At 41.0% G+C, this 121,896-nt stretch overlaps 5 protein-coding genes and 2 non-coding genes across 15 annotated transcripts; 5 read left to right on the forward strand and 2 right to left on the reverse strand.

Moving 5' to 3' along the window:
• The first annotated feature begins 5,109 nt into the window (after positions 1-5,109).
• Positions 5,110-27,207, forward strand: gal3st4 (galactose-3-O-sulfotransferase 4). Of its 3 annotated transcripts, XM_026160683.1 has the most exons (5): positions 5,110-5,236; positions 7,218-7,474; positions 17,212-17,328; positions 22,391-22,691; positions 23,452-27,207. In XM_026160683.1, exons 2-5 carry the CDS (start codon positions 7,458-7,460, stop codon positions 24,532-24,534), a joined length of 1,518 nt encoding a protein of 505 aa, XP_026016468.1. In that variant the 5' UTR covers positions 5,110-5,236; positions 7,218-7,457; the 3' UTR covers positions 24,535-27,207. The 3 variants fall into 3 exon arrangements, with proteins under 3 accessions (XP_026016468.1, XP_026016461.1, XP_026016475.1); XM_026160676.1 differs by lacking the exons at positions 5,110-5,236; positions 7,218-7,474 and adding an exon at positions 11,409-13,667; XM_026160690.1 differs by lacking the exons at positions 5,110-5,236; positions 7,218-7,474 and adding an exon at positions 22,145-22,246 and having other exon boundaries at positions 17,294-17,328.
• A 2,536-nt stretch (positions 27,208-29,743) lies between these two features.
• trappc14 (trafficking protein particle complex subunit 14) lies at positions 29,744-46,058 on the forward strand. 5 transcript variants are annotated; one of them, XM_026160705.1, is made up of 13 exons: positions 29,744-29,757; positions 30,059-30,587; positions 32,916-32,999; positions 36,234-36,363; positions 36,557-36,643; positions 37,498-37,618; positions 37,736-37,883; positions 40,986-41,047; positions 42,325-42,497; positions 42,985-43,118; positions 43,356-43,501; positions 44,228-44,389; positions 44,877-46,058. In XM_026160705.1, exons 2-12 carry the CDS (start codon positions 30,153-30,155, stop codon positions 44,367-44,369), a joined length of 1,662 nt encoding a protein of 553 aa, XP_026016490.1. In that variant the 5' UTR covers positions 29,744-29,757; positions 30,059-30,152; the 3' UTR covers positions 44,370-44,389; positions 44,877-46,058. The 5 variants fall into 5 exon arrangements, with proteins under 5 accessions (XP_026016490.1, XP_026016483.1, XP_026016494.1 ...); XM_026160698.1 differs by lacking the exon at positions 29,744-29,757 and having other exon boundaries at positions 30,046-30,587; XM_026160709.1 differs by lacking the exon at positions 29,744-29,757 and having other exon boundaries at positions 30,046-30,587; positions 43,356-43,486.
• Positions 46,059-49,355: 3,297 nt separating this feature from the next.
• zanl (zonadhesin, like) lies at positions 49,356-86,971 on the reverse strand. Its single transcript, XM_026151136.1, is given in 51 exon segments — positions 49,356-49,424; positions 53,542-53,585; positions 53,799-53,895; positions 54,387-54,530; positions 54,948-55,083; positions 55,166-55,368; positions 55,751-55,881; positions 56,141-56,302; positions 56,577-56,772; positions 56,865-56,994; positions 57,085-57,332; positions 57,430-57,574; positions 57,756-57,964; positions 58,043-58,314; positions 59,278-59,405; positions 59,585-59,749; positions 59,852-59,998; positions 60,089-60,186; positions 60,287-60,431; positions 60,517-60,725; positions 61,489-61,665; positions 63,269-63,363; positions 63,666-63,774; positions 63,880-64,057; positions 64,564-64,811; positions 64,974-65,118; positions 65,751-65,953; positions 66,476-66,645; positions 68,458-68,565; positions 68,695-68,838; positions 69,280-69,425; positions 69,862-69,986; positions 70,261-70,377; positions 70,906-71,044; positions 71,233-71,429; positions 71,831-71,972; positions 72,172-72,310; positions 72,397-72,525; positions 73,487-73,635; positions 75,407-75,651; positions 80,259-80,400; positions 81,269-81,462; positions 81,561-82,134; positions 82,225-82,322; positions 82,422-82,592; positions 82,849-83,001; positions 83,124-83,208; positions 85,518-85,783; positions 85,910-86,059; positions 86,458-86,483; positions 86,961-86,971. Coding segments are annotated over 51 exon segments (8,040 nt in total). The 3' UTR covers positions 49,356-49,368.
• A 5,407-nt stretch (positions 86,972-92,378) lies between these two features.
• Positions 92,379-92,460, forward strand: trnas-uga (transfer RNA serine (anticodon UGA)). Its single transcript has one exon. It is a non-coding gene; the product is annotated as a tRNA-Ser (tRNA).
• A 238-nt stretch (positions 92,461-92,698) lies between these two features.
• Positions 92,699-92,772, reverse strand: trnat-agu (transfer RNA threonine (anticodon AGU)). The gene has a single exon. It is a non-coding gene; the product is annotated as a tRNA-Thr (tRNA).
• An 8,845-nt stretch (positions 92,773-101,617) lies between these two features.
• On the forward strand, positions 101,618-105,997 carry serpine1 (serpin peptidase inhibitor, clade E (nexin, plasminogen activator inhibitor type 1), member 1). Its single transcript, XM_026151584.1, has 9 exons — positions 101,618-101,680; positions 102,480-102,718; positions 102,982-103,206; positions 103,318-103,512; positions 103,616-103,814; positions 103,934-104,034; positions 104,998-105,084; positions 105,412-105,495; positions 105,581-105,997. Exons 2-9 carry the CDS (start codon positions 102,481-102,483, stop codon positions 105,622-105,624), a joined length of 1,173 nt encoding a protein of 390 aa, XP_026007369.1. The 5' UTR covers positions 101,618-101,680; position 102,480; the 3' UTR covers positions 105,625-105,997.
• Positions 105,998-107,217: 1,220 nt separating this feature from the next.
• Positions 107,218-117,910, forward strand: ap1s1 (adaptor related protein complex 1 subunit sigma 1). Of its 3 annotated transcripts, XM_026160730.1 has the most exons (6): positions 109,060-109,379; positions 110,291-110,433; positions 111,634-111,812; positions 115,323-115,431; positions 116,555-116,692; positions 117,132-117,910. In XM_026160730.1, exons 3-6 carry the CDS (start codon positions 111,634-111,636, stop codon positions 117,177-117,179), a joined length of 474 nt encoding a protein of 157 aa, XP_026016515.1. In that variant the 5' UTR covers positions 109,060-109,379; positions 110,291-110,433; the 3' UTR covers positions 117,180-117,910. The 3 variants fall into 3 exon arrangements, with proteins under 3 accessions (XP_026016520.1, XP_026016515.1, XP_026016509.1); XM_026160735.1 differs by lacking the exons at positions 109,060-109,379; positions 110,291-110,433 and adding an exon at positions 107,218-107,245; XM_026160724.1 differs by lacking the exon at positions 110,291-110,433.
• Positions 117,911-121,896: the final 3,986 nt, after the last annotated feature.

Genomic DNA, 121,896 nt, shown 5'->3' on the forward strand with positions numbered 1-121,896 from the left:
AGAGCAGCGCAGATACTGAAGGACCCGTCCCATCCTGGCAACAAACTGTTCCAACTTCTGCAATCTGGTAGAAGGTTCCGCATCATCCGGGCAAGGACAGAGAGACTCAAGAGGAGCTTCTATCCCCAAGCCATCCGTGCCCTAAACACACACACCCGCCCTCTCACATCATCTATAATTGACTGAGACAGGACTCTTCCAGACACTCTAAACCAAGGCACAATGTACATTTCAATTCCTTTAATTTTAAATATGTTTATATTGTCTATCCTGTAAAATAGTCAGATGTCTATTCATATTAATGTACAGAATTCACCTGCTTGCTGCTACTACTGCACATTCACCCAGTGTGTATATATCTATATTATATATATATATATATTAATGTTCTTCCTCTACACCCCCCCCCCCCCCCCCCCAATTTTTTTGCACATGTCGAGGAGCGTGTCAGGCTACATTTCACTGTGTGTTATACTTGTATAACTATGCATGTGACAAATAAAGAACCTTGAACCTTCTGCTTTTGCTTTGACTGCACAACTTTAACAGACAGATCTTTATGAGAAGTTGAAATTGTGTTCATGTCTGTGGCTTCCTGTGGTGTGGTTGTCTATGTGTGTGATCTCTAAAAACAACAGACCTTAGACGCAAAGGCTCTAGTTTTGCTGTAACTTCCTCTTGTTCAAACTGAAATGCTTGAATGTGTAAAGAAACTGTATTTTTACTTGTGAAAAGCATGCCGCTGTGGCTGTTTCTTTGCGAGGACCAAATTAAGTTTAAAATCAACATTTAGAATCAAAGCAATCGGAAGGTTCAGCTGAGAATGCTACTTTAAAAATCTGAACACTTCATCCAGCATTAGGACCTGGAATATCAACCATGTCTTTATTGGAAGGCTACACATTTTATTCTTCATCATACAACTGTACAGTTTTACATTGGCATCAGATCATTTCCCTTATGTTTTAAAGTAGTATAATAATGTAATATTTAAAGACACACAGAGGTGGATCAGCCCTATAATAACACATCAGTAGAGCAGAGAGCAGAGTACTTCACAAGCCTTCAAATGAAAAAGTATAAATACTCAGAGGGTCTCAGGCAAGGAGGCGTTTGCTAAATCACTACTTTAGTTAGTGGTGGATACGCGACGATTCCTGACCAATAAGTGCTTTTATTTTTGTAGCTATGGTACAGATGTGTTTGTCATTTCGATGTATTACAGTGACAATGTAGGACAACTATTAATAACAAAATGCATTAAAAATAAAAAGAAGAACAGCATTTTTTCACTTTTTCTAGGATTATACTTTCTGGCTTTGAAGCTTTATCAGAAGCTCACAATCACATCTTCTTTATAATAAAGGCTGTAAGGACATATCTGCAAATACTCAGTCAATCAATCAGAATAATTGGTTGATGTGGAGACCGAGGCCACATGGACGACACAGTCGTTACTAAACACAGTAGCATTCCTACGTTATGGTGAAACGGTTTACATATTAGTTAGTTATTTGTACACTTGGGCAATGAAGCGTACATCTCAGTGTAAATCATGCAGTGTAAAATATAAGCTTTTGGTGACTCCAAGTGGTTGAACAAAAGGATGGGAAAAGTTCTTGCAGACATTCATGTAAAACTGAACATCAGCAAGAACATCTACTTCAAAATGATCAATAATTTATATTATTGATCATGAAAACAATGTGCACACTTACATTCTTGGGCAATGCACAGTACCTACAGTGCATCTCGTAAATTAATTCATTTGTAATCCAAAAACACAAGATTGTTTAAAAGGCTTTTTTGAGTTAATTTTCCTTTGTTAGGATAATCTGTGAGCACTTTTTTGTTTCTTTGGCTGTAGTGTTTAATATGATGGTAGGTTCTAAAAGATTTACCGCAAAACAAGTCTAATTTATATCACCAAATTCCACAACAATTCCTTATTTAACATATCACCAGGACCGTTGTGAAGTGCCAGGAAGATTGCAAAGATTTACACTCCAGGGAAACTAAACAACCTCTTGCTGAGCCAGTGGCACAACACAGAAGAGCTAACTCTCCTAGGCTTGCAGATTTAACTGAATTAACCAACATGCCACTTTTAATGAAAGTAGAAGACAATCTGACTCGAGGGAAGTCTCTGTCCCTATCACTCATGGGAAGGATTGCTTCAAGAAAAATGGTGGTTTGATTATTTTATGTGATCCCGAGTGAACCATCAGCTGCCTGGTTCAGATCTCTGGATTCGTACATTTCTAAATTCCTTTGGAAATATAAACCTGCACGTATCAGCTGAAAAATGCTACAAAGGGCCAAGGATAAAGGAGGACTAGAGCCGCCTAACTTTCAACACTACTTTTTAACCAACAGGCTTCAGTTCATCTCCGGATGGTTAAAACACGCCCACTAAGATGAGCCTTGTAGAACAGGCACTGTGCAATAATCTGGAGATTTCTGACCATTTATCAGCTCAAACATCAAACGACATGAATGCTTTAAAAGCATCAACATCAGCTCCTCTCTGACAGCATGGTGGGAGTTTCTAAAAATAACAGTCTTCATGAATCCCATGCAAACGTACACCTATCTGGAACAATCCGGACATATTACAAAACAATAATATGATAAACTTCACAGATTGAAGTCGTAAAGGAATCAAATACTTGGAACATATTTTAGAAGGAACAGACTTTATTCTGTTCGACAGATTAGTTCTACAGTACGGGTTCAACAAGAAAAGATTTTTAGAATATCAACAAATGAAATGTATAATAAAAAAGAAATTTAAACCTAATCAAGTCTAAATGAAAAACACCATCAAGTGTGCACAGTTTCTCAGAACTCCCAAGTTATATATAGGACGCTCCTGTCACGGCCTGGGGGGTCAGCAGGACGTTGATCGGCCATTTCTACCTTTGTCTCTCTCCTCCTCTCTGTCGCCGGGGAAGAACTCACTGTGGGTTCACGCCCACGGAAGGGGAACACACCTGATGCCCATCAAGGCGATCGGCATTTAAGCCAGAAGGAGTCTGCTGGTCTTCGCTGGATCGTTGTCTGCCACCCGTCAGTGAGAGTCAAAGTTACAGCTCAGTTAACATTGTGAACGTTGTAATTAATTCTCGTTTCCTCGTCTACAGGACTCCTGGATACCTTCCCGTGTGAATCAGTGTGTGGAGAGTGGAGAGTGGACCTGTGGTCATGTGTGTGTGTGGAGAATTGGAGAACGAGTGACTACCCCTTTGGATTTCCCTGGAGCGCCGTCCCTCACCTTGTTGTATATAGCACTGCCCTGCACTTCCTGTTTATACACCTGGTGGATTCTGTAAATAAATTCTTGTGTACAGCTGATTCTGGCTTCCTGCGCTTGAGTCCCCCACGCTGAACCATAACAGCTCCCCAAAATAGATGAATCAATATCCCTTCATATTATGTCTGTGAAGGTTCTCAGTCATCCAGGTCATCGAAGTCTAAAGAGCCTGGAAAGAAAAGTTTCTTGAAAAACTTCAAGAAGTCCACACATTTTTCTTTAGAAGCTGCTTAGATCCCTTCCTATTGGGAAATGGGCGGTGGATCTATCAGTCAGAACAAACTTCTGGTGTTAGATTTATTTAAAAACCCATCCATCCATTTGTCCTTCTCAGGGGCGCTGCAGCCTACGGAGCCCATGTTGTGCTCGTATAACGATGCATGTGACAAATAAATAATTTTGGATCTTGAATTTAGTTTCTGGTTTTCTTTAATGAGTTTTAGATCTTGGGTTTTGTTATTGTGCCTCCTTTGTGCTCCATGTGTCACGTCTAGTCAAGTTTTCATGTCTGTTCTCATGGTTTCCTTTTTAATTTTGCGTGTCTGTCTCACAGATGCAGGCTCCCCCCACCTACGAGCCTGCATTTGGGCCGTTTCATGACAGCTGCTGGTCACGGACAATGACTCCCACCCTCTCCGTAACACACTGAAGAGCGATTTCTTCAACCTTGCAGTCTGAGGGAATGACACAGGAGGTTGTTCCTACCGCCCTCTATCAAACTAATGCATCTACTTGGGTCAGACCCACACACTGAACCAGACACTCTGTCACTTTTTGTACGCCACAAAGTATATTTGTGCACCTGTGCACTCACACCTGTAATATCCCAGAAACATTAGTGTTAATACTTTAATATTTATGTTTATATCTCTATTTCTACACTTTATATGATTGCTTGGTGTCTGTTGTACGTTTCATTGATTCTGATTCTGAAATAGTCAACGATTTGATCTAGCTAAAAATTAAGCCATGTACGAAAAACAAATGCTTTATTCAAATTGGAAAGACAGCAGCAATGTGGAGAATTCAGTCAGCAATTTGAAATAGTGCAGTATATGCAGATTCTGTTTCCTGTAAGCTGTCAAGAGTCTTTTATCTAACTTAAACTTGTGATGTTACTATTCTAAAACGAATTCAAAGCTCTGAATTTCTAAAATAACAATCACAACCCATTAAACGTTCACAAGATGACCACAAGATGTCTCTGCAGCACGTGCCGTGGACAGCGCAAAAAGCAAAGAAACACAAAGCAGGACAGACAAATGCGTCTGGAATGAAAGTGCGAGAACAGAGATGCTGTTGTTAAAGGTGAAACATGACTATCAACATACTTTAGCTGCAGTATAGTTTGTAACCAGTGTGACATAAACTAACTAACAACGCGCAGTGAATGGTAGCTACACAAAAGCCTGTTTCATCACGTATTTGACCCCGGGATCTATTTTTTCTCCATGTTTCATTTTTTAATTGTGGTGAACTTCACGTAGCTGCCTGATGCGCATTCTGCTCATCAGTGGACTGAATTGTCTTTGGGTCATCAGTAATAAAGCGCCTTCAGGCGACTGTGGTTGTGATTTGGCGCTATATAAATAAAATAAACTTGAATTGAATCAGTATAATTCAGGGTTGTATATTATAATAAACGTGTTGAGACATTTTCCAGCTCACATGTATTCATTACTGTTTCCCCCAATACCGAATTTAAAACTTTTTTATTCAGGAGCTAAAGTTAAAAACGGGAAAGTGGGTAAGTGACGTGTCCGTGATGGTGTTTGTGTGGCGCAGAGGAACCACATGACACGGTAACTTCAGAGGTCTTTCTCAGCCGTCTGCTGAGCCAACAGGAGCAGTGCAACAAGGACGCCCTTTGTTTTCTTCACTAACCGGACACCGCTATACGAGGAAGACCTGCTGAACCGCACCGTGAGTGTATTTTGCTTTTAAAACATCCAAACAGCGACGTTGTAAACTGCGCAACATCAGGGTGTTAACCTGGAGGTGGCAATAAAACGAGGCAGTCTGATTTCCCTTTAATGAAACATAAAACTTGAATCTGAAGTTAAGACAAAATTATTAGAGAGAAAGATTTGTGACAGGTTTATTACAGCTTCACAGCAGTGAAGCATTAACCTGCCTCACGCCTGTACCTTCTTACTAAAGGTGTAAAAGGTGGCACTGAATCATGGAGCATTCTTAGTTTTTCACAGGAAAAGTCATTTTACAAAAGCATAAACGGTGCAGTTTGGTGCACATGATGTCACATTGATTCAGGGATGTAACACTGATGTTGTAAAACGATTCCCTTCATAAGGCTTTATAAAACTTATAAAAGCTTTATAAAAATAAACTGACACAGTTTGTTTTCTCTTTTTTCTGATAATGTAATGATGAGTATTACTGTACTTGTCGTCATTATTAGAAAACCATGCTGGGACAAAACATTAACGCAACCACTAAGCACACTGTTACTTATTCTAAACACAGTGACTTCATCAGTTCCTCTTTGCAGCTGTTTTTGTGTTTAATAGAACAAAAGCAGATATCGCAGTGCATGTTTTCTTGTGCTCGTTTTTGTTACGACTCTCTGAACTGGGCCATGTAGATTAAAGTGGAGTAGACTCTGGTCAGGAGCAGCAGGTGTTGTGCTCCTTAACAAAGGCACCAGTGAACTGATAAGAGGCTTTGCTTCTAAATTTAGAACCAGGACGGCTTCCTGTCCCCACAGTGTGAGCAGTGGTGAGTTTCTGCAAAGTTAACTTGTTTTTTAATTGGGAATTAATTACATTTAAACTCCTAAATAAATACACACTTTTAGATTCTGGATTTGCTTTTCGGATTTGGGGAATTTCATTGCCCTGCGACAGACTGGCGACCTGTCCAGGGTGTACCCTGCCTCTCACCCTAAGACAGCTGGGATAGGCTCCAGCACCCATGACCCTGAAAAAGGATAAGCGGAAGAGAATGGTTGGATCGATGGGAACTTCATCTAGTTTTTCAACTATGTGTCCATCCTGAAGTCTTGGGAAAATGGAGTGTGTGTAAATGAATGCAAACAAATCCCCAAATACACACTGTCATGGTCCTCGGTCAGTTGTTTTCAGTGTTTTGGACTGTTTTGGTTATTTATCAAGGGATGGTTTTTTATAATGTTTAGGTTATTTCCTGTATTGGTTCTCTTTGTGAACTTAATCCAGTTATTTGTTCCAAATTCTTCCCTCAGCGTTTCTCCCTCTTGTGTGAAGTCTGTTGTATTAGGTCACACATCACTTCCTGTTTTATAGAGAGCAGCATAAACACAGTTGAGCAGATTGTGTGAATCTTCGTTGTAACTGCATTTTGCGTTTCATTGTTTATAACACAGTTGCTGCAGGAGGAAGAACATGGAACGCTATATTAGATATTAACTGATAAAAGTGTGATTAGCGGTCTGTGATGTATGGAGGACAAGAGTTACACAGCAAGTACATCAAAGAAAATTAGATGTATTTTATTTTATATGCAAAATGAGAGGAGGCTGAAGGAATATAAATGTGCCTTTAAGAAACATTTTAAGAAATATAAGGAACAACTCTTCTGAACACTGTGCAAAGGGGTCTCGGGATTAGGACTGCAGATTGATTCAGAGGCTCAAATTATGGTCATAAATATTTTGTACTTGTAAATCAGACTGTCTAGTTGTGAAGTGAGTTTTGTAACCTTGTAAATCAAAATATCTAAAATGTGTGCCTAAAAAAGATTTGTATTTGTAAAAGATAATTAAACAAGTTACAAGTTGTTTGGTTAATGTCTGTTTACGGATAGAAGGCAAAAAAATATGTGTGAAGCTTCCTGTTCAAGTTCCCTCGCATGCGTGTGAGTTTCAACTTGCACATACAAATTTTGACAAGATTTTTCTTCCTTTCAGCTGATTGGTCGATGTCAAGTTGTCAGGCGTCACACTGTAGAGAGAGGGCGAGTGGACCCAAATGCAGGACTCGCAGGCAGATTGAAGGTGTGGATGGTATTTATTAGTGAGGCTGGACGGACAGAAGCTATCTGAAACTGAAAGACTGGCTGACTGAAGTAGACCTGGAAACACACTTGTGGATTAGACGATGATAAGACGAGGAACTGAGAGAAACTGAGGGTTTAAATACACCGGCTCATGATGGCAAGAAACAGGTGAGTACACACAGCTGGACTAAAGCTAACTAATGACACAGGAAGTGGAACATACACACAGTCCGAGGCTAACACAATAAAACAGGAAATGTGAAAACTAAACAGTGATAAGGTCCAATACGGAAAACACTGATAAGAACCCTGGCGCTTTACTTAACTTCAGGTCCTGGAAGGGTAATACATTTTAAAGATGGAGGATGGCGACAGCCATTCTGTTCATGCAAACATCGTTGGGTCTGCCGTGATATGTTTGACATGGGACTTTTGCTCCTGAACCTCTGCGCACAGCGTCTGGAGACCGGGGCTGTACGAAGTCACTTTCATCTTTACGCAGGACTGTAAGCTGTTGTCTGTGAGGCGTGAGCGGTTTTTGTTTTTAACATAGTTCATGGTGGAGAAAAGCTGCTCAAATACGTATGAGGATCTGAAGATCGACAATCCACAAATTAGGCATTGTCACAGTTTGCCAGGGCAAGCCGTGGGGATGTGGGGATTTTATTTTTTTCAAGATATTTCAAGATCACGATAATCTTCCAATTTAGAACTACAAGTTAAAAAAAAAAACTAACATAAATAAAATACACTTCAGCTAAATACTTTTACAATTTATTTCCCCAAACCACGGAGCCGCAGTATAAAGACTAAAGAGCCGCATGTGGCTCCGGAGCCGCAGGTTGCCGACCCCTGGTTTAGTTGAACAAAAAACAAAATCATTGTCCAGATATATCTTTTTGAATATCACGTTTGGTTACTACACTGTGTAATTTTTCGAGGTGCACATTAGAAAAGTTGCTCCCATTAAACGTGATATTCCAAAATATATATCTGTGTGGATTCTGGAGACAAGGCAATCTACAAGTAGTCCTTGGTGTGTTGTATAAAGACGAGCAGTACTTAATCCAACCAGGAGTTTGTCGACCCAGGGCAGTGAATAAGCATCAAATAATCCACAGAGAACCATATAGACCCATCTTTCTCATCTCTTCCCTTAACCAAGTGCTTTTAGCCTTCTTCATGCTTTCAGGTGGCTAATGTGATATACCTAATGTGTATGTGTTAGTCCCTGTAGGGAAATTACTCCTCTGCATTTAACCCATTCACCCAGTGAAGCAGTGGGCAGCCACCAGTGCAGCACCCAGGCAGCAGTGTGTAGGGACGGTACCTGGCTCAGGGGTACCTCAGGGTAGCCGTTCAGTGGATTGAAACCCCTGACCTTCCGATCATGGGGCAACCACTACCTTTGTGACAGAGAGACAGAGAGAGATAACAGGCAGGAAAGCATGAGAAGATTCAGGGACAATAACAGCCCCTGTCTTTATGTTGGATGTTTTTAAATGTATTCCACTACAGATTAATTCAATTCAACTTTATTCATACAATGCCAAATTTACAACAACAGTCACCTCAAGGTGCTTTATATTGTACAGTATACCCTATAATAATAGATACAGAGAAAACCCCAACAATCATATGACCCCCTATGAGCAGCACTTTGGCGACAGTGGGAAGGAAAAACTCCCTTTTAACAGGAAGAAACCTCCGGCAGAACCAGGCTCAGGGAGGGGCGGGGCCATCTGCTGTGATTGGTTGGGGTGAGAGAAGGAAGACAGGATAAAGACATGCTGTGGAAGAGAGACAGAGGTTGATAACTCTCCATAGCTGGACTGGCCATCGGCCCACCGCCTGGTGTCAATGCTTTTTTGTTGTCTTTCTTCCCTTAACGGTACAAACAATGAACGGTGGTGGATTGGCCAGATGCTGGCAGATGTGTAAAAATAAGTCAGTTGTTTGGTGGTGGCTATGGCGGAGCTTCCACAGAGGCAACAGGTGGATGAGGGAAAGGGGAGGCAGGAGGAGCAGAGACCCGAGGTAGCAGCGGCCGGAGTGTCAGGTGAACTGAACTTCAGGTAAGAAGTTATGACCTGCAGTCTATCTGGGTCAGATATAAACCAAGTTTAGGTGGAGTTTATTTTCATTATGCTGACTTTTTACAGTCAGTTACAATAACCCGTACTGCGTACTAGCTAGCATGACGGAGTTTATACAGCTGGGTGGGTGCTATGATGTTACTGATAGTGAACTTTATTCATAAGGTTAGTTAGTAGAGTTGCCAACCGTCCTGTAAAAAACGGAATCGTCTCGTATTCAGAGAAAATATTACGCGTTTCGTGTTGAGCTGAAAAGGAACACAGTTTGTCCCGGACTTCAGCTACAATGAAAAAAAAAAACACACAAAGCTGGAGTCATTCTGTCGTTACGCTGCACAGCTGTTTCTTCTTCTCTCATTCTCTCCCCCTCCCTCTCCTGTTGCTACTTCAATCATGAAACTGATCAATGATCAGCTGATCGGCTTTTCTCTCTTGTTTGTTTATCTCTGACTTTGCGCCAGAAAGAGGAAACCAGCGGATGTCGCGCTAAACAACAGCAGCACGTTTAAGCTTGATCAGCTGTTGTTAGAATTTATTTAATATTACTTTCTAGTACAGCTGATGTTTGCTGGAGCCACAGCTGTAAAGCTGCTGGTCATGATATCGGTTTGGATATGTGGTGAGAGGGAAACATGAGGATGAAACCAGGAGATGTCCTTACTGAATCATCAGAGCTGAACAGGTGATGGAGAAACAGGTTTACCTTTTAGTTAACATGAATGAGTTGAAGGGAAGCTATGAACTGTTTCTGAGAGACAAATAACACCAGCATCCTTTTTTATGTAGCTGACAGCTGGTAACTGTGCAGGGGCGGGTCTAGCAAAGTGTTGCCAGGGGGCCAGGTAGGGCATTAACAGGGAGAGGGGGGCACAAAGACATACTTTCTTATTCTCATTTAAAATATCTAGTTTTTATTAATTAATTATCTAAATCTTACAACCAACGTTTTTATCTGACGTAAAATGTATAGAAATCATACATATACCAACAAGACTGTACATCACTGTCACAACAGGGTTTGTTTTCATTCAAAGTCTTTATGGCTTTAATACCTGGTGGGTCGGTCTGTAGTAAAAATGCCCGATTTTCTGTCCCAGTCCAGCCCTGCAGGTTATACTGGCAGTGTCACCATGCCAGCTGACTGTATTTCATCATCAGCCAGTGTTGTTCTTTATCAATATTACCAAAGTTTACCATAAGGCAGCAGAGAAAGTATTTACTTGCTTTCAGGTTCTATTCAAATGTTAGTCTTTTCAGTTGTTTCTCCACTTTTTTCCTGTTTCAAAATAAATCACCAGTTTGTGAGAAGATTATCTTCTTTTTTTAACAGGCAGAGAAAGTTTTACATTGGAACTGGCTAATTTGTCAATTGTTTGTTACAAATGTTCGTATTTTAATATTCAAAAATGTTTTTGCCCAAAACATATGTGCACTACATGTCAGTAAAAATACTATGCAACTATTGATGTCCTTGAATGCTGAATAAACACTGACTGATTGTATCTCTTGTACTTTATCAACGCAGTATCTAAAAACTTTGCACCGTAGTGGTTAAAATCTCATTCTAATAAGAGTTAAAAGCGCATTCGGTTATTAGGTTTACAGGGTTATTGAATTATGGTTAAGGGTTGGTGGAATTGTTTTTAACATTATCTGCCAATTACATCTGCCACCCTTCTCCAAATCTGTGCCCCTACCTGGCCCCCCCAACAAAAATTAGACACGCCACTGATTTCAGGGTCCCATCATAATTTCTTCAGAAGTAAGTACTGTATATGATGCCAGTATTTCCCCACATTTTCTAGATTCTGCACCAGTACTGTGTGTAAAATGGCATCAAAAAGTTCATTAAGTTTTATTCTTTCCCACCTGTCTTTCTGTCTCCTTTCACTTTTTAAAGGTTGCCATGTTAGAAAAAACATTTTGCGCCGTCATGGTGTTTATTGATGTGGTAAATGAATAGTTTATGAAAATATCACCAAACCTGTCATTTATTACTTTTAATATTCAGTAATGGCAGTGAGACCAAATCAGGAAAGTGTGACAGTGATTAGTGGAATTTTGTGTCAAAAGGTATTAGATCTTTTTCAACATTAAGCCCCAAATTGTAGACTAAGGTAGCTTTTACTGATTCCTACAGGGAAAATAACTTTATGCTGACCTTAAGATTAGGTGTAGTGGGCAGCCACCAGCTATAAGATTGCTTATTCTCTCAGGGAAACCTCCAAGAAGTTATGATGAGGTATATCCCAGACATTTGAGGACTGTTGTGATGAAACGTTTCTGAAAACACTGAATCAACTTTCTGGGATTTTCTTACCAGAGCATGGATCAGGATGATACATTTTACACATTCGTCCCAATGTTTCTTCAACCCTATATTTTTAGTTTTAGCAACAGCCTGTTAAATGCACAGCTGCACTCTGAACATTACACAACAGGAATAAAAACAACTTTTAGTTGAGTCGCGGTCTCCTATTAAGAAGGCAGATTTAGAAGATAAAAATTCTGATATATATTTACTGATAACAGTCTGTCTGAGGTTCTGTACAGTTAGTTTGCATTATTGGTAATGCTCTTCACCACATTGCAGACTTTATTCAATTCAATCACCAAACCACATAAACAGTTGCTTTAAGGCACATTTGATTGTACGGTTAAGTGCCAGCAGAAACAGGCTTCTACAGAAGAGCAGGCTCTGCCTCCCATTACTACGTCTACCTGGGAACCACAAGTAAGCCAGCAGTCTTAGAGCAAAGTACTCTAAAGAGGAGATACAGTACAATGAGTTCTTGAAGATGAGATGGGTCCTTTTAGGGACATCATAAACTTTTACTTCTTTTGATAAACTTTTGATGGATGGAATGTACTGCAGTCACACAAATCCTAACCGTGGAGGAAAGGAGTTCCACTAGATCACAGCAGGTTAATACGAGAAAATAAGATGTATTGTGTGCACACTGCTGAGAAAGAGAATCTGAGTTGTGGTTGTTTTTGTAGTTTTACATGAAAATCCCAGAATTATTGAAGAGCAATACGCGGGGCTCGCCTATAAGCTTGAGTGCAAAGTTTTACTGAGACACGGTTTTGGCACAGCTTTGCAACATCCACATCACCATCTATCTCCTGTCTTTAAGCAACAAACAAACAAAAAGATGTAGCTATCACAACAGCAGCAGGCATAAGACATGATTTTTGGGGCTTTAGATATTATGCAATTTGCAATAAACTGTGTGGCACAGATTTTGTAGTGACTCATTTAAATATTCTCCTCTTTACAAATACATGTCACAAGGCCATGTATTTTTACTCCCCCTTGCGTTAGTAAATCTGGCCTAATTTTTCCGTTTTCGTCAAATTTCCAACCTTTGTAATAAAGGTCCAAATACTGCCGAGATTAGATTAAAGGAGTAGAACGTGCACTTAGTAGTTTAAATATGGCGGATATCCGGCATCACACTGATAATGAGACAAGCGCAGGGTCTTTCGGATTTTCAGAGCATTTTCCTAACTCCTTATCAGTTCTCTTACCACCTTTCCTGGACTTGGATTTGTTTCCCTGGAGGTCAAGGAAAAGCGATGGGAACGAATCTTTCTTTTTCTGCGGATGCCTTTCTAACAGCGTCACCGTGTGACGTCACATATGGCGAACCCCCTTCGCCAAGCTGACGTCAATAAAACAAACCGAAGCGGAATAACGCACTTAATAAAAGCACGGTGTGCGACAGCAAGAGCAGCCGGATACAACGCGGAGCCACTTTTACAGGCGACATGTCAAATTCAAACCTGTAGACTGAGTATGTGTATAGTTCATCGGACGGGGTACAGTGAGTTTTATGAACGGACCCAGACCCCCCGACCCACTGCTCGGCACCCACGTCGACTAACGCTAATACCCTTCACGGCTTGTTCACGGTCCAGACACATGAATGCTTTTATTTTGATGTTTACCGGAAGTACGCCACATCCTCTGTTCTTTTCTTGACTCTACTGTATTCTCATTATCAGCACAATAGGCAGGAAGGTTTACAGCTGGAAGAAAGAAAATTTCGTTTTACGTCCTCGGAACTAGACGGGCTTTCAGCCCAACAGGGACGTATTCCGGCCCGTGTCCCTCCGCGGGGCTGATCCGGGTCCACGGCCCGAGCAGTGGATCTGCCGCAGCTGAAGCCTCCGAGATGCTCCGAGCTCTCTGCAGCTGCACAATAACAGCGTCACCGATACCGGCCTGGGGACACAGCTATGATTTTCAGACGGAGAGCCAGGTAACTTGAAATAGCTAGCAATAGATGTGAGAATGGAACAAGTGGGCACAGAACAAGATGCTGATAGCAAAACCATAACGGGTTTATTAGGATGGAGAGACTGTGGTGTACAATGGGCGGCGCTAGGCTGCGATTTTGCAGACATGGGCGAAGGTGTGGGTGTAGGGATTCTTCACACGCCAAGTCTTAACATGGTCACAAGTTCGGGAACCATATACATATATACAGCCTCTCCCTCCAACTCCGCTTGGGCATTTCAGACTTGTAATATGTGGTGAACAGGGTGGTGGCTGCTGCCCTAATATTAATCTCACATTGGTCTGCAGAAGTGACAATCAGACGGAGAGGCAGTGTGATCAGATCTGATCAAAGTGAACAGTGAAATGCACAAATCTATTTAGAGGAAGTGTGATTTCAGCTGTCATATGACATACCACACTGTAACGTGCCTGACTGCAATGTTATGAATCCGTCTGGGTTTAAATGTCAAATAATCATAGAGAACTAGTCCATCACATATTAGGAGAGTGTCAGAAGATTATTCTAGTCATCAACGTCTCCAAGTCCACTGAAGAAGTTTTTCCCCAAACTTTTCCAGTGTCCCATTAGCCAGTAACGTAACTGGGTCGATTGAAATAGTAATATACATCAGTATAAGACATTTTTAACTGTAGAGGTTTTTTTAAATTAATTTTTTAGGGTTAAATAAAAAAAATAAAGTTAATAAAGATGTTTTTACAAAATTGTAATAGAAGCATAAATTCTATGCACGTATTAACAGTACAAAGCTAATGTGGCAAAGTCGACAAAGTTGCCTTTATCCTCTGAAAACAATATTGCTGTAATAGTGCGAATGGTCTCTTTCTTTTTCTGTTCGCCCAGCTAGATGGAACGAGGCATCACTGTTAAGTTGGATAGATATGAATATGAGCCTGGTTCTGCCGGAGGTTTCTTCCTGTTAAAGGGAGTTTTTCCTTCCCACTGTCGCCAGCACAGTGCTTGCTCATAGGTATCATATGATTGTTTTAGTAGTGTCTACCTTACAATATAAAGCGCCTTGAGGGGACAGTTGTTGTGATTTGGTGCTATAAAAATAAAATTGAATTGATGTGAATCATATGTTATGGTCTTTACACTGAGCCCCTCTCAGCTTTAAAGACCCGTGGGAGGCTTTGATAAGTGTATCAGCTCTTTATCAGTATGATAAAAACCAAAAGTGAGGAAATACGCTTCCTTTCAACAGAGTTGCAAGGTTGTTTTGGCAATATGTAGCAGCTTATTACCAATAAGCATTTTACTAAAATGCATTAGGTTAAATTAGGTTTAATATACGTGCAATTGTATGACATAACAGCCACTTCCTGTGAGTGTTCCTTTGTTATCAAACACAAAAAGACCATGCCAGTTGTGTTCACGCTCTGATGACACCTGTGTGTGATTCCAAACCAATGAACACACATCTATCACAAATCCTGTTACATTGATCTGTTCCAGTGTGATTGTGTGACAGCAATCAATGTCACTGAAAAACAGACTGTCTGAAAGTACTATTTCATTTGACAGCTCACTACAGGCTCTTTTACATAGAACTTGTTACATATGCATGAATATGTTAAAAAAAAGACTTTTATTGATGTATATTTTTATCCCTTTTCTAGTGGTGTTGGGTTTTTATTTAAATGCTTGATAATGGAAAGTATTGTCACACTTACTGTTTAAGATGGGCAAACCCTTTTAATAATTAGTAGTGCCAACTATGGAAACACCATAGACATCAATAGACATTAGGGCTGCCACGATTAGTCGACCAGTCACGATTACGTCGACTATCAAAATCGTCGACGACTGATTTAATATTCGACGCGTCATTTGAAGCTTTGTAAGATCCCAAAAGACGCAGGAATAAGTAGCAGGATTTAAGAGTGTAATAACGGACTGAAACAGAAGATGGCAGCACTGCATGTTCAAGGATGCCAGCTGCCGTTAAACCCCGAAGAAGAAGAAGAAGCTGTGTCCAGTATCGTAGCTGTGTACAAATTCAGGGGCTGCATCCTTCGCAGGCCACATTTGTTGGCCGATTACGTTACAGCGACGTGACAAATGTCTAAATTCGAAGACTCAGAAAAATGTGTCCTCCTTCTCCCCAGATTTGAAGGATGGGTGTATCCTTCGTGGACCAACCTTTCCCAGAATTCATAGCACAACTCAGCCAATTCCAGTTTCCAACAATGGCAGCAGCTACTTAGTTTTAATATTACTCTTATTATTTCTGGGTCACAAAATAAACCTTTAACACATTTTCAGGCGATACTGTAGCTGTGTAAACTTCAAATATCTGCTCAGTTTATCAAGACACCACATATTTGCAAAAGCGCTCCGACGTTTTCGGAGACGTTTGGCTGAGGTTAAAGTTACAGTTACAGACATTAATACATACATGTTTACAATGAACAGATACACATTTGAACACATTTTTAAAAATCTTTATTACATATACACCCCATTATTTTAGGTTTCACAATTACCTCATAATTTGTTCTACCATTACTACACAAATATGTATCATAGAATAGAGTGTTGTAAGAAAATGCCACACCCATACATATAAACCCACAGGAAAAATCAAGACACTGGTATCAGAGGCAGACTGGTACACGGATACTAACTAAAACACAGCATAAACAGGGAGGACCCCCCCGTCCCCCCTTAGGAATTTTTGGGGAATGAATTCATTGGAGATGGTGCAGCACGGTACAAAAATTTCAAGGTGTCAAGAGTTTCACTCTCCAGTGGACTAACTCGAGAAGAGAGGCGGTTGCCATGGTAAAGTAGAGAGGAGTCGTCTTTCTTCTCATTACAGAGACAAGCCCCCTGCACAAAGTGTAAGGGGAAACATGAGCCAGACACCAGAACAAAGACCAGTAGGGAGGCCAGGTTTAAACTGTGACCCCTCCCCAACTTTTTCAAACCAATCACATTCATGCCTTGTTTGTGCCACATTATAAAAAACTCTGTTCAATGGCGAGTGGTAGCCTTTCCTAGCCAAGGAAAAGTCCATGGTGCTATGTAAAATTAACTTGAACCTTTAACTGATTAGTATTTAAATTTTGGTTAAAAGTATGCTTTGAGTTTATTCATCTTCTGTTATAAGAATGAACCGGACATCAGTATCTAAGGAATCTAAGGAATACAAGATCTATTTTCAGACTGGTTTCCTTCCCGAAGATACTTCAGTCGTTTTTGTTTTATGACTCATCCAGCTGTCCCCGTCTCTTCATGCCTTTTCTCCTCTTCAAACCCTATCCTGTCACTTTAATGACATTATCTTACTGTGTTTGATTCTTCCATCCATCCATCCATCCATCCATCCATCCATCCATCCATCCATCCATCCATCCATCCATCCATCCATCCATCCATCCGTATTACTCTCTTTCCACACACTTTTCCCCTTCTTTTTCTGTATCTTCCTCTTCCACTGACTGCTTTGGGCTCACAACTATGTGCATCATTCCATTCATCCATCCTTCTCTCCTCCTCACAGGATGTTGCGATCGCTGGTTTGTGGTCGGCTGGGTCCAGTTTGGATGTGGAAAGCGCTGCTATTCTTTGTGGCCATTGCTTTTGCCACCCAGCTGCTGGGAATCATCTTCAACAAGAGGTATGGTTTTGCTTTTTCAATTTGAACTGCATTGGATTTTTACATTTTTGCGTCAGATTTAGTTTTCTTTCTCTCTGTTATGAGGAAATTATGTTGGCAGTTCATGGACAACTGTGGGCTGCCCGTGTTCCTATAGAGTGGGTTTTTGTCACATGGTAACAGTGTCACAAATATGTGGTAGAGCTGGTACAACCATTGGATGTCCTTTTTTCGTCCATCTGTGAAGAAAAGTGAAGTTGTACAGACCGAAAGTGAAACAGAGATCACTGGTTTGTGGTCATAAACAGCTCTCTCTACGTTTCATACTAACTCAGCATAAACGAGTGTGTAATGTCTTTGTACTTGTCTCATTCCTGGTCAACTATTATCGCGCTAGTACCTGTTGACTTGTCAACCAGTTGGCATTAACTAACATACAGCATCATCCATGTCGAGCAACATACAGTTGGTATTGTGGAGGACTACAGCATGGGAGTACATTTGCAGTGGTTGAAAACCCCCTCGCTGTAAGCTCTACATAGGCAAATACATGCTCAACAGTATTGCATATAGCAATATATATACTATAATACAGTAATAGTAAAATAACAGCCACACCGCTAGATGCTGCTCTGGGTTCATTACATGCAAAGCGAGATATTTCAAGCCTTTATTTGTTATAATTTTGATGATTATGGCTTACAGCTTATGAAAACTTCAAATTCAAAAGCTCAGCAAATTTGAATATTTTGAAAAAGTTCAATATCGTAGGTTCAAAGTGTCACGCTCTCATCAGCTAATTAATCCAAAACACCTGCAAAGAGCCTTTAAATGGTCTCTCAGTCTGGTTCATGGGGAAGACTACTGACCTGACAGTTGTGCAGAAAACCATCACTACAGCCTCCATAAAGAGGGAACACCTCAAAAGGTAATTGCAAAAGAGGTTGGATGTTCTCAAAGTGCTGCATCAAAGCACATTAATAGAAAGTTCTGTGGAAGAAAACGGTGCACAAGCAGCAGGGATGACCTCAGCCTGGACAGGATTGTTAGGAAAAGGCCGTTCAACAGTGTGAGAGACCTTCACAAGGAGTGACTGAGGCTGGAGTTAGTGCAACACACAGACGGATCCTGGAGTTGAGCTTCAAATGCTCTATTCCTCATGTCAAGCTGATCCTGAACAACAAACAGAATCACCTGGCTAAAGAATAAAAGAACTGCTCTGTTAATCTGTGGCACAAAGTCCAGTTTCTGGTGGGAGCAAATTTTGCATCTCATTTGGAAACCAAGGTCCTAAAGTCTGGAGGAAGAATGGCGAGCAGTGTTGGTCAAGTTAGTTGAAAAAGTAATTAGTTACTAATTACTGATTACTTTTCCAAGAAAGCAATCCTGTTACTTTACTGATTACTTATTTTCAAAAGTAATTAGTTACTTAGTTACATTTTAAAACCATGATAAACAACCTGAATATGTAATAGAGCAACAGACCTTTCAGCCCAGTTCTACTTTTTCTGCATAATCCATCATATAAAATGTAATCAAATGAAAAACTTGTTTTGTTAGTTTTAATCTTTTTAACTTCATGCATGAAGCAAAAATTAAATAATATGCGACATTCTCTGACTGGAAGAATGTTTAACATTTAAATCTATTTTCTGCATATTCCAGCACATAAAATAAAATAATGTTTTGTGTTTTCACTCTTTCAAATAGATGCGAGTAAAACACAGCAGAAAATAAATAAAATCAAAGACTCAGCAGCTCTTAAATCTATTGTCACCTGTTTAGCAGGAGTGGGGCGGGTGGAGGTTTGCCCACAGTGGTCCTGTCAGTGGGAGGATCCGGGGGTTTCTCTGTGAACGTCACATTCCCGTGGCAGCGTGCTCGCTGCTCGCTCAGAGTTGAAGTTTAATGTTTCGGTGTAGAAAGAAGTTTTCTTTCCGCGCAGAGTGTGCAGCAAACGCTGATGTTTTTGTCACTTTTTACAGAATCAAACTCAAAGTAATGTGATTACTTTCACGCTTTAAACGCTGCATGGTCGTCCATTATTGATCTGCAAACATCTGTTGCTGCCACGGACGTCGCACGGGCTTACGTCATTGTCATGAGACACTCTCAGAAACAAAGTCATGACGGTTTAGTAAAACCTTGTTCAATGACCATGGGATAATTGTGCTTGATTGGCCAGCAAACTCACGTGACCTGAACGGGCTTTGCCAAGAGAAAGATGAGACACATGAGACCAAACAATGCAGAAGAGCCGAAGGCTGCTATTGAAGCATCCTGGTCTTCTATAACACGTCACTGCTGACGTGCCACGCCGCACTGAGGCAGTAATTCATGCAAAAGGGGCCCGAGACAAGTACTGAGTACTTATGTATGATTATACTATCCAGGGTTTTCATAAGTGTAAGCCATGATCATCATAATTATAACAAGTAAAGTCTTGAAATATCTCGCTCTGCATGTAATGAGTCTACATTAGTTTCACCTTTTAAGTAGAATTACTGAAAATTTTTTTGCACTATATTCTAATATTTCGAGTTTCACATGTACATGGTGAGACCCAGGGGAAAAAAATATTTTGATTTTGATTTTTTTCAGATAAATCAAGTGTTGGGATGGTAAAATAAATACATTACAAAAACAAAATTATTTTTAACTAATTTTATTTAAATTTTACAACATGTGCACTACAGTGCACAAGGGGAGTTCATTGATCACGAATGTGAAACTAACAACATTCAAGAGCTATTTAAGAAAATTAAAAGCTCCACTGAAATTTTTGTAAGCAGGATATTAAACCTTATTTATATAACAATATCATAAAAATGTAGATCAGGGACCAACTTAGAAGTCACTGACACTTCACTAGCTGTAAGCCATTGGTTCAGGAACAAGTGATTGTACTGGGCTTTCTATTTCACAAAAATCAATTCATTTATGATATCTGAGGAAGTACTGTGATTTTTTTATTTGGAGACACAAAGGAACGTTTGGCACTTCCCACATCTCACATATGTTTTACTGTTGCACCCAACCATTCTACAACTGAAATGCCTTGGACTGTTAACCATCTCAGGCAAGTGGAGGGAACCATATTTTGCTGCACTCTCATCTGATTGGGGCCTCCTTTTCTTGATTTTTGGAGAGAACTCTTCATTACTGGTATTATTCAGGTCTTGTTCACATGTTTGTCCCTGGTTTCTCAGCCAAGAGGAGCTTGAACTCCAGATACTGGGAGTTCTTTTCGCACATTGAGATCATTGATAACTTTTAGCAACGACGTGATCGTGTAGAAACAATCAGGTGTCATGGATTCAGCTATAAATGCGACTCTTATTTTTTACTATACTGGAAATCATTCCTGCATTTTACCCATATTTTATTTTTAACTCAAATCAAAATTCCAGTTTCTCCTACATGTTGGTTTTGGACCAGATAGGACGACAGATTTCAGGTGGCCCTGTGTTTTTCTCTATCACATCTGCCACTGCATCTCGATAATCTTTGTGTGGCTCCTCCTGGCTTCTCACCCTCTCCTATCTGGCTCACATGACTCTCATCTTCTGAAGAATCTATGTTTGAATCTCGCTCAATTATTCTGTTGAGAATTCTCTCTGCCTTTGTCAAAGAGTTGTCTACTAGGAAAAAGTGAAATAAATATAAGTATAAAGTCCCGACGTGCACTAGAGTACACATTAATAGATTAGTCATGTTCTCTGTGAAACTAAATAAGCTTAATTTTTAAAAACCCCTCAAATTATTTACTAGATGTTTATTTTTGAAAATTAAAAAACATTTTAAATGTAAATATCAAGTTTACCTTTCTTTCTTCCATAAAATATGCTGGTAGGCATGCCAACCATTTTGAAAAGGTGGGTAAAAGACAATTGGCAAGGCCACACCCCCACACATGTGATATCATTTTAAAGGTACTGTTGTCCTCTCTAAGAAACATCAGGACTTAGAAGAGTGGCAAGTAGACTATAAGAGCTACAAGCAAAAACTAAATGTGTACTACAGTGCACAAAAATGAATTACTGGGTCTCAGGAGGATAACAAGCCTCCACACTGCGCCCCCTGGTGGATACACAAGATATTACCACCGGTTTTCCTAAATGCTGCTTTTGGGACGTTACCACCCATGGTTGCATCGTCCAGGTGAGGGTATCATTACAGCCACCCATCAGCTGGCAATTGGTCAGAAATCCGTCACGCGCCCACCCACGGTCCTGTCAGGGATGAGACAGCCGTTTTTAAAGTGGCTGTATCTGTAAGCCTAGTCTTCAAAGTAGAGATACTGTCTGTCTCCTGAACCCTGGTTCCACAGAACAGGGCCCTGAATTTTGTTAAATACTGTTGTCCTTGCTGTCCCACTATTACCCAACCATTAAGCCACAGCTGCAGGACAAATGCTACCCAATCACATGCTTCTCATTCAGTTTGCTATTAATGATGAAGAAATGATTGCTGCTGCTTTCTTGGAGTATTTGTGCCTGTGTGAAATGAAATCCCCGTGCTACCACAGTATAGCTTTGAACATTTTGGCTGTGATGTGTCTGTGTTTATGTAACATCTGCTTAGAAGGAAACCATCCAGACAGGAATAAAACTCAGTTATAAAATCAGTTCACAGCAACTAATAAATTCAAAGCTCATACGTTTATACTTCTTTAAGACATTTTAACTTTGCATGAAGTAAGGAGTTAGGTTCAAAGTGTACTCAGCAACTGAACTGTTTCTGTTTGTTGTCCTTTCTTGAATCACCTTGTTGTTGAATTGTGCTATACAAATAAACTTGCCTTGCCTTGCCTTTCTTTTACATTTCCTGTGAACAGCCACATCAGTTCTATCGGTTGAGACAGTGTGATGCTGCTAAGCTGTTTGGTTTAAACATGATTTCTGATGTGGGGTGAAAACCTACTGATTTTGTAGTACAAGTAAGACCAAGAATTGATTTGCATTGATTGTAGAAATGTCAATACTATCATATGGTGAGTAGATTTGAGTTGTGGTAAAATCCCAGAGATGTTCTGAACAATAATTATTTACAGTTTGCTCCTCTCTTCCCACTCGTCCAACAGCAGTGCCCAACCAGCTGCTCACTCCATCTTTTCATCCCCTGATGCCCAGGGGCCGTCTCTGGGCTCCTGTCAGCCCCACACTCACATCATGTTCCTCAAGACACACAAGACAGCAAGCAGCACAGTGCTCAACATGCTGTACCGCTTTGGAGAGGAACGCAACCTTCGCTTTGCCCTTCCACTGGGCTACCAGCTGGGGTACCCACTACCCTTCAATGCTCACAGAGTCAAAGGTTATCGAGGTCCCCGAGCCACGGAGTTTCACATCATGGGCAATCACATGAGGTTTAATAAGCCAGAGGTAAGTCGTTCACACGAAGAGAATGGTGGGTAAAATAGAAGGCTGACAGTAATGACTGAAAATGGTTTGATAATCATACAGCCATCTGTATAATCCTCCACTGTTCAAATTTCCAACATGGCTGGACATTTTAAAGAGACTCATTTTATAGTTTATATATAGAAAATGAAAGTGTACAAACTCATATACAGATGTGACATCAGTAGCCTCAGCCATATAATAAAAATTGGCAGAAGATAATCAACAACAACTAATGAACAAAATACACAAAAATAATACACAGAGGTCGTTTTGTGGGCTAAAGTGATGTTCATTTAGAAATTTGCTCAAATTGGACTAAAAACACTACAGACACTAAACTCCATGCTTAGTCTGACTTAACCTAACCGCCTGTATGACTGTAGGAGGACTGCCAGCCCATCCAAACCTTCAGACTCTTAGGAAACTGAACCCTTCAACCAGCACTAGAAGGTCCCAGTGGGATTGGTTAGCCTAACTCTGCCGGGCTGTGCATTAGCACTATTTGTCATTCTGGCTAATCACCAGACTGCTAGTGTAAATACCTGTAAATACCCGTGTCAGCAAGCCAAACCCTCTGTCCAGATTGAGCATGCTCAGCGGTAGAATGACATCAGAGGAGCTTCTGTTGGTTTCATAATTAAAACAATGGATAGTTGAACCGTTGCTGATGTCAGAGACAATACGTGATGCTACTGCAGTAGTATCGTTATTTGTAACTGTTTCAATTTTTGTCTTCCAGGTGGAGAAAGTGATGCCTGCAGACACATTCTACTTTTCTATCATCAGGGATCCTGTCGCGCTGGCGGAGTCCTCTTTTGCTTATTACAAAGAAGTAGCTCCTGCCTTTCGGAAGGCAAAAGGGCTGGGCGACTTTGTCGACGACCCAAATAAATACTATGACCCTCGTCTTCGCAACAACCACTATGCCCGCAACCTGCTGTGGTTTGATTTTGGCATGGACAATAATGCTAATTTCTCAGTGGAATTAGCTCAGCATGGTGAGGCCATGATCCGCCAGACATTCAGACTGATTCTTGTGTCCGAGTACTTTGACCAGTCTATGATCCTGCTGAGACATGCCCTCTGCTGGCCACTGGATGCTGTAGTCTCATTTAGCCTTAACGCTCGGCAGCAAAAGCCCAGCAGCAACAGCGTAATGAGCGGAAGCTGGGTCGGCAAAGCTGCCGTAGCGGCTGGCGTCGGTGCTAGAGCTGGACGCTCACAAGGCAAGATGTTGCCCAATCTGTCGCTAACGGATCATCAGCGGGAGAAGCTACGCCAGTGGAACGCCTTAGATTGGTACCTATACAAAGCCTTCAACCGCACGTTCTGGGAGGATATCGACAAGTTTGGTCGTGCCCAGATGGAGCAAGAAGTAGCTCTTCTCAGGATGCGGCGGGAAATCCTGGGCCGGGTTTGTCTGAAGGATGGTGGAAAGCCCGTAGAAGCGTACCGGATACGAGACAAAAATATCCGACCCTTTCAGAGCGGAGTAGTAAAGATTCTTGGATACGAGCTCCAGCCGGGTCTCGACAATGCTACCAGGACGGCCTGTCTGAGGATGATTAGGCCCGAGATCCAATACAAAGATTTGCTGGATAGTAAACAGTTCCCACGGGCTGTCCAACCCCAGCTGGGACAGCAGGGACAGGGACTGCTAGCAGCTGGTGGTGCTTTTGTAAGACATGATTCATCTAGGACAGGAGAGAAAATGATGATGAGAGAAGCTGAGATGGAAAGAGAAAGAGACTGGGATGGAAGCCGTATAATGAAGAGTAACCAGACTTTAAAAGGAGTGCGAGAAAAAGAAAGATTGAGATAGTTTAAGGTGAGTTACATGTTACCTTTGATTTGTGAGGGGAAACGGACCAGAGACGCCTGAGCCAAATTTAGTTTACATGTGAGAAAGAAACAAGCTTCTCTGCAGCACTTCCAGTTTTCTTTCTTTTCCTGAACACACTCTCTGGTTTGGTATGTTTTCATCTTTGGCAATTACTCCCAGTGACAGTCTATTTTATTATTGGAACTGCATTTTCTTATTGTGTTGATGCTTAAATTAAATGAAAGTTACAAGCTGTCCCAAGGTTACAGAGGAGGGGTACACCGCTCGGGTCTTGTGGCTGATCCGACACAGGCGGGAGTTTGTGAAAATAAAAACATGAAGACAGTCTCGCTGGACAGAGCACTGCAGAAAACCAAGACATTTTAGGTTTGTTGTTGCATTAACAGCTGTTATTGATTTCATCAGACAAATGATCGCTTCCTTGCTCAAATCTTTTTTTGTATTTTAACATACAGACTGTTTTTTACATAAGCTTGCCTTTAAACGCGGCTCAGAGACAGCAAATCTGATCTATAGGAGAAGTCCGCAGATAGCAGCTGTGGTGGTGCAGGTACATCTTCCAGATGAATTTTTAAAAATTCACTTTTAGGCAGGATTTTAAATGTTTTGATTTACATCAGGTTTGTGTAATGATTTTTTTCCCAGTGAAATTAAGGTAGTGCTTCAAAATAAGTGCCTGTGGGCGTGTCTCCTGAAACACCACAGGCTTGTTTGTGCTGTCGAGTGGTGAGTCTGGACTCTAAAAGCTATTTCTGGATTATGAGTTTCAGTTTTCTGCCACAGTTTGTTTACATTTAGGAAAATACATCTTTTAGCTTTAGACTAAGATTGCTATATTGTTTCAGATCCACACTTTCAGCAACATTAACCACGTCTGCACCTGTCGGGCAGAAAGCTTATGGCTCGCTGTTGTTTCCAGTGACTCCCAGCAGTCCCAGTTTCATTTTGTCATTGACCTGCTCTTCCATACTGAGGTCCAAAGCTACATTGGGCAAGTGCAGGGCCAGCATGCTTACCTTTCCCTCCTTTCTGAGGACGTGCCTGTGGAAGGAAAGTAGAGTCACAGACCATATTAGGAGTTTTAGCAGGTAAAGTGCTAAAGCTAGACGACTGTTTCAGTTGTGTTCTTCACCAACTGCTGTCCGTACAATCTAACACAGGCTGAAAACAACGTTTCTTTGATTGCATAAGAAGTGTCACAGAGTGGGTTCACTGACAGTGTTGGCCCTGCCTTAGTGAGGGTCATCCCTGCATGCGAGGTAGCACAGGTGACAGACAGCGTCAGACGTGACTGCATGCATATACAGGAAATATGCATGCGCCACTTTGTTTTTAAATGAACCTCCTTACAACAGGTTGTTTCCTAGATCGTACATGTTCGTTCATTGTTGAAAGTATTGAATTTATTGCCCAGTGTCAAACATTCGATCGTCTTGTTCTCCGTCCAGAGTCGGCCACCCTACACAGCGCACATCTGGTCACCTCAGCAGTGGCCCGTAAGGGAGATTCAGGCATACTGTGTTTGAGTGGCTACCTCCTCTGATGAAAGGATATTATTCATCTCTTACAGTCAGTGTGTTTAAAGAGAGTCAATACTGAACAACGTCTTAAAATCAAAGGGACATAAGGTGTTTATTTCCCTTCACTCAGGAAACCAGTGATTTATTTTAGTTTACTCTAAAACTGACTTTCTCTTCATTCATAAATAAGCCATCATTAACAGTGAAACTCTTGCTTCAGGAGTGTCATAGTCCTGTCTGGGGTCTCAACAACATTGTTTCAGTCGCGCTAATTAAAATGTGCTCGATGTCACATCCAGAAAGGTCTCTGGAGGTCAAGCCTACGCAGACGTTTGGAATGACAGAAGCTGCTTCTATGTCACAGCAGCGTAACTGAAGTAAATGGTTTCCTTTCCCGTGGTTTTCCTGGTTTCCAAGTCACGTCGTGTTGACTTCACTGAAAGAGACCTTTCTGTCTTTTGCACCTGCCAGCTTTCGTTTAGATTTCGAAGAATATCGCTTCCTATTCTGCTTGTTCGTGTTTTACACCCGTAACAGCTGAACATTCAAAAAATTACACAATATGGATTTTTTTTATCATAGAGTGCTACTACATGCTGTAACATAAGTGTCCCTTATATTTTGGTTATTAGATAACTGTGACTATTATATCCAGGTACATTTTGTCACTCTCTGAAGGTTAGTGGTGATAAGTCATATTTACACACAGCATACATGTCGGTACTCAATCGCTGACGAATGCCAATCAATTCTTGCCAACATGGACGACAAACAGTTAATACGCTGAAAACTCCATCATAATGTTTTTGTGCTTTTCGAGCGCCCTTCTATAGGATACCACAGTCGTGTCATGTAATCAGCACAGTGCAATAAAGAAATAAAAAGACTTTATTAATGCTGAGGAAATTTCTTTATTACACACTTAATTCCAATATAAATATGGAAGATGGCAAACAAGTTGAAAAATGTAAACAAGTAAAAATAAAATGAGGTGAAACATTTTCACATAAATAAATAACAAAGTTAAACCTGTTTCTTAAATTCAGGACAGTAACTGTGTTGTCACCTCTGTCTGCTCATACTTTTTATTGGTGTTTAAACATGTGTGTGTGTGTTTTCTTCCTTTTAATTACACTCCATTAAAAACAGCTTCTGGTACTAGAAGGTACCAGAAAGTCAAACTTTGCTTCCCGATCTAGGATAAAGCTTTATTTGAATTTTCGCAAATACTGTAATGTGACTCATTTTGTAGCTCGTTTTCAGTATTAAAGTTCCATGTTGTACATAGTGGACAAGAGCGGTACAGGTCAGAGTAAGAATCAGTGGTAGGTGGTGTGATTTACCTTCTGTCATGCCCACTTCGCCAACGATCTCTATTCAGCCACTCCCACAGCCCTGACAGGACATTTCACAGAGAACTCCTCATGTTGCTCCAGATGTTACTGAGCAGGCCGAGCAGCTGCAGTATATGTGGCTATGATCTTACTTGAAACTGTATTCTGTCGGAAATTTGTAGTAGATCACGCTCTTTGTGTGCATCTGTTGTGTTTGTTTTCTTGTACTAAATAATTAAAAAAATCTTTAACTCTCCTACGTCTTTTTGCCTCCTTGTTTGTAACATTTGACAGCAGCTGTGTGATACGGTGGTTGTTCTGTGCTGCATTAAAATGTCCTGAGTAAAAAGATCAAAGAACTTTATGTGTAAATTGTTACATTTATAATCATGAAACAGAAAATGCAGTGAGTGCAAAGCAAACTGTAAGTTTACAGCTGCCGTTGCATCTGTGCAAATATCAGCCTCCATATTTGTGACTATTTTCACAATTGTTTCATCTTTAAATTTAAGAATTAAAACTTGTTATTCAAGCTTGTGTACATCGTTAGATCATATTCAAGTTGAACATATTGAACATCTTCATAGACTCCACATTTTATTCAATGAAAAATGTCTTTAAAAATCTTTTTACTGAGCTCACAGACCTACACAATCATTTCCCGTAGACTTCTATGCAGTGTTCATGCAACCCGAGGATGCCCTGCCAGCATTAGAAACACTGCAGGTTTAAATGACGTAGAATTAGTAGATACGTGAAACCATGTCCATTTTATAACTATTCTGTGAAACAACCATATTTGATTGACAGGTTGGACTGCTCAGTTATCAGCTAAAGCTAGTGAGTTTAGTTAGCAGGCTGCTTTGTACATTATAGTTAGCACTCAGAAATATACTGAGGTATAAACTGTCTCGAATCAGATCATACAGCAGGCCAAGGAGTTCATAACACTCCTCCCGAGACATGTTTTGATATTTAGATTTTTTTAGATAATTTAATTTAATTTCACAGAAACATTTTTTTTTTTTGTAATATTCTGTTCCTTGAAGTGGACATCAGCTTGTTTGATCACAGAATGTGAAGCTGAGTGAAGCTGAAAAATATTTTATTCAGAACTGTGGAAGTTGTCAGAGATGCAGGACAGACAGGGCAAACAAAAAGATTAAAGGACGTGCCAGCGTTTGAGGAGCCTGAGAACGGGCAAAATGATGACACCCACAGTCTATTATGGACAAGATGTATAAGCTCTGAAGTTATGAGGTTTGGTTTCTCAGACAGGAAATCGCCTGTGAAGGGAAACATCTTTCCTTGGCAGCCTTGTTGAGGACATTTGTTCTCATTTGTTGCCTTAATGGACTTGCTAATATTTATTTCAAAGTGTTGCCTATTTTCTGTTTGATGTAGTCAGAGAATCACGTGGTTGTGGGCCACGTTGTTTGATACTGTTGTGCCTAAAAACTTCACAGCCCTACATTTAACAGTTCTTATTTTGGATGAGGTGCATCAACTCCTTTTAGCTTTCACCTTCCCTCTCTGATGTCTGGCCTTCCTCCACTTCATCCTTTGACTGATTCCTTTTCGACAGCTCTGAGTAAAATCCTTTCTGCCTCATTCTGCCCTCTACTTCCTGAAGTATAGACACTGTTCGAATCGGTTATGAGGTAGTAAGTTCTGCCGACTTAAAAGAACACAGAATAAAAGTTTTGTTTTGGAAAGCCTGTAATTACTACGCATTTGAGAAATCTAGATCTAAGTTAAGATGCTCAAATTAAAGAAGGAACAATTTGAGTTTAAGCAATAGAATCTACAAAAAACAGAAGTATCACTTAATCTCTCATGGCCATAAAATATGGAAGCTGATGTGTTCTGTTTGCCCAGCCCACACAAAAGCCAGGATGCCCCCTGACAGTACAGCAGGAGTCATATATATGGTGCATGATGTAGAAGTATCAGACTCGTGTCCCCAAAGGAGGACAAAAGTTAATTGCTGGGTCTTAGGAGGATATCGCCAACTGACACAGTTATAATGAAGTGGACGTGATTGGGAATGAAAGAGGCTGCCAGCAAACCTCCAAGACTGTGGCTGTAATATTACCTTAAGAACAGTGTGCAGAGAGCTTCATGGACTTCAGCTTCATGCTCCCAGTGATGGGTACGACCCCTCCCTGTTCATGGATCAGACAGTTTGGTGTGAATGAACACCTGACAGAACACCTGAGGAATTAACTAGAGCAGAGATTGTGATTCGGGCGTCTGGTTCAACATCAGTGTCTGACCTCACAAATGGTCAGACTGGTCAGATTTCCCATAAACACAGACCTGCACCTTGTGGAAAGCAAGGTTCCCAGGTGAGCTGATTAAGAATGGGATCTCACTCAGGTTCATGTGTGTGTTTGCAGATGAGCAAATATTGTTGGCAATATCGTGTGGCAGCTGTCAGTTAGGGCTGCATGGGCTTAGAGTTAAGCTTTAGTAGGAAGTCACTGCAAGGTGACGTAAAATGATCTTATTATAAATGTTATTTATGTAAACTGCATCCTGGTACAGCATGCCTTCGTTTTTCTGGTTTTCGTCACTGACTTTTGATTGCATTGGTCTGATTCGTCTTCTCTACATCGATTAATCGTCCTGTTGTTTTGTCGCTATTAGTGAAAGGAAGCAGGATGCACACATCGGTGGGCGCTTTCAGTAAGCTCCTGTTCAGGCGCGGTGAAATGCAGAGGCAGAGTTAGCCACCGCCACGATGGAGTCGCAATACAAGTTTTGTTTGTATTTTCCTGTCGCCCAAATATCGAGTTTATCAGACGCAGCAAACTACACAACGCTTCCTCAGCGAAAGAACGTCTACCTCGGGGAGACTCTCCAGTTTCTGCTGGTGTTGCGGTTTCGGGGCTTAACGGACAGGGACGATGGTGCTCTGTCTCGGAGGGACCTGGGGGGTTCTTTGTGCGCTCTGGCGAGCGTGTGCGCCGCGGAGAGCTGGAGGCAGACACCGGCTGAGCAGTGTGACCGCATGAGCAGCTGCAGTGAAGACAGCGAGGATGTAGAGTGTAGGACCGCAGAACAGAGCGGAAGAAGACGGGGGGACAAGCAGACCTTCACACAGTGTCACCAACTCCTCAGTCATAAGTGCTCACCCAGTAGTGCAGCGATGCACAGCGAGACAGAACAAGCCAAGGTAAAATAAGCCAGTACTGAAGAAGAGGAAGTCCATAGATTTACACACATCTAATGTTTCTGCAGAACTGTCATCACTCAACGAGACAGGAAAAAAATTGGTTTTTAAGTAACCTACACATATGTCCTAATTAGATAAAAAAACAAAACAAAAAACAGGGTGGTTTAGATTGTCTGTACTCGAGTAGAAGTGCAGATACTACTAGTAAAAATACTCCAGTAAAAGTTACAGTACTGATTCTACTTATTTACTTGAATAAAAAAAAGTAAAGGCTCTAAATGTGCTCGAAGTAAAGGAGGACGCTGAACCCTGTGCTATGTGAACACAATGATAGAATAACAGAGGGGAACACAAACTTTAGTCTATTTTTGATTCTAATTATACTCAGCTTGAGTCTGAAGAAAAAGGAAAATCAAATCTATTTGCTGTTGCCTCCATTGTGGAGGGGACTTTGCCTGTAAACAGGAAGTGTGCACAGTCAGAGGTTAAAGTGGGTTCAGCAGGTGGGGAACCTAAAACTGGTTGTCACGGCTCAGTGTGGGGAACTGAATCAAACTCACACTCATTTCTCCTGAGAGCTCCAGTAGGTGTTCTTACTGTGCAGGCTGTGATCAGCTGACCTGCTGCTCTCTGTGGATGGACACACCTGGATTCAACCAGATGTGAGCAGATGTTTCATCCTCCACAGTTTATACTGTCTTTATACTAGATGCTATAAAACCAGTATCAAGGTGGAGTTCATCAGTGGATCTAAGCTCATCAAATTCATGTGACTCTCTGCTACATGTGATTTAACCTAACTGTGGCCATGAACCCACAGCCACTGTGCACCAGGCACACACTGTGCTTTACTTTAAGTCGTCCCAGTGCAGAAAACTAACCTGCAGAGGGTTTTCATGCCTTAGTTTGATTTGCAGCATGTTTCAAAATTTAAAAAAAGTCACATGTACAAACAAAGTATCTCGTTTTAAAAAATCCCACGAGCATCCTTACCTTTAAATGTAAGCTCTCTTCTTCCTGCCACGTCCTGTCTGTCTGAGTGAAGTTAGCTCTTTCTTTTCTCTCCCTGTCAAATAAGCAGCTGGACCTTTAGCCGCAACACACTGTTACACAAACTGCGCAAAAACAATTTGTGTGTTTGCAGAAATGCTGCATTTGAAATAACCTTCAGTAACACATTACTCCCTTTATGTTCACTCACCTTCTGTGGGGCTGACTAGATGCTGAAGCCCTGCAGCTCATGAAGCCCAGTTTTAACCCCTGACTTTGACACACTTCAGCTCTTTTATGCATCATCCTCTGCTGACGATTACACAACAGGACTGCCATGGATGTGTTACTGTTTAGACTTAAATCAGTTTGATGTTTGGAGGCTCGCAGTAACAAATAATAACTCCTCTTGAATGCAAAGTAATGAGTCTGTTTTTGAAAATGTGAGGAGTGAAAGTAAAAGGTTACTTTTAGAAAAACAAACTACATAAGTACAAAAACACTCTCAGCACTCTCCTGTCTAGTCCCTGTTGTTACAACCCGTCTGCGGGCCAGGAGATGGCATGGATGAGGCACTTGCTCCCCACCAACACCCACGCAGCCACAGGAAACAATCACTGGTCATTACATGGCATTTATTTACAAAGTAATGAGGCAAAAACAACAGAACAGGAGTGTCAACACTTCAGGGTGACCTGAGGCCAAAATAGTAAATAAAACAAAGCTAAGGTCTGATGGATGCCAACATACACGACCTCACAGACGAAAGGAACCAAAATAAAGACAGAGTCTGACCTCCTGTCCAAAAACAGGAGAAAACGATGTGTTCAAAGTAACGGCAGCTCACCCACTCCACTTCCTCAGCTGTTAGGAGAAGCGTGTGAAGCGCTCCAGGCTTTATATATAAGGCTGCAGCCAGTCATTCAGGAGCCGTACATCCATGCACCAGTGGCAGCAGGGCACCTGCACAGTTGAATTACCATAACATGCAGAGTTAAAAGAGTTGCTACAACAAACTGTTCAGGAAAAAACAAACACATACAACAAATGATTGTAAAACTATTCTTTAAATTTTAATTTATCAGCTGTTGTAAATGTCTATACATAAATATCTGCAAACAGAAAACTGAAACGCATACATTATTTTCCACCACAATTAAAGCTAAACTAGCATTAAGCGAGCACAGGTTTCATTTTTTATTTACCAAAGTGTTTGTTTTAAGAGTTTTACCTGTGATGGCAGCTGTTAGATATCGTACTGTTGTGACTGATTGTTTAACTCAGTCCATATTATTTTATTTATTTAAACAAAAATTGTCTTATGTTGATCTCCTGCAGTCTGCTTGGGTGTTGGAAGACCAGCTTATCTTCTGTCTCACTGTCTCTTTGGACAAGCTGCCAGTCAGTACACGTAAAGCCAAGGTTGGACACACCTGTATGCATGTACACGTAGTGTGTGTGTGTGTGTGTGTGTGTGTGTGTGTGTGTGTATAGATGTAGATAGATTGACAGCGCTGCAAACCCTCGGCCTTCTCTCAGTGAGCTTCATGATGGGGTCACCTGACGTGTTTCCCCTCACAGGTGAGCCTGTCAGGGCTCATTTACTGAATTTCTTGCCTTCTTAATGAGGTTGGGACCATCAGGTGTGTTGTGCAGCAGTCAGGTTGGTGCACAGCTGGCAGCCATATTTGACGACTGTTAGAATTCATATTATGGCAAGAACCAATCAGCTGAGAGAAACAACAGCCCATCATTACTTTCAGAACTGAAGCTCAGTCAGGCTGTAAAACTGCTAAAACTTTGAATGTGTCCCCAAGTGCTGTCACAAAAACCATCAAGACCACGATGAAACTGTCTGACATGAGGACGCCCCAGGAAAGGAAGAGCAGGAGTCCCCTCTACATTCATCCGAGTCACCAGCCTCAGAAATCACAAGTTAACAGCAGCTCAGATCAGAGACCAGATAGATGCCACACAGAGCTCCAGTAGCAGACACATCTCTACATGTTCAGAGGAGACTGTGTGAATCAGGCCTTTATGGTCAAACAGCTGCTGAGAAACACAAGGAGTGGACATTAGACCAGAGGACATCTGTGCTTTGGTCTGATGGGTCCTGGCCTCCACAGTCACCTGACCTAAACCCAGTGTGGATGGTTTGGGATGAGATGGAGCTCAGAGTGAAGGCAAAGGACCAACAAGTGCTCAGCATCTCTGGGAACTCCTTCAAGACTGTTGGAAACCGTTTCAGGAGACGACCTCATGAAGCTCATGGAGAGAACGCCAAGAGGGAGCAAAGCAGGAATCAAAGCAAAGGCTGTTTGGAAGAATCTGAAATATCAAACATGTCCTGAGTTATTTCACACTTTTTTGTTATTACAGAATTCCACATGTGTTCATTCATAGTTCTGATGCCTTCAGTAAAAGGAATTTAAATGGTGTAAAAAAACGTAAACATGTATTGTATAGGTTCTAGTGTTTATATTTGTTAGTGTTTGTTTGTACTGTGCTTATTGTTCCTAAATGGTACAAAACTGTTCAAAAGTCTTGACTCATCCCTGATTTCTTTATACACTCAAACTAATTACAGGAACACTTTTTAATCAAAGTAAAGCATTAAATAAATTCAACCCTTGGTATATTAATCTGGTCAGTTAAGTTGCAGAGGGGATTTTTAATCGGTTTCAGTTGCTTTGGTGTTAATTACATTAACTACAGGCCTACTAGAGGGCCAATAACAAGACCACTCCATCTATCCTTTCATTTTCTTCCACAAATCTGCGACCGGGTCACGGGGGCAACAGCCTAAGCAGAGACGCCCAGACCTCCTGCCTCCTCCTCTAGCCTATCCCGTGGAACACTAAAGCGTTCGCAGGCCTGTAGAGACATATAATCTCTCCAACATGTCCTGTGTCTGCCCCGAGGCCTCCACCTGGTAGGACATGCCTGGAACACCTCACCCAGGAGGCACCCAACTCCTGAACAACCTCAACCAGGAACTTGTCGCTGACCCAGCGTGGGCTCTCCGCCCTTTGCCAGCTGAGGTACATGGCCTCAGACTTGGAGGTGCTGATAAAAACCAATTCATTTACCTCTTAACAGGTTCACCCTGAGTGGATGTGGCAAATGTGAAAGTAATGGAGAAGTCATGGGGGATGTTATGCTGCCTGTAATAATGCTCAGCATGACTGGTTTGTTTGTAGGTTAGGGAATGGGCAACCTCATCCACGGAGGGATGCACATCCCTCTGCAAGCTAGGCAACGGCAGCTTGATGGCCGTTAGGTGTCAGAGTGAAATCTTTGGAGCCACTGTCAGATGATACGCTGGTGTAGCAGGTCCTGGGTTTCTTGTGTTGCACCAGAATGGTCACATGGTCTCATGTGACAAGAGTATGATGAAGGAACTGATACTATTGACCAGCCCCCACACATGCCTGACCTCAATCTAGACATTGTTTCGGTCAATCTGAGACTATGCACCTGAGACGATCCAGCTCAGTGATACCCTGGATCAGTTCTGCCTGATATTGTCAGGCTTCCACACTACTGAGTAGAAATGTTATTACAATCAACCAAAACTAAACTAAAAACAAAAACTAGATGACAAAATTTTTAAAACCAAACTAAAGTAAAAAAGAGGAGTAAAAGCGTACCTGAAGAGAAAAACACACAATGGAGTACATCATGGATCGGCCTCCTCGGAGCCCGCATCATCTTTACAGAGAACAGCAGCAGCCAACAACCCTATTAGACCTCTGGAAAGCCCTTCAAGAAGCCCGGAAAAATCTTTGTGAAGACAGAAATGACAAGAAAGCTTATCTTATCTACAAACTCTTGTTTTTGCCTTATTTCCACTGTGGTGGACTCCACTCACACGCAGGAAGTGTGTTGCTGAGTTTTGTGGTACGATGTTTGCAGTTGTTGTTTGTTCAAGAATAACGTTAGAGTGAGAAACGTTGGCGTGTGAGAGCTCTCGTCTCGTCTGTGTTTACCTCCACATTGGTGACCCCTGACTCGAACATGTTAGGAGCCGAGGATGACGACGCTCCAGCAGCTGCTGGCCCTCTGCCTCCTGCTGCAGCTGCGTCTGCTGTGGCGCATAAGCTGCCGGATCCCCGGGAGGCTGGAGGTTCAGTTCGCCCTTCGCAGCGTCTCAGGGACAAGGCTGGCACTGGCAGTCAGGAAACGCTGCAGACAACTTGAGTTTCAGTAAAACTTTATGTATTTATGTATAAGGGCGATCGTGGCTCAAAGAGTTGGCAGTTCGTCTTGTAACCGGAATGTTGCCGAGCCCCGGCTCGGACAGTCTCGGTCGTTGTGTCCTTGGGCAAGACACTTCACCCACCGCCTACTGGTGTTGGCCAGAGGGGCCGATGGCGCGATATGGCAGCCTGGCTTCTGTCAGTCTGCCCCAGGGCAGCTGTGGCTACAACCGTAGCTGCCTCCACCAGTGTGTGAATGTGAGAGTGAATGAATAGTGGCATTGTAAAGTGCTTTGGGGCCCCGAAAAGCGCTGTATAAATGCAATCCATTATTATTATTTCCAGTTTTCCTAACAAAGTGTAAGAAATTAAAGGTGGCTTAAGACTTTTGCATAGTACCCTGTATGATGAACTCTAGAGGTGGAACCTGTAGTTGAATGCCTCTCTGTGATGACAGATTGTAGTCACTGTGTGGAAGCAGATGGAGGAAAATGCAGAATTAAGGGAGCTTGGCTACCTGACTCTGCTGCAGTTTAGGAGTCCAACATGCACCTTCAGACAAGATCTTAGCACCTTCAAGGCACAAGGTAAACACGCCATCTCAACATACTGAATGAGCTCTGTGTGTCACAAGAGTTAAAAAGGATTGTAGTCTAAAACCTACAACTAATGAGGTCATAAGACTAGGAAACCAGTATCTGTCCCATTGGATTACATATAAATTATAATTCCATTGTCCAGTCTGATAGTAAACAAACACCATGGTTTCCTCTTTCCTAGTCAGCACTACCCTGGATGTTCTTCCACCTCCCAGTGTCCAGTGTCGACATATGACTGTTTCTGGAAAACATCTGACCGTCCTCAAGGGTAGAACAGCAGCTCATGCACACACAGACACAAAACGTGGACTTTTATTATTTTTTAAATTGTATTTTCCCAAATCTGGATCTCTCCTAAACGACAGCTACCTGTCTCAGTATTAAGTGAAACAGCAGCCGCTATATCACGACCCTTAAACTAAAGCAGCTACGTGTAATGTTTAATGTTGATCATTAACCATGTCAGACGCCACACAGTTAAGCGCCATGATTCATTACTAAACAGTGTGATACGTGGTTTCAAATCCCTTTTGTTATTATGGAATTGACATTTTTTCATCATACAGTTCTCAAATGAATATTTGAGTGTTTCTTAGTTTTAAGCAAGTGTCTCATTTCCCCCCCCACATAGTTAGTCAAGTAAGAAATTCGTTGCCAGGAGTAGTCCTAACATAAACCCAAACACGTTTAAATACGGTTTAAATGCAACAGTAGGGGGCAGCCCACTGGGGTTTAAATAGGGTGTAATTACTTGTGACTCGCCACTATTTGATTTTAGAGCTTAAGTATGAGGTGAAACGTCTTCAAGAAACTTAAAGAAGCCCAGCTGGTTGCTTTCCGAGCTCCTTAGAATTATCCATCACGTAGTCCTGCCTCATTTTTGTGTAATCAAAGTAAACGTCTGTCACGCTACCTTCATCTGATTTTTACTGCATTTTAAACTTCAAACAAAATGAATATACACAATATACAATACTATTCTGTTAAATTTAGCAAAAATTGGGAATTTGAATGGTCCAGAAAACTGCGTCAAGTTAGCAAAACACCAAAATGATGCAATTGTACCTAGAAGTACAATAAGCTCATAAACAGCTAATGATTAGTGGGTTACTTTTTCCTCAGTGATGAACTGCAGCTCACAGGACAGAATGTGTGTCAAAGATGTCAAGATTCTTCCAAACTATAACTCGTCTTACCTTCCCATGATGCCTGATGGCTCAGTGCTCGTAGTCGACAATGTCTGGTAAGTACATATGCACTCGGTGTGCAAATGCTTTGTAAGCAGGGAAGTAATTGGCAAGTTGTTTTCTGTGTTCTTTAGCCTCCTAATGAGCATAACGCTTTATACTTTCTATTAAAGCCACCAGTCAGGAGAGATCAGCATGGCTTCATTCTGTCGGATAGACAACAAATCATCACATTTACCTTGTATGCTTAGTGCCCTGGAGGAGCAGACCTTCATTTTTCAGCTGCAGCTACAAGAGAAAGAAGAACAGCAATCCAGCAAGGTGAGAAGGCACACTGGAGAGTGTGTCGTTACTTTTTTAAAACCAGTGCGATTTTGTGAAAACAAGTTTTAGTGCAAAGTTAAAGCTGCCAAATGATTACAATAAATAGTAAGGAAGTAAAGTTTATTTATATATTACCTTTCACAGACACGTGTCACAAAGTGCTTTACAAGGTAAAAACACATATATCATAAAACCCTGTTCCAATTAAAAGCTTTTTGAAATAAACACGTCTTTAGCTGCTTTTTGAAGGTCTCCACTGAGTCCACACACGGTAGAAATAAAGGAAGTGATTGTACTAACAATTTGCTTGCATAAACCGTGATTTATATATGATTTACAGACGTGGACAAAATTCTTGGTACCCTTCAGTCAATGAGCGAAAAACTCACAATGGTCACAGAAATAACTGTAAAACAAAAGTATAAGTAAATACAAATTCTATGAATGTTAACCATTGAAAGTCACACATTGCTTTTTAACCATGCTTGAACAGAATTATTTAAAAAAAACTAAATGCATGAAACAGACCTGGACAAAAACGATGGTGCCCACAACTTAATATTTTGTTGCACAACCTTTTGAGGCAAACACTGCAGTCAAGCGATTCCTGTAACTGTCAATGAGACTTCTGCACCTCTCAGTAGGTATTTTGGCCCACTTCTCCTGATCAAACTGCTCCAGTTGTTTCCAGTTTGAAGGGCGCCTTTTCCACACGGCATGTTTCATCCAAAGATGCTCAACAGGATTGAGGTCAGGGCTCATAGAAGGCCACTTTAGAATAGTCCAGTGTTTTCCTCTCAGCCATTCTTGGGTGTTTCTGTGTGTTTTTGGGTCATTGTCCTGTTGCAAGACCCATGACCTGCGACTGAGACCAAGCTGTCTGACACTGGCCAGCACATTTCTCTCTAGGATACCTTGACAATCTTCAGATTTCAATGTACCCTGCACAGATTCAACCCCAGAGGACGCCCCAGAACATAACCGAGCCTCCTCCTCCTTCATTTTTCTGTCAGTGAACATAGAGCTGATGTGTCTTGGCAAAAAGTAAAATTTTGGTCTCATCTGTCCACAGGACATCTTCCCAGAAGCTTTGTGGCTTGTCAACATGTAGTTTGGAAAATTCCAGTCCGGCTTTTTGATGATTTGTTTTCAACAATGGTGTCCTCCTTGGTTGTCTCCCATGTAGCCCACTTTGGTTCAAACAGCGACGGATGGTGCGATCTGACACTGATGTTCACTGAGCATGAAGTTCACCTTGGATCTCTTTAGAAGTCTTTCTGGGCTCTTTTGTTACCATTCGGATTATCCATCTCTTTGATCTGTCATCAATTTTCCTCCTGCGGCCACGTCCAGGGAGGTTGGCTACAGTCCCATGGATCTTAAATTTCTGAATAATATGTGCAGCTGTAGTCACAGGAACATCTAGCTGCTTGGAGATGGTCTTATAGCCTTTACCTTTAACATGCTTGTCTATGATTTTCTTTCTAATCTCCTGAGACAACTCTTTCCTTTGCTTCCTCTGGTCCATGTTGAGTGTGGTACACACCCTGTCACCAAACATGACATAGGTAGGTAGGACTGCAGAGTCATAATTCTCCCTCACAGACAGAATTATGACTTTGTTTTCTGCTTGGCCGTCACCCAAGGATTTACGTCCCTGATAAACAGGAGGCTCACTATCTGTTTAACCTCTCCCATGAACTAACACTGGCCTCACTGCGTCAAGTGTGTGTGTGTAGAGCATAAGGCCCATTTGTAGTGCACATGCATACAACTAAGTGACAGGAGTGCTCTTGCTATTACTATTACTAATGTGACACGATAAAAATGTATGATTAATACATCAGAAAAGAAATCTGCCACATCACAGTGCTGCTTTCATTACTGGTCACCACCGTTTGTATTACAGAGGTTAGAACATGCCATAGGAATTAAAGGCACTCTGCCTTTTCTGTTTACTTTATACATGCTTCCCTTAGCCTGTATTATTCAAACTCTTGCAGTCTCAGGCGCCTGCTCTGTCTACCAGTAGCTGGGGATTCACTCCTCTAGTATTCCTGCTGATTCCTTTCTGTGCGCCGCTCATGTATTGAACCATTTGCCTGTTCAGCCTCCGATATGATGCCTGACAGGAGCTTCCATGTGGTACTGAGGCAGGTTATCATGCTTGCTGTATTTCTTTCTACTTCAATACCGATAACTTCCCTCCACGCTACCTTGATCTTGACCTCCAGTCTCCTTCTCCAGGGTACTGAAGGGTATTGATTAGTCTCAGTGATGGTTACAGTAGGAACTGTCCGTAGTGCTGCATTCACATCATCTAGTAGACCTTCAGAGAGTGCTTCACGTAATCTTGGTAACCGAATACGGAGGGTCCAAATTTAAAGCTTCACCATGATCCTACCTTTCAGGTCAGTTTCTCTCACACTCAGCGCTCCTTCTTCCATCGTACCTGGGCTTGGTACCCAAGCTCGGGTGGGGGTGATGATGATATCTCCCCCCAACTTGTCTTCCTGGCTCCCCCTTGCCGTAGCTTGTGTGTTGTACCTCGTCAGTCTCTAGCTGTGACAGCAGTTCCTTCCTCCAAATGTTGGAACACTGAGTTAGTAGTTGTTTTGCTGACAATCTGGATGCTGGAGATACCAGAGGTCCCACATCCCGCTCATGTAACCTCTTCTCCTGGGGTTACTTGCATATTAGTACTCCAACAGTGCCCTGTTCTCATCTCTTGCCGACTTGAGCCTTCTTGTTTCAGTACACTTTTCATCAGTATCCTGGCTCCTCAACACCTGACAGGGACCTTGTTAATCCTGGCGATGGTATGGTTTCCCTTTTCTCTTGCCCATATCCGAGGTAGGCTTGGTTAGCATGGGGCATCTAGCCTAGGGACCTTATCCCACCTGTAAAAACTGAAAATTTAATGAGGATGCATGGAAATCACATGGAAAGACCATACCTCATAATGCCTCTCATCACCTTGTCACTTCTCTGCCCTCTATGGGGCTTTCAGTCTGAAGCCTCCCGGAGAGTCCAATGTGAGAGGTAGAGGGGTCGAAGAGGAGGTTTTAATTATTAAATAATGTTGTTGTCTTTTCATAGGGTTTGGAAGTCCCATTGTTGGCTGTCCTACAGTGGCACAGTCCAGTACATCCTGCCATGAGGTAACTATTTGTCTTCTTGTTGAGGTATTTCTGTAGCAGTAGCAGTACATAACAATCCTGGAGTCTGCATGTACTGTGTATATGAAACGACTGCTGTGTATTTTAAAGTAATTACAGCTGCTGCTTGCATCCAGTAAAGGATGGCAAACAGACTTAAAGTTCCCTTTGAGTTTTTATTTATCTTTTGCTTAGTGTGGTCTACAAATAAAGATCATACGAGCTTATTTAACAGAAATAACATTAATTTCCCAGTTGATCACTATTTCACATGAGTCACTAGAGGGCACCAAAGGATCATCAAAAGGCTGCAGGCTTCTAAATACAAATAACCTTTAATATACATATACATATATATATATATATATATGTATATGGAGAGAGAGAGAGAGAGAGAGAGAGAGAGAGAGAGAGAGAGATCTATAATCCTATATTTTTGGATCTACAGCACTATTATGTTATTTGACTGAACACAAACATATAACAGGATTTAGAGAAAATTAGTATAAAAATAAATTGATTAATTTCACCAACTGTGGCAAAATAAAAAAATTTTTTTAAACAATTTAAGAGATGATATTTATATGACTTCCAGAATTTGTAGTTTAACATCTATTTTAAATAACAACTGAGTGCGTGTTTGCACCCTTAGCGCAGACTGTAGCAACTATGGATCATGTATGTGGCTGCACTACATTAGACCTTTGACCACTATGCATTGCTGTAGAAGGACAGCAATTGCTCAACAAACGCAAGCAGGCGTAACACTGCGATAAGCACTGCAAGAGGATCCTGAGTTCAGTTCCAGCGCCTGGGGCCTTTCTGTGTGGAGTTTGCGTGGGTTCTCTTCCTCCCACAGTCCAAAGACCAAAGTTTAGTGGGATTAAGTTAACTTATAATTCTAAATTGCCCATAAGTACGACTGTGAGTGGGAATGGTTGTCTGTCTCTATGTATCAGTCTTGCAATAGACTGGTCGACCTGTCCGGGGTGTACCCTGTCTCTTGCCCTGTGGTAGCCGAGCTAGGCTCCTGCCCCCCGTGACCCTGACAGGGATAAGCACATTGTGTCATTTTGTATGCCTTTATGTGTGAAATACAAAATGTATTAAAGAAGAAACCAAAACACTCTCCATATAAGAACATTAAATGACTTTTTTCTGTTTATAATTGTATAGAATTGAAATTGTAGTCTTGTTGTGCTATTTGTTTTCTCTTATAAGAAGAATTCCTGCTATATGTTCTAATAATAGAAATATAATACTTATCATGCTCTCTCCAGATGCATCTCTACTTGTTACTCGATACCCAGTGTTCACTTAAATCGTCCAGAGTTGGTGATGATGGCGTCCTGCCCAAGGACCGTCAGGCCTCAACAACACTTCTGGGTGAAATATACGCTGCTCAACAATTTGCAAGATTTCCTTGCTGTTCGTCTGATCTGGAATTCAGAGGGTGAGTATCAAATCCTACAGACAGTTCCTAGTGTGTGGGAAATAATTATTTGCTCCCTCTCCTGAATCTGCAGCGAGTCAATGGACAGAAACTGAGGTTTTGGACTTGATTAGCATGGAGAGAAATTGATAGACTGCTGCAACAACACCTACTAGATCCGTAGCCACCATTTTTACTTCCGTAAACAGAGCGCGTTGTGTGTGACGTCTGCTTTTGCACATGCGGGCCGCTTTGAGGGTTCACCCTAGAGCGCGTTTGCTGTCACATTTTATTTGTATTGTGAACAAGCAGCCAAAACAATTGGATTTGATAAAAAAAATCAGATTTGAGCATTAAGACCTGCAGTGTGAACGTAGCCTTAGATTCTTGCATTGGATAAATATTCTCTGCTCCAATCCTCTATCGGATACCTAATCCAGTCTAAATTCTCATTCTTCCCCCTGCTTATGTTTGTTACCTGCTCCTCACTGTCCATGCATCCATCTAGGAGGAAGTGAGCAGGATCCCAGTGTGGGAGCGGTTGTGTGCCAGTCTCCACTCAACAACCTGGGCCAGTGTAAGAAAGGTTCCATGCTGTCCTTCACTGTGGCCTTCCAGATTCTCAAAACTGGGATTTTTGAGGTACCAAAGGAAATAAGTTGTTAAATGTATTGACATTGTCTTAATATTAACAGTGCACAAACCCAGCCCAGTAAATCCTGTTTATGCTGCGTTTAATGTTTGATCCTTGAAGAACTTTAAACCAGGAATTACTACACCGCTCATACTGCTGTATTGTTTTTATTTGGCACAGTTTTGCTTGACAAAAAATGTAAGTAATGGCTTTCCATCTTCCACATGTCTATGATAACGCGGTAGCTGAGCCAGCATATGAAGTTTACAGCTTCTGTGCCCGCACCGCCCACGGAGCCTCAGTCACCTTTGAAAAACACCTTCGAAGGACGAAGCCTGAGCCGGTTAAAGAGCTTCCCCCACCACCAGCCATTTTGGTCAGTAAATCTCAGGTATGGAGGGTCATTGTACAAGACTGCTTCTCAAACTGTGGGGCACTGAGATACTTCCACTGGGGTGTGGGCGACTGGGAAAAAAAGTTTTTATTAAATGAGTAAAGTTAAGTTGAATTAATTGAAAACTGTAAAAAGGGAAGAAATGACCTTTTATCAACTTGGGTGGGCGAGGGTTGTGACCAAGATCAAAGATACAAGCAACAGAAACGAGCTTTCTCCAGAGGGTGGCTGCCCTTTCCCTTAGAGATGGTGAGAAGTTCAGTCATTCAAGAAGTGCTCAGAGTCGAGCTATTGCTTCTGGAAATGAGCCGGGTCATTGTTTTGGGCATCTATAGGTTGCCTCATTGGCTCCTCTCAGGTCAGGTGTTCCAAGGTGTCCCACCTGGAGGAAACCCTGTAGCTGACCCAAGACAAACTGGTAAGACTATATCTCTCTGCTGCCATGGAAACGACTTGGCGTCCCCCTGAATAAGCTGTGGGAGGTGGCTGGAGACTTCTCTGCTTAGGTTGTTTCCAGAAGAAGAAGATGGATGGATGGAAATTCCTTTGAGCTATGTCAGATTTAAGCCAAATATGTTTGTATAAAAGATTCACATAATAGACGATACACTTTTTAGAGACATTGTAGTAGTTATGCAAGATTGGAGACGCATTTAAGACAATCTTTCATATTGCACTCCACACTCCACAATGATGTCTGTGATATCTTTGTTCTGGGTCCAGGTCAGGCGCTATGGCAGAGCTCCAGACAACAACCTCTCCTGCAGGAACTGTTAATCGAGCCCCTCACCTGCCCCCCGACCCCAGCTTTGTTTCACTGGTAAAAATAGCCAAGAGAGAGTGTAAGGTGCTAGTGCTGGAATGAATCAAAGATGTACACAAAAGGTAGGAAACTTTGGTGCATGTACTGTTCAACATTACCTGTTTTATTGAGGTGAAACATTAACCGCCTTCTGTAGTTGCACAATCAAAATGGACTGGCTCTTAATGTTGTAAAAATAAGACAAAACTTAGGAAGCTGGAGTGAAATACGTTTCATGTTACTTAATGTTCATGGTTAACATTCAGCTTCTGGCTGTAGAAAAACAATACAACAAGCTATCATGGGACTAAAGCAACACGACAGCCGAAAGTGTTAGTAACCTTTGTCCAAGCTGACTGGAAGGAGCGGTTTGATTCTAAGTAACTTTAGACCCCCTAAAATTAATTGGAATGAAATTTGTATTTCGATTATTTGCCATCAAATGGATAGTGGTGAAAAATGTCCATCTATCAAAATGTACACAAATGTAAATCTACTGCAAACTGGTCTAATGTTGGTACATTTCCTAGGAGCATTTTAAACTTCTTCTCACTCTGTTTCTCCGTTCAGGTGATCTGGACTGTGGGAGCTTATGACAAAAGCATCACTGTTCTGTGGCTGTGCTTCAACACAGAGCAGCCGTCAGATCTTTGTCTTCATGAAGAAGAAGCAGCAGTCCTACTATAATAAATGGTAAAGATGGAGTCAGTGAATGAGGAATGAAAGATGAGTCAGAGGACTGGTGCTGATGAGATTCTGATGTGAGCTCAGGTCAGTGGAGGGATACTTCTGTTTGTTACGCTTCTCCCTGATGACAAATTCCCTCCATCACATCAACATTTTTATTTCCTTTAAAGACCTTTTAAAAATGTTTGTTTTTGCTAAACCTGTTTAACTGTGTATAACTGTTCATACACGTCTCTGTTTATGCTTGAATCTGTTGGTTTCGCTCGAGTTTCCTTTTAGCATCATTGAGTCAGGCTCAATAGCACAAAGTAAGCTCCAGTATGTTCATGTCTCAAAATGTGGATGTGATAACAAAACTTTTTACTTTTTACGTTTTTGTAAAGAAATGTTTTTTGTTTTGTTTTGCATACTGTGCCATGTGGCCTTTATATGTAACAATAAAAATGTAATTACTCATTCTATTTAACATGTCAAAGGTTTACAGCTGGTTCTTGGCTTCTTGCCTCAAACTTAAAGGATTTATGTCTTAAACTATTCTTATGTCAGCCTCTATGGTTTGCACAGAGACTGATGGGCTAAAAGTTTTGTTTTATAGTAGGATCCAGTCAGAGTGTGTCGAGCCCTTGCAGTAGTTACTTACTTACTTTCAGTTTATCTTTTGATTTAACTTCTAGCAGCACTGTCTAATATTTCAGACCTTCCTGCTGTGATATTTGCCCCCTCCTTCATCTCCTTCTTGTTTTTGATTTATTAGACTTGCATGTTCCAGATCATAAAAAGACGAGGATAACCAGAGTAAATATCCCAGCAGCTGAGCTGGCGGGCAGCGCACTCAACTTTGTGAACGTGGACCAAAAATGGGCCCGATGCGGCTTAGAAACAGCTGCTTGATTTTTTTTTTACATAAAAAACATTAACAATTATAAAATCTGCACTTTAGTTGTGAATATAATTTTTGCTAACACTGATTTTATTAAAACTGCTTTTTCTGTGCAGTAGAAAACGAGCGATACTGTAGGAGGCTGACAGTTTAAAGAGGACGTACAGTGGGATGCAAACGTTTGTGCAACCTTGTTAATAGTCATTATTTTCCTGTATAAATCGTTGGTTGTTACAATAATTATTGCACACTTTCTGTAAATCCAATAAATTCAGTAAATTCATTTCACTTCTCAAATATCACTGTGTGTGTGTATGATATATTTAACTGACATTTTTTATTAACCAACGATTTATGCAGGAAAATAAGGACTATTAACAAGGCTGCCAAACGTTTGCATCCCACTGTAACTCATTTTTATTGAGACTGAAGATGATTGCATGTGCGAGTGCATGTTTGGAGTCATTGCACTGGTGGTACCAATGTCTTAGAATCTGAGCATCTGCCTAAACATTGTGCACAGTTTAGTAGAGTTAAATGCAAAAATAGGCTTACAATTAAAAAACGGACGTAACAGTTACAGGTATGTGCAGTGACTGTCAGGGTCAGATGATGTAATACTTTGTGAATGTATTAGGGTTAGGGCATCATGGGCCATCAAAGTTCTCATTCTCATTAGAACAGTTGTGTTCAGCACAGTGTACATAGGACACAACATCCTGAATATGTGCAGCTGAGACTGTAATCTTAGTGAGTCTGTGCACAGCTGCTGGGTTTTTGCTTTTGTTAAAAGTATTGAGCGACCTTTCTAACAACGTAACCCAGTTTGGAAATATACGTTCCTGGTTCTCTAGTGCAGCAAGTGGCATCAACCACACTGTGGGTGCTACACAGTACTTCTGTCATGGTCCTGGGTCGTGTGACCCAGTGTGTTATGCTTAACCTATTTTGATGTTTATTGTTTGCTTAGGTTCTTTAAGGTAGTCCAGTCCTTTTTGTAATTATGTTACCCTTGCATTACGTCTCCCTTGCCCTTCGTGTGTTTATGTCTGTGTGTCTTGTACTGTCAAGTTCATGCTGTCAGTTATGTCACCTCCCCCTGTACTACGTCTCCCCGGTTCATGTCTCATGTTTCCTGTTTTACTTTGAAGGCCTGCATTCACTGTCTGTGTATTCAGCTCACTCCTCCTGTCCTGTTGTTAAGTTCATGTGTGTCAGCTGCGTTCCAATGTGTGGCCACTTCCCCTGATCATCCCTCATGTGTATTTAGTCTCTGTGTTTCTTACAGTCTGTGTCGCGTCGTCTGTGTTCCCATCCTCCGTGTTTCCATGCCTGGTCTGTTGTCTTCCAAGCCATAGCCTCACCATAGTTTGTTCCCAGTTTAGGTTTTTGTTTAGCCACGCCATCCCTGCTGTATTTGCACACCTTGTTTTCAGCCATAATAAAGGCTCGCCTTCTGTTAAAGCTCACTCCCGTCTGTTCACTTGTGTACGCACCTGGGTCCATTACACGCATTCTCCACTCGGTCCGTCACAGCGGACCGTGACAACTTCCTGATTATTTAGTATTTTGTACCGTGTGAGAAACTATGAAGTCTGTGCGTTTGTGCGTGCGTGCATAGATCGATCTAGATTCTTCTTTTTTATGACTGACTGTAAGTTTGAGCTCACTTTCTTAATAAATTTGGGATTTCATAGTGTCATCAGTTGTTCTACACTGTATAAAGCTGTGAATAAAAATATGTATAAAACCTCTGCAAAATATTCTCTATTCATACTTTCAGACGTGTATTTTTAGTAGAGTTGACCAGCTGGTCATTAGTTAGATGTTCTCCCACGTTTTAGAGGCTAAACTTGTAAATATAGGAGTTTGTTTTTTAAATATATGAATAAAATCCTTTGCAGTCAGTCACCCTAAAATCTAGAGCTCATTTACATCATCAGATGCCCGTGACATGCTCTGGCAGGCTTTTATTGCCCTGCCTTCAGTTCCTGGGTTTTCTGCATTGTTCTTTGATAACTCTGTTGAGTAGAGGACAGTTGACTCGCTGGGCTCGTGAACAATTTCCTGTGTTTTGCCTTTAAAAACATGTAGCTTGCATTTACAGTATACTGTGTAAGATAAAGGTCTAATCATCTCTTCGTTTACTCAGATTGCACAGAATGTATATTTGTTAATAATTTGAATTAGTTTGGATAAGTGTAAGATAATAGGGAATTTCAGTTTTTACTATATAATTTTGTTTAGCGTAATATTTACAATTAAATTGTATTTTCTTTCCTTATTTAATTTTGACGTACTGTTCCTTTAATACATGGTAACCGTGCACGAGTGTGGAGTAACGGGGCTTTAACTAGCTGTGGAGTCAAACAGTTTTCTTACCGTGTACAGGAACATTCAAACGGATCGCTGTATTTCAAGACTGGAAATAAATGTTTGCCTGTTTGTTTTCAACTACAAGCGGACTTTGTTGATTATGTTCAACTGCACAAGGACACGCATGTGGCCCGACTACCAGCTACTGCTTGCGCGGTAATAGTATACATTTTTCCCCCATTTGCAGTGTGTTATAGCACTTTGCTGACTCTCCACAGTGATTGTAGCCCGGCACACTTCACGTTCCACGGTGTTTCACAGATGATGATGTGCTTTGGATCATGCGGTGTTCCTTTCCTTCTCTATATTTTTATCTTCCCATCATTTGGATACAAGTTAAACTTGATTGTATCTGTCCAAAGACTTTTTCCAGAAATGTGCCACGTCTCTTACAAATGCTCTGAAAACGTTTGGACTCCATGTAAAAGGTAAATACAAACAGAGCGGGCCAGTTTTGTAAAAACATTTATTATTCACAACAGAACTTCCAGTATTTAAAATGGATTTTTTGGGAAAAATAATTTGAAATTTGATAACAGCAACATTTATCAAAAAAGAGGAGATATGGCAGTGCGTACTAATGTGCAGCGTTTCCTATTCGTTCAACAGTCTGCAAATATTTCAGAACTGAGGTTTCTTTGAGAGGAATGTTGTCCTATTCTTGTTTTAATATATGATTTTAGTGACTCCATCAGATTGTCTGGAGTTCATGTTTTCCCAAAAGAATGAAAAATGTTTGATTTGCCTGAATACAGAATGGTTTTCTACTTTCAGTCGTTTTTTCCATGAGCTTTGGTGCAGAGGGGACAGTGGTGTTTCGCTTTGCTGTCTCTCTCTACATCTACTGGCTGGTTATTAGACAGCAGGTTAGTAATGGGCACACTCTGAAGTAAAGACAGGGTGGAACTTATTACTCTGAAAAACTGTGGGCAGACACTACAAGAAGCACATACACATATAACTATTTATTTAATTAAACATTCACTTCAAATGACATGTTCAAGCATAACTTAAAAAAGCAACAAATAAACAAATAAGCAAGTCTTATCTTCATTTTTACTCTTCTTTGACATGACAAGTGGTTACATAGAGAAAAAATAGTTTCATTGAAGTTTGTCATCAAAAAGCAGTGACTTTCTCCTTTTTCTGGTTATCAATGTTTGTGTATGGAACACCTAAAACAGAAGACATGGGAGACATATTAGAGCTGAAAAATAAGTAAAATACACACACATTATATACATACGAGTATTTATACACAAAGCTTTAGTTGTCAGAGAGATGACATCACATTTGACTCTGGTATACAGAGGAGTTCATGTTGCCCCTTCATCACCCCCTGTGGTGGATTTTTGTATGACATGTATACCTATATAACTCTATACACTGTATTTCAATTTCAATTTCAATTTTATTTCTATAGCACATTTAAAAGTCACAAGTACAACAAAGTGCTTCACAAACGAACCATACTTGCAATTTACAACAGGAGAAAACAGTTAACAAAGAATAAAATTATAAAATAATATAAGAACAGACATGAATCAGGGAAAATTAAGCTAAGTAGTTTGAAAAGCGAGCTTAAACAGATGGGTTTTTAACCGAGATTTAAAAGATTGGATAGTTTCCGACACACGGACATCAACCGGTAGGCTGTTCCAGAGTTTTGGTGCAGCGAAAGCAAAGGCCCGATCCCCCTTCGTCTTTAATCGAGACATTGGTTGCATTAGAAGCCCCTGATTAGAGGATCTGAGTGCCCTTGTAGGGATATATAGATTAAGAAGGTCAATCAAATAACTGGGTGCCAAGTTATTTAAGATTTTAAAAGTATATAAAAGAATTTTAAAAACAATACGGTATTTGACAGGAAGCCAGTGGAGGTCAGCTAGAATGGGAGTAATATGATCCTGTCTTCTAGCGCCGCTTAAAAGGCGTGCTGCGGCATTCTGGACTAATTGTAGGCGTTGAATAAGAGAGAGTTGGAGGCCTAAGTAAAGAGAATTACAGTAGTCCAGTCTAGAGGTTATAAAAGCATGAATGAGCCTTTCAAGGTCTTTATGTCGTAGGTAAGGCATTGCCTTCGAAATTTGGCGTAGTTGGTAGAAGCTGGTTTTTACCACTGCAGCCACTTGCTTATCTAATTTGAGGGAGCTGTCCAGCATTACTCCGAGATTTCTGACAGTGGGCGATAAGTGGCTGGCATAGGAACCTAAAGTCTCCGAAAGCTGTTTCAACGGCATGTGGCTACCAAAGACGATAATTTCTGTTTTGTTTTCATTGAGGGTGAGCGAATTATGCAGTAGCCAGTCTCTGACGTCACACAGGCAATTAAGCAACGGCAATAGCGGGGATTGAAGATCCAAATCCAAAGGGAAATAGATTTGGATATCATCCGCATAGCAGTGAAAAGAGATATTGTGATTTCTAAAGATTTTTCCCAGGGGTAACAGATAGAGAGAGAACAACGTGGGACTTAACACAGACCCCTGGGGAACACCGCAGCGAAGGGGTGCGGGGGAAGAGGAGTGATTTCCCATAGAGACAGAGAAAAACCGCTCGGATAGGTATGATTTAAACCATGAGAGTACTTTGCCTTTAAGGCCAACTACATGTTCAAGTCTTGAAAGGAGAATATCATGGTCGACCGTATCAAAAGCAGAGGACAAGTCTAAAAGAACTAAAACCACAGGGCGCCCTGTATCAACAGTTACGAGGAGATCGTTAAAAACTCTCAGTAAAGCTGTCTCGGTACTGTGGTGAGGTTTAAAACCAGATTGGAATTTTTCATTGATTCCATTTGCCTCTAAGAAAGATTGCAATTGCTTGAGAACAATTTTCTCTAAGACTTTAGCCATAAAAGGGAGTTTCGATACCGGCCTATAGTTTGAGAGGACATTAGGATCAAGATTACTTTTCTTGATTACAGGTTGGATAACTGCATGTTTGAACACAGCAGGGACGCAGCCTGATAGTAGTGATGAATTCATTATAAGTAAAATCCAGGGTCCTACAATATTCAGGGCGTTTTTGATAATGCGAGAAGGGAGCACATCATGACGGGAATTGGAATTTTTCGTTTGAGCTATTATTTCCTTAAGGGTCGGAAAGGAAACAAATTCAAACTGTTCTAGTACCGACGAGGGTTCGGATGTTAAAGATGTGTCCTCAATGGGTAGATATGTGGATCTTAGTGCTATAGTTTTATCTGAAAAATAGTTTAGGAATTTTTCACATAAAGCTTGGGAGGTCTCGGTCTGAGTGGAGAGTGGATTTATTAACGAATTAAAAATGCCAAAAAGGACCTGCGGCTTATGACTATTAGTCGCAATGATCTCCGAAAGGAAGGAGGCTTTTGCAGTTTTAACAGCCTTCTGATATTTCTTCAGACAATTGTGGAGAATGTCAAAGGAGATCTGGAGTTTGTCTTTCTTCCATCTCCTCTCCGCTTGGCGGCATTCACGTCGGAGGGTACGAGTATAGTCATTCATCCACGGTTGACGGAATGGTTTAAGGCGTTTAGTCTTTAAAGGAGCTACAGTGTCTAAAATAGAAGTACAGGTGGCGATGAAGGAGTTAGCGAGATCATTAACCGGTGTAGCTGTATCCCAGTTAATTTCGCAGAAGGCAGTGTTGGTCAGAGCCATAGAAAACTGAGCAATAGTCTCTGAGTTAATCATGCGTATATTTTGCACAGGACCCTCACGTTTCAGCTCCATATTGCACACATTGACATTAAACAAAACCGGGAAATGGTCCGATATCCCAGGATTATAAATGTCCGTAATGCAAATGTCCAAACCGTGGGATAGTACCAAATCAAGCGTGTGGCCTTTAATATGGGTTGGTTTACTGACCCACTGAGTAAGGTTAAAAGAGTCTATAAGAGCAAGAAAGTCCTTGACCAGTGGGTCCAACTCACAACAGACATGAATATTGAAATCACCAGTAATGAGAGTGCAGTCATAATTAACCAAGAGGTTTCCTAAAAATCTATCTGTACTAGATAGCTTTCACGTAGAATATTAGGCACGAGGTATTTTGCCCTTATGCACACACACGCACGCATGCACACACACACACACACACACACACACACACACACACACACACACACACACACACACACACACACACAATAAACATTTTTCATGCAGCTCTTAGAAAATAGTAACATGGTAACAGAGATACTGAAACACACTATTAACCTACGATGGAGTGTTTATTATTATGTAAAGTATTTAACCCATATATTTGATGTAGTTAGGCCAAGTATTATTCACATGTACATCATAAGATTATCACAAAAAGTACGCTGTTTGCTGTAGTAATGTGTGACCTTTGACCATGTTGTGACCTATTGTCAGAAGGCAAAGCAAAGGGTTAATTTAAGGGTGCCCCTTTGTGCTGGGCCCTCAGCCAGAGTCCTGGCCCGTACTTGACCCTGCACCTGCTGTTTTTGGGCGCGTGGGAAAGTTACTCCACAGCAGGGAGGTGGGTTCCTGTAGAAGGGGATCTGGGAAAGTCCTCTGGGCTTTTTCCTGCTGTCTGTCCGTTGGGGTTGGTCCCAACCTGCATGCGCTAACAGCGAACACCCTAGGGGAGCTTTGCCTTTCCTTCTGTTTTGCTGAGCTTCTCTGTTTAATAAAACAGCTGGCGTAGACCTTTGCTCCTCTCCTGTGATTTTTGTGTTTTTGACTTTAATTGGACTCGAGAAGCAGAAACCCACCTACTTCTAATCTGTGGAATTACTCACACTTGCGACCAGCACATCCCTCCTCTACTATTGTTGACAGTTTGACAGGAAGAGAAGTCTTTGCAGACCTAAGGTGGGCTGCCATGCTCCTTTTTTTAAGAGAGAAAAAGCTTCCGAACAAGCGACACTTATTCTTATTCGAAGGACGCTGTCGTGGATTTTTACCCATAACATGCTGAGCGAGGCACACAGAGTCTGAGATTTTTATATTTTGCTCTTTCGTTGTGCTTTTTACTGTCAGACCTTTGAGTGGATTTGCTGGCACATCCTTGCCTGGTGGTGTAGTGTTAATATACACCTGAATGTTCCAGCCCAGCAAACTGGTCACTCTGATGGTCATGTGGATTTGATGAGCAGGAGCTTGACTGCTACACACCCTTTCAATTTGATGCTTATAGTGACATTATGGAAACAACAACAACAACAACTACTAACAGTAGCAAGTGTTACACTAACTAGATGTTTATTGTGGTAGAGCAGCTTTATTGCGTTTTGGGGATTTTTTTTAAAGCTCATTTAATCTTTTTCCTGATCCTTACTTGTTGATTCCATGCTGATATTTGTCTCCTTCTTCTTCTTTTTCCTGAAAAGAGAAAAACGGAGGTTAGAGACTTTAATGTGTGCATGCATACAGTTATTTATTTATTTGAAGTTTTATAACGGTATTTGGAAAAAACAAAAAATATTGGCCCAGATATATTTTTAAGACATGTATTTGTGTTTAAATTTCATACAGTGGACACAGACATACTTATTCAAGCGCATATTTTTGTTAAGATGATCTGTTAACACTCACATGGTTTTCTTTTTGCAAACAAGAACAATGGTAGTCACGGTGATGATAATGACAGCAACTGGGACCAGAACCGCAATCAGGATAATCCACTTAGTTTCTGAAACACACAAAAATGAGAAACAAAGTCTTTAACCGTTAACCACATGTCCTCCACTCTCAGTGAAATAATTCATTTGACCAATCACAGTGAGTGCAGGGTCCTTACATGAATTTGAAACTGAGCTTGGAGGAGATATTAAGTCAATATTTTATATGATACCTCTTATCTCGACATTATATTGTCACTTTTCTGGGTTATATCAACCACGGACATTATAATTCTACTTTAGTCCAGAACGCCGTGTTGGCTAATACCTCTGATATCAGCTGATCCTAGTGCAAACAGATCTTATGATGATAAACAGTGAAGTATGAGACATCTAGCTGAACGTTAGTTTTTCAGTGTTAGATACTAAAATGTTTCTGTGTTTAGTCTTGCATCCACAAAGACACACAAAGACATCGCAGACACAAAGAGTAGTATAGAAACAGGAAAGTTCACGAGGAAATGTGACAGCTTTAAAGAATGAAGTCATGTTTCAGTCGTACCAAGTCCTCCACCGGTGGGTGGCATCACTTCCATCTCACAGTTTGTGCCTTCAAAGCCTTCTGCACACAGACAGGTGTACGTGTTGTTGCCTGAGTCCTGACATGTGCCTTCGTTCAAACAGGGGTAATTGAGGCAGGGACTTGCTGCAAGAAGACAAAAATAGGTGTTGTTGTTGACAGTTTAATTTAGTTCATTTCTCAGTTAATTTGTAAGATATTTTATTCACAACAGGAAACACATAATCACGGAATTAAACTGAGAATCTATAAAGTTTTAGGAAAAAACGAGGTAATTGTGAAAAAACATCAGTTTTTTAACAGCTGTCCATAAACAGCTGTGAACTGGGACCAGTTAGTGGAGTGAATGTTGTCCCATTCCTGTTTACTGTGGGATTAGAGATGCTCCATGGTCCTGGATTTTCTTTGTTGTATTTTTGCTTTTATGTTATCAGCCTGGACTGCACACAGACCAGTTCAGCACCCAGACTCTCCCACACAGCCCTGCTGTATGATTGTATGATTCAAAATACACAGTGCTCAAACACTTGCATGAACACGTACCTTTGTAGCAGTCACGTTTGAAGTTGTAGATGGTGCACACGTAAGCGTCCTGGCAGGTCTTCGGCTCACACACAGCACCGGTACTGCTACACTCACAAGACTGAGAGCAGTCCTCGGTCACAAACTTCTCTTTGAGCTGCAGGATGGAGAGATATGAGCGCACATCGTCACGTGGTCACATAGATACACAGTCACTCGTGTAACTGAAGGCCACTTACAGGGTAGTATCTGTTTAGGAAGGTGCAGCCACACTGTGCATATGGCACACAAGTCCCCTCACTCATAACAAAGCCGGCGGCACACTGGCAGCCTTCGACACACGAAGTGACTTCACACTCCGAGGGTGCTGCCAGGTTGGCGCAGGAGGCGGGGCAAGATGACATGCAGGGGGAGTAAGTGCTGTTGGCGGTGCAAGAGAGGACTGGGAAAGAGAAACGTGATGTTATTTACAGCAAACCGTTCGACAGAATGTAATTCTTTGTTTTGCAAATGTGTCTTAGTTCAATGCCTCACGTTTACAGGAGATTTGATAATGTGCAAGAGTATCTATATAAGAAACTATAAAGAAGAAATAAGAAACTGTAAACTATATAAGATGAATACAAACTGCATTACCACATATCTGTCTCAGTGAGGACAGCACATTACAATCTGCGTTTTCTGACAGTTTTGGAATGCAGTTTGTTTTTTTTTTTACTTCAAATTATGAATACAAACAAAAACACACAACAGGTGGAGTGAGGAGATGGACTCTGAACTGTTTGTCTTCCCACATGATGTGAATGAAGGGCAGCATTTCTTACCGCAGTCCAGCTGCTGCCTCCACAATCCTAATGTAACTCCAGCCTGTTGACAAGCTGCTGCATATGCTTCATAACTGGCACAGCGCATAGCTTCACTGCCTCCCTCAGCACACAGGTCAAACAGACAGTCACTGAAAGGACAAACATGAGCACAAGCAAAAAGCTCACACATGCACGTTGGTTCATACAGCTGCTGTCATGTGTTATATTGAATATGTCTTGATGCACGCTCAATCATCCAGGTACGTAAATCCCAAAAGGCTGATTCTGTTCATCTAGACGTTGCGTTTTTCAGATGAATTATATCGATTATGCTCAAGTTAACATTGTACTGAAATGTGTCCAGAAGACAGCTTCATACATATCCCCACTTAAGTGCAGACTACTTACTCCTGGTAGATTTGGGGTGACACGGTGGCATGGCAGGCAGCAAATGGCCCACTGGAATCAGACAGCGCCCCGCACTTCGTCGGGCTGTTGTAGTCGCTGAGCTGTGACTGAGAGCAGTCTGACACCTCGAACCCTGAGTCTGGATCAGTCTCTGCTTCTTGTCTGGAGACAGAGAAACTGTTGTGTAACAGCCGTGTGTAACATGAAGTTTAGTTTCCACAAAAACTGTAACATGAAACGAGCCTATTCCGTTTGAAGATTTTCTTTTATCAAGCACTTAACAGGCAGACAGACTTGGGCCAAGCTCTGCTAATTATTGTCGGGCAGCAATAATTATCTTTATTTTATAACATAAGGCAGTTTTCTTTAACAACAATATTCTCTGTTAAATAGTGACAGAAATCTGTAGAAGCAGTGAGCCTGGTTGTAATCGTACCTCAGTGCACGGATAGGACGGTCCAAGATCCTAAGTCTGTTGGCAGGTCGATCATTGACCTTCCAACTATCTCCAAATTCTTTAAGATCCCTGACTACTGTCCCATCTGGCTTCATGTATTCATTTCTGGTGATGCCATCATAGTTCCCACACAGTCCTCTAACAGAATTCTTATAGGTACCAGGAAGTATGATTTCTGATACACAAACAGAGAGACATAAGAGGAACGTGAACAGATTTGTACAAAAGCCTAAGACGTTCTCAGACAGAACTGTCTTCTTCTTTTACCTCCTCGACTGTTGCCATCAAAGCGTACAGTGAGTCCAAAGTCAGTGGTGAGCTGGATCTGCCTGGAGTTCCTTGTGATGGTCAAACCATCAACTGGTGTGAGAGGAGGTGTTACATACTCCCCGTTGACCTACAGGAGATCAGGTAGGATTGCGTTACATCATTTTTACCATTAGAAATGCATGAAAACCTGCTCTTTTTTAACAAAGTGTCAGCTGACCAGGACAGTCTTCTTCTGCAGGAATTTAACATTGACACCGTAAACATTGATGTCCATCTCCTCCAGGAACGACACCCTCTTGTTCATTCCACGTCTAACGTTCTTTCCTCTCACCACCAGGGGCGTCAGGGAGCTCGACAGGTTGTGACCCAGAGCAAGTTCATAGGTGTCGACACCTTGGAAATGATGCTTGAAGCCATCGAATGTTAGGTAGTGAGGATCCCCACAGATGCTGCACTGATTGAACTCTAACGATGGTGGAAAATGGGAGGATTCATGGTCAAAAACCACAGTCATTTTTGTTACTTTGCTTGTTTATTAAGGTTTGAAGTCTCTCAAACTCACCGGTGGGTCTGCAGTAGCGGTTTCCATTCTTGTCCAGGTCACACAGTGAATTCGAATTACAGCTGTGGTCCTCACATCTGACTTCACCACCAGGGTTACAGGTACACGACTCAGTGCATTTATCTGTTAGCCACAAATCTCCTACCTGTGGGCGCACACACAGACATGCATGGGACTGGTTATACCTGGACTTAGAATAAAGGGTTTTCAATATGCTAATATTAAATCCTCATAGCCTCTGTGTACTTTTGAGCTCAGGATTTTCTATTATGGAACATCCCACTGAGTCCATCATCTAGCAACAGTACGGGCAGTACTGTACTCACATCATGGTACTCCCTGTTTGAGTCCAGACAGCCACACTGGTCCAGAGTAACACACTTGCCGTCACTGAGGACGTAACCAGCATTGCACTGGCAGCCCTCGAGACAAGTAGTTGGAGGCAGATGGCAGAAGACAGGGAAGAGGTCAGAGCACGTGGGAGGGCAGGGGGCTGTGCAGTCTGAGTAGTGGCTGTTAGGAAGACAGGGCAGGGCTGCAGAGAGGGACGAGAATGAGGTAAGACAAACAATAAATTCAAATCTTTATGTGAATCTTTGTTACTGTAACTCACGGCAAAAGCTGCTGTTTCTCCAGCTGATGGTGACACCGGCACTCTGACAGGCCTGGGCATATGCCTCCACGTTGTCACAGAGCGTAGTCTGCATGCCGTCATACTCGCACATGTCATAGACGCAGTTAGCCAGGAAAGCCTCAGGGGGCACTAGAGCGTGGCACGGCTTGAAGTTATTGGAGAGAATGACCCCACCACACTGAGCCTCATACAGCATCTCTTCTTCTTTGCTACACTTTGGGTGGATGTCTGGACGGGTGTCTGGCTGACAACTGAACAGAAGAACATTTGGATCAGGGTGTAATTTCGCCAACATGGACAGCATACATTTGATTCATTAGAGTAACCACTATCTGGAACCAGGGGTGTTTTGCGTGTTTGGTGAATCTGGAGACCACTACTATCTTTAAGTCTGACGTCCAAACTCCGCTGCAGGTCCCAAAGTCAAACGATCACTGCAGCATCACTGAGAGTTAAAAACTGTCTAAATTCTTTCATCTTTAATAAAATGATCAGCGTTGCTGCTTTACCAGGTGGAACAATTAAGTTTAATGTCCAGGAATCCATGGAAACCGAATTTATGAAATGTAATGGAGTTAGAAGTTAGCAAGCAGTTAGCTCGCTAGTTTCCATCTATATGTAATATAGCATGTTTGAATGAGGGATTTCCAAAATGTACAGCTCTGCTATCATTTCCAGCATAAATGAAGACAGAAAACTAAACAGCAGTGGCGTTTGTAGGCTAGCTGGTATATAATCATGTGCTACATGTTTATATATCGCTTTTTCCACTCGATAAAAGTTAACATGAGGGTTCCAGATGGTTAGGGAAAAATGCAATCGCATGGCAGGATGCTGTAAACGGACCAAACTTCAGTCAGGAGAACAACTGAGATAATCCATCCACAATACGAGGTTAGTCATTAATGTACTGCTGCATGGGCTGGGCTGTAGTTACATGTAAGGTTTTAAAAACTGAGCTTTAAAATGAACAGTGGTAAAAAAACAGAAAAGAAAAACAAGAGAAGCCGACTGTTTTTAGGGGCTTGTTCAGATTAAATAGAACAAGATACAAAGCATTAAAACATGTTAAAAACACAACAGCCTTATTAAACGCAGAGTAGTTTGGACCTGGAAGCAGGATTCAACATGTCATCACTTAAAGACCGGATAGAGTTACAACTAATATCCGCATAACAACACTAAAAGTTGTTCACTGGTTGTTACCCACTGACCCAGGATCACTGTCTCCATTTGATTTCCAGCTGTTTCCCAGTTCAATGTCATCCTTGGCTGGTTTCTTGTTGGGCATTAGGTTGTCATCAGAGGGGTTCTGGTTGTAGTTTCCACACATGCCACACACCTGGAGAAGAGGCCAGTGGAACAAGGTTATTGCAATGTTTCTGTAATATACAGCAGAGCAGCTACTACAAGCAGCCATGACTAGCATACACAATTTGTAATTTTTAATTTCCTCATGTGACTTGACATTGAAAGAGTTGTGATGCAGACACTAGAAAACATGGTCTTAATTTCTGATACCTTATCAAAATATTCTCCTGGAACAGTGATCTCAACGTGATGGACTCCGTCAAATTTCACCTGTAGACCAAAGTTTGTGTCCAGCAGACTATAGGCTCCACTGGTTATCACTTTAGCTCCAGCCAAGTCAACGGAAACTGGGGTTTTCACCCGCTGTCCGTTCACCTGAGCACAGAAAAGTGAAATCATGTCAGCTGCTGATTGTTTCAGTATGGCGTAGTTCCTCTATATTTGAATGTCTGTAAAATCATAAACTATGTCACATACCAGAACTCTGCGGCCCTTTTGCAGTTCAATAACAGTGCCAGGGTACAGGGTGACTTTCACAGAGCGAACATATGATGCCTCTGGTTGACCACGTTCCTCATTCTTAGCCACTATGTTGAAAGGAGTGACTTGGGTGGCGTTGCACACCTTTAAAATAGTGTATATTTTGTTTTCAAAGACAAAACAGCGCCACAGGAATATCTGTTGTGTACAAAGTAAGTTAAACTGCTCCCATACCTCCACCAGAGTATATGTGCAAGTTCCCATGAACGTATGCATCACACCATCAAAAGTGTAGTAGTGCGGATCTCCAGCTACATGACACACTCCTTTACCTGAGGTCGGATATGAGACTCGGTAAAAGGGCAAAAACATACACTGACACAGCTTTAGGTGACGTGAACATGTAATTATCCAGCCCTTCGTTCAGTTTACCTGTAGAATGACAGCCTAGTACTCCTTCCACCACTTTGCACTCCTGTGCAGGGCTGCACTGCCAAGACTCACAGCTGATGTTGTTGTTTCCAGCACACTTGCATTGCTCTGAGCAGTCAGCCTTTGTGAACCAAGTGTCTCCAACCTAAACATATACCAAAAAAGTTTAATGCACCCTTACATAAAACACAATTTCTTGCAAAAAGGAAAATCTCCCACTGCACACCCACCGGCCTGTATTTCCCATCACCATCAGTGCATCCACACTGGCTGATTGGGACACATTTGTCTCCGCTGAGGATGAGGCCAGTGTCACAGATGCAGCCCTCCACACAGGGAAGATCGCAAGAGCCGCCGTGTCCTGCAGGGTTCTGACAGCTCGGCTGAGGACATGCAGGGCCACATGAGGTGTAATGACTGCCTGGGGGGCACTTCAGAGCTGGAGGGAGTCAAGCAATTTTTAGGGTTGTTTGTAAAAATGCACAACAGTTGTTACATAGCTATAAACAAAAAGAAGGTTGTATTTGTCTACAGGAAACATGTTACAGCAAAACTCATAAAGTTTGTGTACAGCATTTCTTTTTGAACCATTGTTGGCCCCTAACTCAGAAGAGGGACAGTTTTGGTGCTCGCAGTGGAATTATCTAAACGTTGTGAGAGATGTAACCTAGTGAAAGTGAAACAAATGAGAGTATATAGTTTAAACTGCACTATTTTCACCAGGATATTTTTCTGAAAAAAACAAACAAACAAATATTGGTAAATTTTCTTGAAATCTGGGAGGGTCTGGAATGTCCACTATATGTTTCTGTGGACCAATAAACCTTTGTGTTTCCCATAAAGCGGCATATAAGCATTATTCCTTAGCACCTAAAAATCAAGCGTATGTAACCTCTGTTAGACAGCAGACGCTGCAGTTTTAAATGGAAATATAAACTACGTACTATAATGTAACTAGTAGTAAAGAAAGTGGAAGATGACCTGGGTGTATTGGACAAATCATGGGGATTTTCTTACTTTATACTCAACTTTTTATATTTAAACTGATCATTTTGTCACGCTCAAAATGAAGGCACTGATTTCTCAGGGAAACATCTAATATTGTTATTATTACTTTAGTAATACGTTTGGTAGCAATGGAAAAAGTATTACTTAAGATCCTATTTTTTCTCTATACACACACAAAGAAAAACAGGACTCACGACAGAAGGTGTTCGTCCTCCATTCGATGGGGACTCCTGCAGCAGCACACATGTCGGCGTAGGTCTCTATGGCCTGGCACAGAGCCACGGTCTCACCTCCAGTGGCACACATGTCGAATACACAACTCTCAAAGTATGGCTCAGGGGATACAACAGAGTGGCAGGGCTTAAAGATTCCTGAGGTTAAGATCAAAGATAGAACAAAGTGTAGTTGAAGCGACTGCTTGGGGATGATTTTCACCACATTGTCTAGCCTAACAGTGATATATATCAGAGAGGCCAGCCCAAAAGTTTTAAGGTAAATGTAAAGATTGTTTAATATATGTGAGACATATACAAAGTGGGAAAAAGGCATGAAGGGCTTACTTCAGCTAACAGCACATATCTATATTTCACATCACCAAACCAATTGGTTGTTTTACTGCATGTATACGTCATATCATTTCCCAAGCATCGCTTCCACAGTTCCTGGCTTGTGCTGAGAGCCATGTTTTGTCTACAAGGGTGCTGAAGTCATCAAATGTCAGTGCTTAATAAGATTAAGTACACTCTGTAAACCAGCATATTGTTTCAGTGGAGGAGTTTGTGTGTTCTAGTCACGTGCTTGTGACAATACAAAGCATCATATAAGAATCAGTCTATTTAGTATTTACAGGCATCCAACAGGTACCTGCGGGCCAAATGGAGTGAAAGGCAGTAGATGAAAAAGGAGGAGTTTGGTGAGTCCATTAAAATGGCAAACAATCCTCAATCCTACAGTCAGGTCTTCTGTAATGGAAGCAGAGTCTGTGCACCAACTATAAGGGATCACATTTCTCACCCTCCCTGGGAAAATCAGTGGTAGGCTGCCAGGGGCGGCCTTTCTCACTGATTCTGTTCATAGTTTTTATGTAAGAATATCTCGGCACAGCCAAGTAATGAAGGCTGTCCATTTGGTGGCATCAGGATTCCATCTTTGCCTTTTGCAGATTTTGTTGTTCATCACATGGTGAGCTCCAGCTTCCACTGGAACGTTTCGCAGCTGAGTGTAAAGCGAGAACCTCCAAGTCCAAGACCACGGTTCTCAGCCAGATAAAGGTGGAGCACTCACTCCAGGTCAGGGATGAGTTCAGGGGTCTTGGGATCTTGTGCATATGTATTATTGTAGGGTCTACCTTTCAATATAAAGTGCCTTGAGGCAACTGTTATTGTGATTTGTGGCTGTACAAATAAAATTTAATTGATTTGACAGACGGATTGGGATAGCATCTGGGTAATCTATGATCCTTCCCTGACCTACGGTTCAGAGCTCTGGGTAGCGACCGAAAAAAATGAGGTTATGTACATAAGCGGCGGAAATGAGCTTCCTTCGAAGGGTGGCTGGGCTCCAAGATAGGGTGAAGAGCTTGGAGTAGAGTGGCAGCTCCTCCACATTCAAAGGAGCCAATTAGGTGGTTCGGGCATTGACTAGGATGCCACCTGGACACATTTGAGTTAAGGTATTCTGTGATTGAAGGAGGCGGGTCAGTTCCAGGACTTGTTGGAGTGAGAGATCGCTGGAAATATAACTTATTAATGTCAGAAGAGCTGACTAGGATGAGGAAAGTCTGGGCTTGTCTCCTTAAACTACTGCCCCCAGGACCATAGATGGATGGATGGATGGATGGATGGATAGATAGATGGGTAGATGATATTAGACTATTAGTTGTAATGATAACATTCTTTTATGTGTGCGTGTGTGTGTGTATCTTAGTGAGAGAGCGAGAGAGAGCGCGTGCACACACATATGTGTTTTTCATACCGTTGGGATCAGTGATCATGCCACAGCTGGTAGGCTTCGTGGCCTCTTCCTCCACCTTTACATCACAATCTTCTTCTTCTGTACCATCAGTACAGCTGAGAGGAAATGGGAGAATTCATTGCAATGGAGTCAACATGTTTGTGCTTGGTAATTCTAAGGCTAAGATTAGCAGGAGACTGGTGACATGTACAGGACAATTTCTGGGAAGAACTTGAAAAGTTTAATAGCGATATTTAATGCAGACGTAGCAGTCAAAGCCGAATGACAATGAAATAAAAGGAACTTAGGAATAAAGTAGGATCAACAATTCTTGTATTGACATAATGATGAAGAAATGAAAATCTACAAATAGATAAAATTAAAGGTCTTATATTCTGTTTTCTGTAATGTGACTCACTCGGGGTCTGAGTCAGCAACCTGCCAGCTGTCTCCTAGCTCATTGGTGTTAGCAGCTGGTGTGTTATCTGGTTTCAAGTTGTCATCGTTAGGGTTCCCATTGAAATTTCCTGTGGAGACAACAGATATTCAAAATCACTCTATTTTAATTAGTCAAATCCTGTGTTTTATTCACTTAGTAAGGAACAACAGCAAATAATTGCACTGGCTCTTACCACACATCCCACAGAGTAGGCCATTGTAGGAAGTTGGCAAAGTGACATCAGCATGATGGTTTCCATCAAAACGCACCCTCAGATTAAAAGATGTTTCTAAGACAACAAACTTTCCACTCAAGTAGATCTTAACTCCCCTGATGGAGGTAACAGGTGGAACAACCGCAGTGCCATTGACCTGACAACAGCCAGAGATCACAATATTATTGCCAGAAAAACACAGCTTATTATGTGTACTTGTTCTTTGTTCCTCTACAGTAGACTTTTCCTTTAAATCAACCATCTTTATATACAAATGCAGCAGGGGACAGTTTCCACCTTCTACTGAGACGAGGCTGAATCTGTTATTAAAACACATGTTAGGAAAACACATTCAGTAAAGAGGCTGCTATAAATATAGCTTTGTTATACTTGCATTCTGTTGATTTAAATTTGGTGGAGAACTAGTTTAATTTTTTAAAAATTGTGTTTTATTTTGACTGCTGCAGATTATAAAAATCTTAAATCTGATTATGAAGAGATTTAAAGAAAATCTTACAAGTGGTTCTTGTTCCAATAGGTCTAGGCTGTACATATTGGCCTTAAAATTATTCAGTTGGTAGTAAATAAAATGGGTAAAAGCACTAAGATAGCAAACAGAGATACTGTTTATTGTATGAGTGACTGGAAGAACCCTCTGCCTACCTGGACCGTGTGTCCCTTGCCAAGGATGACAGTGATACCATTCACATTGATCACCACAGCCCTCACATAGGAAACCTTCTTATTACTTCCTCTGTGCTCATTCTGGGTATGGACCGTGAAATGTGGCAAGCCAGAGGAGACATTGCAGAGTTTGGTCAAGGTGTAGGAGCATGAACCCATGTAATGGTGAGTACGTTTATCAAAGGTTATGTAGTGAGGATCACCAGAAACTGAGCAGATACCATTTCCTGAACAAAGAAGGCAGGGAGTTACTTTATCATTTACCATGATGAGCAAAACAAATGCAGATTTCAGTGGAACTATATAAAATGGATAATGCACTGAGATGTCAGATATGTTAAATGAAATAATAATCTTTAGATGTATGTGAAGCTGTGTGATTAACATACCCAGAGGGTGGCATTCATATTCTCCATCTTGTAGTTGGCAGCTCTCAGTAGTTGGGTTACAGCTGGTGTTATGACACTGTAGCAGACCTCCACTGTGACACATACACTTTTGTTCACAACCCTCCAAGTACCAGTCATCGCCCACCTGACAAATGTACACAGAATGCAAAAAACAATCAAAATTCTGTCATGTAATTCTCTCTTATACATCACACGAATATAAAGATAAGATAAGATAAGATAACCTTTATTAGTCCCACACGTGGGAAATTTGTGGGAAAGATCAAAAATGATAAATAAATATATAAATATAAATGTATCAAAATGTATATAAATATACATTTGGATGCAAACCAGGGATTCTGTATGCCACTAACTAATTAGGCCAACCTTTACTCATTTATTTATTGATTTTGGGCTTGCTAATTGTGGTGGCACCAGTATGTAAATGCTGTGACATAAATACAAATTCTATAACACCAGTGTCTTTTAAATTCAGGCAAAATACAGCATAATAAATATAACCTGTGCTTGATAAGTTGAAAGTAAAAATCTTTGTTGTAAAACCAATATTTGTGTGCCAACAGTTCACTGCAGTCTATGCACCCTTAATTTAGTTGAGTTTTAATTTCTTTTGTACTGTAGGGTCTTTGTGTCTTTTGGCGTCTCTCCTGTTGAAGTCATAAAGAGAACTGAAAATGATGTTAGCATGAGCTTAGCACATTTTAAAGGTAAATGGAATATGGTTTTAATTGTTTGGAGGCTGTTTCCACTTACAGGGTGATAGGTTCCACTGGGGTCCACACAACCACAGTCTCTCAGTTCCACACATTTGTCATCACTGAGAATGAAGCCAGGGTTACACTCACAACCCTCTACACACACTTCCTCACAGCCAGGTGGTCCCACCACACCAAGACATGTCTCAGGACATGAACTCACACAAAGGGAGTAGGAGCTATTGGGAGGACAGGTCAGAGCTGTGTGGACAAACACAGGGATGAACAATAATGAGAGGGAACAATGGTGGACAAATAGCAACAGAGAAGGGAGTGGGGAGTAGGATGATTCAAAGACAGGGCACCTACGTATCTCATATTGATTTAACTCAGTGTCATAAATGAAAGCAAGGATAATATTAACTGCATTGAATATTTTACATTGGTTTCAGCATTGTGCACTGTATCTTAAACTCTCCTCCCTATACAATTATAAATATGATTATAAGTTCAATTATAATGTTGGTGAGCAGGATGTAATATATCGTGGTTATATTTACAGGTGGAGACAACTTCCAAATGGAGAAGCTATGGCATGCACCCCATTTAAAAGGGAAAATGCTGAAGGCTCATTTTTCCAAAATGAAAAGGTATTATTCAAGTCTTTATTCATTTATGCTTCAGAATGGGGCTTATCAAGCCAATGGGTGATATCACTGTGACTATGTTTTATATATCATATATCATTTAGATATATTTGGTATATCTCAGATTCAAACTTACGGCAGAAGTCTGGAGTTCTCCATTGGTAGACTTTGGCTCCAGCACTATGACATGCGTCAGTGTAGGCCTGGAGCTGGTCACACAGCACGTGCTGCTGGCCGTTGAACTGACACATGTCATACACACAGCTTTGGAAGAATGGAGTGGGATTAACTACACTGATGCACTCCCTGTAACAGAGAAAAGCACTCACTTAGCTTAGGTAGGAAAAGGCAGAGGCTCATATATACTGAAAATCTGAGTTCGAACAAACAAAAAAGCTACATTTGGTGGTGAAACAGTCAACAACTGTTGCATAAGTTTAGCAACAATTCACTAGCTGGGGCCAGTGAATAAAGGTGAATGGCTTAAACATGAATTGAACTGCGGTTTGGGGAAGGCCTCGCTGGGGACTGGCGGTGGCTCCTGGGCTGGCAGATCCCCAAAGAAGGCATCCCCTAGAAGCAGCAATAATTGTGCATTGTGAAGGTGAAAGACCTCTGCAGTAATAATTCAATTTTTCAATTCAATTTATTTATACAGCCCCAAATCACAACAACAATTGCCTCAAGGCGCTTTATATGTAAGGTAGACCCTGCAGTAATACCTACAGAAACAACCCAACAATCATATGACTAACTATGAGCACGCACTTTGGCGACAGTGGGAAGGAACAACTCCTTTTAACAGGAAGAAACCTCTGGCAAAACCATTCCCATGGAAGGACAGCCATCTGCCGCTACAGGTTGAAGTGGAAGAAGGAAAGCAGGACAAAAGAGAAGCGCAGAGAGAAGATGGTCAAGGATTCCAGAGAGTAGAGTGGTTGAGCTTGGAAAATTACGAAGGAATGGTGGGAGAAGACATCAAAGCAGATTTCAGACAACGAAAGACCTTAATAGCTTGAATGAGGAGAACCCCTGATCGAGTGGCAACGTGGCTCGACTGGTGTGGAGGCTGGATGGATGCATGTCTGTATTTTAAGACATCAGGCAATGGCTTGACGGCTCGTAAAAGCTTTTACTGGTGTGTTTGAAAATGATCGATATGGAGACAAAGACTGGCAATACGGTGTCAGGAATGTGCATTGTTATGTTTTGGGAAAGATAGATAGATGCATGGACCCTGGCATCCAAGTTATTGGGGAAAGTGGGAAAGAGATACTGGCTTCCAGGTTCCAAAAAGCACGCTGCTGCATTTTGCTCAGGAGAGATAGAGGGAAGAAAAGCTTGCTACTGCAAATGAAGGAAAAGAACCTGGCATCCCGGTACCTGATGTATGCTGGCGAATTTGAAAAAGACGGACAGAGAAATAGAACCTGGAATACCATTGCAAAAAGCATTCGGCTGGATTTGTAAAGGAGGAAAAGAGAAAGAAAACATGGCATTCCAGTGCCAAAACACATGCTGCTGCATTTTTGTGAAAAGGGGAGGGACGGAAGAGGAACTGGCAACCCGGTGCTAAAAGCTTGCTCCTGCATTTGTGAAGGAGGGATAGAGAAAGAAAGCCTGACATCCTAGTGCCAAGAAGCATGCTGCTGCATTGTGCGAGGGAGGGATAGAGGTGAAGGGAAACTGGAATCTCCTGGGTAGAAAACCTTGTTGATGCATTTGCAAATGAGGAATAATAACTTGGCATCCTGGTGCCAAAAGCTCACTGTTGTATTTGCAAAGGAGGGTTATAGAAAGAACCTGGTATCCCAGGTGTTTTGCAACGATAGATAGAGATAAACTGGCAAGTCATTGGTAAAAACTTGCTGCTGCGTTTGAGAATGAGGGACAAAGAACGAAACTGGCATCCCAGTGCCAGAAGGGTTCATTACAGCATTACAGTAATAGTATTGAAAATATTTATTCATATTTTACAGGTCAGTTGGGTGATTACCAGGCATGCTGCCATCTAGTTCATGATTTTATAAGGTCAGGAAAAAAACGTTGTAAAATCCCAGGAATCCCATCAGTTTAACCAAGTCGATAACCAAAAGTGGAGGGGTTGTGAATTCTTACCGGAAGGGTCCAGTAGGGTCTGTAATTTTACCACATTTCTCTGGTTTTACAACTTCAGCTTCCAAATTGGGGTCACAGTCTGGATCAGGCTTTGTTCCTGGGGTACATCTGGTCAATACAAATACAAAACACAGTTACATCCTCTTCAGTTTGTCAGAAAGAGTCCGACAGCAAGGTAACGAAAGACATAACCAGAAGAAATCCAAAAGACAGAAAGATAGATATGTTGGAACTCACGAGTCATCTTCATCGTCTTTGGTCTGCCAGCTGTTCCCAAAGTCATTACTATTTCCTGCCACAGTGCCATCTGGTTTAGTGAAGTCATTGTCTGGGTTCCCATCATAGTCACCACAAAGGCCACACATTTGGTCATAGTAGGAGCTGGTAGAACAAAGTCAAGGTAGGATATGTAGGATTAAAATAAGACAAGCTTAAGAATATTTGCAATGTTTCATAAGGTGTTGCTTGGCCTTTTATTGTAATTCTAGAAACAAATGAAGAGAATGCAAAGATCCCTGATACAATAAACCAGGGCATCGTTAGTATATATTAAAAGTTGCATAAGTCCACAATATGCACACAAATGGACTGCTTTGTTTTCACAACATACATAAAACAACTGGTGATGTTCAGCAGTTTAGATCGTTATCTATCAGAGTTTCTTCAGATCGTTAGGTTATGGTTGCATCGGAGGAAAGTGGTCATCAAAAAAAGAATGATGGAGCAATGGAGACAGTGGTCAGGTGTATTGTATGAATGTGTGAAGCAAATAAAAATAAGTTCTACAATATCAAAATAGTTCAAACCAATATTTATACTAACCTGGGAACTGAGATCTGGGCATAATGGTTTCCATCCCAACGCACCCTCAAGCCAAAGGATGTTTGAAGCGTGATGAACTGACCAGCAAGACTAATAGACATGAGAGGAGAGGGGGAGTGGGGCAGAGCCACCCGTACTCCGTTCACCTGATTCAGTGATGAAGAAAAAGATGTTAAGAATATAAGAATATAAAGATGTTAAACAGACTGTGTAAACGTCTAATTGGTGGACAGGTCAGGGAGTATAAAAGTACAAAGAGTGTGCAATGTGCAGTATATCAGGCAAAAACAGACTTTGTATAGTTTTAACAAGCAAGACAGACATTGCTTTATGCCTATCACACTGTGTTATCTTTGGCATAGATTCAACTGACAAAATGGGAAAAATCTGTTTTGTTTTTTTTACATGTTGTTAGCAACAAAGTAACTAAAGATATAATTTGAGTTCTTTGCTAAAATGTCAGTTATGTGTAGACATAAGACATACATGGTGATGATACAACTACTGTGTGGGATGTCTGCTGGCACACATTTTACTTAAAGATGGGAAATACAAGAGATAGTAATTCATTCATATACTGACCAGTGTTCTACTGCTCTTCATCAGGGTCACAGTAATTCCATCCACTGTCACATATAGCTTCCTCAGGTATGACACTCCTGCAACTCCTCTCTCTTCATTCTTTGCCTCCACAGAGAACCAAGGGCCTGCACAGGGAAGACCACGACAATCAGGAATATTGTGTGTTTATATTAAAGGTGAATATTGGCATTAACATACAAACCACCACTGACATTCAGTGTCTTCTCTTTGCAGCAAACGTGAATGAAAACAACATCTGTCATGCTTTGCGATGAAAATAATAAATGAGTAAATTTAGCTCATTTAAACTTTAATTTGTGCGTGTGGTGTGGCAAGACTAGAACAGGTGCAATGAAACCCAAACATCTTAATGAATAAATGTCTCAAAATAGTGTGTACCTGTGCTGTTCCTACAGCTTCTGGCCAGTGTGTAAGTACAGGTTCCCATGAAGCTGTAGTACTTCTTGTCAAAGGTGTTGTAGTGTGGATCCCCAGAAACTACACAATCCTGAAAACCTGAGAGAGGGGAAAAACATCAGGAACATCAGACTGAAACACAGATGAAGCCACTGTAGAACAATTACCTAATAACAGTGCAGTTCACTGCTGCTTTGGACTTGTACTGGCATTAAAAAAGATGCAAAGAATATGTCCTTTCCTGACTAGACAAAAATTTTCTGCAATTCTGTGATTTTGTATTATAAAGAAATGCATGTAACACGTGTTGTTATAGACAAACTGTACAGAAGAGAGCAAAAGAAACATAACAGCAACACACACATAAATATTTCACTGTTATTGAAAGTAAAAGACACCTGTGGTTTGTGCTTCTCTATCTTCCATTACTCAATCTAATTATGTATATTAGAGCAGGGATAGAAAATGCTAGTTTGAGAACTTTGACAAAGTCTACAGCATCACGTCAAACACAGTTGCAAAACTTTTCAGGTTGGCAGTCCAACCCAAGAGATCTGGAAACCTACTTAGAATATAATGGCTACAGCTTTGCTGTGTTTTTTTTAGGTGTGAACATTACAAACATACTCGTAGGATAGCAGCCCAGCTCTCCATCCTGAAGTTTACATTCATGCATTGGGGGGCATTCAGAGGCTTCACAGGTAATTCCAGCTGCACCACACCAACATTTTCGCTTGCAGTCTTCCTCAAAAAACTCCTCTCCAGGCTGACAAACAGACAACAAAATTGACAATTAAGCATAGCAGGCACAGATGATTCTTTGTAGATCCTTTTATGCATGTATGTATGAAAATGTTGTTTTAGAGAGGACATAAAGAGACTGCAAGTGACCTGACTTGAAATACAAAGGACCAAATGATTCACTGCCGGCCTATCAGACCCACTTCACCATACCTCATAATACTGGCCGTTCGTGTGGTTGCAGCCACACATGTTCTCCTTAACGCACTTGCCAGCACTCAGGACATAGCTGGGATCACACACACAGGACTCAGAGCAGGGACCAGAGCAGGAGGGGGGTTTTCCAAAGCATGTTTCCTGACAAGGATCTGCACAAGGTTCGTAGTGGCTGTTTGGGGGACAGCTCAGTGCTAAGCAGACCACAAGAGGTTGAAGTTAGTGATAGGAAACAAAAGTATGTGCTGGTTAAAATATAAAATGACAGCTTTTCACAAGAAAAGAGATACGTCTTTGGCATTTCCAGCTGTGTTGTCTTCCGTGTAACTAGATTGTTTGAGTTTGGTGGTAACCCAGTCTCCTGCAGCCTCTTGGCATATGTTGTCTGCCCAACTAGGTATGCTAAAGCAGCACTCCCTCAGTTAACTTTAGTGAGTAGGAAGCCCGTATGAAGTACTCTTCCACAAGTCAAAACTGACCATAAACTTCTTTGTGTTATTATCTCCCAACTACTCAGCCAAGCTGATTTTTACCTAATGATATACCTAAAGATATTTTACTACTAAATTAAATCATTTGTCCTTCCAATACTCACGGCAGAAGGTTTCATTCCTCCATGGTCCAAGGTTGACCCCACGATCTTGGCATTCATTGACATAGGCTTCAATGGCTTCACACAAAATGGGCTTGGCACCATCCAGCTCACACAAGTCAAAGACACAGTCCCTGAAGTAATTCTGAGAACAAACAATCACTTTGTTACAATGCTTTATATTGTGTGACCATCTAAAACCACATATTCAAATTATTCCACTATTACTAATATCACATTTTCACCCTGAATGCACACACACATAGACAAATACAACAAGCTCAGAATAAGGACTGGTTCCACATTTGTTCATTATATGTGCACTATCCTCTACATGAACATACATTGGGGTTGACTTTGGGATGGCACACAGCAAAAGGTCCATTTTTGTCCAGCAGAATGCCACAATATCCAGAGCTTTCATACAGTTCCTGTTCTTCTTCATTGCACTCAGGGATGGTAGTGTTGGGTTTCTTATTACATCTGTCAAGACAGACCATCATCTTAAGAACATTTGTCTTTTGTCAATGGTAAATGTTTCTTTACACTTGCATCTCTGCAATACTCACTCTGGATTCATGTTCCAACTGTGTCCAAAGTCATTGGCATTTTCAGCTAAGCTTCCATCTGGTTTGCGGAAGTCATCTTTGGTATCTCCATCATAGTTGCCACACAGGCCACACAGCTTGTTCTGATAGCTGCAGATTGCAGAAAATGATTGTGTTAGAGTCTTATGCAAGAAAGACTAACAAGTCAGCCAGAACTACAACGTGTTTTAATTCCAGCCAAGTTTCTTTTCAGCAGTAGACTAAACCCCACACATTAGTAAGACTAAAAGATCAGACATGTACATTTGATGCGTTTGATAGCATCAGCATAGAATTAACTAGTCAGGAAATTAGAAGTTTTGTGTGATTTTATCTTGAAATTTTGAGGGAGCTGTTTGTGTTGCCCCTGCTACATTGTTTAAATAAAATATCCTAGCTGTGTCATTAATCTCTGCCTTTATCACCTTACTACTCCTTACAGATAAAGGATTCATGTTCAGTATATGAAAATGTGTTATAGTGTCATGGTCCGTGGTCCTGTGTCTGAGGAATGCGTGACGCTCGGGTAGCCACACCCCCGGGCTATCACCGGCACATCTGTTCTCCATCACGGTGACTACACGGAGATCTACTGAACCTGGCACTGATGGAAGGCTCCACGCCAGTCCGTTAGTCCCCCCACAGTGGTAACTAGACTTCCACGAAAGCGTGCATTCCCTTCTGGTTGGAACTGTGTTTAATCTGCCTACTTGTGTCCAGGTTTCGACTCGGCGTCTGCCACCTGCCTGTCCTCCGGCTCAACTGGATCACTCGGTGCATCATCTGGCCCATTCGCTATTTCCACGGACTTTCTGCTCACGGACTGCCACACTTCCCTCCCGAGCTCCCACAGTCCCGTTCCATCGTAAGCCCCCTACTCTAACTAAGTCCTGATGTGTTTTCCCTACTTTCCGGCTCCCTAGTAATCATCTCCCCTTTCTATTGCAGCCTCCCATGGTCCCGATCCTGGCTTAGTTTTAGTTGTATCAGTATGGATGTAGATTTCTGGACTGGTGAACTTGTGATTAAAACACCACTTTATAAGGAAACCATGAATTTGGTCTTCACTCACTCTTCGATTACTTTGATGTCCATGAAGGCGTTTCCATCATAGCGAACCGTCACACCAAAGTTCATGGAGACAGTGTAGTGTTTTCCTGACTTGAACACAGAAATACCAGGGGACGGAGACAGTGGCAGATTGACATTGGTCCCATTAACCTGTATGGGAAAATAGGCAGAGTACATCAAATCTGGTCAATTATTAGCCAACATTTTCATTTTTTAATTACCCATGTCACAACATTACTATCTGTAACTGAAAAGAAACGTTCCTTTATCATGCCAATGATGTCTGAACAACTCAGCTCTTGCCCGACATGTTAAACGCAGCTGCCGGCATGGCAAGCGAAAGTGGATCGAAGCCAAAGGCATGAATGCACAAGAAAACAGTCGACCAGAACGATACCCGAATATTAAATCGCATTGTACCAGATCTAACAGGGGCTCGCAGTGGCCGCTCTGTCCCAATCCGAGACAAAATGGACGAGTCCTCCTCACTGAAGCTGAGCAAGACCAATGTTGAGCCAAACAGTTCTGCGATACTTTAAACCAGCCCGAGCCACTCCACTTGTTCGAGGCCAAAGAACTTGCACCCTCCATGGATCTTCTTCCTGTCGATATCGGAAAAATCATCAACGCCGAAGTCAAGACAGCGATGTTGGCCTGGACGAGTTCCTCCCCACAATGCTGAAGGACGACAAAGCCCAGTTGGATGCCGCCCTTAGAAGTCCCCTAAATGCCTGCTGGTCAACATCGCATGTACCCTATGAATGGGTAATTTCAATGACTTCAAGAAAGCTTTTGACAACGTCCACCGGCCGACTCTATGGGCTATCCCACGTCAATATGGAGTCCCCCAGCAGTTTGTAGACGCCTTTTGTGGTCTCTGCTCCAACTCCCGGTTCTGCGTCCAGACAGATGATTGGATGGCGCCCTTAGAAGACCCCTAAACGCCTGCTGGACAACATCGCGTGTACCCTATGAATGGGCAAAAGGTGTTATCACCAAACTTCCCGAAAGGCGATTTGGGTGACTGTAACAACTGCCGGGGCATCACGCTGCTGTCGGTACCCGGGAAAGTGCTTTGCCTTATTCTTTTGAATTGGCTACTGGGCCCCTACTGGGCTCGACTACGGAAGACCTCCAAGAATGGACTGCAGCTTTGCAGAGGCAGGTGAGGAAGTCGGATTACGAATCAGCGCCAAGAAAACCAAGGTACTCAGAGTTGGCTACACAACTGCCCATGTTCCCGTCATAATCAACCAATAACGTGCTGATAAGTTGGAAAATTTCACATATCTGGGCAGCATCATCTCGAATGACGGGATCTCTGATCAAGATGTCAACTCCAGAGTAGGGAAGGCTGCCGGTGTCCTCCGACATCTCCAATTCAATTCATTTAAATTCAATGTTTTTTATATAGCCCCAAATCACAAAAACAGTCACCTCAAGGTGCTTTATATTGTAAGATAGACCTTACAATAATACATACAGAGAAAAAAAACAACAATCATATGACCCCATTGACCAAGCACTTTGGTGACAGAGGCGTCTTTTAACAGGAAGAAGCCTTTGGCAGAACCAGCGAAAGCAAGGCCGACCAAATATCACATGACGTCGAATGTTTATGGATGATCTGAAAACAGTCGACATCGCCTGGGACGAAGCTGAAACATTCGCCCCTGACCGACATCGATGGAGATTGTTAGCTGCCCGATGCGTCGCTCGGCGTAGGAGGAACTAAGTGCTAAGTGTAAGTGCAAGTTTCTTTCCATGGTCAATTGCAGTGGTTTTCAGAAGTGTTCCTGAGCATGTGCAGTGGTTTGTACCACAGAATGATGTTTGTTTGTAATGCAGTAGTGCCTGATAACGTGAAAGCGTGATTGGTTTTCACATGCAAAACATCCTGTTTCTTCTTCTCATGTCTTACCTGCACAGTGCCACCTTTGAGAATGGAGATCTTTATCATCTGTGCGTATACATGTACGGCATTCACATAGGAGATGGTCGGCCTGTTATACCGGTTTTCATTGTCAGTATGGACCTCAAAGTAGGGCACAGTTGTGTCATTGCATGGACTAGACATCAGATAGCTGCAGTTGCCCATGAAGTCATATTTGCGTTTGTCAAAGCTGGTGTAGTGTGGATCGCCAGATGCAATGCATGTGGATGTACCTAAAGAAAATAACAAGAGATAAATGGTATATTGGCATTTTGATACGAATGTAATGTATTGATGTAATCAAGAATTTAAGGCAGATTTTTCCGTGAAGGTTCTCAGCCATCCAGGTCATCGTAGTCTAAGAACCTTGGAAAGAAAAGTGTCTGGACTTTTCTTTAAGACATTTCACCTCTTCAGCTTCTTCAGTTCTAAGAGCAACTGGTGGACAGTCACAGACTTTTAAGCCCTATTGGGAGTGTCCCTAAGAGGATGCCAATGTCCACATTTTGGACAGAGAAGACAGATGGTTTGAAAGAGGAATAAAATAAGCCATTTGTCCACTGTGAATGACCATCTTTCAACAGAGGGACAGGTTTACGACACCGACTGTCTGCCATCTATAATGCAGTTTTGAGATCCTTCCCAGACGCCTTAACACCCATTCACATACTGGGTCATTTCACCTCAGTAAGTCACATGATAGGTTGAGGCTAGGTCTCACAATGGATTCACCCGAAACCTGTGTGGGTCACCTGTTTCACAGGTGACCCACACCTGTTTTCTAACCGTGGCTCATGTGATAATGGAGAGGAACATTAGGGGGTCCACGGCCCCCTTAGGTCCACTCCCAATTAGGGATGGGTTCTGACATAAACGGTATGACATAAACACTTGACCCCTGTTTCAATTCAGGGGGTCAGTGTTGACATTGTGGAGGACTATAAATACCTTGGAGTACACATTGACAATAAACTGGACTGGGCTGCAAACACCACAGCACTTTACAGGAAGGGCCAGAGTCGTCTCTATTTTTTGAGGCGACTGAGGTCCTTCAACATCTGCCAGAAAATGCTGAGGATTTTCTATGAGTCTGTTGTGGCCAGTGCGATCCTCTATGCTGTTGCATGCTGGGGGAGCAGGCTGAGGGTCGCAGATGCCAACAGACTTAATAAACTAATCCGTAAGGCCAGCAATGTTGTGGGGATGGAGCTGGACTCCCTCAAGGTGGTGTCGGAGAGGCGGATGCTGTCCAAGATAAAGACAATGTTGGATAACACCTCCCACCCACTCCATGACATGCTGGTCAGTCACAGGAGCACGTTCAGTGAGAGACTGAGATTACCAAAAAGCACCACTGAACGACACAGGAAATCATTCCTGCCTGTGGCCATCTCCCTGTACAACGCATCCACTTAACACACTGTTTGCTGCTACAACTACACATGTTTCTTTTCCAACTATTTATTTATGAGTGACTTATGTATGTATGTATGTATATATATGTATATATTGTACTATTCTTAGTTAGTGTATTGTCTGTCTTGTCTTAATGTTGGTTTAAAATGGAGCACTGTAACAAAAAATAATTTCCCCCAGGGATCAATAAAGTATTCTGATTCTGATTCTGATTCTGATAACCAGACCGAAAAGCAGCGCACATTTCGGTGCTTTATTTCGGTGCTTTTTTTTCCTGAGCTGTGATACACTTTAGATTCTAGCCAATCATTTTACGTTTCCGAGGATGCCCAAGGCGAAGCGGTCAAAAGTCTGGCTGTACTTCACAGCAAAAGATGCAAACTCAGCAGCCTGCAACAAGTGCTTTGAGGTGATACTGTGCAAAGGAGGTAACACCTTGAATCTGATGAAACACTTGGCGATGCATAGCGTTTTTTTAAAAGCTGAGAAATGCACTGTATTTGATAGCTTGCTGCAAGACCTCGCACCAAGCACATTTACTGCGGATGTGGTGCCTGTTATTGACCCGGAGTTAGCAACATCCCCGAAGAGGAGAGTCCTGGCCCTAGCCCTGCCAGTGTAGCAAAAATGATGATGGTGGCGGCAGCAGCCATTCTTCTCTGGGTGAGTAGCTTACTGTTGTTCGTATGTAATTCACGTTGAGTAGGCTAACCACATTATTAAATTAATGCACATAAGGTGAACTAGCAAACACTGTCGGTGTTACATGCGGCCGTCTTCTTGTTTGATGGCAGATACTCCCTTCATGTTGTATCAACAGAAAAGGCTAACTTGGTTATCATTTTGCAGAAAAAAAGAGACTGCAAAAAATAAAAACATGAGAGGTTTTTGGACAAAGATTTTGTTCTCCATTCTTTAAGCACTGGTTCGAGCACCGTTTAAGCACCGGCACCGTTTCAGAAGTACTGGTTTGGCACCGGTATCGGATAAAACCTAAATGATACCCATCCCTAATCAGGACGCTACAACACAGAGCGAACACCATCCCCACAGACACAGCGGCCAGGGAGGCAGAAGAACATCACATCAAGAAGGCCCTGAGTAAATGTGATTATCCCAGCTGGACTTTTGTCAAAGCTGGTAAGGCGCCAAAAGAAAGCTCCAGCCGATCCAGGAGAGAAGGACAACGGCTGCCTATGTTAGGATGCCTGGGTCGTTGACCCAAGGTTTTGAGTTTATTATATTATTTATCATTTCTAGTCTTTGTTTTCTTTGTTAGAGTTCTGTCTTATGGTTTATGTCTCTGTGTAAACCTTAGTTGCTGTCTCCCCTGCCTGCTATATCCCCGTGTCCAGTCAGTGTCTGTGTCTGCCCTGGTTCCACGTCTCTGTTCCCTCTGTAGTGCTTGCCTATGAGTCTGTGTCTGTAAGTTCAGTCTGTGTTATGTTTCCTGTGTTACTTTGAAAGTCCATGTAAATGCATCTGGTTGTGCTTCCTTTGTCTCGTTAGGCCTGGTTTTCCTCAGCTGTGTTTCCCTCCTATTACCCATTCCCTGATTCCTCCCTCCGTGTATTTAAGCCCTGTGTTTCTCTGTGTCCGCGTTGCGATCTACCCTTATCTAGCTGCGTTTTCTATCTGTGTAAGTGTATTTTGTATTCCTAGTTTTGTTACCCTTTTCAGTTTACGTTCCGCCTCTGAGTGTCTGCACATTGCGTCCTCCTACTACCACCTAAAGAAAAGCCACCTAAAGAAAGCTCCAGGAGAGAAGGACAACCGCTGACTATATAGTGACCTATAGCTATCCCGTACATGTCAGGAGTATGTCAGGAGTATCGAAGCAGTCTAGATGCATTTTTTCTAAACACCGGGTCTCTGTGGCTTTTAAACCCCAAAACACGCTGCGCCAAAAATGGGTCCACCCCAAGGATCGGGTCCCCCGACACAAATAGAGTAACATAGTGTACGCTGTTAAGTGCCAGTAGGATTGTCAGGATTTATACATCAGGGAAACCAAACAACCTCTGGCTACAACACAGAAGAGCCACCTCGTCAGGCCAGGACTCTGCAGTCTATTTACACCTACAGGCCAGTGACACTCTTTCAATGATGAGGATGTAACATCCTGGACAGGGAGGAACGTGAAAATTTACGTGAAAAGGGAAAGACCATCTCTGAATCGAGGAGGGGGCCTAAGGGTACATCTGTCACCATCTTACAATGCTGTGATTGCAGCCATTCCCCAACTCTCTGTGAATGGGACTCATGGTTATTGATCAGTGGTTGTTGATCAATGGTCATGAGAATTTGCATAATTAAGATCAAGGAACTAACTGTGAAGGTTCTCAGTCATCCAGGTCATCGTAGTCTAAGGAGCTTGGAAAGAAAAGCGTCTGGACTTCTTTAAGTTGCTTACAGACATTTCACCTCTCATCTGAGAAGCTTCTTTCAGACCCAGCAACACACTCAGACCAAAACTGGTTCATCCTAAAGACAAAACTCCTAAACACAAACTTAACAATGTGGTGTATGCTGTACAGTGTAGCGAGGAATGCCCAGACCTCTACATTGGAGAGACCAAACAGCCACTTCACAAACGTATGGCACAACATAGAAAAGCCACCTCCACAGGACAAGACTCGGCTGTCCAACTGCGTCTAAAGGACAAAGGTCACTCTTTCGAGGATGCCAATGTTCACATTTTGGACAGAGAAGACAGATGGTTTGAAAGAGGAATAAAATAAGCCATTTGTCCACTGTGAGCGACCATCTTTGAACAGAAGCGGTGGTTTACGACACCAACTGTCTGCCATCTATAATCCAGTTTTGTTTTTCCTTCCCAGACGCCTCAACGCCCACTCACATCCTGGGCCATCTGACATGCGATTATTTAGAGGATCATTAGGGGTCCTTTGGCCCTCTCAGTGGGGTTACTCCCACAGGGTTTAAATCTGGGACTCTCCACCATTTGACGCTATAACTGAAGAAGCTTCTCAGATGAGAGGTGAAATGTCTTCAAGCAACTTAAAGAAGTCCAGATGCTTTTTCTTTCCAGGCTCCTTAGATTAAGGAACTGACCTCCCAGCCCATTGTTCCTTCTGCGGGCTGGTTTCAGTCATTATGCAAATGTACTGTTTATGAGATTGGAGAAACCTGCAGTCAGCTGAGACTGAAGAAGTCACTTGGATGAGTGACAAAACATTTCTCCCACAAAAACGCTACGTCCAGATGAACAGAATCAACCTCTGGAGTATTATATCAACAATCTTTGAACAGTGGAGTGGTAGTTGTGGACGTGACTACTTTAAAATATTTTTCTCTTTAGATGTGACTAGACCATCCATTGCATATTCATCTATTAAAATTACACATTTTAAGATGCATGTTGTAGTTTCAAGACAAATTTTTTGTTGCCAAACATTATTACCTTTAGGATAACAGCCTGCAACACCATTAACCTCTCGACACTCTTCAGTGGGGTCACAGGAGTTATCAACACATTCCAAAGTGTAGTTCCCTACACAGCGACACAGCTTTGTGCAGCCATCTCCAAATACTATCTCACCAGGCTGAAAAGAATTAACACAATCAAAACTAAGAAAGCGTGGTGTATAATTACATATTATTCAATTCATTCCATTTTTAGTTATTTAACAACAGTAGTGGCCTCTAGATTTATTTTATTTCTCACAACAGTCAGAAGGAAAAACTCCCTTTTGACAGGAAGAAATCCCTGCCAAACCAGGCACAGTGAGGAGTAGCCATCCGCTGTGACTGGTTGGAGTTGAGAAAAAGAGAAATAAAGGCAAATAAGAAAAAAGACACACTATGGAACACAGCCAGATAAGTAATGATGAGATGAAAAGTGTTTTATAAATAAACACAAAAAGTGAAAAGAGTTAAGCAAAGAAGAGACATTCAGTCTATCATACGAACGCCTTAGTAGCCTTGACCTATTGCAGTATAACTAACTATTTTAGGGTCACCTGCTTCTACCCTAAGTATGAGCTTTATCAAAAAATTGTAAGCATAATCCTAAAAGCAGAGAGGGCGTCTGTTTTGCAAATCTAAACTGAGGGCTGGTTTCACAGAAGAGGGACCTGAAATATAACTTATGCTTGCTATTTTGTTACTACAGTCGACCCCCGATTGTGGTTAGGGACCACAATCACTCTGGGAATACTTAAGAACGCCCTCTAAAAACGCTTATAACTGCCTGTTTTAATAGTTCAAACATGAAATCACCCTGATGAAAATAACTAATGAATATTTTAGATATGCTTTATCAAAAAATCCACAAATAGGCAAATTTTCTGCCAATAATTTAGAGTTACATTCCACAGAAAAATCAACAAATACTGAATAGGCAGAGGTTGACTGTATATCTGTGTTTACTGACCGGGAATTTATGTAGTATATGTAAATAGGACATCTGACCTCATAATAGTTATTCTCATCGTCTAAACAGCCACAACTCTCCAGTGGTATGCAACGCCGTCCTTTGAAGACAAAGCCTGGTTTGCAGAAACACCCAGTGATGCAGGAGCCAGAACAGTTGGTAGAGGGTTCCATACATGTAGGAATGCAAGCTGGACCGCACTCTATATACTCTGCGTTAGGAGGACACAGGTCTGGGTAGAAAGAATAAGATGGAAAATAAAAAGGAGCATGAATGAAAGAACTTCTGGACTTCTGGAATGAAGTATTAATGGAAATATCTGATAAAAACAAGTCTTACTTGGTGGTTTAGATGTAGTTTGTTCAGGAGTTGGTGGTTTGGGTGTTGTTGTTTTAGGTGTAGTTTGTTCAGGAGTTGGTGGTTTGGGTGTTGTTGTTTTAGGTGTAGTTTGTTCAGGAGTTGGTGGTTTGGGTGTTGTTGTTTTAGGTGTAGTTTGTTCAGGAGTTGGTGGTTTGGGTGTTGTTGTTTTAGGTGTAGTTTGTTCAGGAGTTGGTGGTTTGGGTGTTGTTGTTTTAGGTGTAGTTGGAGCAGCAGTTGGTGGTTTGGGTGTTGTTGTTTTAGGTGTAGTTGGAGCAGCAGTTGGTGGTTTGGGTGTTGTTGTTTTAGGTGTAGTTGGAGCAGCAGTTGGTGGTTTGGGTGTAACAGGCTGACCTATAAATGAAACAGATATAGTTTCTCATGTAAACACCGACACAACTGATCCATATTTCTGAAGGTTCTGAATGTGCAAGAAGGCAAATTAAACGTCTTGGGTTGATTTCTCACCTGTGCAGGTCATGATACAAACAGCATCGATAGCAATATCTGTCTGAGGCGTTTCTCCATAGGTACCCACAATTGCAAACTGAAATGCATATAAATGTGCATATGATGTGAAGCCTGTGCACACACAGGAATACACACATAAAGAGACTTGTGGTGTTCTACTATTTACCTTAATAGCATTATTTCCCAGAAAGCGGACGTTTGCCGGCTTCCAGCCTTGTCCCTGGTTCCCCGTTACAGTGAAGAGAGCAGGTCCGAGGGTTTCATCTGGTAAAGAGAAAAACAATTCAAAAAATGATTTTCCTCTTTTCTAGCTTTTGGTCAAACATTCTTCTATTATGATAGTGCACCCTTTTTTTCTTTTACCTGTGGTGATCGTGTGGACACTGATCTGCATAGTAGTACTAGTGCCATACAGGTAGTAATGGAAGGTAAGCTCGAGACATGCAGAGGAGGAGGGAGTTGTTAAAGGACTTGTGATCTGAGCACTGACTCCAGGTATAGCCTCGGAGGAATCCAACAACAGATAGGATCCAACTACATGTGTAAGGGTTAAAAGCATAATAATAACAATGCAAATAATATTACTACTACTAGTAGTAATAATTGTAAATTATTAGTAGAATTGTTATTATATTTCTGATTTATTGTCAGTACCACAATAGTGTCAGTTAGTGCTTAATCAGGCCAGAAAGCAGCGTTCTATGTTTTGCAAATATTGCAAGAGGAAAATAGAGCCAGTCTTGGTAAAACATTCACTTCCATTTAGACCTCACAAAGAAAAATCACTTACGACCAGGTTTTGAAAAGTCATCATCAGGTCCAGTGCCTTCAGTTTCAGTTTCTCCTGTCCACTGACTGAAGCCAAACATATTGGGATCCTCAGTTTGAGTTGTCCATCCACAGAGGTCACCGGAAGTGTCAAAATCACAGCCAAAAATACAAGCTGTGAACAAAACATTTATATATCAGCTCAAAATGTGATTGTGTGTGTGTGTGTGTGTGTGTGTGTGTGTGTGTGTGTGTGTGTGTGTGTCTGTGTCTTTATGTGCATGTGTGTGAACTCACAGGGACATGCTCCTTCAGTGATGACGATGTTGTCCAAAGCTGAATCACAAGAAGAAGATAAGCCTCTCTGAGCCTCAAAGACGATCTGTAGACATGCAAAGAAAATATCACCCTACACAAAAAAAGCTAGAGATTTATATACATAATATACACAGTAACTTAAAGAAAGAGTTTTTCTTCAATAAAGCCTTGATTTCCATCTAAGCGGTAGGAGCAGAAACAAACTGGGGGGGTGTAAAAGACTTAAGGGTTTATTTTCTTTTATTCCAGATACCCAAGTAATCCAATTCAATTCAATTCAGTTTATTTATACAGCGCCAAATCACAACAACAGTCGCCTCAAGGCGCTTTTATATTGTAAGGCTACAATAATACATTCAGAGAAAAACCCAACAATCATATGACCCCTATGAGCAAGCACTTTTGGTGACAGTGGGAAGGAAAAACTCCCTTTTAACCTCCGGCAGAACCAGGCTCAGGGAGGGGCGGGGCCATCTGCACCATTTGCTAGTAATTTTAATTAATTTATAATAAATAACAATCATATTTTAACAGTAATTTTTAAAGCTATAGTCAGTTTATCTAAACATCATTTTCTGATCAAAATGACAATTGCTCTGATGCTTTTAGAGATGGAAGGAAACATTTGCAAGTGAGATTAGTTGCCCAATAAAAGTCTGGCGGGCAAGTGAACAAAAAGTTTTCATGTCAGCTCAACCTCAACATAAACAGTACAAGTGTCAGTGATGAATAACTTTGTGTGCTTCATCAGTTTTTCAGCACATTGATGTTTGGGCCCTGAAAATATTTTTACAGCTAACTTTTAGGAAGCAGAAAATCATGTCTACACGTGACAAAGTGGACGAGTTGGCCAAACAATAAAATGTGAAAGATGATAAGAATCATTCCACTCCTCCAGAAATAGACACACAGAGGAAGCCGCCGCTGTGTGTCATTCCAGCAGCATTCTGCCGTTACACTTTAATGTACTCATAAGGATGTGTTTCAAAAATAAAGAAACTGAGACAGTAAAAACTGGTTACAGGACATGTCTTTGACATGTGGTAGTGGCTGGACTCTTAAATATTTGAAGCTTTTTCATTTAGTCATGAAAACAAAACGTTTTTAAGGATTTGGCCTCTTATGAACAAGAGAAGAAAGAGGTGAGAGATGAGAAGTGTGACAGACAGAAGAGGCACCAAAGGATTCTTAGAAAAGGTGAAGAAGTATCAGACTAATGAGACACAAAGGTATCATAGTTCAGACCATAAAGCTACGACCTTAGTCCTGCATGTAAGTACTTTGATTTCATGTTGTTAAATACTGCGATGTAACCGACACACATACATGACCAGAAGTGTCTGCTAGAACACACTGTGTGTGTTATATATTGATTTTACATAATAACCTGCAAACATTATTGAGTTTAATTATTGAGTTTCCTGACTCGTTTCAAATTCCTCCTCCTGAGCTTTCACTTCACCAAAAGTGAAGCGTATAACAGACAGTGTGGTTCTGAACAGCACTGGGTAAGCTGTTACATGATAAGCACTGTGCAAAAAATGTAAGAAACAGCACAGCTGTTACTTTAACCCTTTAAAGCCTGAATCATGAAATCATTGCCAGAAAATTGTAATTCTTTGAAAATAGTGTTTATTTAACCTCCTTTTGTTTAAGTTTTTAAAAAATAAATCACATTTCAATTTCTGTATATGACATTTAATTTGTATTTGCTTATCTGTTTTTTTTTAATTGCTAAAAAAGGTATTGTGCAATTTATTTAGGTTTTTCAGGGGGAAAATTCACACTGATGATGTGGAAGTGCCAAAAACTGTATGTATCAAATATGATACACTAGACGTTAAGCAACTCCTTCAGAATACTGTTGAGGGTGTGACAGTCCGAAACTTTATGAACATGTTTTAAAGAGCAGAGCGTTATCATGGGCCTCAGCACATATCTGTCTGTTCTTGTCTCGTTCAGCATTTTGAATGGTTGTTTTACAGCTGTTGTTGCAATTACAAAGACATAAAAGCAGCTGTAAAATAATCTTTACGTGTGTTGACTATTATTACCTTTGACTATCTGTTTTGTAATGCTAAATATTGCTTATTGCGTGTATTCATTTGGCATGTAGAAAAATTGTTCTCAATTATCAGCGACAAAATGAAACTTTAAATTAGTTCCTTAATAAAATTAGAGGATAATAATACAGAAGGATTTCTATATTTGCAAAGCTGTTTAAAGCAGCTTCCTTCACCTTATTAATGTCACTTACTAATGTCTGATGAGAGTTTAGTGTCTGAATGACTTCACTTCATAGCTAAAGTCCCAAGCTCCTGTTGCTACTGTTGATGCTGTTTAAAGTTGTTAAAGTGATCTGGTAACACTCACGGTAATGCTCTGGCTGCTCGCTTTCGATACGGTAACAGAGCCGTTCAACCAGTTTGGACTCTGGAATCCAGTCCTCTTCCACACCTCTGCCTCACTACTGGGTAATTTTGCCAGAATTCTCAAATTATTGGTATTGTCAATCCCGTACATGTAGTAGTTGAACTGAACACAGATCTCAGAGGCTGATGAGGTGATGGGGGGGCTCAGCAAGCGAGCTTTCTGTCCATTAGACACATTGTCCCCCTCGTGATAGATGTAGTATCCCTCTGCAGAAAGAAGGACACAGACGAAACATGTTTATTTGTTTACACCCTCGAACTCTTAATTAATCCCATTCAGTACAATCACGACAATAGTACGGAATAAACGTGTTTTTAATAAAGCATGCAAACCTCCATCAGGGTAGTCTCCACTGGGACCAGTGCCAGGTGTGGGAGTTGGACCTCTGTGCCGGGTCCAGTCACTGCTGTCTGTGCTATCCTGGATGAAATCGCAGAATGGGCCACTGTCTTGGTTAAAGTCGCATGAAGTCACCACTACGGCTGTAGAAACACATTACAGACGGAACACAAGGCCAAACATGTTCATGAAGAATTCTCTATGATAGAGTAGTTCAAGTGTTTAAATGCAAACAAGCATCTGTTTATTAGTGTCAGGTTTCAAGCTATGCCTAATCGTTACTGACAGTTAACATCCCAGTAACAGACATTAAACTGATTCGACAATGAGAGACAACTGTTTATTTTTCTGTACGTTTAGGCCGGACATTATTATCATTACTTAAGATAAGGAGCTGTAAAGAGTTAAGGTTCAAATCCAACACAGGGACTGTGTTGGATACAGCGTTGCAGTAATGTCACATCTCTGTGATAGTATGTTACCCATAAGTGCACTTTATATGTCTTGAACATGTCGTAGATGATAAAAAAAACCAACATACCATCTTCTGTCTGCTCATTCTGCGCACTGCAAACAAGAGAAAGATGCAGGTTAGAGTCTGGTTAAAACTGCGCAGGACATTGAAAAGAAGAAAAAAGACTCTCCAAGGAACACATTGATGGTGGAAGACAGGCCAAAGTGCATAAAGTAAATGTGCTTCAAACAGAATTCTCTGTGTCTCTGTTATTCATGTGGTGGCTTACATCATTAGAGTTAATTAATTAAGTGCAACTACTGCGATACAATTCGCCAAATTACAAAAAACACATGAGCACATGAACATGGATGGGCCGTGACAGTCATTTGTGAAGTAGGAAACTCGTCGTTTTGTCCATTTAAGAAGCACTTTACTCATTCCATATTCCAAAGAAGGCCTAGTTATCCAAAGAAACTGAAAGTCAAGTTAAAGGTAGAAATAAATAACTAAATAAATTCCCAATTCTTAACAAAAAAAAAGGTCTAATAATGACATATATTTGTGATTTAAGCCTTACATTTTTATACATAAGAGTCATAGTGGCATAGTGCTTTTCCAGGCTTACTGATCACTTAAAGCAATTATTAAAGAAGGCAGCTATTGAGAACAACCAGAAAAGAAACGACGCGTTCCTGCTCGATAAAGTCATAACTTATTAGAAGGATCCAGCTATATGAATAATTAGCAACTTAACTGATTATATAGTTGTTATGCATTAAGAACTCACCTGTACTGTAACTGTCCTGCTCTGGAATCACACATCCACAATAAGAAAATTAAAAACTTTAATATTTCCATGGCTAACTTTGAGATACCAGTGCAAGAAGACAGAGACACAGAGTACAGGACTTTTTATAGGCTGGGGATGAGTCAGGGGCATGCTGGGTGGAAACCAGGATGGATAAATTGAGTAGGTGGTGTGGATGCTGAACTGCTGTATATTGTGTATCAAAATGAGTAAATGAGTAACTGTGAATGATAGGGAGAGGGTGTGGTCCCGTTAGGCGTGACTGGATACGTGTGTGCATGTGTGCCTTTTGACCTCAGGAGTTCACGAGCAGGGTGGGGATGTTCCTCAAACATCATATTATAAAAAAGAACTTAAGAAATTATCAAGCTTATTGTGTAATAAACATGAAACTTTGATCAGAGGGACACACCTTTTTAGCTTGTAATGTATATTGACAGTGATTCTAGGAAGGCCACTTGCGTTCACATATTTGTTCTTCTTTACCACCAACTTACGGATGGACCGGTAACACGATGTGGACCGACTACTGCATGGACTCTCAACCAGTAAGCTTCAAGGAATCATGTTGTGAGGACAGCTCATACTGCAGCAAATACGAAACCTCACATCAGCATTTCCTATTCCTTTTCTTTATCTGATATACCTACATTTTATATCTGTGCATCAGCATGAACAGTACACACTACTTCTACATTCAGGTATCTTAGAAATGTTTCACACCAGAAAAACTAGAACGACCCTGTCTCAGAGTGACACTGAAAAACTAGTTCATGCATGTATTATCATCATATCTTAAAGAACTCTTAAAGAACCAAAAGAGCACTTCTCTCTCAGATTTCAGAATTACTTGTTGCTCCTCAGGTATTTAAAAGTAGATAAGGAAGCAAAACCTTCAGTTTTCAGACGCCTTCTGTGAAACAAGCTCCCAGCTTTTCTTCTTTGGCGGACACACTTTTTCTCCTCTCCCTTATCTTCCCTGCTTACATTCTCTCACAGTCTGTTCTCTAAAACCTAAAAGAGGAATTATGGATTGCAATTGACACCCCTTTCTCAACGAGAAGTTTGGGCTGGGGTGAGCCTGAGTGCTACCTATTCGGAACCATGGTAACAGGGTTCTGGCTGATCGGAGCTGGCTTGGCCCTGACTTATCGAAGAATTAAGGAAGCGGAACCGGCTGTTCAAACCCCCACAAGGCTGCCCGCTGGGATTGAAACGATGGGAGAGGCGTGAGTTTCTCAAAATGGGCTCATTGAGCGCAGCACGGATAAGATCTTGGAGAGGCTACGGCTGCTGTGAATACTCAGAATAAGACCTCTGACTGCAGACTGGATACATCTCGGAAGGGCTCACTCGGAATAACATCTCTGGGCGCAAAATTGGATGACATCTCGGGGAGGCACACTGCCGTGAGTTCTCAGAAATCGGCTCCTTGAGCACAAGAAATGACAACATCACAGAACGCAAGTATGGCGAAGCTCGCGGCTCTCCAACGGGAGATTGAGAGACCAGTGTTGGACTGTAGAACTGCTTTGAAATTCATATGAGCTGTTCGCACTAAAGTAAAAAATACCATCACTTATGCGGATCCCCTCTCGGCGCCAGCTGCAAGACCGGAGCTGAACATCAACACCCTGATAACGACTGTGTTGAGTCTGTTCCTTCCCATTCCATGCAAGGCCACCTGGGTTGGCTGGAAGACTGTTTACTTAGCCTGGCAGGGCGAAGGACACTGTCTCAGCTGAACTATGGACACGCACACACATAGATATACTGATACTGATAAGCCCTCACTGACGCATCACCCTCCCTACCCCGGATCCAACGCCACCTCCAACACTTACCTCCCCTCTGATGTGGACATCGGGTCAGTTGGAGGCGCAGTCGAAGATTGCAGCGGCCCCAGATCAGATGTACACACTGGAACTCTTTCCCATGTTGCTGTCTGTGTTTATTGTGCTATGGTGTGTTGATACCTGTGCATTCCTCTATTATCCTTCAGTGTTACACATTTCAATGTTTTTTTCCTCGCTACCTAGCCTGACCCGTCTCCCCAATGTGATGTTTGTGTATTGTATGTATGGTCGGCAAGGTCTGTCATCTCGGTTGTGGGTAAAAGACCTGCAACTGACAAATAAAGGCTCTCATCTCATCATCATCTCATCTCAGTTCAGATTTGAAGACAGACACTCTTTCTGCTTTCACAATTAAGCTCATTAAGTTTTTGCAAAGGTTTTTAGGTAGCGGTGGTGGCCCTTCACTTTAAAAGCTCTAGAAAAACAGTCCTTTGGCATGATTGCATAAATAAGTCTCGAAGTTCTGCTGGTTTTAGTTATGGAAAATTGAATCCCATGCTCCACTTAAAATTATTAAGAGTGGACACAACATTAGATGACAACCTAAATGACATTTCTGATATGAAGAATCATCTAATCATCTTTTTTGAGAATTTGTGTGGTATCATATCAGAGATCTGAGAGTAGGGAAAAACCAAAGAGAAATTTGTAATAAAACACGTATAAAATAAAATATGATGGCCACACTCAGAAACAATCAACTTAGCAATGACTTTATCTCAACAATTCAGAATACTAGCTCTCATATTTCATGTCAATGACAAGAATTGGACAGAAGAGATTAAACAATAAAGATACAGGACGATGCACAAAATGATACAGGAGCTTGAATGTCATCGTAGATGCAGCTGATTCTCTCTCATATTACTGCACTATGTTAATGTCCAGAACATTATCTTTATCTTTTCTTATATCTTGGTCCCCGGACTACTTCCTTGTTTCCTTAGTTCTAAACCCATAAGAACCCAAGGTGATACAGGTGTCACTGTCCTTTTACACACGGAAGAAAGTTCCTGTTAAAGTTTCAACAGGGACTCTCCCATCGTTTTCCTGACAGTGAAAATGGGTTTGGGCTTTTATGACCCACATAGACAAAACATTTTCCTGATATTTCTTGAATAAATTATGAAATAAGATAAATTAAATGAGGCAAATAGCAAACATGCTCAGCAGCAACATTATAATAATAATTCCGAATTAGGTATAAAATGTTAAAATTGAGGTAACATCCTTGTTTTAAACTGATTCAGCTCTGACTTGAGTTTCCTGCTGGTTTGATGAATGCAGAGCTATCACACTATGCCCTAAAAAGTGTTACATAAGTTTTCTACCTTGCAGTGAATCTTACAAGTAAAACATTGCATCCATTGTACTGGACAGCATATAAACCTAATTTAATAATAGCTCTGTACGTCGTTTTCAAATGAGATCTTTTTAAAATCAACGGACAAGCTTCTATGTTTACTTGTGAACGCATCATATAGAAAAATAACCTTTAAACACAGATGATCTGTGGATGGTGGCTTAGCTTGAATCATTAAAATATAAAATCATCAACATGAATCAGCTATGGGTGTGCATGAAAGTTCTAGTCCAATAAAGATACTGAGACGTGAGTGAAGTCCTTCAAAGTAAGGACCTTTGTGTTGGTTGCCATTGTGACCATAGTGTGTTTCTCAGGGGTGTGGTTTAAAATCACACACTGCAACCAGAAGTTAAATTTTTTTACACCAAGTAAGAACCAAGTGTTTCACATGAGATCTGGGTGCTGTGGTAGTGAGTCGCCTGAATGCAGAAATATTCTGTTCTAAAGTAGCTGTGCCCTTTCTGTGGAGCGTGATCTATATGCTTCTTTGGTTAGGTGGTTATTCTAAATAAGCTGTAAGTGTAGATGTGACAATGAATAATTGCCTGTCGGTCTTAAACAAGTGACAAGTTTTAGATACTGTACTGCTCAAAAGATTAAAGCAACACTTTGTAATGACAGTATGGCATCAAGTCAGTTCAAGTTCTGGGTTCTTGGTCTGGTCAGTGAAGTAGCAGACAGGGTTGTTAATCAGTTTCAGCTGCTTATGTGTAAATGAAATTAACAACACATACAGTAGGGTAGCAACAACGAAACACTTTTCCTTTGACATGTGGATGGAGTACAAAGTGCTCTATATGAGGCCTTTAAGATAAGATGGGGCTATTCAAGACCTCGTGTGTGAGAAGAACGATTTTAAATTTGGTTCTGTATTTAACAGGAAGCCAACAAAGGGAAGCCAATACAGGAGAAATCTGCTCTCTCTTTCTAGTCCCTGTCGGGACTCTTGCTGCAGCATTTTGGATTAACTGAAGGCTTTTCAGGGAGTTTTTAGTACAGCCTGTTACAGTTTCCCCCAATTGTTTACACACAATTACTTGTACTTCAGACACAATGACTACAACATGTAACTGATCCACCAACCCCCAGAACCAATCCTGCTAAACTACAAGCACAAGTCCTGCTTTACACTCAAATTGCAGTTTTAAAAAACTTTTTTCAAAACACTACACAGAATTTTTTTTTAATCTGTGGTTTGAAGGACATATTCTAGTCAATAACAACTCCTCGATTCCTCTCAATGTTACTGGAAGACAAGTATCTGGTTTCATACCACATTTCTGAGATATAAGATAAGATAAAGTTAAGCTTTCACATTTTTAAGGCACATCTACGGCAGAGTACAATAACCTCAGTTTTAACTCAATTTGGAAGGAGAAAATCCTTCTTCTTCTGTCAGTTTGAGCCAGCCCACCGTCTGGTGACATCATCCAGTTAGTAAGGTGGGCAGTTTTAGTGTCGGACGAGCGGTGTTAGTCCGGTGGGGATGCACTGATTCCTGTGGGATGTGATGTGTGCGTGAATGATAAAAAATCACACACACACCCGTGTGATTACAGCCACAGGAACTGAGCTTTGAGAATAAAGTGCCTCAAACCAAACCTCAAGCTCCTTCTTCTATACTCTGGGACAACTTGGCCTTAAGTGGTGTTCTGGCCAACACACCGGGGTGACCATAGTGCTAAAGAGTGAATCAGTGCCACAACCGTGTCTATTCCTGACATCTCCATTATAAGTGATACTGCCTCAATCAGAAACATAACTAGTGAGGGTGGGCACATCTTTTTTTTTTCTTTTCCAGAATTCTGAGATTAAAGTCAGAATTCTGAGATTAATGTGTGATACTAAAGTCTTCTGACATTTTTCTCAGAATTCTGGAAAAGGAAAAACAAAACACATGCCCACTTTTTTCCCACTTATTCGACTTATACGACTTACTCACTTATCAAAACAATACCCACCATGTAGTGGCTTAGCTGCGATGGCCGAGTGGTTAAGGCGTTGGACTTGAAATCCAATGGGATCTTCCCGCGCAGGTTCGAACCCTGCTCGCAGCGTGTGCTTTCCTTTCACTACTTTTATTCATAGAAAAATGTAAATTTACTGACTCTATTCTTGGAATCTAAAGATGGTTATCTATGAAATAAAAATATTACGCTATCTAAAACGAAAAAAGACTATGAGCCCATTTGAGTCATTGATTAAATGTCAGTCCGATAGTCTATGTTATACGGATATTAAAAGTACTTCACAATTATTCTAACAATTGGCAGTAAATTATGTGTTTCCATAAAAAGGCACCGCTGGGATTCGAACCCAGGATCTCCTGTTTACTAGACAGGCGCTTTAACCAACTAAGCCACGGCGCCACCTACTCCGCAGCCGTGCTATTTTTGCGTTAAAGATGTAGACTTACCCGGAAAATTTTTAAAACGAAACTTTGTGAAGACCGGCCGGACCCAAACATGTGTCAATCCTTAATATAGCGCTGAGTCAAGAGGAACTCTAGTAAACATGAGGAGGACTTATGATAAAGACGTATTCAAACTGAGCCAGGGATGTACGGAGATGGGGCGCTAACCTGGTCACCGACTTCTGGAGAGAGCTAACTAGAACTTGAATTCGCTGAAGATCGGCTTTAAATGAGTTTTCAACCATTAGTTAGGATACATGGAAGAAAATGGATGGAAGGGCTATACACGCCTGATATGAAAAGAAAATATTTATTTAAAAGTTGTCTATATTAGTCACAATATCATAATGAAATGTATTACAAGTTAATATAAACTTAATATATTGTTATTTAGTAGCATCGGGGAGAAACAGCAAGTAATCAAGTGGGGCACTGCAGGCAGCCATGCGAGAGCTGCACCCCGATGCGGTCGAGCCCTGCTGAGCACCTTCTAAGCCCACTAGGTGGCAATGGAGGATAACAATTGACCAAAATGTCACACTGATGCATATCGTGTGTGGAACTGCAAAGTAAATTTTCATTAAGATTGATAATTATACCTATTTGCATATTTTCTTTTCCCACTAGGTGGCACTCTAACTACTGCTGACAAATAGCATATCAATCTGTTCGGGGTGGGACTGTCACCATGCCTGTCAAGCTTGATAGAGGCTAGTCAATGAGCTACAGCATTTCATGCTTCATGGTGAATGATCGAAACTCGGCATGCTGTCATGACCACGCCGTTTCACGAAACCCCAAAAGCTTCTCAGTTTAGCATAATCAAGGTCTTTAGATTCAATATTCAAAGCGTTTATTGTCATATGTACAAGAAGAAAAAGCATTTCTCTTTGCTGCCACACACAAATGCCGGATAGGTTAAGGGTTGACAGAAAGAAAACAAAATGCAAAGGAGCCATGAGCTTAATATGCAAGATGACCTGATGTGCAAAAATCACTGTTAAGATTCGTGCTCTAATAACAGCTACAGAAGTGGAAAGCTGCACATTAGAGGAGTATGCTAAGATTCATGAGTTTTTGAGCTTTCCAAGCCCCTCTAAAGCTACTTCCTGCTCCCTGGTAACTCGGCATGCCTTTCAGTGAAATCTCACAATTTTCACAATGAAGCGTCTGATATGTACCCACACTAGATTTCAGGTGGATGGGATCAACATGTGAGGAGCAGTGCATTAAAAATTCAAACGTGACATTTCCAGTTGCCACTAGGTGGCACTTTAACTTTTGCTAACAACGGCCATATCAGTGTTATCGCGTTGATTAGACAAGGACAAGATTAGACAAGGTCTCTTTGAGTACAGCAATTTTGTGCTTGATGGTAAAACATGTCGCCAGTGTCACACCCTTTGACAAAGACTGCTGGTTTACTTGTGGCTCAAAGGGTATTTAAAAGTTGAATGGAAGTTCTATTAGGAAATTTAACAAAACCTGGAAATCATTTCTTTTACTGGTTGTCACCATTACTGTACTTCCTGAGACTGAAGTGAACTGAGTGAGGCTACGTTATAAAGCTTTTGTTTTGTTCTCTTTTGGGGGTTTTTTCCTTTCGTTTTGTTGTTGGTGGGTTTTTTCTTTTTTTGTTATGCTTGTTATGTGTATGGGTCTTGAGGTATTTTTTATGTGCAGAGACTGGATCTCTGCGGTGTCTTGTCTAGGGTGGACCTGGAAGGGGGAGAATTCGGGAGGGTGTAATGGACATACAATTGTTCTGAAATCAAAATCGACTTTGCTGTTGCTGACTTTGTATGTCATGGTTGAAATCAATAAAACAAAGTTGGAAAAGTTGAATGGAAGGCAGAGCCTTCAGCTTCCAGGGCTCCTGAGGAACAAAATACGGTAAATGTCTAGAAAAAAATATGGACATATATTACCATTATGGGTAATTCTACAAACTGCTTTTTATGATTATACTGACATATAACAACCTTTGTAACAGTGCATGGTTAGCCATTTTTAGGTTTTTCTTTCTGTTTAACCCATGAGTGATGGACTCTAAAACATTTTATGGGTAAGCAGTCTGACACCTTTGGGATCGTGCCTCTTTTGACTGTCAAACAGTGGAGCAAAGAGGTTCACACAGAGGTAGTGTTTCCCTATCTTTATCACCACTAGAGGGTTGTTTTTCATTTTATGTACTGGTTATGGCAGAAGCGGGTACAGGGTTATTTAAGGTCATGGGTAATTCTGTTCAGGTGTTGCTGATGAGAAATGGTTTTCTCCTGTGCTTAATCAAGTTACCTGTTGCGTTTTATAAATGGAAATGGCAAGAAAACCAGACAATGCAAATGAAATAAATGACTCATGAATATGAATGGAAACAAAGATCGGCATGGTGAACTTTGATTGAGTGAACGTTAAAACTACTACCAAACAATTAGAAACCACAGTGTCAAAATAATGGATTTAGTCACTACAGGTAGAGGAAACTTTTTATCTGCTGGTACACATGTACAGTACTCCACAATATTCCAGTATTCAAGAGCAGTCAGGCTATATCTCTGTTTGGATATATCTTTGACCTAAGCATCTCACACTATAAGAGGCTACGAGAAGTCATTTTTTCAATTCAGTTTTATTTATACAGCACCAAATCCCAACAACAGTCACCTCAAGGCAATTTGGTAGACCCTACAATAATACATACAGAGAAAAACCCAACAATCATATGACCCCCTATGAGCAAGCACACTGGTGACAGTGGGAAGGAAAAACTCCCTTTTAACAGGAAGAAACCTCCAACAGAACCAGGCTCAGGGAGGGGCGGGGCCATCTGCTGCCACCGGTTGGGGTGAGAGAAGGAAGACAGGACAAAGACATGCTGTGGAAGAGAGACAGAGATTAATAACAGGTATGAGTGGGTTAGACTTGATAGGAGGTGTTAGGTTCACGCATGGTGTCTGATTGCAGCATGAGCATTCACCCTTCCCTTAGCTGTTAACCAGAAGCTGGTTTGCACGGACCGGCCTTTAAGGTGTCGCGGATAAATACAACAAAATAAAACTAGTACCGGTACCGAAAAACAGAAAATTTATTCATAACACAGTGAAAAGACCAAGGAAAACCGAGTAAACGATAAAAACGATAACAAAATAATGCTGAAAACCGATAAAAACCCTGAAAACTATACATTTCACACCTGAGCCTCAACTCTTGCGGCCCGGTACCAAACGACTCACGGACCGGTACCGGTCCGATGCCTGGGGGGTTGGGGACCACTGTTATAGGTTGTCTGGAATTTGGCTTATAGCAGGGTGGGCCCTGGATCACTGCTTTCTTTCTCTTGTTACAGGCCTACGCACTGCTGCTGTCTTGTTGTAGCCTTGTTGTTGCTTTGTTGTGGTTGTGTTGACTGGCATAGACTGGTTCTTTGTGTTTTATGGTGTTTTAGTGTTAACTGTTGTACTTTAATCATGCTTTTAATAGGAGTTTAAGTTGCAGAGAGACTGCACGGGTGAGTAATTGGTGGCACCCTTGGGCACTCCCCCGTGTAGGTTCCCTCCCCAAGTGGCTGGTCAAAATGGTTGTTTAAATATTTTACTGAGCTGCTCTTTAACTAGGACAGCATCGTGACAGCGAGCCTTTTAAGCTAATGTTTGTTAATAAAGTGTCTTAATTAACAGTCCTGTATTGTCCTGCTCATTGCCCCGACTCTCCAGTTTTTTTTTTGTTTTTTAACCTGTAGTTGGAAAACAAAACAAACTTGGACATTAGAAAGTAAAAACAAACTCTTGTCATTTCCTGTTTATTGCTTGATGACTTCACGTAGTATGAATGTGGGATAAACTGTTAAAAGTCAAATGTGTGCTCGTTTGTGGTGAGCAGCTGATCAAACAAGTTAAGAATTGTAAAAGTCTTCAAGCACATTCCGGCCTGTGAGACTCATTGAGACTCAGTGAACCATGACTCTGTGCTACATGCACACATTTCTACATCTCTGCCATTCAAAGACGCTGTGTGAGCTGGAGGGAGTTTGGTTGGAAAAGCCTGATAAGTTACTTTATTACAACATACCAAAAATCTCACTATGACTGTGATGTGGAAACACAAATGCAGACTATTATATTTTCTGGGACTGTCAGGTTATTAAAACTTACTGGAAGGCAATAAGATAAGATAAGATAAGATAAGATAAGATAAGATAAGATAAGATAACCTTTATTAGTCCCACACGTGGAAATACATGTGGCAACACGAGATATTTAGAAGTTGCCTGCTTTGACAGTTATTTGTTTCTCGTGCTTAGTTTTCCTTCACCTTCTTATATCTATCTGAGCACTCAAAGCAGTTTACATAACTCGCCTAATAGTATAGATAGATAAGTGCTACATCATTTTTTTTTTAAAATTCATTTACTACTGCTATGGAGAAGAGCATGAGGTTTAAGGAGAAATGTGAAACCTTTCATCCTCCAAAACTTTATCCAGCTCCTAAGTTTATAAATTCTGCATTCTGCTTTGCGGTCTCCAATCGCACTGAAATGCAGCCAGATGCTCATCTCCTCTGTGTACCCGGCCTGTACCACTAACTTGGTGTCTTTGGAATGTCTGCCCCCTCCCCCTTCCTTGTTTCACGTAATGGTATGATCCTAGTCTGTCTTTGCGTGTGATTGGTGTCCATAAACACAAAGCCCCGCCCCTGCCTGCATGGTTTGTCAGCAGGCCGGTGAAGCTCGCACTTACTGACGGGTCACTAATAAGTCACACATTCTCGCATGCCGCCGGAAGTTTGCTCCCCTGCCGCAGACAGCAGACTAACTGTCGTTTGATTCTGCAGAGAGTTGGGACGACTGTACACCACGCGCTTCACTATCCACTGATCCCATTGTGATTTTACGTGGAGTTGCTTTCAATCCAAATCGCATCAACTTTGTTAGAATATAATAAACAGTTGATTGTGGAATATGAAGTAGCGAATACATTTCATGGATGGAAATTCCTGTTTTCTGAACATAAGCGATCTTCTATCTGTTCACCACAATCACACCCATTTACTCACCTAACCACAAACACTTGAGTTTTCCATTTCTTCTGTCTCTCATTGACTGCTTTGCACTTTCAGGGATTATATAAAACTGTTTCATCATACATACAGCAGGAACTTATGTAACAAAATTACTTTCTGTTGTTTTTGTAGGCTTGGTCCCTGTATATCAGTAAAATGTTAAAATAATTGAGGAATACTGCTGGATATGAATATGATAACTGTGCCTCAGTTTTATCTCATTTTGGTAGGATGGCTGAGAGCCGTGTCGTATACAGCTCAACATGATAGTCAATACACTAAAAGTAACTGTCACATTACTCTAGTGTTTTGTATGATAACCATGTTAGTAAATTTCAGTATAAATGTGATTGGCCCCCTCTCTGCTTATTTCATAGAGAATACATTTAGAAAAGGAGAGGCTAGTTTGAAAGTAAGACAGTGTATCTTCATCAGTGACTTTTGTCTTCAGAGATATTTATGTACTTTAAGTTTTAACCAAAACTTCTGAAATAATGGGGCCTCCAAGTCAACAAAAGTACCTACTGTTAATATGGAGCGCTTCAAAGTTTTGACATTTTTTGATAGTTTTCTGAAAGAAATGGATAAAAAGGGGAGTAATTAAGATAAAACACATGGATGAATTGTTTTGACAAATTATTTTCATCTGAGATCGGCCAAACTGCTATGAACCCTGTTAATTACTTTTAAACCACAAACTATTAGAACTGATCAGCAGAATAATTACAGTCCATTATTTCTTGTTTTTAAGAAAAATCAGGATGCATTTTGGTAGCTGCCAAAATGCTTTCATCACGAACACTAGAGAAGACTGGACTCAGTAGGTTCACTAACAGTGTGTTTATTTACAGTGAAGGTAAAAACAACAGACAGCATAAGGAATGATAGCTGGAATGTCCTGGTCTCCACTACAGATTCACAGATAAACTGTTTCTCAAGGAAAAACTCGCTCTTGGCAAGTCCCCCAGACACAACCAGGTACCTGCACAGAGAAGAAATATAGGTGTGCTGGATGCAAAGGTGGCACACAGAGGAAGACCCTGAAACAGAAGGTGCAGTTAATGAACATAAAACAGGAGAGAAGAGAGCATGATGTAGCAAGACAGACAGAAAGTAGATGAGTCAACACAAGGACCACATCAGCTTTGATGTGTGGCGATAGGTCTCTACAGAAATGTTACACTCAGGACTTATTGTACATGTCCCTGCAGCTGTGATGGGCTGATACAGAGGAACAACCACACTCTGACACATCAGTCATAACATGATCATCCCTCACCGTATTACTCAAAAGGCAGCAGTCACCACACTTTTTTTAGGCTATACTATAACAATATATCAGCTGTAATATACCATATTATTGCTGAAAATTAGTGCAAATGTTAATTTTAAGCCTTTAGGTTTTGTTGAAATTTATAATTATATATAAAGTAATAATGTTGTGAACTAGCACAATATAAATACAACTGAACTGAAATTTCTGTTTATCCTCTTAATTTTAACTCTATTTTCAAACCCATGAGGTTTATTCAAGTCACCTGGATTCTAACCAAAGAGCACGCAGAGTTATTAGTGACAGTGTAGCCAGACTGTGTGGAGTTGTGTAAATTGCTTCGAGCGCTCAGATTGATTAGAACCAGTCCATTTACCAATATGAGAAGGTGATATAAAACAGGAAATAAGACTTATAACTAAATAGAGAAACATGGATGTATAAATAAATTAACCAGAGAAAAGTGATACAGAGGGACGAGCCCCACAGAGGGAACAAATAAACCCAATAACTAGGACAAAAATACCTGGGAATAAATACAAATCAATAGCTAAGCAATAACAAAACTAAGAGTCAGTGTGTGGTGTTATTTGCTGCCTTGGCAACAGTTCATTCCTGTTTTCTCTCACAGAGAACTGAGTGGGTGTACAAACCAAATTTCCAGTCACAGCCTTACATGGAATGTACTGAATCCTCAGGGGTTGTGGGGCCAAGTTACAGTAACCAGATGTGCTGATGCATCTTTATATTTTAGGAAACATTGTCTAAAGCAAAAACAGCATAATGTGTAAAAATAACAGTGGTGATCCTAAAGGCTTGATAACGGACTTGTCATCCCATTGTTCACTGTTGTTATTCTCTCACTGTTGTGGCTGTGTCACATTCCCAGGGTATTAGTAATGGGAACTTCTCAGGCTTAATAAACAAATTTTGAGTATTTTGAAGACAGAAAACTACATCTATTTAAAAGCCAGGGCAAAAAATGCCAGACACTGTCAATGGCCATAAACATTTGTCAAAGACTCAGTTATCTTAGAATAAAGAAAGATCTGGTTCCCAAACCTTGTCATTAAAATTTGTAGCCTAGGTTTGTGTTTTTCTTTGGAATTATTTTGAATGTTTTACACAAGGTGAACTAGTTTAAACTGATTTTCTCTGTTAATAAGGTATTCATGAAATTACATTTGCACATCTTTTCAGTCTGAGTATAACTCAAGAGGTACATCATCTACTTATCAGTAGGTTGGTGGTTTGATCCCTGGATGCTTCAGTTTGCATGTCAACTATACTTCGACAAGATCCTAATCCCGAGTTCTCCCAGTGCATCCATCAGAATGTGAGTGAATGTTAGAAAAGCTCTCAAGGATGAAACAGCTTGTGTGAATGCAGCTTGTTATATAAGGTCCCCTCACAGAAACGATGTTCCAGCAGCACAACATCTGTTCACCTTTTTTATTTATGTATTTTATACTTAGTTTGTGTTTTTGGTGATTCTTATGTTTCTGTTACTCTGGATAATCCACAGATGGTTTTGGTCCTACTTCTTAGGAAGAATTGTTGACACTGTATTCTGATGATTAAGGGATGCAGTTTGGTAATTTCTGTGTCTCCTGGGTATCTGCAGTGTTTTAACATCTTCTTGTCCTTTTTGTTTCTTTGTTTCTTAGTAATGGAAATTGAAACACTCCATAACAAAATCAGGTCCAGGAAGCTCTTTGATTTTGCTTTCTTCTATATAACAAATGGCTTCAATTACAATTTTGTTAGGCTGCCACAAGCTTCCGTAGATAGACTTGGAAAAAGTGTGTAAAATGCAACTCTCTGTCCTGTCTACCAGATGCTTGGTGAGTAGTGGGATAAGGAATGTTAAAAGTTGTGACTAAATTTGGAATTCTGATGCATCCCCACCCAAAGTGAAAGCACATGAGCATGTATACCACTCACTGCAGCACTGGATTATATATGTTTTTAACCTGTGACACGCTAAAAGAAGTCAAAAATAGCCTTCCAAAGAAAAACAAATAACAGATAGCACTTTTACTTCCACACCATATTTCCTGTAGAAACATGCAGAGCATTCGAGAGTGCAGCACTTGCCTGTCAGCCAGCAATATTTATTATATCCAGACATTTTAAAAAATCAGTGATTACGAAACATTACTGTGCATTCACCTCTGACTAACTGTTCCAGCATGAGCAGGAAGAACAGACTAATGTGTGTGTGTCCGTGTGGGGAAAGAGTTAAGTGACTTTCCATATCCTCAATGATAACTTGGAAAAAGAGACAAGGAAAAAAGTGAGAGGGAGGGTGAGTGGACATGTGTGTTCATGAAAAGGAAGTCTGTCCAGACAGTGTCAGATGACATCATCGTCTCCAACGCCTTGTGTGTTTATGTGTGTGCGTAGGAGGGAGGCAGTCTTTTAGTATAAATAGGCAAACCGCTGTCAGTATTTCAAACTCAGGGACCAGCAGAGAACAAACCTGAACAAACAGGGATTTGAAATACTACACTGGACACACACCAGCTACAAGGTAAGGACCTGAACCTGACAGTTCAGACTTTATCTTATACATACAGGCACACACAGCATTGCAAGGAATTAGAAGGGAAATTGGTATTTAATACAATAAAGTGTAATTTAGCCTCTTGAGTAGTTTTCAGTGGATCTTGTCCACATCCATAAATTACATCATCAATCACATGTGCACAGCTTTTTTTAATACACATGTCTATTATGTTGACTTGCATTCAGTTTCTAAGAACAAACTGAATCTGTTATAAATCCTATCCTGAATTATTATTATTAAGTTTATTATTATTAAATCTCATTATCCTGAGTCAGTGTTTGACTGAAGCACAGTTAGAAGTGGACTAATATATTCTTCTTCTTTTCTTTCTTTTTTTTTTTACATCTACCAGTTGTGGCTAGTTTGACACGTTTTCTTTCTGTCTTTATTTATTTTCATACTCTTTGCTGGAACCTTTCTGTATGCAAGTTTTTACAGTCATAATTTTAAGACATCATTTTATGGCCAACTTTTGACAGGTCTCTAACCTTTCTCTGTACCACTGTGTAATCCAGTGCAGTTTCTTACTAAGAATCAGAAAGGATCTACAGACACAAGGTTAAACAAAAACCCACTCCTCTTTAAATGGATACAATACCTATTTCTAAAGAATGCATCAGTTTTAGTGATGTAGTGTACAATCACTGCGAGAAAAGCTGTTTGAGAAGAAAGGTTATACTTGCAGGTGTCAGATACAGAGTGTCTGCTGCATACTGAATCACCACTATTCATATTTGATGAAATTCTATTTTTTCTTTTCCAGAATGCTTTGTGTATATATTTTCCTGGTGCTGGCTCTGAGCAGAGTGGGACTGAGTTCTCTGCAGGATAAGCAGACTGATTTTGGGCTGAAGGTCTTCTACCAGTTGGCCCAGGAGTCAACAGACAAGAATGTGGTCTTGTCCCCATATGGCGTGGCCTCTGTTCTGGCCATGGCTCAGCTTGGTGCAAATGGAAACACCAGCAAGGCCTTAACTACAGCTATGGGTTTTTCTCTGCAAGGTGAGTGACATCTAGATCCAGACAACAAAGTGGGACTGCGGCAACAGGAACAGGTTACAGGAAATAATGAGAATATATCCATAAAGTTTTTAGCATCAGGACAACAATATGGCACTATTTACTGTTTTTACACATACTGTAGCGTTTGCAAAAGAAAGTTTGTAACTAAGTTAAAGAAAGATTAAAAAAAGGTAGTTTTGTGACTTTGGTAGACTAGAGCATGTCAAGACCATAACCATGAAAAAACAAAACTCGTCCCGCAGAGCGGGGGATGCTTCGGCAGCAGTGGCTTCTGCAGCGGGGCCTGTCCACTGAGGAAGGGGTAGAAATAGCCAACGGGGTGATGGTGGAGAGGAAGATGAATCTGGAGAAGAGATATCACCGGACCTTGGCCAAGGCCTTCAAGACCAACCCTCACCAGGTGGACTTCACGAAGCCAGACCAAGCCATCAGCGTTATCAATGCATGGGTCTCAGATCACACTGCAGGTATATTCATATAGCAGACTCAAACCCGTCTGAAACCTCCATCAGCTTTGATTTCTGCTGATGTCTATCTTTGTGTCCATCTTTGAAATCGTTTGGTCATCTCTTCTGCAGGTCTTATCCCTGAATTCTTGCAGTCTGGATCTCTGACTGATCAGACACGCCTCATCCTCCTTAATGCGCTCCACTTCCAGGGGCTCTGGAAAATTCCCTTTGACCCAAAACTGACACAGGAGAGGATGTTCCACTGTGCTAATGGCAGCACTGTGCCAGTCCACATGATGAGAATCACCAACCGCTTCAACTACGGTGGGCCACGTTGTTGCACTTGTTTATCAAACGGTTCCACAGATGACTAAGGTCTCTATCTGTATTTACTCATTAAGGCCTTTCTTTTCCCCTCAATTAACAGGAGAGTTTGTAACCGCTGATGGAGTGGATTACGATGTGATCGAGGTCCCATATGAGGGCGACTTACTGAGCATGCTCTTGGTGTCTCCCTTTGAGCCTGAAGTTCCTCTGAGCACGCTCAGTGCAGATCTGAGCAGCCAGAAGATCCGACAGTGGAGGACAGAGCTCAGGAATGTCAGGAGGCAGCTGGCCTTGCCTAGGTAAGAGTGGTCAGAGTGTATCTTTGGAGCTAACAATAAATTATATTGATTCATATTGATTATCACAAGGCTGTCAGCCTAAACAAAACACAAGAAACTGAAAGACTGGTGTTTTGAAGGTTTACTCTGGACTCCGAGGTGAATCTGAAGACTGCGCTAGTTAACATGGGACTAGGAGACATCTTCAACCCAGCTACTGCAGACTTCACACGCATCACCTGTAAGTCAACCTTTTTGTTAAATGTTCACCTCTCGGGGGTAACTGTAGTTCCAGAGGTGCAGCAGGTCATCTACCAATCAGAAAGTTGGAGGTTTGATCCCTAGCTACCCCAGTCTGTATGCCAAATATCCTCAGGCAAGATACTAACCCCAAGCTGCTCTCCGATGCATCCACTGGAGTATAATTAAGTGTGAATGTTAGATAGAAAGCACTTAAGCATATGAATGGTATAAATGAGATAAGTTGTATAAAGCACTGTGAGTGTTCGGGTAGATAGAACAGTGCTATCAGTGCTATCATCTTGGAGTCAGGAATGTCTCCAAGATTCCTTACAAACTTGGAGTCATGAGTGTATTGTGTTGTTATATGAACAAATCGGAGTGTGTTACAGATAGAATTCAAACAACTGAACTGTTTAACACGAATGGTGTTTTAATGAGGTCCAGCAGGACAAACAAAGAGATGAGTCCAGAAGATAGTTCATGACCATCACTAAAGCTGTTTCTGCACTATGATACACTCTTAATCCTGACTGGAGCTTTTGAAATAAACCAGTCTTTCAGAGATGATCACTCAGTTTTTTTATATCTATCTATCTATCTATCTATCTATCTATCTATCTATCTATCTATCTATCTATCTATCTATCTATCTATCTATCTATCTATCTATCTATCTATCTATCTATCTATCTATCTATCTATCTATCTATCTATCTATCTATCTATCTATCTATCTATCTATCTATTCATTACAACCACCTTAAAAGCCTGTGTGTCAAGACTGTCCATATTTAAAATTGAAGCATTTTAAGCCTTAATGATAGATTATAAATAAGCAGATAAAAAAAATTTAAGGTTTAAAAAAAACTACATAATGAAAAAAACAAACATATTTTATGTAATTGTTTTTTTCTTTATTTACTCATTTGTTTTTGTTTTTTTTTTGTGTTTTTCCCTCTAGTGGATCAAAGGCTGTGTGTGTCGAAGGTCCTGCAAAAACTGAAAATTGAGGTGAATGAAGAGGGAACCAAAGGAGCAGCATCAACAGGTACCCTCATTTCTCAAGTCTATATATTTTTATTTGTGGCACAGGTGATATAATTGATTTTTTATGGTAGTATGGAACATAATATGATGTAAGCTAAAAGGGGATGTTGAAAATAGGCAAAAGAAGCAGAGTTCTTAATGTTTATAGATATTGATTTATAGACAGAGAAAATATTTTAATCATCTTTTGTGATTAATCATATTGTAACAAATACTTTTCAACAAAAAATGTATCAGGAGAACTATTTGAAGATAATGTGAGGGGTCCAAATGAGGTCCCCACATAAACCCAACACTGACCCCCCTTTCTTTTTCATTATTCTGTTAGCTGCTGTCTTGTTTTCTCGTATGGCCGTAGAGGAGATCATTCTAGACCGACCGTTCCTTTTCCTTATCCAGCACAAACTCACAGGTAACCTTTCACTAGAATAAAATTTTACAATACCAGACTGCTAATTGGTAGAGTGGCTCCCTAATGTTCTCCCTTTTATGTTTAGGTGCTGTTCTTTTCATGGGTCAGTTCAACCAGCCTCAGCAGTAACCCGCTCTGAAAACCTTTCATTCCCCTGCGTGAGGCTACTAAAATTCCACATAATGACCATCCAATGGATGACATATCTGACATATACTACTTACATCAGATGACATATTTGAAACTGTAAACTTTATCACTGGAAGGTTTATTTACAACATTATTGAAAAAGATTTTGCTAAATATATATATATATATACACACACACACACACACACACACACACACACACACACACACATATATATATATATATATCTTTATAGATTATTTATTTCTCTGAATGTTTCTGAGTGATAAAACATATTGTGATATAAAGGAAAGTGAACATATGAGGTATTTCACCTGTTTCTGATACAAAAGATATTGATTTAATTGTAAGGGAGGGACGCTGAATGAATTAGTATTTATAAATAGTTATATTTTGATATTATTACTGTTAAAAAATATATTTCATATTTTTTGTTTGTTTTGTTCTTACATTTTTATTTCTGTCACTATGTTTATATTTATTAAACTACTATATTTTTTACATTGTTGCAGTCTTTGAGGAGTTCTTTGAAAGGTTAACATTGACTTTTTCTGTTCTCCCCCTGAGTCAAGCATCAAAAGGCACCTAACAAATCAATATAGTTTCTACACATAACAGAAATATTAGTTCCCATTTCTTTAGTTAAATCTGCCAGAGATAAGCTTTGCACAAAACAGCATTTTTGTCCTATTAAGCTGCAAAATAGGTATTAGCTGAAAACCTGAACACCTAGCATGGTGTGCAGTGACTGAGGAAACTAGACAAGTGGAAGACAAAAGCATGTCTAAAAAAAATCTGTATCTATCTACAGTAGATGAACAGTATCTGAAAGAAAGATATAGGGTGGGGTGGGGTCACTGATTCGCCAAAGCAAAGAAAACCTGTCAGGAAGCCATTCTTAAGAAGGGGAAACATTACACAAGAACTGGAGTGAAAATGAGTGGCAAGAGGTCTTCATTTTTCAGCATCATATCCCAAACACATAATTAAAGGAACTTGGAAAACATATTAGATCTTGATAAGAAAAAAAATGTGCTATATAGCTATAATAATATGTAATATGCGATCTGTTGGGAACAAAAAGATGCCACAATGTTCACTGGAAATGAACATTTTCAACCTACAGAGGGCTGAATTCAAAGACTCTCCAAAAATTGTTAATTCTGTTCCTACTGTGACAAAGGAGCGGTTCTGTAACAATCTCCTTCATGCTTTGAGACTATGCTGGGAGACACAGCAAAACCTTACATATTAATGTACCATCCTGGAGGAGTTGGACTACCTGTGTAACCTCTATAGCAGAGGCCACTATGTGGACCAAGGTCCAGATCCAGACCCACAGGCTGTCCCATATGGACCAAGACCTACAGCCAAAACAGAAGTTTATGATTTAACACCAGGGAGGGCACTTCTATTTTTAACTGGTTCAGCTATTCTGGTCTTTATGATAGTGGTTCAGTGGCTGCAGAAATGCGCAGACCAATTGGATGGAAGCTAAGCCATACCACATGATACCACTTAACCAATCAACTCTGTGCATTCCAGGTGTTTAACACTGACTCTACAGGGCTAAGTTAGCAAGTTACACATGTGAAAAAGGTAAGTGAAGACGAAGAAACAGTCCGTGCATCACAGGAAGCCTGCAGCAGTCTAGGTCCAAATAAGGAAGGATTTAGAGTTACCAGATCGAGCACTGACTATATACTTTAGAAAAGAAGGCCTAAAAGCGGAAGACTCTGCATCCCATCATATTTAGATACTAAGTATCTGGTTAGACACCATGTTGTGTCATCTGCTAGCGAGGAAAATCTATACTGTGACTTCAAATGATACTACTGAAAGCTTGAATAATGTAAACAGAATTGGTCCTAGCACAGAACCATGTGGAACTCAATCCGGTCTTTAAGTCTGACATCATTAGCTGTTTTGGGGTCCAAACTCCGCTTCAGGTCCCAAACTCAAACGAACACTGCGGCATCACTGAGAGGAGGAGCCTGGGCTCGAACCACCAACCTTCCGGTTAGTATCTGACCTGCTCTACCAACTGAGCACAAGTCCCTAAAAAGCCACCCCGCTTTTTAGGGGTGCTGAAGTTCAGAATAAATAGAAAAAGATTTTAACATTTTAAAAACACAACAGCCTTATTAAACACAGAGTAGTTTTGACCCAGAAGCAGGGTTCATCCCGTCATCACTTAAAGACTGGATAATTAAACTTAGTGTGTAAAGAGGACTCTCCGTTTACATGAAAAACAGGGCGACCGTGGCTCAGGGGGTTGGGAAGCGTATCTGTAACCGGAGGGTCGCCGGTTTGATCCCTGGGCTCTCTGTCCTGGTCGTTGTGTCCTTGGGCAAGACACTTTACCCTACCGCCTACTGGTGTTGGCCAAAGGGGCCGATGGCGCGATATGGCAGCCTCGCTTCTGTCAGTCTGCCCCAGGCCAGCCGTAGCTACAACTGTAGCTGCCTCCACCAGTGTATGAATGTGAGAGTGAATGAATAATGGCATTGTAAAGCACTTTGGGTGCCTTGGAAAGTGCTATATAAATCCAATCCATCATTATTATTTAAAAAAAACAAAACGGAGTCTATCAGACAGATATCATGCAAAGCCCTACAGTGCCATACTTTAAAACCTATGGCAAGTCCTAATCTCTGTAATAAAATACTGTGGTCAACAGTATCAACGATGGACTGAGGTCTTGCAGAACAAGCACAGAGATGAGTCCACTGTCAGAGGCCATATAGGAAAGGATCTGTAACCTTCACTAAAGCTGTTTCTGTGCTGTGATGAACTCTGAAACCTGACTGAAACTCTTTTAATAGACCATTCCTCTGCAGATGATCGGTTAGCTGTTTAACTCTTTCAAGAATTTTTGAGATAAAAGGAATGCTGGAGAGTGGTCAATAATTACATAAGACAGCTGGGTCAGGTTACTGCTTTTTAAGTAATAGTTTAATGATTGCCACCTTAATTGCACATAGCCTATTAATAGAGATAGATGATCATATTTAAGATTAAAGCATTTACTAATTGTAATAGTTTGAGCAGTTGGTAAGAATGGGTAATGAGGTCTAATGGACACGTTGATGACCTGGAGGAAGCGATTACTAAAGTTATTTCAGATTCGGATTAGTTGAAGTGAAAGAGTCTAAATAAACATAAATGACATTTAAAGTAGCTTAAAATAATGATGTGTCTATGGCTTTGAGTATTTGTTCTTCAATAGATAAAATTTCATTTATTTATTTTTTAATCAATGAAGTTAAAGGAATGCTTGACTCAGCAGAGCTCTGACTTTTTGTGAGCGTGGCTTCAATGCTGAAGAGAAACCTGGGTTTTCGGTGTTTAATGAATGATGATGATGGAAAATCCTACCGTTACGGAGATTCTCTCTTTTTTTTCTTTACCAGGGACTCAGTGTCCGCAGTTACACACGGTGAGGATGTAACACTACACTTCATACACTTTAAGATCATTCGAACCCTCCGGAAGTGAGACGAAATCATAAACGTCACGTTAGACGTGCCGGAGTGCGCATGCTCCTCGGATGTGGAAGTGCTTTGGCAGAAGCAACGGTCGGGGAAGGGTTTGCGCTTATTACAAGCGCAGTAGTTGAGCACCTCACACGGGAATGAACTTTCGGCATTAGTTCGGGTGTACGTCTGAGTGGGCAACGAGGGAGTACAGTCCGTTTGTAACGTGACACAAACGTTAAAAACCCCACAGAATGGTAAGTTATTACGTCTCACCTGCCTGGAAAAGTGTACGTGGAGGGTATGCTACGCTAATGCTATCAAGGTGTATGACTCCAGGAAGTCACCACCTGCGGTAACTACACCTGGCTTCTGTCAGCATAGCCTTGCAAGCTAACAGGCCAGCATAAGAAACATGCTTCATGCTTCTTACGCTGTATATAGCTTTCGTGCAGCTTGTGATCTGTGTGATGTTAGTCAGACTTTAGCATGACAGATACGGGACAAACTAGTGTGCCTGCCCTTGTTGCAGGTAATTAGTTTATCTGTAGGTTTTAGTTATCGTCAGCAACGGAGGTGATGCCGTTCTTCCTACTTTCTGCCAGCCTAGGGTTACAACATAAAGTAATGAAATAGGTTTCATTATGTGGCTAACTTTCTGCTTAACCTCAGCGCAGTTGTTTTTGAAACTCTGCGTGGCCGAATGATGTGACTGACACTGGTGATGTTAATATTACCTGCCATAGCTCCCACACTCATCCCTGCCAAATAGACTGTAGACTGGTAACAGGCACATGTAAGTAAACATAATTAGTAAGTGATACGGGGGATTAGTATTGCCAAATCTGCAAAGTTTTAAAATAGCTGTAATACACATTACAGCTTAAGTTTATACCAGTGGTTTCATTATGTGATTGAAGTGTTATGTATATGGGTTTGCTTTAAATGCAGTATAAGACGTCTATGTGTGTAGGTAATATCAAACCAAAATATTATAGCCATTTGATGTCAGTTCCTCCCTTTCCTTTACCAGTGGGGAAACAGCATAGGATGATGAAACACTCGCCACATACAATCGCAATGTAAATTTGTCATGGCCATTATGTTATTATAGACTTTCATATCCATTCCATCCATCCATCCATTTGCTTCTGCTTATCCTTTTCAGGGTCGCGGGGGGTGCTGAAGCCTATCCCAGCTGACTTCACAAAGAATATTTAAAGATTGTCATCCTAGTGCAAGTCTTTAGTGACCAAATCCATTATTAATTTTGGTTTTAGTCCTAATTTGGTCTTCCAGCACCTGAAAAAGGTAACTGACTCTTCAACTGCTAAATGCTCCACTTTGTTCACCTTCTACTTTTGAACTGCCAGTTTTCAGTAGTGTACTTGGGACGTATCAGAGAGATATTGCATTAACAACTGAGGGATTTGGAGGGCATGGGATAAGTAGACTGGAATTTAAATAACCTATTACAGAAAGCCATGAGGTTGTTTTATTTATGTTTTTTTGGTAGGTTTGACTGGATCACTGTAACATAAAATCATTTTAAAATGGCTATTTTATAATGCTGGCTTAACTCCCTATGTGTTTCATTGTGACACTCCCTTGGACCAAGTAGATATGGGATGATGATCTAATATAGACACCAAGTGGAGATTAGACCTTTTTTTTTTATTTTTTTTATTGTGATTTGAGAAAACAATTTGGCATGCTATTCTCTTTTTTTTGCAGTATATTTCTACCTGAAATGTTTACCACAAGTTAAAGTCTCACAAAATGTCAGAGTTGATTTTTGAGTGCAGCACATCTCAGCCCAAGCATCTATTCTGCTGGATTTCAAACATGGTGCAGTTCTTTGTTATTTGAGCAGACAGGAGCCGCCGCGTGCTCTAAAAGATGTGCACTGTTGACATGGTTTAATTTCCAAAGACTCACAGTGCACACTGAGGTTTATTTGTCACCAAGGATGTGATTCTCTTGGGCTGACTTCAGATTTCACTGTATATTAAACTTTGAACCTGAACCTTTTCTAAGCAAGTAATCCAGACCACATTGCAAAACGTTGATACCATACCATTGATTCCTACCATATGATGGCATCTGCCTCTATTAATATGGGGCCCTCCTATTTATCCTCTTTATCATAATGGTGCAACACTTGAGCAGCCGCACTGATTATTTTATTGGAGCTGAAATAGTTTTGACCATATTTAACTCTTAATGACGTCCCTGTATTTCTTTGCTTTTGGGAGTTGAAAGAGCATTTGAACACAGAAATTGTTAATGATGTCAGACTTGATAATAATGTTTACAAAAAGAGCAAATGATAAAAAACTGTGATGAAGTGACTCATAATTGGGCACAAGAATGCAGTTAACAGGAAAGGTTCCTTTACTGGGCCAGTAATTCAAATTTACATTTATGTATTGACATGTACCTATACATTGAATACATGTTCTCATATATGCTGTACTGTCTTTTTGGGGGCTGTTCTGTTTTTGCATGTAGATGCGCTTCATGCTGCTGTTCAGCCGGCAGGGCAAGCTGCGACTGCAGAAGTGGTACACAGCCACAGCTGAGCGTGACAAGAAGAAGATGGTCAGGGAGCTGATGCAGATAGTGTTGGCTCGCAAACCAAAGATGTGCAGTTTTCTAGAATGGCGCGACCTCAAGATTGTCTATAAAAGGTAAAAGTGCCATGGGCAGTCCTGCATTTTGTACTCATCACATCATCACGTGCTTCTTGTGGTGCTTTCTTTACACTATTTTCATCTTTTCTCATTTTAACGTTACTGACAGTTGTTTCTAGAGTAGATATTTACAGTTTCATTTTCTTTTGTAGCTAACTCGTGCTATGAACTGCTGTTGATTTATCACTAATTATCAAGAAACTAAAGAAATGCACTAGTGCTTTTATACATTTAGGCAGTAGCCTTTATTGTTTAGAAATTTTTAAAAGAAATGTTAGTAACACAGTATTAAACATGTAAAAAGGATGAGATGTGGCAGTGCTTCGTCTCCAAGAAAGAAACAGCAGGAAGGAAAACTACATATTTGTCTGTATTTGAGTATTTCATTAAAATTAATGTCTGTTGGAAAGAGAAGCTGCTTTCATATAGATGGGGACGATAGGCCCACGTCCACCACAGTGGTACATGGTCTTTCACTGCCAGCCCAGCCCCCACTGGTGGAACACGTAGATGAACTATAAGTCTGCTTTGGCAAATTAGGTGAACTACTGCCTTTGAGCTCTAACTACAGAGAACCTAACCATGGCCTCATACATCCGGTGATCAGTGGAGGAATATGGGTGGCCCTGATCACCAGGGCCATGGGCTGGATTTGCATTGCCTTAACTGCCAGGAGCTCTTAGCATCAGGTCAAGTTACTACTGGCCTGCTTCCCTTGACTTCCCTGGTCAGAGAAACACATCTTAAGGACTTAAACCAGCTGTACCCAAGGAAAACAACTTGGTTTAGAAGATGCATCAGGTCTTTCTGTTGAATGTTACATTATTAGATTTTTATGAGTCATTTGAAATTTGAAGAAGCCTACACATTTCACACTATAGTAACTAATATAGTGACACAGTGGCCTCTCCTACTTCCCACTATGGCCAGCCACATCAGCTGGCTTTGCCACACCTAGCAGAGTTAATGGCTGAGTCCAATGTTGACACAACAAGCCTTAGAACATTTGCTTTTCTGCATCAGAGCTTTGGAAGGCACACTTGAGATTTTACAGACCGGACAAGTTCAGCTGAGGCGAAGGGAAGGAAATTAGACCAAAGAAGCATTGTCCCTGAGACTTTGTTGCATAAAACAACAACCATCTTATGTGGCACAGAACCACCCTTGACCATCACTAAAGAACGCATCCCCTCTACAAGTATAGTCTAACACTGGACTAAATCAGTGGTGCTAAACATAAGACCAGGGGAGCAGAATCAATCCAGCAAAGACACCAATTCAGCCCACTGGAGTCTTTGGAACATGTGATGGAGGGCATACATTTTTGGACTTTTAACTGTATTTTTATTTTTTTTTAATAATAATTTCTAACAATCTTTTCTGTTGATAAAGACTTCATCTACAGCCATTCATGCTACACCAGCATAAACATTTAATTGACAGGAAAGTTCCTGTTTTTCACTATCTACTATGGAGATTTCATCAATCAAAAAAACAAAAGTGATTCGTAAATACAGGACAGTCTGGGCAGTGAACTACAATTAGAATAGAATAGAATAGAATACTTTTATTTGTCAATTTCTTCAAATGTACTTGCCATACAAAGGAATTGAAATTACGTTTCACACTGTCCCATGCGTAGGCATTGACAACAATAAGGTGCAGATGCACAACAAAAACAAAAACAGCCCTAACAATGTCCAGGTAAAAGTTTTGAATAAAAATTACAAAAAATTAAGAGTCTGGCTCAGTGGAAGCAAAATATAAAGAAAGGATGGGTGGCTTAACACAGTACTCCAAGTCTATAGATAGGTTAGGTATACCTTTGTTAGGTACAACTTTTTAACTACTTGTTGAATGTCTAATCAGCCACTGACATTGCAGCAACCCAGTCCATGCATTTATGTAGACATGGTCAGCACCTCAGAATGGGGAAGAAATGTAATTCAGGTGACTGAATGTGGCATGGATGTTGCTCTGACGCACGCTATTCTGAGTGTTTCACAAATTGGTGATCTATTTTCTAACAACCCTCTTTAGAAATTAAAGGGAAAGTTCTGAAAGGGAGAAAATATGCAGGGAGCAGTGGGTCTTTGGGCAAAAATAACTTGTTCATTTCAGAGAAGAAGACTTCTTCTATCTGATAAGGGTTGTTGTAGCTCAGCAGGTATAGCACATTGTGCGCTAATCAGAAGGTTGGTGGTTCAATCCATGGCTGTTCCAAATACATATGTGCCAAATATCCCTGGGAAAGATACTAACCCCAAGTTGCTCTTCAATGCATCCATCTGAGTTTGAATGTGTGTGAATGTGGTAGAAAGCATGTACAGAGAAAAATAAGAGCTTGTGTAAATGGGTGAACAAGACAAGTTGTATAAAACACTTTGAATGCTCAGGTGGAGTAGAAAAGAGCTATATAAGAACCAGTCCATTTACCATAGTACCAACATAACCCTGCATTACAGCCAAAGTATGCAAAAGACAAGATGGCAGCAGCAGACCACACTGGGTGCCATTCCTTTGTATGTGCTCACCAAAATAGGGAAATAGAATATTGGAAGACAATTGTGTGGTCTGTTGAGCTTCAGTTTCTTATCCGACGTTTGGATGCAAGCATGGGGCTATCCTACACTGTAAGCATGGGGCTATCCTACACTGTATGAAATGTTCAGGCAGGTGTTAAATGGGATCATTACCTGAGTATTTTTCCTGACCCGTCCAACCCTTATGCTCACATTGTGCCCATCCTGTGACGACAGCTTCCCCCCAGTCACCTGGTTTGTTGAACATGACAATGAGTTCACTATACTCACATCGCCCCCACTGTCACCAGATATTAATTCAATAGAACACCTTTGGGATATTGATATAATAATGAGATATTGATGTGTTAATAACCAAAACGCAAGCACAACTTGGAGGTTACAACACAACTAGGCAAACAATGCATTTAAAACAGAAAGCAGAATTAAGGATTTAATCATTTAGCCCACTTACCTTGGACAAATTACAAAATCAGGCAAGTCAACAAGATCAGGGGGATAAGTGACTGATTAAAACACAGATGCTACTTCATAGGTCAGCACCCAAACACAGGTTATTGGACTGAAAGAACTCTGCACGCTTGCTCTGTCTGGCAGCCCTACACAGGTATGGTAAACTGTCATACTTCGACTGTATGTACATTTCTGTTGTTGTTGTTGTTCTTCGTCTTTCTTTCTTTTTTAAAATCTGTGATGAATTTTGAGGCAGAAAGTCTTAACTGGATCTCACAGCAGGCAGTCTGCGGCCTTGGTGGTTTTTGTTAACTTGAGAACGAGGCGACATTGGGTTTTCAAATTGATACCATAGGTGAATCCACTTAATATGTTTGAGTTTCAATCTCAGTGGCCTTAACATAAAGGTCAGAGGTTACGTTTTCTGCAAATCTAGTGAATGCGATAACTTGAGAACAAGGCAATGTAGGATTTTAAAGTTGTTTCTACTTCTGTGTATATTGTCTTGCAGGTATGCCAGCCTTTATTTCTGTTGTGCCATTGAAGAGCAAGACAATGAGCTGATCACACTCGAAGTTATACACCGTTTCGTAGAGTTGCTGGATAAATATTTTGGCAGTGTAAGTCATATGTGCATCTTAATGTGATTTTTCTGATTTGCATGTGAATTACTTTGAAGGAAGAGACTAGTTGACGGCATATGAATCCTGCTTCCGGGTCCAAACTACTCTGCGTTTTTTAAGGCTGTTGTGTTTTTGGCATGTTTTAATGCTTTGCATCTTGTTCTGTTTAATCAGAAAAAGCCCCTAAAAGTAGTCCATGATCACTGTCGACCTGTCTGGGTTTTCATTACTATGATTCATCTGCAACACTTTTTAAAGCTCAGTTTTAAAACCTTACCATGTAACTACAACCCAGCTGCTCAGACACCAAAAATTTGAATGAGTCAGAAAAGAATCACTCTGAGGCAAATAAAGATTGGAATGGGAACATGAAGCTGAAGATCAGGAACTTAACATGGAAACAGGAACAGGAAAAACTTATATTTCATCCTCCAGCTTCACTGTGCTAATGTTTTTATATCATGCTAACTATAGCTCTGTAGCTAGCCAGCATGTAGCAAACCATTATATTCCAGCTAGCCCAACTTCAGTAACCCTACAAAGGTCAGTGCGGTTTAGTTTTTCTGTCCTCATTTAAGTGACAGCAGTGCTGTAAGTTTGATTTTTTTTCTTTCTGAAATCTCTCAGTCAGAGCATGGTATATTTACATGGAAACTAGCAAGCTAACTTCCTGCTAACTTCTAACTGCTGAATTTAATAAATGCTGTTTTCATGGATGCTTGGATGTTAAACTTAATTGTTACACCTGGTAAAGTTGCAACACTGATCATTTTATTAAAGATGAAAGCATTTAGACAGTTTAACTCATTGATGCCGCAGTGATCGTTTGACATTTCGTTTGACATTTTGTCCAGGGGTAACAATAATTCTTAGTACAGCAACTTATCCTTAGTTGGTTTAAGTAAAAATGTACTCCTATAATACATGCAGTCACTCTTTGAATCATTTTGTATACGTTTTCTAAAATTATTATTGTCAGAAAGATAAATGTCTACTTGTTAAAATGTACTCACAATGAATTCAAACATAATTTTGTTTGAATTCTCAAAAGGGAAAAGTTGAAAGACCATTCTGAGACTTTCCCTGGCATGGTAAAGAGTGGCGTTTTGTGTATGTGTAGGTATGTGAGCTGGACATCATCTTTAATTTTGAGAAGGCCTACTTCATTTTAGACGAGTTCCTGATGGGAGGAGAGATTCAGGACACATCTAAAAAGAGTGTCCTCAAAGCCATTGAACAAGCTGACCTACTGCAGGAGGTAAGCTGGGCTTCAGAGTTGACATGACTCAAGAAGACGATGCGTTAAAGTTAGTGACCTGTGAGTTATCACTGAAAAGTCAGTCACAAGTCATGGACTGACTGTGGGACACATTTTGTTGTGTTAATGATCACCAGACTAACTTCAGTTTGGAGTTGTGCAGTTTGTACACTCTGCATATGTAAATTTGTGTCGTTTTTGTTCCTCCCTGGTCGGTGAAAAAACAGTTTTGTGTAAGTTTCCTCTCTGCCTGCACTCTGAGTCAGCTAGCCCTAACTGTTGCATTTTTTTTTTGCATATAATACAGTAATACTAATATAAATGGCATACGGTCATCTTTCTACGTATGCCTGTGAGAGGTGACAGCTCCATGCAATGTGAATGGAACAATTTGTTGTCTGTAATTTAAGTTGCGTCTTCCATTTGTTTATCTTTTCAGGAGGACGAATCACCGAGAAGTGTACTGGAGGAGATGGGCTTGGCATAGCCCACAGCAGCGTTATGGGAGAATATAGAAGGCAGGGGGTGGGTCAGTGTAGGGTAGAACATGCATCAACTTGACAGTACTGGTACTATGTATATGTGAATGGGGACTGATATACACTGTTTAACTGGGGGAGAGACTCAGTTAGTGGAAGAACCTTGCAGTGCCAGGCCCTTTAGCTCTGGGTGGGTGGGTGATAGTGTGCGTGTGTGTGGGTGGGGAGGTCACTTCTATGTGGCTGCCAGAGTTGTGTGTTTATATTCTTTTTAAGGAGTAAGGCAGAGTCCAGCTAAGAAAATAACCCACAGTGTTTACCACTGTGGGTTATATACACTTCAGCAAAGTAACATTTTGCTGAATGTTTATCACAGTATTGTGATTTTGCAGTGTGACTGGGCTATGATACAAAAACTGGTTGAGCAGGCACATTATGTCATGAAGCTTTGTCAGGTACTGACTATGGGCTCACTTGAGTAGTAAGACTGTAATAAATATTTAATGTCACTACGAGTGCTACTAGTGAATTTTAAAGCATTGACGATGGTAAGTTGGGGAAAAAACACTTAATTTATACATACATTTAACAACATTTAATGTCATTCTGTTATTTAGATAATACATTCGCTCGTATGATGGCTTGTGTTCCTGCCTTGTACAGTATATTTACACCATGTTAAGAAATGCAGGCGCTACATAAAACAGTGAAGAAATTAAAAACAAAACAATTACAAGAATTAGACATTTTAATTTTCTGGCTCCACTCAAATTGTTCTTGTACTAGGTAATCAATTGGTGTGTGAATATATCACGTTTATTTCAGGTGTTTAATATTTTTAGATTGTATGAATATTCCTTGTTATTGGCCCATCTTTCATTGCACAACTTTGATAAACTGATAGTGAAGAATAAACCAAAGACATTTTAGAATGGCATCAGAACTAAAAAAAAAGGATCTTATTTACATTTGAACCATTAATATGTACTGTATCCTGATGAGGTGGAAATGTCATATGCAGTTTAAGAAAAGTGCAACTTAGAATGAGAAGGAACACAGGTAAAGGTCAGAGTTGAAAGTTATAGGAGGGACATGCTGTGTGCAGTGGTTACTTGTTTGGGCTGGGGTGAAATTACAAGGCAGATAGAATTATCTAGCTTAACTATATTTTATTGTTCTGTAAATGTTTTACAAAGTTTTGTTTTCAGTGTGACATCTGTGTGAAAAACAGACTTTTGCTGAATGAGCAGTGGGCAGTAATGGAACGGGTCATTCAAAATCAGTTGAACAAGTTGAAAAATTTCCAGGCTGATACCCCTGACAAAATTCCAGGATAATAGACTTCTTAATAGGGATGGGTACCGGTATCGGTTCTGACATAAATGGTAGTAACCAGACCGAAAAGCAGCGCACATTTCGGTGCTTTATTTCGGTGCTTTTTTTTTTTTTTTTTCCTGAGATGTCATGCACTTTGGATTCCAGCCAATCATTTTACCTTTGCGAGCGTAGTAGGCGGGCCCAGGTACGTACATTCTTTTAGAGCAGAGCTACAGATTAAAAATGCCCAAGGCGAAGCGGTCAAAAGTCTGGCTGTACTTCACAGCAAAAGATTAAAACTCAGCAGCCTGCAACAAGTGCTTTAAGCTGATACTGTGCAAAGGAGGTAACACCTCGAATCTGATGAAACACCTGGCGACGCATAGCGTTTTTTTAAAAGCCGAGAAAAGCGCCGTATTTGATAGCTTGCTGCGAGACCTCACACCGTGCACATCTCTGCCGTTCCTCTTCTCTGCGTGAGTAGCTTAATGTTGTTCGTGTGTAATTTACGTTGAGTAGGCTAACCACGTTATTACATTAATGCATGTAAGATGAACTAGCAAACACCGTCGTAGTTACATGCAGCTGTCTTCTTGTTTGATGACAGGTACTCCCTTCACCCTGGCCAAAAAGGCTAAAATGACCAAAGAAAAAGTGGAAAACAGCTAAACATGAGAGGTTTTTGGACCAATTTTGTGTTCTCCATTCTTTAAGCACCGGTTTGAGCACCGTTTAAGCACCGGCACAGTTTCAAAAGTACCGGTTTGGTACTTGTATCAGATAAAACCTAAACGATACCCATCCCTACTTCTTAATAGATAAACTGCTAAAACGATTACAGTTTACACACACACACACCTTGCACCAAGGCGTTAGAAACAGATAGCTCCTCACACCATTCTTGAAACATTTTTGCTTTGTGGCAGCGAGGGTTATCCTGCTCAAATAGGCCACAGCCATCGGGGATTACAATTTCAGTGAAAGGATGTACATGGTCTACAACAAGGCTTTGGTTGGCTGTACATGTCAAAGTAACATCCACATGAATGACAGGACTCAAGGTTCCCCAGCAGAACCTGGCCATTCCCAGAAAGCATGATTCCCAGACCAGGCTACCTTCTTCCATGGCACCACGGTCAATTCAGTTCCATTTCAATTAAATGGCACCAAATCACAACAGCAGTTGCATTAAGGCATTTAAGTTCTGATGCTCAAGTGCCCATTTTTGGTGTTTTTGGTGATGGATGGGTCATGAGCACCCATATTGTTCTGCTGTTATGTAGTTCCATACCCAACAAAATGCAATGCACTGTTTTTCAGTAACCTTTCAGAACCAATATTTTGGGGGCAGTTTAAGCCTACAGTACCTTGTCTGTTGGACCAGCCACACGGGCCAGCCATTGCTCCTCAGATGAACTGGTGAGCCTTGGCCGCTCATGACCCTGTCACTGGTTCATCGCTAGTCCTTTTCAACCACTTTTGACTACTGCAGACTGAGAACACTCCATAAGAGCTGCAGTTTTGGAAATGTGCTGATCCAGTGGTCTAGCTATCACAATTTGGCTCTTGTCAGACTCCCTCTGTAATTAGAAAGCATTCCTGCCGCCAGGTGCAGATTAATATCAGCTAATTCTCAAGTCCCAACTGATGGCCTATAAAAAGGTGTCACACAAGGAACATCTCATGTTGTGTAAAACCAGTGTGCTCTGTCAAGAGCTTTGCAAGCTTGTTACAAAATATACTGATGGCATTGGTTACAAAAGGATTTACTAAAACTGTTGAAGGTTCCAGTGTGCTATGTTGGGGTGGTGAGAGTGGTGAAAACCTGCTACTGGTTGAGCAGTTACCAGAGACTGTAAGACAAGACTGACCAACCTGTGCACTCCCTTGATTGACCATAAGAAAGCCTATGACTCAGTGCCTCACTCATGGATCCTGGGATTCCTCTGACTGTACAAGACAGGACCATAAGGAATTTGATGGGGATTTGGCGAACACTAGAGGTCAGCTTCAAGTGCAGGATTTACCAAGGAGATGTTCTGCCCCACACTACTGTTCTGCATAGGCCTGAACCCCCGTCAGCCAGATCATCAAACAGGCTGGCCAAGGACTTAAGCAATTATTAGCCACCTCCTCTACACGGATGATATCAAGCTGTATGCCAGGAGTGAAGGAGACACTGGTTCACTGATCCACACCACCAGGATCTACAGCAAATGTTGATCTTAAGGGGCTGGACTAGTGAAACTCAACGTCACTGTAAAGAAGTTACATATTTACATAATTTCCTTAGGGATTAATAAAGTATGCTGATTCTGATTCTGAACTGTTTCTAGATGGTAAAGAAAAAGCTGCTGTGACAAATCTGTCAGCATGACTCTTTGGTTTTCAGTGTAAGAAATAAATGTGTAAAGTTCTGGTAGCTCATTGCTCAGACTCCATTTTTTTGATATACGTTTAGTTGTTTTTTCATTCAGTTGTTTTTGCTTAATTATTTTGTGTAGTATGAAGCGTTTTTATCAGTGGGGAAAGCTGTAAAACTTATGCAACTAAAGTTTAGGGTAACAAATTTTTCTTGTGCTTGTTTGTGGTGAGCAACAGATCAAACAGGGTAAGAATTATAAATGGCTTGAAGCATGTATTCTGGCCTGTGAGACTTTTCTATTCATTGTTTTTAGAAAAGCCTTATTTTTTATGCATTTATTACTATATGGGAGAGCACACATCAGCTTTAAGGCCTGGACAAGTTTGAAACCTTTTGTCCTCCATAATGGCAAATGGCTGAAAATAAAATCTGGTGTCACTTTAGCCAGCTCCTAGTTTGATAGATTCTGCACTCAGCAGTCTTCAGTATTATTTAAAATGCAGCCAAGTGCTGCTTAGTTTACTTTTTTCACTCATTTTTCCCAACACCTTAGCGTTTAAATCCGGCACCCTTGTCTCTGTGTACTAAGCCTGTACCACTACACTTGTTGTCTTTGTAACGTCTGCCCCCTTCCTATTTTAACATAATGATATGATCCCAGATTGCCTGCATGGTGTGCCCATCGGAATAAAGTCCCATCCCTGCCTGCATGGCTTCTCCGCAGGGCCGAAGATTCTGTTTCTACTGAGGACCATCAATAACTGACGTGAAATTATCTAGGGCCGGATATAATCATATGCAGGATACTTCCAGCCCATTTGGACTTGAGAAGTGTAGTTGGATCGTTAAAAGAAAAGGGGGAGGGGGTAGTCCCATAGACAAATAGGAACGAACCATGAAATAAGCTGGCCAAAAGAGGAGATAGAAGCCACTGACATGCATGCAGCACCCTAAGACTGTACACTAAGAAGGAGGAAGGTGGCCAAGGCTAGTGAGTGTCAGAACTGCTACCCAGGATGAGACAATGAACATCCACAAGTACT

The sequence above is a fragment of the Astatotilapia calliptera genome, chromosome 3 (genome assembly GCF_900246225.1).
Source record: "Astatotilapia calliptera chromosome 3, fAstCal1.2, whole genome shotgun sequence".
In the NCBI taxonomy this organism is placed as follows: domain Eukaryota; kingdom Metazoa; phylum Chordata; class Actinopteri; order Cichliformes; family Cichlidae; genus Astatotilapia; species Astatotilapia calliptera.

Excerpts from the sequence above, each read along its gene's own strand:
- gal3st4 (XM_026160676.1), top strand. The coding sequence starts at position 13,645 with ATGATTTTCAGACGGAGAGCCAG. Across the intron at positions 17,329-22,390 it reads GGAATCATCTTCAACAAGAG|CAGTGCCCAACCAGCTGCTC; the intron begins GTATGGTTTTGC and ends CTCGTCCAACAG. Across the intron at positions 22,692-23,451 it reads TGAGGTTTAATAAGCCAGAG|GTGGAGAAAGTGATGCCTGC; the intron begins GTAAGTCGTTCA and ends TTTGTCTTCCAG.
- trappc14 (XM_026160705.1), top strand. The coding sequence starts at position 30,153 with ATGGAGTCGCAATACAAGTTTTGTTTGTATTTTCCTGTCGCCCAAATA. Across the intron at positions 37,619-37,735 it reads CTCGTAGTCGACAATGTCTG|CCACCAGTCAGGAGAGATCA; the intron begins GTAAGTACATAT and ends TTTCTATTAAAG. Across the intron at positions 41,048-42,324 it reads CCAGTACATCCTGCCATGAG|ATGCATCTCTACTTGTTACT; the intron begins GTAACTATTTGT and ends TGCTCTCTCCAG.
- serpine1 (XM_026151584.1), top strand. The coding sequence starts at position 102,481 with ATGCTTTGTGTATATATTTTCCTGGTGCTGGCTCTGAGCAGAGTGGGA. Across the intron at positions 105,085-105,411 it reads CAAAGGAGCAGCATCAACAG|CTGCTGTCTTGTTTTCTCGT; the intron begins GTACCCTCATTT and ends TTATTCTGTTAG. Across the intron at positions 105,496-105,580 it reads TATCCAGCACAAACTCACAG|GTGCTGTTCTTTTCATGGGT; the intron begins GTAACCTTTCAC and ends TTTTATGTTTAG.
- ap1s1 (XM_026160724.1), top strand. Across the intron at positions 111,813-115,322 it reads CTCAAGATTGTCTATAAAAG|GTATGCCAGCCTTTATTTCT; the intron begins GTAAAAGTGCCA and ends ATTGTCTTGCAG. Across the intron at positions 115,432-116,554 it reads TGGATAAATATTTTGGCAGT|GTATGTGAGCTGGACATCAT; the intron begins GTAAGTCATATG and ends GTGTATGTGTAG.